The sequence below is a fragment of the Oryza brachyantha genome, chromosome 12 (genome assembly GCF_000231095.2).
Source record: "Oryza brachyantha chromosome 12, ObraRS2, whole genome shotgun sequence".
NCBI lineage: Eukaryota > Viridiplantae > Streptophyta > Magnoliopsida > Poales > Poaceae > Oryza > Oryza brachyantha.
This window is the reverse complement of record NC_023174.2, coordinates 13321010-13463338: the sequence shown is the minus strand read 5'-3', so window position 1 is coordinate 13463338 and position 142329 is coordinate 13321010. Positions and strand designations below refer to the sequence as shown.

Below are 142329 nucleotides of genomic sequence, written 5' to 3'. Positions count from 1 at the left end.
CCTCCATCCCAAAATAAACCAATTTTTCACTTTTTATCTATAATTTTTGACTCTTTGTCTTATTTAATTTTTTTGCGATTGATATTTTTGTTTTTATTAGATGATAAATTATGAATAATATTTTACATGTGACTAATTTTCTTTTAATTTTCTAAAATTTTTTCAAATAAGACGGATAGTCAATCGTTCGATATGGAAACCGGAGAATTGATTTTTTTAAGACAGAGAGTGTATTAAATTGTCTGTAGATGAATTTAAACCAGTAGTTAACTGTAGTATTGAACTTGCTCTAATATCTTTTGCACCAACCAGATCCTACAAAGCCAGAAAGTCGTTGACGCTGATGCATCCATCCAACCCATGATCAGTTCGCATCTATTCCAAAGCTCACCCGGGCACATGTGACAGCTCGACGCGTCAGTGAAGGTTTAGTGCACTGAACCAAATCATCCACGGAGCTGACGTGGCGGACACGGACCTACCACCACTATTATTGGAGGTGCCGCCCGTCCCCACCCACCCGCGCACTCCGCTCCCCAGGGTCCACCCGTCAGCCACTGCCGTGTACTTTTAGAGAAGGATTATTACGAGATTCGATAAAGTACAATATTTACTATAGTTAACGAATTTAGGTTTTTCCGCGCGCACACACATTAAACTAGTAAACGTGATATTTTTCTGAAATTTTGTATAGAAACTCTGATTTAAAAAATCATATAATTTATTTTAAGATATTTATAACTAATAATTAATTATCATATATTAATCCGATGCTACTTTTACATACATGTTATAATATCCATAAAAGAACACGACCTAAGTCGTTCAACATAGCCTACGAAGATATTAATAGATTTATTTTAGTCATTTTAGTTGTTAATTTTTAAATTTTATAGTGATTCAGATAATTTTTAAATGTCTGATTGTCTATAAAATTATTAAAACAATAAAAATCAATGTATATAATAAATACTCATGTTAGGTTATGGAATCTGGAGGGCAGGAACGATTATGGTGGTGTTTTGTTGTCAAAATTTTTTTGGCAAAAACATCACATCGAACGTTTGATTGAATGTTCGAAGGGGTTTTTGAACACGAATGAAAAAACGAATTTCACGGCTAGCCTAGAAACCGCGAGACGAATCTTTTGAGCCTAATTAATCCGTTATTAGCACATGTCGGTTACTGTAGCACTTATGGCTAATCATAGACTAATTTAGCTCAAAAGATTCGTCTCAAGATTTCTTCCGTAACTATATAATTAATTTTTTATTCATATATATTTAAAGTTTTATTTATGTGTCCAAAAATTTAATGTAATTTTTTTTAAAAAAAATTGAAAACTAAACCAGACCTATATTTTGAATCGAAATACTGGTACCAAGAGGAGAAGAGTAGTACACGCTTCGCGAAGCGTACAGAGGCGGAGCTCCGTGAGCGAGAGAGAGAGAGAGAGACGAGACAACGAGAGGACTAGGCATGGCGACGGAGGAAGCGGCCGAGGCGGCGTCGGCGTCGGCGGGGGAGGCGGAGGGGAGGATGCCGATGGTGCTGGGGGTGGACGAGAGCGAGCACAGCTACCACGCGCTGCAGTGGACTCTGCGCCACTTCTTCTCCGCCCCCGCCGGCCAGCAGCAGCAGCAGCAGTACCGCCTCGTCGTCGTCAACGCCAAGCCCACCGCGGCCTCCGCCGTCGGGCTCGCCGGCCCAGGTACGCGCGGTAAAGCAACGAGGGATTTCAGATCTTGGGTTGATTTCAGTCGGGTGCTTGGATGATCTGAGTTGGTTGGATTGGACTGAAAACTGAACTGGATTAGGCGCCGCGGATGTGCTGCCGTTCGTGGAGGCGGACCTGAAGAAGAGCTCCATGCGCGTCATCGAGAAGGCCAAGGAGCTCTGCGCGCAGGTGATCCAGAATTTAACCCCATCACTCACTTTTCCCCCCATATTATTGTGCTCCCTCTGTTCTAAAATACTCCAATTTCTGAGATTTGAATCTCTTATCAAGATAAAAGTAATTCTGACGTTATTTATGTACTACTTGTCCTATAGTCAATTTACATTCAAAATTCTTCCCATTTTCTCCCCAATTACCCTTCTAACATCGTATATTTCTTATTTATTAAGGGGCAACATAATTTTATCTTCTCAAGTGTAATCTCTGCTAAATAATATTCGAATGTTTATATTTTGAGACGGATGTAGTAACTGTTTTTTTTTTTTTCACCGGGCCATGTTGTTGATGATTTGGGTGCTGACTAAATAACACTCCCTAATCGTGTTCCTTTATTAAATGGCGTGTAGTGATTGCGTATTCCTTCTAGTTGCAGCAACTATTGTTAGTGGTTACCGATAAATTAATCTAGTTACCTAGCTTTTTTTTACTTAAGCATTTTTTTGGGTGGTGGGGGTGGCAATCTGGCTATCTTGCCAGTTGCATGATGAAAATTCAAATGAATCTGAAAGCTTACAAGTGTGATGGTTGATTCTTGTTCAACCGTATCCAATACAAATCACATAAAACCCTAAAAGGATCTGGTTTGATCAGTTTGAGCTCAGATTAGCTGGTCTGCTGAAGAGCAGGGGACGTGTCTGCTGTGGGAATCAGACATGGATTGCCACATTCATCGTTCATTTCTGCTTTATTTTTTGTTGGTGTGCATTACCATGGTTATGATTATATATTATGACGATTTAGACCATGATTCACTGAGAGTTTGCATCAGGTGACCGATGCTCTGTTTGAAGTGGTGGAAGGGGATGCGAGGAATGTTCTTTGCGAGGCGGTTGAGAGGCATCAGGCGGAGATGTTGGTTGTCGGAAGCCATGGCTACGGAGCAATTAAAAGGTATTTGGCATTTCCTACTTTTGTCCTACTCACACCTGTTTTCCATAAAGAAATGCTATCTTTGCTTTGTGATTGAAAATTGACGCCCCTTCCCCCTTAACTCTATCAACAAAAAGAGAAATATATAGGTTGGTGTCTGACCAGATATTTTATATGGTAATTGGTAAGATTTGTTGCAAGCAGTGGAGATAGATTAAAATGAAAGAGTTATCTGTTGCCATAGTAGCAGTATAGTACCATATCATGAGTTGATGAAATTCCATAAACAACATAATGCTCTTGTGATAATTTGGTATAGCTTCATTGTCCAATCAAATAGAGCATATCATTCTCTCTCGATAAACATGGTTTTTGGCCATGTCATGAAGGTCATTGGTCATTGTAGCTGTGATCCTCTTGTTTTTCATGATTTAACCTACTTGTGTAAATGAAACCCCAAAATTGATATGGGGGCCTTACACAAAGGCAAAGCTTCAAAATGGGATTAACACAATTTATTATTCTCTCTGTTTCAAGTTATAAGATGTTTTGATTTTCTCTGTAAACCAATGTGTGTATATATATGTGTGTATCCAGATTCAGTAGTATCCATATAAATTTAGGGAAAATCAAAACATCTTATAACCTGAAATAAAGGCAATATGAGTACAAAGGTAATACGAGTGATGACCTGAAGTGAAACTAGATATTTTAAAGAATAAGTAGATTAGAACATTCTGTTGTGTGATTGTATCGTCCTAATCCTACAAATGACCAACTGCTGCCTACAGTAAATATAGAAAATCTTATGCATCAAAACTACCATAGTAGTACTACCTATTCTCTTTTCAGAGCAAGTTCGATAGTATAGGCAACTATTAGCTCTAATTCATCTATAGTTAATCTAATAGTCAATTCATACAATAGTTACCTACAAAACATTAATACATGGTCTGACATGTTATACACATAGTGTGTCTTGGAGCCTGTACTGCAGCTGACTACAAATTAGTAGTTTACTTTTTTTCTCTCTCATCTTATCTCTTTAAAATATGCTTATAGCTGGCTTATAGCCCGCTATTGTACATGCTCATTCGCCATATCTGCATTACTGACATGTCTGAACTTTCCTGCAGAGCCGTCCTCGGTAGTGTGAGCGATTACTGCTCCCATCATGCACACTGCACCGTGATGATTGTAAAGAAGCCGAAGCACAAGCACTGAGTCCATGAACCATGGCACCAGCCTTGAGTCCTTGACTGAATATCTACCACCAAATTGTGGATGTGTCTGTGTGAATAAATTGTCACTGTGTTGACATTTCTAGTCAGCTTCGGCATGACTTGCATGTTTGTAGCACGTACTGTATATCCTTCTACCTCTGGATTGAAAAAGGTAAATAATTTGTGTTTGATATCTTAAGAAATGCGTTTTAAGATTCGTGCAAATAATTCCTGTTTGGCACAGATATACATCATTAAGGCACTGCAAGTTCCATCACCGTGAAATTCTGATTTTGTGAGTGAGAAAATTTCACCTTTGCCCATACAAAATAATAAAGAGTTTGATTCTAGCACCATCGTCTCTTTCGTTTACGCTTATTCTTTATAAACTAAAATTTAAATATTTAAACTTAAATTTAGAGTTTTCGTTTACGCTTATTCTTTATAAACTAAAATTTAAATAGATTTTGAGATGTTTTATCATACTCCCTCCAATATCTTTTATGTTTGACGTTGGTTAGTTTAACATCAAACATTTGCAACCGGAGGGAGTAGTTTATTTTTCAGTTTTTGTTTTTATATTGCTAAGAAAACATATATAAAAATTTTATTCACTTGTAAATATGTCATTTAACTTTGAAATAAGTTAATCTCTTGTCCCTCAACTTAACGTCGAGTCTGTCTAAGGTCTCTTAACCCTAAAAACAAAAATGTATACCTTTAAAATTATACAAACCGTTTAAAAAAGGTCTCTTAGCAGTATTGACTTAAATTTTAGTTGGTTTAACTGACGTGACATTTGGTGGGTCTCACGTGTCAGAATATTTTTTTTTCCTTTTTTTTTCTCCCATCTTTTCTACCCTCTCCTCTCTCTCTTCTCTTCTCTCAGGCCGGCATGGGTTGGAGGACGGAGCCACGCGGCGGCGACGGCGGCTGAGGTACGGGTAGCGGCGGCTTGTGGCGGACGATCTTAGGTGCGGTTGCCGGGCGGCTGGGGCACGGGCAGCGGCGGCGGCGGCCTCTGCCTGCTCGTCATCATCTACGTCATCGTCGTCGCCGCATTCACCGCTGTCGAGGCCCGCATCGTCCACCCCTCGTCGCTCCGACCAGCTTGAACACGCCGCTCAACACCATCGACGAGTGCGCTTGGACCTGCGAACAGGTGAGTGATCGACACTAGCTCCATCGAGAAAAAAATGCATGGTGAGAAGAAGAGGAAGAAGCTGTCCGTAGTGATTCTGATGCATGCATGGCATGGATCGATGCATTATATGATGCAGGTGAGGAACAAGAAGATGTGCGACACGCTGACGAAGCTGCCGGGGGTGAGCTCGCCGCAGGAGCTGCTAACGGGGGCGTCGTCGTCGCAGGAGGGGAACTCGATGTCGTCCATCCTAGACACATGCATCAATGGCTACGACAGTGTGGTGGCCGCGCTGGAGGAGGTGCAGCAGTGCATCGACGCCAACGACAGCAAGGCCAACCTCATCTCCATGATGTTGGCGGCGGCCACCTTCACCGACGACTGCGACAACGCCTTAGGCGAGCGCGCCGTGGAGCCCAGCTTCGCCGCCGTGCAGCGGAACGTCCGTCGCGTCCTGTACTCCGACCCCAACAGCCAACAACGCATCGTGTTCATCTACTCGGTCGTCCCCGGCGACGCCTTCGAGAGGATGGACAACGAGACGCTCCACTGGCGGGGCCTAAGAGCGGAGACGAGTTCGCGCTCCGCTTCCTCGACTAGGCCGCTGCACCGCCGTATGCGCTCCAGCCGCTGCCAGCCCGACCGCCGCTAACACCCAGCCGTCGCGCGGCTCCGCCCTCCAGCCCGCGCCAGCCGCTGGCCTACTGCCGCGGTGCCGCCTGCCCCAGCCTGAGTCCTGAGAGAGAAGAGGCACGTCAGCAATAAGATTGAGAAAAAAAAAATATCCTGACAAGTGAGACCCACCAAATAACACGTCAGCAAAATCGGATAAGAAATAAGTTAATACTGTTTTTTTAACGGGTTATAAGAATTTATTGAGTGCACATTTTTTATTTTCTGGTTAAAATATCTTAGACGGACTCGATGTTAAGTTGAGTGACCTCGGGTGAACTTATTCATTTAACTTTTTACTGAAAAAGCAAAAAAGATCATCCCTAACAAATTGACCGGCACAAAGAAAATTCTGAATAATCTGAAAGAAAAAAAACTTTGAATGGCTACGCGGGAACTGCGCGCGCTTCCCGCGCTCCGTGGCCTTCTCCCAGCCGCTCGAGGCAGTTAGCTCTTGCTGGTTTACTCCCTTTTGTTCATCAGCTCGCTGACCTTCTTCTTCACTTCGTCGGCACATACAACTCCGATTCTTTAATCCTGTACATGGCGGCGGCGGAGACCGGGACGACGGCGGGAGGCGGAGGAGGGGGAAAGCCGGTGATGCTGGTGGGGATCGACGATAGCAACCACAGCTACTACGCGCTCGAGTGGACGCTCCAACACTTCTTCGCGCCGGGCCAGCCGCAGCTGTACCACCTTGTCTTGCTCACCTCTAAGGCCCCCGCCTCCTCCGTTATCGGCATCGCTGGCCTATGTATACCCAGTGATAGATCTAGCCAACGAAGTTAAATTAGTCTGAACAAATTAGAGTTTTAACCTCTTTTTTATGATCTTTATCATAAAATTACAAAGAAATTTTTACGAAATCTCCAACGACTTTAAGGGGGTAGTGGAGTTCGAGCCCCTATCTCCATGTTAGATCTATCCCCGCCTGACCCTCCTTGATATCTCAAATAGAACTAACCAAGTTAGGTAATTAGAGATCATATTGATGTGAGGACCTATAAACGAGGATACATATAGGTGAGCTTCTGCCAAGTATAGAATTGGATCTGAAACGCGGCGCCACAAGAGCGATTGAGAAGGCCAAGCAGATGTGCTCCCAGGTGATCCGATAACCTTGCCATTGTTGACATAAAAGTATAAAACATGATAAAATCATTTGTGACGAAGTATCCATTCATCATTTGATCAGCCTATCCGATTAATTTGGTCGATCATGTGACCGATGTGAGCTACGAGGTGTTGGAGGGTTGGAGGGAGACGCGAGGAACGTTCTCTGCGAGGCTGTTGATAGGCATCATGCAGATGTGTTGGTCGTGGGAAGCCATGGGTACGGAGCATGGAAAAGGTAATTACTCTCCCTGTTTTATATTAGAGACGTTTTGATTTTTCAAGTTAATTTATTTAAGTTTAAATTATTTTATAAGAAATATAGTAAACTTTTTACATATAAATATGCTATCAAAATATATTCAATGTTCTATTAAATAAAACTTATTTGTTGCTATAGATGTTGCTATATTTTCCTATAACCAAACTTAAAAGAAATTTGATTTTAGAAAAAGTTAAAATACCTCATAGTATGAAATGGAGGGAGCAATCACAATTATTTAATTTGTTAAATTTTCTAATAATGAGTAAATTATATACCAGACAACCCAAGTAGGACTAGTTAATTAGCGTGATCATTCGAGCTAAGTTTTTTGTCAGAATGTTCAGAAATTTTATAGGATAAGTTGTTCTTCATCTGTCACTTGATTTATTCTCTCCTGACATAATTGAGTTTCCATGTAATCTGATCAAATCGTTTTTGCAGGGCTGTTCTTGGGAGCGTGAGCGACTACTGCAGCCATCACGCGCACTGCACCGTGATGATCGTGAAGAGGCCCAAGCACAAGATCCATAGTTGAACAACAGTAGGATCAGATTAATCCTCAGACCTAGGGCCATTTCTACGTGGTTTTGAGTTCTAATTTTATTTCTGAATCGTGTTTATGTTGTATGAATAAATAGAGACCGTATAGAGTGACCAGGTTATTCTAAATTTTAGATTAGCCATTTTAATTGCTGTTCCTCCCATCCCAAATATCGCAACATCTAACATTCAAAATTCCAACATATAGTAACTTCTTGGCCTGCTCTTTCACTTGAACCACTAACAAACTTCCTTCATTTGATTTTCAATATCTACTTTGTCATCTTAACCAATCACAAACGTGACCATTTTCTTAATAGGCATGCTATTTTCTGCTCTCTCCCCGTTCTACAATACAACAGGTTCATTATGCAATTTTTTTTACAAAAAATTAAAAGTATAAGTCATGTCAAAAGAAGCGACCGTTGGAGAAATAAAATAGTGTAAAAGTTGATCAATGGAGAATAAAGCAGTACCCGTGTTTGAGGTTGACGGTGGTGAAAAACCATTAGTGTATGATAAATTAAGTATTAACTTTTGCAAACTTAAAAATAAATTAATCTGTTTTTTTATACAACTTTCATATAATTTATTTTTCAAAAGAATACTTTATTTAGCAATTCGGGAAGCGTGCTCGTGAAAAACAATAAAAAAATTTTACTCCAGTGGCACTTGTGAACGCAGCCTACAAGTGTTGATATATATAGAATAAAATAGTAAAAAAATGATAAACGTGAAATAAAATGATGTTTTGGGATCTGGAGGGCAGAAGTTCTTATAGTTTGGAGCAGATGAAGTAGATTATTTCTGACAATGTGTAAGGTGTCTAAATTAGGCCCTGTTTAGATCCTAAAGCTTTTTCAAAAACATCAAATCAAATCTTTGGACACTTAAATAAAATATTAAATATATATAAACATTAAAACTAATTACACAATTATGGGGAAATCGTGGGATGATCTTTTAAGGCTAATTAGTACATCATTAGTCATAAGTGCTACAGTAATCAACATGTGCTAATGACGGGTTAATTAGACTTAAAAATTTATCAAGCGGTTTTCAGGCGGAATCTGAGATTTGTTTTGTAATTAGATACGTTTAATACTGAAAATGTGTGACCGTACGCGTCGATGCGAGCAATTTTTTTTCCTAACTAAACGCAGCTTTAGTGAATTTTGGAGCGCGTGATATAGATGCCAGGAGGACAGGAACCAATCGGAACTCGAAATGGCGGCGGAGAATCCATTTTGAAGTCCAGCAATTAGCAATGAATCTAATCGACCTCCTCCGTTTCCAAATACTGCCTCCAACAAAAAAAATTGTTTTTAGTTACGGAATAATTTTTTTTATGGATGGAGGAAGTAGCCATCAGTGACCGCTAATAATTTAAATGGTTAACTATGATAAATGAAATATTAATGCTCATATTTTGGATAAAATACAATGTGATAATATGGTAGCTACAAATTTTTTATTATTTTCCTAAAAAATGATGAGCATCAAAATTAAAATACTCTTTCTAATTTTTAATGTTTGATATCATTGCTTTTAAATATATATATGATCATTGATTTCATTAAAAAGATACATAGTTATCATTTATTTTGTTTTGATTTATTTTTATCTTACAAGTATTATTTAAGCACGCATTATATTTCCTTATCTACATAGAATTTTTGAATAAAAGAAATGGTAAAACGTTTGTTAAAAAATGTGTCAAACAATAAAATGGGACGGAGTATATGACTAGTGGCCAGAGACAAATATTTAGGGACAAAGAGAATAAAAAGAGAGGAAACGGAGTATATGCCTATTGACCAGAGACAAATATTTAGCCAAAGAGGGAATAAAAAGAGAGGAAAGAAAACGAAGATAATGTGATCTCAGCCGTCAGATGAACTAAAAAAATCACGTCTAAATCTCAACCGTTGGATCGTCATTACTCTCCTCTTCTTGCGCTCATCACTTCAGTCGTGCGTCTGCGGACACCTCTCCACAAGCCTCCGCCGCGGCGGCGCACGCAGGCGACCTTGCTTCCGCCGGCGGCCAGGATCCGGCGACCTTGCCTCCGCTTCCTCCTCCTCATCTCTCTCACCTCCTCCCGCAAGTTGGAGCACCGATAACCGTTTTGCGCCGGAGAGCCCCAGGCTGTGAGATGCCATCCACCGCGTCGCGCCCAAGGTGCTCGACGGAATGACCCACCGGGGGGCGACCTCGCTCGGCAGGTCGCTTGCCGGATTCCTGGCCCAGGAAGATCCAGCCAAGGTCCTGCGCCTCTTCGCGGCCAAGGCCAGGGAGCACGGGGGTCTCGGGGCCGTCGACTTCGCGTGCGCACTGCGCGTGTGCAGGGGGAACGGCAAGTTCTGGTTGGTTGTTCCGGAGATACACGCGAACGCTATCACGCGTGGTCTTGGGAAAGAGAGGATCGTTGGCAACCTTCTGATTGATCTGTACGCGAAGAATGGGTTTGTGCTGCGTGCGAGGCGGGTATTTGATGAGCTCTCTGCCAGGGACAATGTCTCGTGGGTGGCAATGTTGTCAGGGTACGCCCAGAATGGTCTTGAGGAAGAAGCTCTTCGGTTGTATCGCCGGATGCATCAGTCTGGGATTGTTCCTACACCTTATGTTCTCTCTAGCATCCTGAGTTCATGCACTAAAGCGGAGCTTTTTGTGCCGGGACGGTTGATTCATGCCCAAGGTTACAAACAAGGATTTTGCTCTGAAACCTTTGTAGGAAATGCACTTATCACACTGTACTTGCGCTGTGGATCATTCATATCTGCAGAGAGGGTATTTTGCGAGATGTCACACCGTGACACGGTAACGTTCAATACGCTGATCTCAGGACATGCTCAGTGTGGATGTGGGGAGCATGCTTTGGAGGTATTTGATGAGATGCGGCTGTCAGGGTTAATCCCTGATTATGTGACCATTGCTAGTCTGCTTGCCGCTTGCGCCTCCATTGGTGATCTTCAAAAGGGGAAACAGCTCCATTCGTATTTGTTGAAAGCAGGCATGTCTTTGGATTACATAATGGAAGGCTCACTCCTTGACCTCTATGTGAAATGTGGTGACCTTGAAACTGCCCTTGTGATATTCAATTCAGGTGATAGGACGAATGTAGTACTGTGGAACTTGATGCTTGTGGCATTTGGGCATATCAATGATCTAGCAAAATCTTTTGACCTCTTCTGTCAAATGCAGGCTGCAGGTATACGCCCTAACAAGTTCACATACCCATGCATTTTAAGGACTTGCAGTTGCACTGGAGAAATTGACCTTGGACAGCAAATTCATTCATTGAGTGTAAAAACTGGCTTTGAGTCTGATATGTATGTCAGTGGTGTATTGATAGATATGTATTCCAAATATGGGTGGCTTGAAAGGGCAAGATGTGTTCTTGACATGCTTAAAGAGAAAGACGTCGTTTCTTGGACTTCCATGATTGCTGGATATGTGCAACATGAGTATTGTAAGGAGGCCGTTGCAGCTTTTAAAGAGATGCAGAAATTTGGAATTTGGCCAGATAACATAGGATTAGCAAGTGCTATAAGTGGCTGTGCTGGAATCAAAGCAATGAAGCAAGCCTCGCAGATTCATGCTCGGGTTTATGTATCTGGTTATTCAGCAGATGTTTCGATTTGGAATGCATTGGTAAACTTTTATGCACGATGTGGAAGAAGCAAAGAAGCTTTCTCTTTGTTCAAGGAAATTGAACATAAAGATGAAATAACATGGAATGGACTAGTATCTGGTTTTGCACAAAGTGGTCTGCATGAAGAAGCTCTCAAGGTATTTATGCGTATGGACCAATCTGATGTCAAATTCAATGTGTTCACGTTTGTATCAGCTCTTAGTGCTTCAGCTAACCTTGCAAATATAAAACAAGGAAAACAAATACATGCTAGAGTTATTAAAACAGTTCATACCTTTGAAACTGAAGTTGCAAATGCTCTGATTTCCTTGTATGGGAAGTGCGGTAGCATTGAGGATGCCAAGATGGAATTTTCTGAAATGCCCGAGAGAAATGAGGTGTCGTGGAATACTATTATTACAAGCTGCTCACAGCATGGACGTGGCCTTGAGGCTTTGGAGCTATTTGATCAAATGAAGAAAGAAGATATTAAACCAAATGATGTTACATTCATAGGTGTTTTAGCTGCTTGCAGTCATGTGGGTTTGGTGGAGGAAGGCCTTAGTTACTTCAAATCTATGTCTCATGAGCATGGAATTCGTGCAAGGCCTGATCATTATGCTTGTGTTGTCGATATTCTTGGACGAGCTGGGCAACTTGACCGTGCAAAGAAATTTATTGAGGAAATGCCAATCACTGCTGATGCAATGGTTTGGAGAACCCTTCTCAGCGCATGTAAAGTACACAAGAACATAGAAGTAGGAGAGCTTGCAGCCAAGCGTCTCATGGAATTGGAGCCTCATGATTCTGCATCATATGTTCTTCTCTCAAATGCATATGCTGTTACTGGCAAGTGGGAAAATAGGGATCAGGTTAGAAAGATAATGAAAGACAGAGGAGTCAGAAAGGAACCAGGCCAGAGCTGGATTGAAGTAAAGAATGTGGTTCATGCATTCTTTGTTGGTGACCGATTACATCCCTTAGCTGATCAAATATACAACTTTTTGGCTGCTATAAATGATAGGGTAGCCAAAATAGGATACAAGCAAGAGAAGTATCATCTCTTCCACGAAAAAGAGCAAGAAGATAAAGATCCTAACGCTCTTGTCCATAGCGAGAAGTTAGCCGTGGCTTTTGGGTTGATGAGTTTGCCACCTTGTATACCTCTTCGAGTAATTAAAAATCTTCGTGTCTGTAATGATTGCCACACTTGGATGAAATTCACCTCTGAAGTCATGGGCAGAAAAATTGTATTACGAGATGTCTACAGATTTCACCATTTTAACAATGGAAGCTGTTCATGCGGAGACTTCTGGTGAATTCTGTATAGGTGATGTCCTGCAAGGCTGCAACTACATCCACAAGGATCCCAGTCCCAGTTGCACTCATCACAAGACCAACTTCAGGCAGTTTATGTGGGACATGCACTCCTACTTTTAGTATTCTGATATCCTTGGATATAAAATTGGAAGATAATTGGCATGATAAGGGGAGCAAGATAAGGCAACAGAACTACATTTTTTCTCTCTCTCTCTCAGATGCAATATTTTGATCTGAAATTCCTGTGTATATTATGCAAGTGTTTTTCTACCATTTTGGTATTGTCATGATCTCCGGTATTTTTGTTTGAACCTATATACATCATTCTCCCTTCTGACAACCGTCTCACTTGTTTCAGGTGGAGACACTACCTCCCTTCATCAGAAGGGAATGAGTGGCCAAGTATCAGTCATTGGCAGGCCAAACATATCAATCAAGAGGGTGGTCAGATCAGTCGATAGAAATGCATATTACTCTCATGGTGGATTTTCTCTAATATCAACTTCAATTTGGGAATCGACATATGAGGTTTGAGTATGCCCTCTATAGTAGTATCAGCTAATTATTAACTCATTTGATAATTCACTTAGACTTCCAAGACTGGTAAAATACATGCTGTACCTAGAAACCTTATTCTGTGTGTAACTTATGTGTGAAGTATGAGAAATCATGTTATGTCGTACAGTTTCTAGGCGAGCTAATTAGGACAAGGTTTCTTGTATGTGCATGCTAGAGTGAGCATGTACAACTAAATGGACTGAGTCTGATCTTGTTTGCATTGCTGGCACAGACATTCAGATGAAGAATCCCAAGGAAAGGAGTGAGCAGAACAGAAGACAGGAGAACAACTGAAAACCCATATCAGTCATCTGAAATCCAGAGCACATGGAAAAATTTTCTTCTGCTTCTGCTGCTGCGGACATGATAGAGTTGATGAACTCAGAGCAAGCAGTAGCTTATCAACAGACAACAGGTACGTTGGCTGAGGATGAAGTCCTGAGTTAGGAATTATGAATTACTTCATGTTTAGCATATATATGTTGTACCGTGCATATGGTAAATAAGGAACTTGTTCCATATAGCGTAAAACAGGCCGAAATTAGTTTTTCTGAAGGGAACCAAAATTAGTTACCCACAGCCAATGCTAAATGGGCCGTGATCAGTTATTAATGGGCTGAATTAGGACAATGCTAATTAGACATGCCTAAAAAAGACCACTTTCTACGGCACGCAAGCTGAGAATTTTTTGAATTTTGAATTTTATTTATTAAATAATTTACCAATTTAATTTTGCATTTCAAAAAGTTACAAAACTAACCTTCTACTGCCCTCTAGGAGGACGAAAAGGTGACGTGGCAAACGGTCACTCGGTCGCAACGAACGGTCCGAAATGGCGACACAGCAAATTTTGCATTTATGCCATTTCCGCGCATACAGAGGGCGGAAAGGGCCTAAATGCGAAATTTGCCATGCCGCCCGGAAATTTTTCTATTGAAACGATAATTTTTTGATCGAACCGCGGTTAGATACATTTATGTACAACATATGTAATTATTTAATCATAATTACTATCATAGCTGACTGGTCATTGACCCACTTTCCTATTTAGGAGACTAGAGGTCGAGTCTCGGTTGCAGCATATTTTATTTGATTTTTCTCAAAATTACCGGGCCGTTTCCAACCGAGTGGTCGTTTGCCACGTCACCTTTCTGTCCTTCTAGAGGGCGGTTTTGTAAATTTTTGAAATACAAAATTAAATTTATAAATTATTTAATAAATAAAATTCAAAATTCAAAAATCAAAAAATTCCGCAAGCTGATGTTAGGCTCAACATGGGAAAACACATTTCTGATGGATGAAATCCTGAGCCAAAAACCTTGCAGGCTCGTAGTGCCCATTGATAGGGCTGGAAGGATAAAAGATGTGGTCACATGCCTACCATTGCCCGGACAAAAGATTGGGGGTGTGGGGGGGGGGGGGGGGGGGGGGTGCATCGATTGATTGATTTGAATTCAGAAAAAAAAACTATGAATTTAAAAAACCTATGAGAAATAAATGAATATGATGTAACTGGTCCTTTGATATTCGGACTAAATTTTGAACTCGATCAGAATTTATTTGGGTATGGAGGAAAGGAAGTCAATTAAAGGCCATTATCATGATCCTCGAGGCAATCTTTACCCGTTTCTTCAAAATAAAAGTACTTCTAGATTGAGTTTGGTTGCATGGATTGGATAAGTTGGACTAGTGGCATTATATTTTTACTAGTGTTTAGTTTATGTACTAGGTGGGATAGTTTAGACCCAGTGGAAAATATTCCTTCCTGATGCTAATGGATTGGTCTGTTAAATTTGGCCAGACCGATATATCCCAGGTGGTGCGCACAGAGGGAGAGAGGGAGGTGAGGCATCCCACAGCGCACGCACGGAGATCCCTATGTTATTAATTACCTGTTCCATTTTTAATTTTTTTTAAAAAAGAGAGAAAACAACTGGAGATATATTTATTTAAAATATATTACTTGTATAAATACATCTATTTACTTTCGGTTATTCATATATTAATTCTACTACCCAATATTTTATTTAGAAGATATAAGGTAACATCGCTGGTAATTGTATCTAAGTCATCCCATCTCCATCCCTCCTCACTCCATCCCATCTTATCAATCTAATCAAACAGAAAATAAGGTTCAATGTATTTCTTTAATCAAACAGAAAAATAGAACACATTTTTAAATTGTTTAGTAGTGGAGGTTAAGGTTAGAAAAATAAAACTTTGGTGCTCCTTAATAAATGAGGGGTGAGGAGTGGATAACAATGTGATGGCATGTGATGGTAGATGAGAATTAATTAGGATGAGCAAAAATGAAACATAAACAACAAATAATTAATGAAACAAGTAGTTATAATTTACGCTACGAAACAAAATTTAAATGATTAAAAACAAGTTAAATGATAGAAATTCTTGTATTCTATAACGAAGACAGTGGAATTGAAATAAGAGGAAGCAAACTGAATTCGGCAGCCACGCTGCGGTGCACCCGAATCCCATGGCCTCGGTTCAGGCAGCAAGCAAGCTGCTGTCTATTACTCTACTCGGTGATGATTATTCCTAGCTTGCTGGTTTTCTGTACGATCGGTCCAGATTCGAGACCGCAGCTTGAGCAACACTAAGAAAAGTTTAATAGTATAGTTAACTATTTATTCCAATTAATTCCAATTCATCTATAGTTAATCTAATAGCCAATTCATACAATAGTTACCTATAAAATATTAATACATGTTCCCACATATCATAAACACTAAGCGTCTTGGAATCCCGTCTCTATAGTTATCTACAAATTAGTAGCCCACTACTCTCTTTTCTTTTTAAAATATATTTATAGCCAGCTTATAGTCTATCGTTGTACCTGCTCTAAGGCGGAACCAGGACATTGAGTACTACTCAGGTCACCGCAACCACTATGTTGCGTGCTTTTTTACATCTGTATATCTTCTTATGCCTTATGCCTTAGGATTTCCTTTTTAATGGTGAGGGTTGTTTTGGTGGTTTATCCTCCTCTTTGAATCCTAACTGGGATGCTAATTACTCCCACGAGTTTTACTCACGAGACCTCCAATTGAGTTTCGCTGGTCGTCGTCACGAGCTTCGCGTCATGTTCTCCCGTGCATCGATCATGTAAATGCAGTGAAAACCCATTGGTGACGTCCTGTCAATATTGACTTCGTTCGTCCTGCCATCGAGCCTCATAGGTGGTCTTGAACTTTGGTAAAAAAAATATCTAAAATTAACTTTAAATTTAAGGTTAAGAATTTAATATTTGACTTATGCATAAACATAAGCGAAAAAATAAGATAGTCTTCGACAAGCCAATGTATCAGTCCGAAATGTGCTTTTACCTTCTCGTTGGATTGGATTGGATTGGTGTCCGTGGTGCATCCTTGAAATAATTGCTGCATACAGCGTACATATTCTCAATCTGAACCAGGCAGCTCTGTTGTTTTATTTGACACAATCGATTGTTAAATGGATATTCGACTACTGATCTTATTCAAATTTTTATCTAAATACGTAAAATTATAAGTCATGTTTAAAGTTTCTATAATAATAAACTAAATCATAACAAAATAATTAATAATTATATAGATGTTTTAAATATTAAGAATGATCAAACTTAGAATTAAAAATCAATGGGGTTAAATAAAAAAAAAGAGTCCTATGTATGTTGGGTAGGGACGAACCGAACACGCTTTCCGTGGAGGGTTACGCGCAAACTTTTCACTATGAGCTTTTTTAATATCAATGAAAAAGTCTTTAATGATAGCACCTCGAGATACAATATATTGATTTTTGAACTTCAGTACCTCAAGATACTTTTTAAAGATGCTTAAAAAAGTCTTTTCACTATAAACATGAGTCGGGTTTATAACAAATTACAGGCTGAGTATGATTTTATTCTTGATCGAACGGACATGGTTTACTCAGTCCGGGTTGCGTCGACAGAGGTAGGATGGTCAATCACCACCGCCATTTCCGGTGCACGCTCTCGGCTGCGCTGGAGTTTGTCCGCTGCAGCTCTGAGTTCTTCCTCGAGGGAAAATGTAGTCTTCTGGCCGCTGCTACTGCCAGCGAGAACCATGATGTCCTCACATTCTGCTATGTCGTCGGCAGCATCTGCCAGTGATTTCAGCAATTTCGCCGTGTGCTCTGTGGCGTCGTGGCTTCCGTGTTTAGCAGCTAGGATGAACATCTCCATAACGAGCCTCAGTGTCCCCATTTTGTGGATGGAAATGTCCCATGTTAAGTATTCGACCAGCTGATTTAGCTCGTCTAGAATGCTGAAACCGGAGCCTTCACGGGTAATGGCATCAAACAGAGCAGCCAAATCTTGAGCTTTCAGGAAGTTGCCTGACATCGCTACGGTTAGAGATAAAACTGCATCCAGGATTTCTCTATTCCGTTCGTACCAGTCAAAATAAGATTCTCCATTGGTACGAATAATTGTTTCTGCAAGAACCTGCAACGTTGAGTTTATCATCAGTATGACACGCTAATAAGGAAAAAAAAAGAGAAGCAAAACGTATTTGTTTTGTTTGCTTTAAACAGATTCCGTTCGTATCAGTATTACACCAGCCTCTTGATGAAATGCCCTTTCATCTTTGCTACGGCCGATGGTTCGTCTTCCCCGCGTAATACGGTGTAGATCTGCAGTGCTCCTTGCATCAGCAGGCAATCATCGCATTCGCCGCAGCGAAGAATCCCCTCCATGCTGGCCATCATGCGCCTGCTGCCGGAGATTCTACGGCGGACCTTCTCGCCGGCGTCGCCAGGAGCAGCCACCAGGCGGCGCAACACCTGAACGGACGCGCCGATCCGCTCCCTGATGCGCATGTAATCCCTACTACTCCTAGTATCGCCATGCTGGAACCTCGTGTGGTCCGGATCGCAGCGCAGGGGCACCATGACGCTGCCGACCATGTCTTCGTTGTCAGCGACGGCACGACACCAGCCGTCGTCATGGGCGACGAGATTCCCGAGGAGACTCAGGCCCGCCGCGGCCACGTCTTGCAGAAAATCGAACCCGATGTCCTTGTCGTCGCCGGGGACCCGGACCAGCGAGGCGACGCAGCGGAACAGGTTGCTCCCTCGCGGGAGCTGGAGCTGCTCCGGGCGGAGGTCGCCGGCGAGGTGCGCCATGACCCACACGCCGTACATCTTCGGGCAACCCCGCCCGGTGTCCGCCAGCTGCACCAGCTTCCGGAGCAGGTCGCCGGCGGACGGCGACTGGATCACCTGCAGGGTGCAGGATTTGCAATTTAGGATCGAATTTCGGAAATTTCACTTCTGCCGGTGGGGTCCGGTAGTCAGTCACTGCGGGGCAAAAATTTCAGTCACAGAAGTTTGGAAAAAATTTCAAAGTAAAACAATCTCTCCATCCCACAAAGTGAAACAGAGTTTAGCACATGGGTATAGGTACACCCGTGTGCTTGAATGTCATCTAATATGAAAAAAATTTGATAAGATAGATAAATATGATTTATATCACTCCACAACATGTAGGTTTAAATTCAACTTCTACAAATTATTAAAAAAAACTGAAACTAATTATATGCATATTTATAATTGTTTTGTTATTTTTGCTACAACATATAGAAGTTGAATTTAAACTTGCATGTTGGTGGAATGATATAACTCATATTAAACTATCTTTGTTAAATTTTTTCATATTTTTCGATGACTATTTAAATGACACGTAAGTAACAGTACACCCGTGTTTTAAAAAACTGCTTCCCATCTCTCCCTCCCATCCAGACCTCAGCAACCCTCCCCTCGTCGAGGCGAACCGATGGTGGTGGTGGCTCAGCGGCGGCGCGCACGGCAAGGAACTCCGGCATCGGCGGCTCGGCAAGGGGAGGGGTGGCAGTCAGCGCCGATGGGTGTAGGAGCAGGAGAAGGCGGCAGCGGCAGCGGCAGGGAGAGACGGTGCGACGGCGAGAGGGCGAGGGGGAGGGGTTGGGGAAGGCTGCGGCAGCGCCGACGACTGTAGAGGGAGTTGTAGGCGGCGACAACGGCAGGGGGAGGTCCAGGCGGCGGCAACGGCGACTACGAAGGTTGCAGCAGTGGAACCGGTGAACTACACTTGCTATATAGGGCTGTAGGCTACGGCGACAGTGGAAGGCTGCTACGGCTGCTCTAACAGAGGTTACCCCTCCCCTTCTCTTCGTTCCATCTTTTTGTGAATTTTTGGATCTTTTGGTGATTTTTCAAATTTGAATTTGAAAATTTTCGTTCGAAATTTTCGGAAAAAATCAGAAATTTCCGGAATTTGGAAATTTCAGTCCCCGTGGTAGAAAATTAGAAACCGAAAGTTAAAACCATGATCACCTGCTCCTTGATGAGCGCGTGTTGCTCCTTGAGCTCCGGGTTCGCCAGGAGCGCGTCCAAGATGCTCACGCCATGCACGAACCGCGAGCAGTGCAGGGTTTTGGCCTCCTTCGTGGCATCGACGGCGTACTTCACCAGGTTCCATCGTTCAGCGAAGGACGGATCCTTCTCGCACCCGATCCTGGTCTAAACGGATGTATATATACAAAGAATCAGGCGCGGTGTAATGACGCCATCGCTGGGTGTTGGATCGGTACACCTCTGGATCGGGGAAGACGTATGCCTTCGCCATGTCAGGCGCCAGCCTCCCCTGGCAGAAGCGCGAGGAGAAGTGGTAGTAGGAGAGCACGCCCTGTAGAAGCACCAGGCCATAGAGCACGTCCAGCGTCGCTTGCAGGTTGGCGCCACCGCTGTCGTAGTAGCGGCAGAGCAGGCGCCAAGCGGCGTGGCCGGTGGAGATGACCAGCCCGCAGAAGTAGAGCACCGTCACGGCGAGCACCAGAGGGCCAGCTACGAGGCGAACACCAGCTGCTGGACCAGGTAAGCAACGAATGCCACCAATCTACCCAGCCACAATGGTCTACTTCCTTTGTTCCACGGTGTACGTCTTCCTGACCATGTATTTAGATTTATCGGTTAATCATTATATATATATATATTCGTTAGTATCTAGATAAATTTCGTAAATTTACATTATGAAATGGAGGAATTACCTTTTTGTTAATAGCCATGTGCCCATCGTTACCATAAGCATCCTTACTGTTTTTGTCTTTCTCACTTTTTTGCGTATGTAAAAACTATATATGGTCGAGACGAAGCCTTTGCGGTAAGATGACAGAACTTTCTTAACATTTTTCCTCAGAAATACAGTACCAAAGACCCTGAAAGAGAGAAATGATGTTAATATATGGGCCTTTTTCCTGCTGTGTAAATCAAATTGCATTTTGGCACTAGCACACACACCCTTTCTCTATGATGGGGGCGTAACCACATTTATGATGGGTATAGTTCTAGTCATATATACGTGATCACTGGTAAGAAATATCACCTATGATGAGTAAACAACCATCACAGATAACTCATCAATGGTGCGACATAGATTACCACCAATCGTAGGTAAGTTAGGTCGACAAGTCATAAGTTATAACCCTGATGATAGTGATATCTGATAAGTCAAAGTTATGACCTGGCACCGATACCATTTCATGATCTTTAAAGTTGAAATACACTAAAACTGAGTTTTTTAATTTTTTTTTACTAAGTCATCTCACTACCATAGAAACATTCAGATACAGCTTCTTTTTTAGTAGTAACTAGGGTTAGCGTATTACGTCGTCGCACATTGTTTATTCTGTACTATGGCAGATCGGGACAACATGTCTCCGAAACTGCCACATTCGACATTTTGTATAAGGAAAAGCCAAATAAGATTTTTGGGAAGCGTTGCGTGACTACTCGTCCACCACGACATCAACATATGCGACTGTCTGAATGAGCGTAATTATTGTGAGACACCAAAAATCCATCTTCTCTAGCGCCAACACAAAGCCACCAAGGAGGATAACGGTTGACCACGAGAACACAAGATATATTACACACGCGCGCGCGTTGAGTAGAGACCAACCAAACACACTTTTACTCTGTGCATGGCGTGGAGGCTTACGTGCCAACTTTTTACTAGAGACATGTGTCAGGTTTTCATGGCCCACTGTACGTTTTACAATATTAAGATCACGTATTATAACAAAGTACAGGCTGAATATGATTTTATTCTTGATCGAACGAATATGGTTTACTCAGTAATTAATCTGGGTTGCGTTGACAGAGCTAGGATGGTCAATTACCACCGCCATTTCCGGTGCATGCTCTCTGCTGCGCTGGAGGTTGTCCACTGCAGCTCGGAGTTCTTCCGCGAGGGAAATTATAGTCTTTTGGCCGCTGCAACTGCCAGCGAGAACCATGATGTCCTCACTGTTTGCGATTTGCTTGGCAGCATCTGCCAGTGATCCCATTAATCTCCTCGTGTGTTTCGTGGCGTCATGGCTTCCATGTCTAGCGGTTAGGATGAATACCTCCATGACAAGCTTCAATGCTCCCATTATGTGGGCAGTAATGACCCATGTTAATTGTTCGAACAGCTGGTTTAGTTTGTCTAGAATGCTGAAACCGGCCGAGTCTTCACTGGTAATGGCATCAAACAGAGCGGCCAAATCTTGGGCTTTCATTAAGTTGCGTGACATCGCCACAATTACAGATAAAACTGCTTCCAGGATTTCTCTGTTCCGTTCGTACCAAAAATAATATTCTCCATTGGTAGGAAGTGTCTCTGCAAGAATCTGCAACGTTAAGTTGATCATCAGTATGGACATGCTGATTAAGAATAAAAAGGCAAAACGTATTTGTTTTGTCTTGCTTTAAACAGATTACCTTTGGGATCTTATCCTTCAGATGTTCTTTGAGTTTGTGGACAACATCATCATCATCATCAGTGTGATGAATACACAGCTGCTCCAGGATTTGCGCTGCGATTATTCCGCACTTGGTGGATTTGCCTTCAAGTATTCCGGTGAGATCATTGACCACATCAGCTTTCGCTTCCAGGATTATCCTGGTGTTTTCTTTGCCATCGCGAGATATCTTTGCAAGCATTTGACCGGCCAAAATGGTGTCTTCGTCCTGAGTGGTGCGTTTAACGAAGATGAGTACCAACCTCTTGATGAAATGCCCTGCCATTGTTGTTATGATCGAAGGTTCGTCTTCCCCGCGTAATAGGGTGTAGATCTCCAGTGCTCCTTCCATGAGCCGGCAGTCATCGCATTCGTCGCAGCGAAGAATCGCCTCCATGCTGGCCATCACGTCCCTGCGGCCTGAGATTCGACGGCGCACCATCTCGCCGGCGTCGCCAGGAGCAGCCACCAGGCGGCGCAACACCTGAACGGACGCGCCGATCCGCTCCCTGATGCGCATGTAATCCCTACTACTCCTAGTATCGCCATGCTGGAACCTCGTGTGGTCCGGATCGCAGCGCAGGGGCACCATGACGCTGCCGACCATGTCTTCGTTGTCAGCGACGGCACGACACCAGCCGTCGTCATGGGCGACGAGCTTCCCGAGGAGACTCAGGCCCGCCGCGGCCACGTCTTGCAGAAAATCGAACCCGATGTCCTTGTCGTCGCCGGGGACCCGGACCAGCGAGGCGACACAGCGGAACAGGTCGCTCCCTCGCGGGAGCTGGAGCTGGAGCTGCTCCGGGCGGAGGTCGCCGGCGAGGTGCGCCATGACCCACACGCCGTACATCTTCGGGTAACCCCGCCGGGTGTCCGCCAGCTGCAGCAGCTTTCGGAGCAGGTCGCCGGCGGACGGCGACTGGATCACCTTCAGGGTTTGCAAGTTAGGATCGAATTTCAGAAATTTCACTTCTGCCGGTGGGGTCCGGTAGTCGGTCACCGCCGGGCAAAATTTCGGTCACAAAAGTTTGAAAAAAATTTAACAGTAAACAAATCTCTCCTTCCCACAAAGTCAAATAGAGCCATCTCTCCCTCCCATCCAGATCTCAGCAACCCTCCCCTCCTCCAGGCGACCGACGGTGGCGGCGGCGCGCGCGGCAAGGAGGCCCGGCGTTGGTGGCTCGGAAAGGGGAGGGGTAGCAGTCGGCGGGGACGGGTCTAGGAGCAGGGGAAGGCGGCGGCGGCAGGGCGAGGGGGAGGGGTTGGGGAAGGCTTCGACGGCACCGACGGCTGTAGAGGGAGTTGTAGGCTGTGACGATGGCAGGGGGAGGTCTAGGCGGCGGCAACGGCAACTATGTAGGGAGCTGTAGGCTGCGGCGACTGCGGAAAGGCTGCAGCGGCTGCTCTTGCATAGGTTACCCCCCCTCCCCTTCTCCTCCCTCCATCTTTTGGTGAATTTTCGGATTTTTGGTGAATTTTTCAAAGTTGAATTTGAAATTTTTCGTTCGAAATTTCCAAAAAAAATCTGAGAGTTCTGGAATTCGGAAATTTCGGTCCCCCCAGTAGAAAATTAGAAACCAAAAGTTAAAACCCTGATCACCTGCTCCTTGATGAGCGTGTGTTGCTCCTGGAGCTCCGGGTTTGCCAGGAGCGCGTCCAGGATGCTCGCCCCATGCACGAACTGCGAGCAGTGCGGTGTTTCGGCCTCTTTCATGGCATCCACAGCGTACTTCACCAGGTTCCATCGCTTGACGAAGGACGGATCCTTCTCGCACCCGATCCTAGTCTCACGGATGTATCTACGCAAGGAATCGCGCGCGGTGTAATAGCGCCATCGCTGGGTGTTGGATCGGTACACCTCTGGGTCGGGGAGGGCGTACGCCTTCGCCACGTCGTGCGCCAGCCTCCTCTCACAGAAGCGCGAGGATAAGCGGTAGTAGGAGAGCACGCCCTGGAGAAGCACCAGGCCGTAGAGCACGTCCAGCGCCGCCTGCAGGTTGACGCCGCCCCCGCCGTAGTCGCGGCGGAGCAGGCGCCAGGCGGCGAGGCCCGTGGAGATGACCAGCCCGCAGAAGTAGAGCACCGTCACGGCGAGTACCAGAGGCCCTGCGACGACGGCGAACACCAGTTGCTGGACCAGGTAAGCGACAAACGCCACTGATCTACCCAGCCACAGCGGCCACCAATGGTCTACTTCCTCTGTTCTACGGTGTAAGTCTTCCTAACCATGTACATAGATTCATCGATTAATTATGTATAGATTCATTAATATCTACATAAATTTCATAAATTTACATTTTGAAATTGAGGAAGTACCTTTTTGTTAATAGTCATGCGCCCATCGTTACCATAAGCATTCTTATTGTTTTTGTCTTTCTCACTTTTTTTGGGTATGTAAAAAGTATATATTGTTGAGACGAAGCCTTTGCGGTAAGATGACACAACTTTCTTAACATTTTTCCTCAGAAATACAGTACCAACGACCCTAAAAGAGAGAAATGATGTTAATGTATGGGCCTTTTTTCCTCACTGTGTAAATCAAATTGGATTCTAGCACTAGCGCACACACCCTTTCTCCATGATTGGGGGCATAAACCACATCTATGATGGGTATAGTTCTAGTCATATATACGTGATCACCGGTAAGAAATATCATCTATGATGAGTGAATAACCATCACGGATGACTCATCAGTTGTGTGACATAGTTTACTACCAATCACAGGTAAGTTAGCTCTCATAAGTCATAAGTTATGACCTGGCATTGATAAGTCAAAGTTATGACCTGTCATTGATACCATTTCATGATCTTTAAAGTTGAAATACACTAAAAACTGACCTTTTTTTTTAATTTTACTAAGTCATCTCAGTACCACAGAAACATTCAGATGGAGCTTCCTTTTGTAGTAGTTAGGATTCGCTACCTCCTCTGTACATTCAGATGGATCTTCCTTTTGTAGTAACTAGGATTCGCTACCTCCTCTGTACTGTGTCGTCGCACATCGTTTATTCCGTACTATGGCAGATTGGGACAGCATGTCTCCGAAACCGTCACCTTCGATGTTATGTACTAGGAAAAGCCGAATAAGATTTTTGGGAAGTGTTGTGCGTGACTGCTCGTCCACCATAACATCATCAACATGTGTGGCAGCACAAGATTTGTGTGGCAACTACAACGTCCACCACGACGTCATCAACATGTGTGGATGCACGAGATTTGTGTGGTAACTACTTGTTAACGCGAATTTGGTAATTTGCCGTTGGAGATTTGTTAACGCTAGAATTTGGTAATTTGCCGTTAGAGATTAACCTGTGATTAAAGACTGAATCGGATAGGAAACAGAGCAATCGGATAGAAGACCAGGTGGAATACAACTCAGATTCAGCCGATGGAGTCCGGATCGGATAAGAAATAGAGTCCGATTAGGCCTAGATTATTACAGATAGATTCAGGAATAATCAGAGTCCGTGTAATTCAATTTTATCTGTTAATTAGAGTTGGTTAGGATTTTATCTCTAAGAGATTAGAGTCCGATTGGGACTTGTGTGTTAGAGATAGAATCTATCTAAGAGTTTATTATTTCTTTAGGAGTTGTATGTCGTGTCCAACATGGCCTAGCCCCACCCGAGGGTATAAATATGTATACCTCAGGTCATTGTAAATCATCTATACATCAATTAGATCAAATACTTTCGGCGCATCATCACCCTCTTGTCCGAGGTTTCAACTTCGGCGGAACTTGGCACCTGACGTGAGGCTGCATCGTCTCGATCTCCGATTGAGGGGTAAGTCCTACGTTCCGCTGGGCCATGGTAATCGTTCGACTAGATTAGAACTGTCTCGGTTCGGTCTGATCTTCTAATCTAGTTGCGCGATTGCTAGTTATCGTATCAGTTTCAACTCAGATCACTTTCGTGTTTTGAGTTGATCTGGTTGACCACTTTGGACGATCTACATGGGTTTGATATTCGCCGTTTGATATATTTAATCTAGTACTGTTTTGGTTCGGTTCTATCTAGTAGATTGCGTTTATCAGATGGTTTATATCAGATTGATGTATTTTGCTCATAGTTTTATCGGAGTACCAGCCAATAAGTTATCAGTCATCGGCTCATTGGCTTGATAGCAATCTAGATCTATTTAGTATCTATCGTGACATTGCTAGGTTTAATCTTGAACTGTCTCGGTTGGTCCGATCTTCTATGACTATTCTTAGCAATATAGGCTAGGTATTTTATAAATCTTGGTTGTTTGTCCGCCGTCTATAGCCGATGATTTTGGCTGATCTACATGCTTATCATATTTACATCATTAGAGTAGCCGATTGCCTTACTGTGTTTTTTTTACCAATCGGCTTGATTTATTTAGATCGGCAGTTATTTATGTTGCATTGGCTTACGAGAGTTACATGCAAATTAGCTTTAGCCGATCGTAACATATTATTCATTGTTTATTCCAAGTATTTTGTCGGTTTATTTATTAGCCTTATCGATCTTCATGTTTTCTGTAATTATATCGTACTCGACTGCATACTGTCTTGGTTAAGTCCAATCTCTGTACGTCCAGTTTGATCTGGTTATAGGGGCCCGTTTGACCGACTAAGATTAATAAGTAAGTTGGTAGATTGTGTTAGTGTAATATTTCATTTAACTCTATTTCTATTGAGTTCCTTGCCGGTCCAAGCTTTCAACAGCCGATTGCTCAACCTATCGGCTAAACGTTACTATACCAATATCTAATCGGCTGGATATTTTGTTACCTATTGGCTCGATAGCTGATCGGTTTGTTTCACTGCTTATCTTGTTAGTTGCAGGATCAAACTGACTGGCACGCCCACGTATCATTCTAAGAATTTAGGTCCTACACTGGAGTTGTCTAAGATTGACTCTCAGGCCTTCGTGTGTGACACGTCAATATTCACATTTTGACGTCAACACTACTACGAACGACCCAGTTCAGAACCTGATTCTGAATCATCGTCAATACGTTTCAGCGATGTTTCTTATATTCGATCTATTCATATGTATTGTTTTAATTTACATGTCTAGATTAGATGGTTATATTTCTTTTCATATTTAACATCATAATTTATTATAGAATAAATTAAATCTACATATATTTATATTTTTGATGACCTGGGACAACCCTGATAGTGTTAAAACTTGAACATAAAAGAGCAGATTAGAAAGCAAACTAACCCGACTGTCTGAATGAGGGTAATTATTGTGAGGCACCAAAAATCCATCTTCTCTAGCGCCGAGACAAAGCCACCAAGGAGGATAACGGTTGTCCATAAAAACACAAGATAGCCCATTCCACGCACAGCCATTGACATGTATCCCATGAACAGAGCATACTTGTTGACAGTCTCTACTTCCTTCCACTTAGAGTAGTCGAAGTTACTAAACCAACCCATTCTTTCTTCTCAAGCAGAGGTGCATAGTGGAGAACGCACTAAGCCAATATATAGCCTCAGCTCACAAGCCCATCATCCTAGTTGTTAATACGTACAACCTGGAAAAATAATGCACTCCGAGGCCCTTCGATTCAAAGGAAATTTATAGAAATTTTAGAGGATTTTATTCCTATAGGATTTTTCCTATAAAGCCTTTTGAATCAAAGAAATAAACACTATGAAATCCTATGAAATTCCTATAGAATGACTCTTCTCATACAAATTTTAGAGGAAATTTAACTAGAGGTAGAACCTTATGGAAAAAATCATTTGAGTCTTTATCTCTCTAATTTCTATGTTTTTCGTATGGTACAATCAAACGGCCATTTCTATGTTTTACGGTCCTATGTTTTTCCTATTTCTCTGTCTTTTCATTTCTGTCATTCAAAATAGCCCTAAGAATTAAACGAACTTATTATTGACCTACGGCACACGTACAAAGACGTCTTTCTCAAATTTATGTGTCCAGGTCCAGCCAGTGGACTAGACCGTACATCCTATTTTATGTTCTTTCTTCAAAGTTTTTTATGATTAGTTGACATGTAGCTCCAAAAAATGGTACTCCATAGGGATTAGAACAGTACTATCAATCAGCGCTAGACTTTGGATCCAATGATGTAAATTAAACGGACAAATCTCGCCGGCGGCAAACATCGACCGGCGTGCATTCCCCTTTGGCGGCACCCTCGCACCGACGGCAAACATCTACACCTGCTAAAGATTGACCGATCGAATGGACGATGGGTCTTTCATAAATCATCATCCACTCCTTACCAAAATCAGTAGTTTCATCAACAACTTGGAGCACATGCAGTTCAGAAGCATGCCGGATCGACCCAAAATTTTGTCTGGTGTTTCTTTCTCGAGAATTTTTATTGGTCAAACCTGCTTCCATGTCACGGATTTGGATGCATGATGCTAACAACGGGGGTGAGTGTTTTGGCCAAACGAAACATAAAATTTATTAATAATTTTTTTATATTTACAAAGTAAAAATAATTTATGAATAAAATTTTTATATACATATTATTAGCAATATAAAAGATAAGGGTGGAAATAAAATACGGTTAAAAATCCTATAATCAACTCTAAATTAAAGATTTAAAAATTTAAATTTTAATCTGTAACCATGAGCAGAATTGGGGGTGGAGGGGATCATTAACATTGTTTACAGCTCATGCCCGGTGCTGACCAAACTGTAGATTAAACAAGTGCCATATGTGGAAGCATCTATCATAGCTTTACACTAATCATCATCCATGCTTTTCGTGGTGGCTGCGTTTGCATTATTACATAGCTTCTCTTTTAAATAGAGAAAGTTAACCTCTCCGGGAAGAGAGGACTCTCCTGCTGAATATTTTGTATCGCACAACCCATAGGACATAAGCATAAAACTAAAAATTTTGAAATCAATACAAAATTACATAAATGTAGTTTTGAATTTGGGGAAGTCCAAATACTTGCCCGAGAATGGCTAATTTGGTTAATTTTAAAGAGAGGGATATCTTTTCATTTTATAGAAATGTAACCACCATCCTACCAAATCACTACGTCGAACAAGATGGTTTTGGATAGGTGGTAAATGCTGGTTGGACACATTAATTTCTATGACATCTTGCACACTGTCCAATGAAAGCAAGTACTATAAGCACCTTAGCATTGGCCTTAGAATGTCACGTAGACTTAAAAGATGATACGGAGAAAAGAAGAAAAAATATATAGAATGAGAAATCTTTCACACAAGAGATATCCTCTGCACAATTTTTTTTAAAAAAATGAGGGAGAAAGAGAATTAATGGTTGAGAAGTAGATAGAGTATTAGAGCTAGTTCACTAGAGGTAATATAGAGGTAACATATTGTATATGTCGGTTTTAAATTTATTGGCAGATGATGTGGACACGGGAATTAAACAAGAGAATTTATATGCGTAGGAAAACACGAGTCGAATTTGGATAGAGCTTAAGATTGAGGAGCTAGATTGAGTATGAATTTAGACAAGCCTTTGCAAAGGGTGCACAGTTTAGCGACATGACACGAGCTTACTCTCTCATCAGCTAGGCGGGAAAAGTTCACCACAAGCCCTTTCCAAAGCTTTGCTGGAATAGTCGGCCCTCCACTATCTGATCCCAGACCATGTACCGCAAGTCCCGGCCTCACGTACTCAGTACCACGCAGGTGCAACTCACACCTCGGAGACTACATAACTACAACCTCCGTTCCAAAATAAACGAATTTCCGAGTTTTTATTGAATTTTTGACTCTTCGTCTTATTTGAAATTTTTTATGATTACAACCTCCGTCCCAAAATAAACAAACTCCTGAGTTTTTGGATTGATTTTTGACTCTTCGTCTTATTTGAAATTTTAATATTTTTATTGTTATTATATGATAAAATATGAATAGTACTTTACGTGACTATTTTTTTTAATTTTTAAATAAATTTTTTAAATAAGACGGATGGTCAAACGCTATATAGACAAAACTCAGGAATCTGGTTTTTTTTTTTTGGGTGTGTGTGTGTGGGGGGGGGGGGGGGTGGACGGACTAGTAGCTGACTCCTGCACTCATCCAGCTGGTTACGCTAATTACTAGGGTAGGGATGTCCGCACTTATCGAATTTTAATGCAATTCCGTAGGGAATCGGTTCTTACGCATCACGCGAGTATCACACCACACAGGTCATGACTTCGATGGCCAAATTTTGAGAATAAATATTTTTTTCAAACTCTCTCGATCACGTGAATTGGTTTTTGAAGCATTTCCAAATCCCATTTTATAATGATCATAATATTTGTAGAAAAAGGATGTCATCGACACACGCACTCAGGGAACTCGAGGATCAAGACAACAATAGGCGATAAAATAATGGGCAAGCAGTGTATAACAAGTAGCTTTGGGGGCCTCGCGACTCGACTGATGACTGTGCCCAAGTAATATGCTCTAAGTTTAAATTTAAATACGGATACAACATGAGAATGGTGATCTGCCTTGGGTCATGGTCTTCGATATCTTCGAGAAAAACCGCTTCAGGAATAAATTCCATCGACGTCAACTACGCAAAACGATAAAACCAAGTAAAACCCTAAAATAAAATAATGTTATTAGTATCTATTAGTTCCATTGAGTAGATCTTGTTTTTATAGAAATTTCAAGGCTTGAATGGAGTTTTTCAGAGCTATGGATGAAAAGATATGAATTTTGGAAGTTTAGTGAAAATTCTGGAATTTTTGGAAAAAAATGAAATGAGTATTTGATATTGTAAATGCAATATGTAATTTCCTAGAATATGGGAAATTAATTTTAGCGTTTCTGTAATTTTTGGGAAAGGATAGACTATTAATAAAGATTTTCTATAATTACTGGAAAAGAAAAGATTTTCTAGAATACTTGACTATATTTACACCTAATCTGCTTTCAGTACATTCAACGTTGCATTCCTCGTGCCAGCAAGGTGCATGCGATAACCGAACAGGCCCTATTTGTTATTCACCAATGGTACATTTTTGTTTAATACTTACACGTGTTTCTCGGCGTTCAAGAAACGTTGAACAGCATGTGTATAGTAGTATAAAGTAAGTGCAGCTTAAGCAACATTGCAAGATGGATCTTCTAGCTAGAGAATCTACGACATCCTACCGCTGACTTATTCCAATTCTACGATTTACCACTAATTTTGTTTAGTTTCACAATATGTCATTGATATTTGCTAAACTTCTATAATTTATCATCGCTGTTTAATTAGCCTCTGTGGGAACCATTTATTTTTGTCCTAATGACCAAAATGTCCTTGAGATAAAAAAAAGCTTTTAAAATTAAATAATATGGATAGTAATATCTCATCACAACTTGACCGCTAACCAAATAAACCCTAATGAAATCTACGGACTACAAATATATAATATGAGAAGGTTACGATCCTTCATAAAATACTTAAATGTACCAAATATTTATTGTAAAATTTTAATATTTTAAGGTGACTAGGTACTATAGACACCATTCGTATAGTTTTATACTAACAAATATGGTTCTCCTAGTACCTCCATAATATGATAACATTATCCTACAAATATACTACTTGCTCAAGCTGCAATTTCGCTATTAGAATACCCATTCATAGAGTAACAACACCGTGCAGAGCTTACTTTCGTATTAATTTGTTACCCACCAATGGCATGGTTTTATATCTTACTCTAGTATTCTCACTTAAATTAAAAGTATGATTACATTGTACATTACTCACGTGATTCTCGATCGGCCTTCAAGAAATTTTTTATCAGCAAAATGAGTATACGTACTATAATATGGGTGCATCTTTTGCAACGTTGTGCAATTTATCTTGACCTTCGCGCGGCTTTCTTTTCTTGGTCTACTAGAACATTCTGGAAGGTCTCTATTAATGCATACTGCAGGGCAAAACAAATCAACATGCAAAGGAGTTTGTAGTATATGCTGAAAGATGCCATAAAAACTTGGCCTTGCTATAGAATACACCACAATTATGTGGCTATTTGTTGTAATGACAATAACATGACCTACCTTGCTTTAGGTTTTCTTAGTGGCACAGATTTGCTTCTCAGTTCCACTATGCATTCTCTTAAAAAGTGAAGTGTGATTTCTTTTACCATTTTGTGATCGACCATTAAAAAGTTGTGAGTACATATATTTTTAACTTAATGAGTGGAATATGAGGGTAACTGTTAACATCATAATTTGGACAATTGCCGCTGGAGATTAAACTATGATTAAAGACCGAATCAAACAGGAAACAGGACAATCGGATAGAAGACCAGGCGGAATACGACTCGGATTCAGCCGATAGAGTTCGGATCGGATGAGAGATAAAGTCCGATTAGGCCTAGAATGTTACAGATAGATTTGGGAATAATCAGAGTCTGTGTAATTTAATTTTATCTATTAGTTAGAGTTAGTTTAGATTTCTCTTTTATCTCTAAGAGAGTTAGAGTCCAATCGGGACTTGTGTGTTAGAGAGAATCTATCTAGGAGTTTGTAATTTCTTTTATCTGTTAGGAGTTGTATGTCGTATCCAACACGGCCTAGATGATGAGGACATCACTTCTTCCGATGCACACAATACACCTTCGATGGATATTCATGGTCCAATCACTAGAGCTCGCGCGTGAAAATTACATTTAGAGGTGAGCTCGTTCCTATGTTCTTCTTTGTATGATTTGGAGAATAGATTGTTATCTAATAATTGTATAATGATTAGGAATCATGGAGAGGATCATGAAGGACGTCCAAGTCAAGGTGGAGGCCCAAACCAATTCGACTTCGATTCCGGTTCGGAGTCCATGACCAGGCTGCACTAAAACGGACGCCCAGGTCGCATATGTGCTCGGATTGGGGTGTTCTTTATATGGATGGAAAGCTAAGAAGATAACATTTCCAATGGATCTGGTCCCACGTCCAAATTCATTCTGAGTCAACGCGAATCGGCCGAACAAGTTGGCGTTCAGAATCTGTCCCGGTACTGCTTCACCGTCTTTCGGCCTTTGGCCCATGTATCGAGTCTAAGTCCATTAGGGACATGTCCAGGGGGGGTCTTGCATGACTCTAGCCTATATATATCAGTAGCCGTCGCCTAGGTTAGGGTTGGGTTTTTCTTAGATTAATCTGTCAAGAACAGTTTCGCCGCTAGATCGGTTTGTAAGACCCCAACTCGTGAGTTTAATCATTCATCTGCAATTTTGGTTGCTTTCTTTCTCGTTCTTTTTGTGTTCTTCGATTCGCAAACAGGGATTAGCCTTCTCGGCGAGGCCATTTGTGTTCCGGCACGGTGGTAACCAGAGGAGACGTGGTGCTGCAATTGCGGGGCTCAAGAAGCCGGATCGACGTGTGTTGCGACTCCGCCCAAATCGATTGTTTATCAGAACCTTTCGGAAGATCGGGAACCCTAGTCCATATCAGTTGGTATCAGAGCTCTAGGTTACCCTAGTTTATATTTTTTGTTTCGCCTTTGTCCTAGAGTCTACAAAAAGCCAAAAAAACAGTCGATAGTCTTTCCTTTACCTAGACCGTGTTTTAGCCTTTGCATAATTCGATTTCAGAGTCCGTAGTGTTGAGTTTGTGTCCTAGTCGAGTTTGTGGTCGCTGGTTTAGTTTCATATTTTTTTGGTTCTAGATCTATCTGTCGTGTTGCGCGAGAGCCTGCCTTAAGAGATCGAGTTTTACTCGGTTTCGGATTGCTAGCCACCTTGTGTTAATAACCCGCTTTCGCAAGCCTGATTAAATAGGTCGCAAGCTGCCTTGTGTTAATCGCCCTGCTTCCGCTAGTCCCCCTTGTTAGCCGCTTGCTAAACCTACTTGCAATTTGTCCGTGAATCGAAGTTACCAAGCCGCGAAACCCTGATTCGCGTCCCCTTCGGTAAAACAGCTCTAACTTTCTCATACGGACTTCAATTTGGACGTTTTATACTTTTTGGACATCTACAGAAAATTATACAACTCTAACCCTGATTCGCATTCGCTTCTCCCTGACTTCATCGTGTTTGGCGAATCTCTCGTTGGGAAATCCAGCTTGGAAAATTGAGTTTTCGCCCTTGGAAGTTTGTACCACAACTTCGCACCTACTTGAGAATTTTCCATAGGCCACGTCTTGCATCAGTTTAGGATATAACTTTACGAGTTTGTTATTTGTGTACCCTTGGTTGAGAGAAAAATATAGAAAAGGAAAAAAAAGAAAAAAAAGGGGTAAAAAAATTGAAAAAAAAAGACAGAAACCGAGAGGCTATTGACTCTTGTGGTGTGCTGAGTACGACTTTCAGAGGTGTTTCCTTGTTGAGAGATTTTTGAGAGAGAGCCTATTTCCTTTGTTTTCACTCTCGCTTGATAGACTAGTTCTAGGAGACGTGTCTCTTCCAGCGACTGCTACTTGCACTTAGGCCATTTATTCAGCTTTACTATCTGTTATTGCATTGTGTACCACTCACATATAGTTGGCCTTCCTAGCTCTACATATCAATACAGGTTCTTGATCCTTGCAATCGCTGCCTACGTTCTTCCTGGTATCCTTGGTTTGCTGGTAAGAACCTTATAAGAGCTTGGTAAGGAGCTCCATATTGCTGAGAGTGGTTGAGAGGCACCACTACACTTGCGTAGCAGATTATTAGGGATAACCTTCACTGTTTGTTCCTATTTTGGGTGTCTGCAATGACAGGTGACGAAGGAAGTACCACTCCCAAGGACTTCGACGAGTGTGTTGGTCAGGAGCAACTACAAGCTGCTATGGACCAATTGCAGACAGAGATGACAGAGAAGGTCACCAAGGCCGTCACCGATGTGCTCATCCAAATGAAACTCGGTGACATCATAGAGAGGGTGGACAGGCGTGTATCCACGCTAACCGACCGGATTGTTGCGTTGGAGACTCGTCAACCAACCAACCAACGAGGATGAAGACGTTGTGTATGACGACCAAGGTAATGTGGATGAAGCAACAACACGACAAGCATGACTTCGGCGTCGTCTTCGTACTAACACCACGGGTATGGGTGGTCATCGACAGCATCATGGTAATAATAATAATCGTGTTCATGTTGATCCTTATTCTAAGGTAAAATTTACAATACCATCTTTTTTGGGCCATTATGATGCAGAAGGATATCTTGATTGGGAGATGACAGTAGAGCAAAAGTTTAGTTCGCATCTTGTGCCTGAGCAACATAGAGTTAGACAAGCCACTAGTGAATTTAAAGATTTTGCTATTATTTGGTGGACTGGTTTAGCTGCAGAGTGTGTTGTACCTAATACATGGGAAGAGCTTAAGGTTGCAATGCGTGATAGATTTGTTCCACCATCCTATCATAGAAATTTGCGTAAGAATTTGATGCGTTTAGACCAAGGTGATAAATCTATGCAAGATTACTATGGTGAGCTTCAAAAGGGTTTAATGTGATGTGGCATAGTACAGACCGAGGATGCTATTTGTCGTTTTTACTCGGGGTTGAGACGTGACATCCAGGACATAGTGGATTATAAGGAATTTAACACTGTCAACCAGTTGTTTCAATTTGCTATGCTTGCAGAAAAGGAATTGCAAGGGCGTGAGCAGCACAGTAAGAGCAGGTCAACTACGTACACCCCGCGCATGGCTCCACCTTTGGGAATGACCAAGGCCATCTCTTCCCGGGAACCCCCACCTGCGAACAAGCAACCAGTTGCATCTGGTGTTTCTACAGCGGCAAAACCACATCTACCACGACCCGCCGATTCAGGTAAAAGTTCCTTGCAGGGACCCACCAAGAGTGCCTCATCTGTCGCTTCGACGGGACGCACTACAAAAATTCAGTGCCACCGCTGCCAAGGGTTTGGCCATGTGCAAAAGGATTTCCCTAGTCAACGGGCTTATGTGGCTACAGAAGATGGTTACGTCAGTACTTCTAACATTGAAGACGAAGTGGAAGACGAGGTTAAGGTTGAGGATGATGCGGTGTATGGTCATGAGGACACGACGGCATACAGAACCATCATTGTACAACGGGTGCTCAACACTTAGGTACAACAACCTGAGAGGTTGCAACGCCACAATTTATTCTAGATTTTCTTTGTCATCAACAATTGTCGTGCACGTGTGATCATTGATGGAGGAAGCTGCAACAATTTGGTGAGTTCTGATTTGGTCAAGAAGCTTGGCTTGACCACACACGCACATCCACATCCTTACTACATTCAGTGGTTAAATGATTCCGGAAGAGCTAAGGTAACACAGGTTTGTCGAGTCTCATTTTCCATTGGTTCGTATGTTGATTCCGTTGATTGTGATGTGGTTCCTATGCAAGCTTGCTCCCTTTTGTTGGGTCGACCTTGGGAACATGATAATGATGCTACACACCATGGTAGAAGTAATAAATATTCTTCTGTGCATAATGGAAAGAAAATTACCTTGCTCCCTTTGACCCCTGCTGAAATTGTAGAAGCTGATAAAGAACACGCTGCTAGTTTGAAAAATGAGGAATCTGAAAATCACCAAGTTGCTAAGTCTATTTTCCCACCTAAAAAGGATAAGTCTTCACCTAGTTTTAAGACTGAGGGAATTAGATTGAAGGGTGGTGTTATGCTTGCAACAAAATGTGATCTTGCTGAAATTTCTGAAAATGATGTATGTTATGCTTTGATTTGCAAACAAACCTTGTTCTCACTTGATGATATTGCTAGTTCTTTGCCTCCTGTGGTCACTAACGTTTTGCAGGAGTATGAGGACATTTTTCCAGCTGAGATACCTCCTGGGTTGCCACCTATGAGAGGGATAGAGCATCAAATTTATTTAATTCCAGGAGCAACCTTGCCAAACCGTGCTGCTTATCGAACCAATCCCGAGCAGACTAAGGAAATTCAACGACAAGTCCAAGATCTTTTGGACCGCGGGTATGTACGTTAAAGTCTTAGCCCTTGTGCAGTTCCTGTGATTTTGGTTCCTAAGAATGATGGATCTTGGCGTATGTGTGTGGATTGTTGAGCCATTAACAATATTACCATTCGGTATCGTCATCCTATCTCTAGGTTAGACGACATGCTTGATGAATTGTGTGGCTCTATAATTTTCACAAAAATTGACTTGCGTAGTGGATACCACCAAATAAGGATGAAACTTGGAGATGAATGGAAAACAGCTTTTAAAACAAAATTTGGATTGTATGAATGGTTAGTAATGCCTTTCGATTTAACTAATGCACCTAGTACTTTCATGCGTTTAATGAATGAGGTTTTGAGGGCTTTTATTAGACGCTTTGTGGTGGTTTATTTTGATGACATACTGATTTTCAGCAAGTCTTTTGATGAACATATGGAGCACCTACGTTCTGTTTTTGATGCTTTGCGAGATGCACGTTTGTTTGCTAACCTTGTGAAGTGCATCTTTTGCACCGATAGAGTTTCTTTTCTGGGCTATGTTGTTACTCCACAGGGAATTGAGGTGGATGGGACAAAAATTGAAGCCATTGAGAGCTGGCCGATGCCACAGACCATCACGTAGGTGAGAAGTTTTCTTGGTCTTGCAAGTTTCTATCGCCGCTTTGTCAAAGATTTCAGCACCATTGCGGCACCATTGCATGAGTTGACGAAGAAAGGTGTGGTGTTCAAGTAGGGAAAAACACAAGAGGAATCCTTCGCTGGTTTGAAGGAAAAGCTTACTCATGCACCATTGTTGCAACTTCCAAATTTTGGTAAGACTTTTGAACTAGAATGTGATGCTAGCGGAGTTGGCATTGGTGGTGTTTTGATGCAAGAAGGTAAACCTGTTGCTTACTTCAGTGAGAAATTGCATGGGCCTGTTCTTAATTATTCTACGTATGATAAAGAATTGTATGCTCTTGTACGTTCTTTAGAGACGTGGCGTCATTACTTGTGGCCAAAGAAATTTGTAATACATTCCGATCATGAATCGCTTAAGTATCTTCGTTCTCAAAGTAATATTAATCGTAGACATGCTAAATGGGTAGAATTTATTGAATCTTTTCCTTATATTATCAAACATAAGAAAGGGAAGGATAATGTGATAGCTGATGCTTTGTCTAGACGATATACTATGTTGTCCCAACTTGATTGTTGGATTTTTGGACTTGAATCGATTAAAGATCACTATGCGTTTGATCCTGATTTTCATGATGTGATGCTGAATTGTAAAGAGGAGTGTACATGGAACAAGTTTGTGATCAATGATGGTTTTGTGTTTAGAGCTAACCGTCTATGCATTCTAGTTGGTTCCGTTCGTCTTTTGTTGTTGTAGGAGGCACATGGAGGAGGATTGATGGGGCACTTTGGTGCTAAGAAGACGGAGGATGTTTTGGCTGCTCATTTCTTTTGGCCAAAGATGAGGAGAGATGTTGAGCGTTTCGTTGGTCCCTGTGCTACATGCCAAAAGGCTAAGTCTCGTTTGAATCCACATGGTTTGTATATGCCACTTCCTGTACCTTCTATTCCTTGGGCGGATATTTCTATGGATTTCGTATTGGGATTGCCTAGGACTAAGAGGGGGAGGGATAGTATTTTTGTTGTAGTGGATCGTTTTTCTAAGATGTCTCATTTTATACCATGTCATAAGAGTGATGATGCTGTTCATATTGCTGACCTCTTTTTCAAAGAGATTGTACGTTTGCATGGCATGCCTTCTACTATTGTTTCAGATCGTGACGCAAAATTTTTGAGTTATTTTTGGCGTACTTTGTGGAACAAGCTGGGTACAAAGTTATTGTTTTCTACTACTTGTCATCCACAAACTGATGGACAGACAGAGGTGGTGAACCATACTTTGGGTACCATGTGGCAGGCTGTACTGAAGAAGAATTTGAAGATATGGGAAGAATGTTTGCGTCATGTGGAGTTTGCATACAGTTGGGCAACACATTCTACTACTAAGGTAAGTCCGTTCCAGGTAGTATATGGTTTCAACCCTCGTGCTCCTATTGATATTCTACCTTTGCCTACTAGTGAGAGAATTCATAGTTCTGCTAAAGATCGTGCTGAATTTATTTTGAAAATGCATGAAACAACTAAGCACAACATTGAAAGGATGACTGAAAAGTATAGAATTGCTGTAGTAAAGGAAAACGAGAAGTAAAACTTGAAGTAGGTGATTTGGTGTGGTTGCACTTGAGAAAGGAGTGTTTTCTAGATTTGAGAAAGTCAAAGTTAATGCCTAGAGCTGATGGTCCTTTCAAAATAATTGAGAAGATTAATGATAATGCATATAAACTTTAGTTGCCCCCCGATTTCGGGGTTAGTCCTACCTTCAATATTTCAGATTTGAAGCCTTAGTTGGGAGAGGACGATGCGTTTGAGTCGAGGACGACTTCAATTCAAGAGGGGGAGGATGATGAGGACATCACTTCTTCCGATGCACACAATACACCTTCGATGGATATTCAAGGTCCAATCACTAGAGCTCGCGTGCGACAATTACATTTAGAGGTGAGCTTGTTCCTATGTTCTTCTTTATATGATTTGGAGAATAGATTGCTACCTAATGATTGTATTATGATTAGGAATCATGGAGAGGATCATGAAGGACGTCCAAGTCAAGGTGGAGGCCCAAACCAATTCTACTACGATTCCGGTTCGAAGTCCACGACCAGGCTGCACTAAAACGGACGTCCAGGTCATATACGTGCTTAGATTGGGGCGTTCTTTATATGGATGGGAAGCTAAGAAGAAAACCTTTCCAATGGATCTGGTCCCATGTCCAAATTCATTCTGAGTCAACGGGGATATGTCAAACAAGTTGGCGTCCAGAATCTGTCCCAGTACTGCGTCACCGTCTTTGGGCCTTTGGCCCATGTATCGAGTCTGAGTCCATTAGGGACACGTCCAGGGGGAGTCTTGCACGACTCTAGCCTATATATATATCAGTAGCCGTTGCCTAGGTTAGGGTTGGTTTTTGCTTAGATTAATCTATCAAGAACAGTTTCGCCACTAGATCGGTTTGTAAGACCCCAACTCATGAGTTTAATTATTCATCTGTAATTTTGGTTGCTTTCTTTCTCGTTCTTGTTTGTGTTCTTCGATTCATAAACAGGGATTAGCCTTCTCGGCAAGGCCATCTGTGTTCCGTCACGGTGGTAACCAGAGGAGACGTGGTGCTGCGATTGCGGGGCTCAAGAAGCCAGATCGACGTGTGTTGCGACTCCGCCCAAATCAATTGTTTATCATAACCTTTCGGAAGATCGGGAACCCTAGTCCACATCACTAGCCTCAACCCGAGGGTATAAATATGTATGCCCCGGGTCATTGTTTGACATCTACACATCAATTAGATCAACTTCTTTCGGCGCATCGCCACCCTCATTCCCGAGGTTTCAACTCCGGCGGAACTTGGCACCTGACGCAGGGCTACATCGCTTCGATCTCCGGCGGAGGGGTAAGTACATCGTTCCGCCGGACCGCGGTAATCGTTCGGCTAGATTAGAACTGTCTCGGTTCGGTCTGATCTTCTAATCTAGTTGTACTATTGCTAATTACCATATCAGTTTCAACTTAGATCACTTTCGTGTTTTGAATTAATCTGGTTGACCACTTTGGGCGATCTATGTAGGTTTGATATTTACTGTTTGACATATTCAATCTAGTACTGTCTCGGTTAGGTCCGATCTAGTAGATTGCGTTTGTCAGATGATTTATATCATATCGATGTATTTTGTTCATTGTTTTATCGGAGTACCAACTGATAAGTTACCAGTCATTGGCTCATTGGCTTGATAGCAATCTAGATCTGTTTAGTATCTATCCTAACATTGCTAGGTTTAATCTTGAACTGTCTTGGTTGGGTCCGATCTTCTATGATTATTCTTAGCAATCTGGGCTAGGTATTTTATAGATCTTGGTTGTTTGTCCGCCGTCTATAACCGATGATTTCTGTTGACTTACATGTTTATCATATTTACATCAATAGAGTAGCCGATTGCTTTACTACATTATTCCTGTACCAATCGGCTTGATTTAGTTAGATCGGCAACTATTTATGTGGCATCGGATTATGAGAATTACATGGAAATCGATCTTAGCCGATCGCAGCACATGATTCATTGCTTATTCTAAGTAATTCGTCAATTTATTTATTAGTCTTATCGATCTTCATGTTTCCTATAATCATATCGTGCTCGACTGCATACTGTCTTGGTTAAGTCCAATCTCTGTACGTCGGGTTCGATCTGGTTGTAGGGGCTCATCCGATCAACTGAGATTAATAAGTAACTTGGTGGATTACGTTGGTCTAATATTTAATTTAACTCAAGTCTAGCTGGTCCAAGCTTTTTACAGCCGATCGTTTATCCTATCGGCTGACAGTTGCAGCATCTACATTTGATCCGCTAGATATTTATTCACCTATTGGCTCGATAGCCGATCAGCATGTTTTACTGCTTATCTTGTCAGTTGCAGGATCAAACTAACTGGCACGCCCGCGCATCATTCCAAGAATTTAGGTCCTGCACTGGAGCTGTCTAAGATTGACTCCCAGGCCTTCGTGTGTGACACGTCAGATCACATTTTTGATGTCAACAGTAACATACATATAACAAAACCGCACCAAAACATTGGTGCCAAGAGAATTTGCGGTAAATTCCCTGTACACCATTGGAAATTCACACACTCTCTTCTATACCTAAAATTTACCCGATCTCTTCTATATCCCTAAAATTTTAACTTGATCCCTCCTATACCCTACTGTTACATTTACTTTTATTTCACGGTTAAGTTTGAGACAAATATCTTTAATGCCCTTAATGATTTTTTGATTTGAATATAAGCTTGAAAAATGATTGAAAATTTTGTTTATGTGCATAGTATGTGCATTTTATATAACTAATGAGACTAAATAATTATTGCAAAAAATTTTAGCATAAATTTCTAAAAATAAAACAATGTACAATTTTTATTTGAAATTTAATAGGACAATATATTCTTTTGTTAGGAGCATTCTTAAAAATATTGTGAGCATTGGTAGTTCTATCTTTGTATAAATGTTCCTTATTTTTATGACTTTTTAATTAAGAAATAAAATAAATACATATTTTTATTTCATTATCTAAAAATAAATTTTGTCATAAATAATATATCACACAATAAACTCATAATTATTAATAGTCTCATGGGATAAATGTTTACATTTTCAATAATATAATCCATAAATTTTTATGTTCATCCAAAGAGTAAAATGGTTAATTTTATAAAATTAGACGGTTAATTAACGGTCAACTGACAGGAGAGGAGAGGCATGGAAAGGATCAAAATCAAATTTTGGGAGTATATAAAGAAGTTAGCAAAATTAAGGGCATAAAGATATTACCTAAAATTTTAGGGATATAGAAGGGATTAACCACGAAATCTGAAAGTAAAGGCATCAGGATGTTTTTGGTTGATTAATAGTATATACACTACTATTAAAAGACAATCACTGATACGTGAGGCCATCAATCAACACACACTTGCTTCTTTTTACTTGTGTAGCTCTACAACTCGTTAATTTTCTAAGCATAGGAATTTTCTTACTATTATTTACATGCAAGTTTTTGTTTAACTTTTTAAACAAAGTATAATCATATGCTACCTTGTTTTAACCAATTAAAAATATATTTATAACAAAACTTAATTTTACTGTTTTCGATAACCTGTTGGAACAAACGGGTATTTAGCTAGCTAGTATGCATATAAGACACAAGTGCACTTCGATTAACATAGTACATTATTTGTGTATTGGCAGTGCTCAGGCCTCCCCGCTGCATCAACTTGAGAACAGCTTATTCCAAACTCAACATTAATTATAGAATCAGCACATGCATATGTTCTAGCGGCAAAGACCATGCATAACACAAAACCCAACACATGATTCACGTACGTACAGTATATACAGACGTTAACTACTCTGTCAACTCGTTAATTTAGCGCACAAACATCGATGAGTTAATAAAAACGATAGCATTAAGGCCATACTCAATAAAAGTTTCATGGAAACGATTATTTAGAGTGACATGTCATCTAAAAAGTTTGAAACTAGGATAAAACACCCCTATCTCAATACATAGTTTCATCTATTATTGTTTCTTAGGTTACATGCAAGACACAAACTGTTTAAGTAATAGTGCATAGAAGGTTTCATCCCCATAAAACTCATTTCATCTCTCTCTTCATTAATATATTGCCACATCATCAAAAATATCTACATAGCACTCTCTTTATTGCCCATGAAAATCCCATTGATGCCTAAGAGCAGGTACAATAGCACGCTATAAGCCGGCAGCTATAAACATATTTTTAAAGAGCTACGAGAAGAGAGAAAAGAGCAGCGAGATACGAATTTATATCAAGCTGTAGCATGAACTCCAAGACGTAATACGTATATGATAGGTGTGACCAAGTATTAATAATGTAATATATGTTTTGTAGATAAATATTATATGAATTTACTATAAGATTTACTGCATATGATTTAGGGCTGGTAGTTGGTGTACTACTAAACTAGCTCTATTAATTTTAAAACAGCCTATTGAACTAGCTCTATGTACTATTGAACTAATTCACATAACTAAAACAGCCTGGCCAAGCCTATTAATTTAACTCTAACCAATGTGGCAGTGTGTTACATGCATGAATGGCAAGTGGTAGTCTCTCTCTTAGGAAAAAAACATATTGGTACTATATATATGGTATAGTATACTATGTAATTAACATGGAATGTCTCTCAGAAAGAAGTAGTATCTTTACTCAAATAATACAGCGAGATGATCCTAATTAGCATTAATTCGTATCCATTTCCCCAACCTCTATTTGGATGAACTCCTGGATTCTCATCTAAACTTAACAAACCTGGTAAGAATCAATTAAACTTCTGACAGAGGGCTATTTTTGAAATCACATGCATGCCAACCTTACACTGTAACGTGCTCCATATTCCGTCAAATACAAATATTTGAGGCAGTAGCTTCACTAATTTGTTGAGTGCTACTTATACAAGGGCCTGGCCAGGTTGCTGATGCACTTCCATGCATTGGGTTTCTGTGCTCTGCTTAATTACCAACCGCAGCTACTGCTGAGAGCAAGAATGGCCGGTGGAGCAGGGTCTGAAGAATGGCCGGAAGTGCAGTACATCAACGGCCATGCCGTGTTCAAGCAGTACCTGACGAGGGTGGTGACCGGCCTCGGCGTCCTCATCTTCACCTGGTCCACCGTCGTCCTCCTCGGCGGCTTCGTCTCCCTCCTCGACAACCGGGACTTCTGGCTCCTCACCTTGATCACCCTCTGCCAGACACAAGAGTTAGTGTCCCTGCCTGCACCTCTTTGTTTAGAGAGCAATTTTACCATCCTTAGTCAGGTACAGGAGGTATCACTATTTTCTATGTAAAATTTGATAGTTTTACTTCTATTTTTCTTTTTTTACCTCGATGTACCGGTACCTCGCGGTACTAAATTGTTTCTGATTATTAGATCCAACAGTGCATATCCTATTTAGCTAGATCCAATGGTGAGAAACGATTTGTTACTTATACAAAAGGAAGAATGGAAGTAAAACTAAAAATTTGATACATTTTCGTACCTTAGGAACAAAGGTACCAAACAGTGAATACCTCATGGTACCTACTAAGGATGAGAAAAATGCTCTTGTTTGGATATATGTTAATTTTGGCTGTTAGTTTACTTACATGCTTCGCTTCTCAATCAATCGATCTGTTTATATTCACTCTCATCTTTTCGTTTTTGCTTATATTTATAAGCTAAAATTTAAATTTTGAGCCAGCCTTAAATTTAGAGTTGATTTTAGAGTTTTTTTTACCAAGTTTATTTTTCAGCTTTCGGTTTTAGATCGCTAAGGCTACCTATATAAAATTTTTATTCATAAGTTATTTTTCGCTTATAAATATACCATTTAATTTTTTATTTAAAAAAGTCAAACAATCGCCCCCCCCCCCCAATTAAACGTTGAAATGTTGTTTGATCCCCGGCCGAACAGCCATTGCATCGAGCGAAGACTTACTTCTACTGATCAAGATTAGCTTACAGTGCATTTTTAATTATTTTCAAGATGAAGTTATGCTCTGACTCCCTCTGTTTCAAAGAGAGATGGAATGGCGAGTGATGAGTGAGAGGAGAATTCCAAAGCCTGGCTCAGATCACTAGGACAAACACATGAAAACCTATAACTGGTGTGGTTCAGGATCACTGCGGACTCACGTTAAAAAGTTGAACAAGCCTAAAATAAATTACAATATGAAATGAAGGGAATACTCTACACCGATCTAAAGGTCTGTGTGATTTATCTCCAAATAATTGTCGTACGTGTGATGTATAGAAATGTCGTTCATGTATTTATAATACTTATGTACGAGAGTTAAATAGAAGTCTGTCTAGTCACGTTATAATTATACTACAATTACATCCCGCTGATTAAAAAAAGCGTATATTCCTAAATCCTAATTGCATCTAATAAATAAAAAAGGCTGACCGTTTTAGGTATGTCAGAATCTTATTGTGCTTGAATTTTTAACTTTTTGTCACTCTTTATCTTTATCTGATGAGTTTTCTTGTGAGACGGGAATAGTAAATTTGTTGTCGGTAAGAGTAAAAAAAGCTAAATTTCCAGAAAAATAAATTCCGGGCAAATTTCCGTATGAAAATATTCGGCAAGTTTAGTTTACGTTCTCTCTGGAGCAAACTGGTGGATCAATCAACTGACGAAATATAACCAAACAGGGCATCCGGCGCCATCACCGGCGGAGTTGTGGAGGGGTTTTCTGGAGTCACCCGCCTTCTCGGCACGGAGTACACCACGGCCAATAAGCCTCCGGCCGAGCCAGCTCCGGCCGCGGCGGGGGCGGCGGCTCCGGCCAAGCACGCAACCAAGGCTCCGATGAAACTTGATCAGCTGGCGAGGCGTGTACGTGCGCGCGCCATGTTCGTGGCGCGTGCTACCTTGATCTTGTTTCGGTTCCTCGTGTTCACCACAATCGTCGTCCCCCTCGTGATCGTCTACACCCTCGGCATGTACATCTCCACCGCCATCTCGCTGTACCGCCTCACACAGCCCGACCTGGGCGTGGGCAGCGCCGCCGCCGGCGATGGCACCGCCGGCGCCAACCTGCAGAAGCCGGCGTTGCGCGTGCTCTACGTTATGGCCCTCGTCCAGGGCGTGCTCTACTTCTACGGCCTGACCTTCACCTCGACGGGGAGGAAGATGGAGAGGAAAGTCGCTGACAGTTACGAGCTCGCCTCTGGGAAAGATTCAGCTGTTCGCTCGTACGCGGAAGCCACCATGGATGGATGCACCAAGGACCTGTCGTTCGCCAAAGGAAGGAACATGGTCACGTACGCCATGGGGCTCGTGGAGTCCGCGTCCACCGACACTGACGATTTCGCCAGCGGCGTGACGATCCTGAACGCGCTCATCCGGCTCCAGGAGCGTGACGATGGCGAGAAGAAGGATGTCGATGAACGCATGCAGCGTCAGCTACGGGCGCAGCAGGCGCTGATGAGGCAGCTGCTCATCGGATCCGCGTCATCTGCACACATTCTTGGGAAGCTCTTCGAGGCGGCGAGCAGGTCTCCGGCTGAGGAGGGAGGAGGAGGGCTGAGGGAGCTCGCCGCGGCCATCGTCGAACACTTCGCCGTCGACATCCGCCTCAGCAAGGTCCCCGGAGGCATCGAGTGCGTGTCCTCCATGCTCGAGCTGTCCACCGTCACTCCCGAGCTGGACCAGCGCAAGCACACCCTGCACCAGAGCCTGCGTATCCTCCGGATGCTCGCCGGCCACAACGACAACTGCAGAGTCATCAGCAACGCCGAGGGCCTCCTCTCCGGGGTCATGGCGCCCGTCAACTCCGATCTGCTCCACCGCGTCGGCCATGAGGCGTGGCGCCCTGTCGTGGAGGAGTCGATGGAGCTGGCGGCGCGGTTCGTCGCCGCTCCGGGAGTGGCCGGCGTCAGGCTCCGCCGTGGGATCTCGAGCAACGAGGAAGCTGTTGCCGCCATGGGGAGTATCCTCGAGTGCAACGAATGCCAACCGCCGCTGCAACACGTCGCCATCAAGATCCTCACCCAGCTAGCCATGGATGCATCTTCGAGCACGAGCGCCGGAAGCAGGGAGAGATTAGCCAGGTCCATGATGCGCGTCTTCTTCGACGACGGCAAGGCCAGCTCCTCCGTCGTCAGAAAACGGCGGGCTGCTCAAGCACTGGCGATGCTCTCCGCCCAAAGCCAAAGCATCGCCGCCATTATCCTGCACGCAAATGGCAACGCCATTGCTGCTCTCAAACACACGATTCTGCACTCTGAGGACAACGAAATCAGAGTAAGCGCAGTGGAAATCCTTACGCACCTACGTGACCACTACACCAACGACGACGAACACCTCGCTGAACTGAAGAAAGCCATCAAGGATTTGATGCCAGAGGTAACTAAATTAATCCTTGTGTCAATATATAACATGCTATTTGAATTCTTAGTTATCTATATAGTGTGTCGAATTGAACTTGTGCATATTTTTTTAGTAATTTTACAGTACTTAAAGAAGGTATCATGAGGTACCAAAATTTTATACTGAAATTTTGGTACGTCTTGATACCTAAGTACCATGAGGTACCAAATTTTACACTAAAAATTTGGTACCTCTTTGTACTTACTTAAGGACTGTAAAGTTGCTCTATTTTTTATTTGAGCACCGATAATGTACATTACACTGCTAGCAATAGTAAAATTTAAATCTAGCTATGTATTTTATAAGTATATTAAACATTTTATTCAAATCTTGGTAAGATATATTTACCTATTCATTTATATTAACATGAGGTATAACATATAAATTTATTCCAATATAATATGCTATAGTTTCAATTTTACCATATAAAATTTTACTGCTCGTAACGTCGGTGTAGTATAATAAATTCTGATCTGATGGTTTCAAAGCAACGTACAGCTTACCATCGTTCGAGAGTATCTTTAAAAAATTTCATTTATTTCAGGTACTAAGACTAATTCTCGGGTGTGAAGCTCCGAGGAGGGAGACAAAAACGGGAGCAGAAGCAGCAGACAAAGCGACGTTTCTGCCACCGGGTGCCGTAGGAATTGACGTCCAAGATGACAGCGTCCCAGGCACCTGCAGTCTAGCTTTTCCTCGAGACAGCAAGCTACTGGAGGCTTTCCTATCTTTCACTGCCCCTGCATTCGAGGCGAGCCAAGCTCAAGATTTGGCCCAGCTGCTCGAGGCAGTCTTCCCTGCAGATGCTGCCTTCACCATCTTTGGGAAGCTCACGGAGATGGTAGTACTTTGCCTCGTGGCAGGATCTCAAACGGCTCACTGGCTGAGAATCATGAAGCTAACCACCATGATGATCATATCGATCCTGAGGCTAAGGGGCAGCGGCGGCGGCGACGCCCAAGAAGAGGCAGAGCTGCACAAGTTGATAATCTGTCTGCCTGAGCTTCCCCGTTCGATGCCCGACGCAGACGGTGCCGAGAGCTTAGATGACAGCGGCCATGGCGCAAGGAGGCCTCGGTTCAAGGCTCTCCAAACCCTCGTGGATGAAGCCGAGGAGATCGCGGATGCGCAGAGGGAAGGTGTAATCTACATCAGTGGCTCCGTCGATGTAAGAGCTATTTCACCGTGCTCCACCTTAGCTCCAGAGGAGCAAGACTTAGCGATAAATCCTGACCGTTGTTAATGTTCACTTGAATTTTGTAACTTAAAATTAAAATGTAGTTTCTGTCTTGTGTGAGTAACGATTGCGGCGGTAGGCAATGGTTGATATCGTATATTATGCTTTCCAATTTTAATTGTGCATGTAATAAATTAGAGGTGAACAAAACAGCCACTTCTTGGAAAAAAATTGGGTGGAGGCGTGGAGCCCGGGTGCAAATTAGCCCCTTTGCACCCCCAACGCGGATTGACGCCACGCGTCGCCCCAGACGATCTGACAGCAGATGGCTTCAGCATGTCTAGGCAGATGGCTCGGCTTCAAGACGACGATCGGACGGCTCGAACACCCCGGCTCCAGACGATGCTCCGCAAAAATTTCTGAATTGCAGACTTGCAAGGCAAAAATAGCGGCGCTGCTCTCTCGTATTTTAGGGATAATCAGCCTCGGTTCAGGTAGGCAAAGCTTAGTATTCCCTTTTTTTCATTCTTTTTTGTTTCATCGGTGGTTAAATGGTGTTATTGTTTGATATGATCACACCTCCTATAGTATTTTTAGATAATTTCCCCCGTTTCCACAATCTTCACTAGAGCTTCTCTCTAATTTATTGACGCGCAGCCTGCATCTCATCTTCCTAATTGTGAAGGCAAAATAAGTTTATATAGCTGGGACACAATTTTACTGGAACACAAAAATCAAAATCAGTTGAAAATTTTATATGTATGTACGGCGCTTATTGTTGAGTTGGCGCAAGGGCCGAGGGCCACCACCAGGATACAGAGAGTGTGTGTTAATCTGAATTATAATGTTTTAACAATGTAGATGTTCAGAACCATGTTGTCACATGTGAGTTGATGCTTCAGGGTGGTTGTGAGCCTGATATTGTGGGAAGATCAAGTTAGCTAATGCTCGATTTTGGTTGTGAGTTTGATATCTTGTAACGACAAAGTGCCCATGAACCAAGATTTCAAGGGATCAATGTACAAATGTATCTGTTTCTTGGTGAGACGTGAGGTTAGCGACAGCGACTGAGTCAAGATAACGCTGCGACATCGTTCCTTCTTCGGCAAGGACATCTAGGGTGGCTTGTCCCGGCGGCAGCCCTGCTCGCTGCTCGGCAACTCATGGCGTCGGAGGTTCGCGAGGGCAAATGGTGTCGGCGCCGTCCAATCGCTCTCGTGCACACGCGGCGGCGCAAACAAGGGAGTATGATCTGGCGCGCGCTGAGCCGGTCGAGCATCGTCTGAAGCCGGGCTGCCGAGCCATCTGCCTGGACGCGCTGAAGCCATCTGTCGTCAGATCATCTAGGGCGACGCGTGGCATCAATCCACATCGGTGGTGCAAAGGGGCTAGCTTGCACCCGGGCTCCACCTAATTTTCTACCGCATTAGAATCGACCTACAGGCTGACCGCGTAGACCTAACTATTTCTGTCGCATATAGATTGTGCACAGATATACATGCTTTGGTGACCTCGTGAGATAATCTGTATGTAAGGCCGTATATTTAACTAAATTTTTACATATTTATACTAAATTTTTAAATATGGTAAATGATCAAACATCTTGTTTAAATTCAATAGCACCATATATTTAACTAGCTATTTTCCGTTGCAATTTAAATGGTCAATCAGTTTTTCTGCTGCAATTTATTTCACTAGCTATTGCAAACTTCAAAGATGGATTAATATGTTTTCTATACAAAAGCAATTCTTACATGTATATATGTAAAAAATACACCATTAATCGTTTAAAAAACGTGCACACTAATGCTCCACCATTTTTGTTACTCTCGAATGCACCCTAAATCTTTATCATTATTGACTGTTAAAACATACTATAATTTATTTGTTTAGCTTGCATGCATTTAATATCATCGTAGCATTAGCACGAGTATGCTGCTAGTATCTTAGTAGCACTGAAAGTTTAATTTTAGCACTTCCGTAACTTTTCAATCATTTTCCATCTACTTTGACGCGAATCAACTCAAATATGAATGCGATCTGACGATTCATGCAGTAGATTAAGAAAAGATGGACCTGGTTGTTGTTTAAAGAGGACAGTGCCAACCTTGCTGCCATGGTTGCCTGCGAGGGCTGCCGAGCACTGCGCCAGGAATCAAGACCGGTGGCAACACTCTCCGTGACTTCCTCTCACATGTTGACATAGCCCCTTTCGGTAAGAGGGTAAGTTACCTGTCACGAAAAATACAGTAATAGATTAGTACATAATTAATTAATTATTAATTATTAAAAATATAAAATATATTAATATGATTTTTTAAAACAACTTTTCTATAAAAATTTTTTATAAAAAATACACCGTTTAGTAGTTTGGAAAGCGTACGCGTGGAAAACGAGGGAGGTAAGTTAACTAATGGGTGGGGGCGAACGCGGCCATAATAGGTTCTTCGCTACTCCGAGTCCCTAACATGAGTGTTGTTCTTGAGGATATGGGAAACAAATATGAAGCAGACTTGCACTCCTAGACCTTCACAGTATTGTTGAAAAATCTTCAGTGTGAAATTGGAAACAGTTATTAGTCAACACAGTGTGAGGTAATCCAAACCTACAAAATATTACCTTCATAAACTTGATGAGGGATTCGGTATACATGGCTCCTTGATTGGGTGGTCTTTGATCCACTCGGTAAACTTATCGAGGGCTCCATGCATGCACTTGGATCTTCAAGGTGCTGGTGGGAAAGGACTGTGAATGTCTGGCCCCCATCATGAGAAAGGCCAACGTATATAGTGCGACTGTCTAACTCGGTGTGCTTATTGTGAAACTGAGCTTCACTTTCTTCAACATGTCACAAAGTGTCTTGAAGGATTGTTGACCAATAAAAACCTTGTCCGAAGGCTTTACTGACTAATGTATGCCCCCACAGGCCACGACATGTGCTCCACATACTCCTTTATGGGTGTATTGGGCCAATTATCTCCCGTCTGCTTGATTGACGCACCTTATGAATACTCCATAATACCAGCTCATGTACCAGTCATCCTCTATGATAGAGTAGAGTTTGACTCATCCATACAAAATCAATTTTGCCTGTTCAGTAATTTGAAGAACGAAAAGCTATTTTCCCCCATTTTTGACACAAATATGCTAATGCATTCTGTTAACCATTGCAGCACCATTAACCTTGTTGGCAACTTCATGCCATCAATTGCATTTAATTTTTCTGGTTGGCTTCTTGAATAGGAAAACAAGTAGTATTTTATAAGGTAGTCCATAGTATGCCTTTTTGGGTTCAACTTCATAGTATGTCAGGGAGGTGTCAAATGTTTTCAAGAGGTATTCGATTAGGTGAATTTTGGTTTTCGATTTGACGACTACGTCATCAATGTAGGATTCTATGCAATCCAGCTGGGATGAAAATGTACACTAAACCCCCCCTTTGATAGATGGCTCCAACATTTTTCAACATAAAAGACATATTGACGTAGGCCACCATAGGACATTGTGAAGGAAGTCTTCTACTCATATTCTTTTTCCCTTATAAGATGGTAGCCTAAGTACGCGTTAAGAAAACTTAATTGCTCGCGCCCGCTATTGTTGAGATTGGTGGCTGTGTTCGCAAGTGATACTGGTCATTAGTCAAATCAAAGCACGTAAAATGAGAAAAGCCATTAGTATATGATTAATTGAGTATTAACTTTTGCAAACTTGAAAAATGGATTAATTTGATTTTTTTAAATAACTTTCGTATAAATTTTTTTTTGAAAAAAATACCACATATAGCAGTTCGGAAAGCGTGCGCACGGAAAACGATGGAAAAGTTTTAGTGGATTGTCACTTGCGAACGCAGCCAATGAAGGTTACATTTCTATGAAATGGGAAGAGAATCACTCTCTTTCAAATGAACCAAATTAGCAACTTCTTGGTCAAGTATTTGGACTTCTCCAAATTCAAAACTACATTTATGTAAATGTTGTATTGATTTCAAAATTGTTATATTTATGCTAATTGTTATCTTAATGCAATTCAAAATATTGCGCAGTAAAGTCCTCTCTTCACGAAGAGGTTAACTTTATCTATTTAATTTTTTTTTGAAAACATCCAGAGAACTCCGGAGATTTTATATTAAGCAGGGGTGAAAATTATATACAAGATCACCAAGAGGTAAAAGGGAGAAATAGGGACCAAAAGGAGTAAGAAGAAAAAAAAACTACGAGATGTCCCAAAGCACTAGGATTGCGATGGCTCAATTAGGGTATTATTCTCACTAGGTGTATTTTGCTCCATAGAAAACCCAGGTTAGTATTTCATCTTTGATCTTACCGAGTAGTTGTACAGGTTGCACTTCTTCCCCCTAGAACACACGTTGATTTTGCTCGCACCAAATTTCCTAGGAGACAAGGATATGGAATGTCTTCAGCCCTCTGCTTGTTTTTTTATCCCCCACATTGTGTTCTCCTCTGCCACCAGTCTAGTAGTGATCGTTCCGGATCATGTGTTTGCCCTATCCCAGTGAAGCCTGTGAAGCTCGGTATCCTTCTCCATATGTCACGCAGGAAGTTGCAGTCTTTGAACAGGTGTTGTGGAGTTTTCAAGTTCTTGTAGCATAACCGACAAAAATAGTTATTGGGCCACCTCCTGATTTGCAGCCTATTAGCAATCCAGAACTTGTTTTGCATCAACAGCCACAAGAAGTTTTTGCATTTTGCGGGCGCCCATGCCGTCCAGAAGGTATTAATATCCGTCGATCCTATCCTGCCGTTGAACTATGCCATATATATAAGCTGATTTATCTATGTAACTGCCCCCCTTTATCCATCGCCGGGTAATCTCATCCTTCCTTCCCTATGTAAGGGTGATATGTGTGTTCCACATTGGCTCATGCACTTGGAAGAACTCATGTACCATTGCTTGGTTTAGACTGTGTTGGATGTCCTGGATCCATTGGTCGTCCATCAAGGCCTCTCTCACTGATATTGACTTTCTCCTTGATTGAATTTGAATGTATATGGTTGGTGCTAGATCCGGCTCGATTCCCAGAAGCTCGCTCTTCTTCCATCGCCAATTGTTACTTTTGTTGCTACCGCAGAAGAGCTTCTTGTACATCTCATCACAAGGTGTTTTCGTTCCTATTTAGAGTTTTTGTCGAGCATTCCCATTCATACCAGAGCCAGCGTAACCTCAGTGCTCTTGCAAATCTCTCATGGTTCAAAATACCCAGTCCTCCGAACTTCGTGGGTGAGCAAACCTTGTTCCAATTCACCTTGCATTTCCCTCCACTAATTTATTGATCTCCAGCCCAAATGAACTTTCTTCTGACTTTGTCTATGTCCTCGAGTAATTGTTTGGTGGCTTCAAGGCCGTGAGACAGTAGGTAGGTAGGGATGGAGCTCAACACTACACTAACTAGCGTCTTTCTGCCCGCATGTTGAATGAGCTTCCCCTTCCACCCAGCCAAATTTGCTTTTATTCTATTTAATTTGATTTTCTCTATTTAAATAGATGTTATGCACTAATGCAAAGATGATGACTGAGTAGTGTAAAGCTACGACAGATGCATCCACAAATGGCACTTGTTTAATCTACACTTTTGGTCAGCACCGTGCATGAGCTGTAAATTAAGGTCACCAACACTGTTAACTGATCAGCTATATTAATTCTTTGGTCTGTCTAGCGATCAAATGTTTAAAATTTTTAATTTCATTAATCAAATTTGGTCACTGTTGTTAGATGATAATCTAAAGGCATACACATAAGTTTAAAAACTTATACACACCCTCCGCCCCAGCCCCCATGCATTGCGTACATGTTTGATGGAATTGCGTGCATGTTTGATGGAAGAACAAGAGAATCAAACCTTTTATCAATAGGTAAAGTGTTAATTCTTACTGAACATGTTGGGAGCATCATCCATGCAAATCCGTGACATGGAAACAGGCAAGAAGGTACGTCCAATTAAGATCCTCAACAAAGAACACACTAAACAAAATTTTGGATCTGGCGTGCTATATGCTGAACTGCACGCGCTCCAAGTTCTTGGTGAAATTAACTACTGATTCTGTTAAGGAGTGGACGATGATTTATGAAAGACTCATCGTCCGTTCGGTCAGTCAGTCAATCTTTAGCACTGCTCGTCCAAAGTCCAAGCTGAATATGTTTAATCTGTCAGTATCTTTGCTTGTTTGATTAACTGAAGACACACTAATCCATCTCCTAGCAAATTAAGATGCTTCGCTTCACCTCTGCTCGTCTCCTCCTCCGGCCGACGGCGTGCCGGCGTCTCTACCATGCCTGCAGCGCCGGTGCGGCGGCGTGCGGTGTCGTCGGTGAGAGGGTGACGGTGCTGACCATCGATGGCGGCGGCATCCGCGGCATCATCCCGGGCACGGTGCTCCAGTTCCTGGAGAGCGAGCTGCAGAAGCTGGACGGGCCGGACGCGAGGCTGGCCGACTACTTCGACTACGTCGCCGGGACGAGCACCGGCGGGCTGATCACGGCTATGCTGACCACGCCCAAGGGGGATGGACGCCGGCCGAAGTTCGCCGCCGGCCAGATTTGTCCGTTTTACCGCGAGCACGGCCCGCGCATCTTCCCCCAGAGGTGGAGCAAGGTCGCGTCGACGATCGCCGCCGTGTGGGGGCCCAAGTACGACGGCGGGTACCTCCGCGGCCTGGTCAGGAGCGAGCTCGGCGAGGCGAAGGTCGGCGACACGCTCACCAACGTCGTCATCCCCACCTTCGACGTCCGCCTGCTCCAGCCCGTCATCTTCTCCACATACGACGTACGTTGCGTTGCGTGCGCCATTGTTAGAGCTCTCGAGGTCGAGGCTCTCGTCGAGCAGCTGAAGAGACATCGTTTATTTGGTCTGTGTGCAGGCCAAACACTCGCCGCTCAAGAACGCGCTGCTCTCCGACGTGTGCATCGGCACGTCGGCGGCGCCGACGTACCTCCCGGCGCACTGCTTCACGACGGACGACGGCGCCGGTAAAACGCGCGTGTACAACCTCATCGACGGCGGCGTCGCCGCTAACAATCCTGTACGGATTCACTCCACCCTTCGACCAAATATTTGCATGTCATCTAAATAGTCATAAAAAAATATAAAAAAAATTAACAAGATTAATATGAGTTATATCACTCCACAAACATACAAGTTTAAATTCAACTTCTACAAGTTGTAGCAAAAAAAATAAAACTGAAACTAACTATACGTATATTCATAATTATTTTTGTTATTTTTACTATAACTTATAGAAGATAAATTTAAACTTGCATGTTGGTGAAATGATATAACTCATATTAAATTATTTTGTTAAATTTTTTTATATTTTTTTATAACTATTTAGATGACATGCAAGTAACATGTGTATATACACCCGTATGCTTAAAAAACTGCTTACATGTTTGTGGTGCAGACGATGGTGACCATGACGATGATCATGGAGGAGATCATCGCGAACGGAAAAGCGGCGTCGTACCTGGAGAAGACGGAGTGCGGCCGGTTCGTGGTGCTGTCCATCGGCACCGGGCTGACCTCGTCGGAGGAGCACCGGTACACGGCGGAGGACTGCTCCCAGTGGGGCGCGCTCCGGTGGCTGCGACACAGGGGCATGGCGCCGATCATCGACATCTTCATGGCGGGAAGCTCCGACATGGTGGACATCCACGTCGGCGTCAAGTTCCAGCTGCTCCACAGCGAACGGAACTACCTCCGCATCCAGGAGCACCTGCAGGACGACGCGCTCAGGGGCACGGCGGCGGCGGCGCTGGACGCGGCGACGCCGGAGAACATGGACCGCCTCGTCGACGTCGGCAAGCGCATGCTGGAGCAGGAGGTGACGAGGGTCGACGTGGAGACCGGGAAGTACGAGAAGGTGCCCGACGAGGGGAGCAACCGCGACGCGCTCATCAGGATGGCGAGGACGCTCTCCGAGGAGAGGGCGGCGAGGCTCCGGCGGCGGGCGACGAATCCAGTGACAGCGGCCGGTGCCACTGGCACTGGGTTCTAGACTCTACCATGTTGTCTTGCCGCCCAGTGCGACAGTTCCAAAATATTTCACATTTCCGCAATAAAAAAATATTTCACATTTCCGCAATCAACCTCATTACCAATCCACCAAGTTTTTTACTCAATTAGTAGGGCCCACCTAAATCAAATGTTTAAAAATTTTAATTTTATCAATCAACTTTGGTCATCGAAGACATGCACCCAAGTCAAAAAAGTCATGCACGTCCTCTTCCATACATTGTGCACGTGTTTGATAGAAAAACAAAAAATCAAACGTTTGATCAATAGCAAAAGTGTAATTATTATGTTCAAGGAGAAAAGATAAAGAGTGATGGAATATTAGAATTAAGAAATTGATATAAATACTATGTCGTCATACTATTTCTCTGCCGATATTAGTTTGTGAGGATCTAATTACTGTCCATGTAGCGTTTCCCATTCATTCAATGTCAAGGAATCAAAAGAATGACGAAGAATTTACGATAGTACAAAGATTTGTTCTCATGGGTGGATAGCTTGGACTTGAGCACTACACCTAGCTAAAAACCATGTATTAGAAAAGTATAAGTTTTAGCTTGTGCTTAGGAATTTCATGGTTCCACCCGTGTAAACAACCATATATATCACCTCATCATCCTGGTTTAAACCTACACTTAATTAATTAGTACACATTATGAGTTCAAACCTGGTTGAAATTTGATTGTTTGGATTGCTCCGTGTTGACAATTCAAACAGCATAACACAAATGATATATGATAATCCCTCCATATTTTTTTATATGACGTCGTTGACTTTTAGATTCACGTTGGACCATTCGTCTAACAAAAAATTATATAATTATTAATTATTTTGTTATAATATGATTTATTATTATAAAAACTTTAATTATGTATTATAATTTTGTATATTTAGATATAAATTTTGAATAAAACGAATGATCAAACGTGATTCTATAAGTCAACGGTGTCATACATAAAAATATGGAGGGAGTATATCTCAGCTGCGTTCTTGCCTGAAATTTTTTCCCATAAGACACTGAACTTAATTACATCCAACGTACGGGAAATGGGATCATGCACCAGCAAATACGTGTAACCATTAATTAATCACGCATGAATTAACCTGGGTGAATCTGACCTGAACATAGTCTATTTCTAGGTAATGTTAACAAAGGACTTGGATTGATACCGGTCAATATCAATCGTTGGTCTTGTCCTAAAGTAAGCATATCGTCCGATCGTTACGAGTCGGTGAAAGAAAGCGCTCTGAACTTGTCAGCTTGCAAGTGTTTTCCGCCAAACATGAAGATTTGTCCAGGGTGAACTTCGTCTTTGTAGTCTTGGAATTGAGATCCATAAATCTTCAGCGAAAAACATTCTCACTTATCCCCCTATTTGACATGCCAATTGTTGATGTTATAGATCGGCAATAAATTAATGTACGGCATGGAAAGCGAGACTCAAAGATTGATGGTACGCTAAGAGCAGGGATTACCCTAGTTTGGGCTCTTACAGATTTGATAATATCCTAGTCCTCCTTAATTGTAGATTGATTGGCTAAAATGCTAGAAAAGCTATACAATGAGTACAATGCATAAATCTAGTGAGGTGCACCAAAGACCAAATAGCCAAGCCCAAGCCACAGTCCAGGCAAGAGATCCTATTGGAAAGTAAGCAAGGCTTGGTCAAAAGTCGTGATAGGAATTACAATGTTGAAGGCTCGAACGAAGCATAGTTTTAGTCGATGTCATGAGTCAACATTACCTATGAGGGACTTGTTAGAGGCTAAGAGCATCCCAACAGCTCATCTATCCCATCCTCTATCCTGAAAATAGAGGATAAAGACTACAAATTAAGCTCTAACAGAACGGCTATCCTATCATCTATTTTTAGATGTCATCCATATTATGAGAGAACCTTCATATTTAAATAATCTTTCTCCATCCTCCAAAGAGATATAGAGGATATCTATATAGATGATCTAGTGGAGTATAAAGAGATATGAAGGATGGAACTAGTTTAGATGATCATCCAAATAAAAATATGGATAACCAAATTTAGATGAACTGTTAGGGATGCTCTAAGTACTAGCCTGCTAAATGCCTCAAAAGGATTGGGCTGGAGAAGTGGGCTAATGGTCTTTGAGGCCTAAAGCCCTTCGCTTGATCAAGCCTTTATCCAAGAGAGACCTTCGACCAAAGGAGACAAACATGGCCAGCAACTAAATACTTCTTTAGTGGTAAATGCCTACGACTATAAGGATCTTCGCTAGAACGGCCTTTGGCCAAAATGGTATTTGACACATCAGGGTCCATTAGGCATGTTGTTACTGGGCTTGGCCTAAGTAAACTTGGAACTACGTAAATTTTTTGTTGTACCTCTAGAAATGTTCCTATCAAGGGAAGAATTTTGTAATCAAACATGTAACTTTAGAATCCTCACATACTATGGCTATAAATAGTTGTAATAGGGCATAACTCCAGTAAAACTATCAACTTGGAAATTTTATTTTTCTAATTGTCCATTTGGACAACAATTCCAAATAAACTTTATTTGTGATCCATCCATTATATGCGCTCTCTCCCCTTGGCTTCACCCATGTAAGTGTTTCTGTAAATGAAATGCATAAATCTCATGGTGAAACGATATTTTTTGAAATATGAATAACCAAAGCACATTTGGTTTCTTGACGGGTAACATAGGTATGGATATATCCGAGTAGGTGACGTTCTCGTCATTTGATTTTTATGATGTGGAGGAGAAAACAGGCAGATGAGAGATTGGAAGAGGAAGAAAGAAGAGAAAGTGTAGATATGTATTTTATTGCATACTGTTTTTTGTGAAGGAAAATAAAAGGAACAATAGTAACATAAATTTGGATAGAGTGCAATAGATGAGAACATAAGTGACTTTCATGCTATTAAATTGTGCCATATTTTTTTGGCTCAATATATATAGATGAATCATACAGATGAGAAGCATCTTGCCTTGATCCGTCTACGAGTTCCTTTTCAACTTTAGTAGATAAATCATGCTTTAGTTATTTATAAACAATATTTCCTTCATTAATATCTTCTCACTTTCTAAAACAAAAGGCAACACCTTTCCTCAAAATAGAATGTTAACCAAGTCTTATGGTTCACCAACCATCTCGACTCTAGGTATGACCATATCAGTATACCAACCCAAAACTCAGCCTTCTCTGCCCACAACCGACCATCACGGCCTTGTTGGTGTCAAACAACACCCTAGGTCACATAGACCTGTTCTCTACCATGATGGCAAGCCGTCCATCACATAGAAAGGCTAGGCTAATAATTCTCATACCAGAAAACAATTTTTATAAAAAGGATATCTAAGGCTAGGCTAATAATTCTCATACCAGAAAACAATTTTTATAAAAAGGATATTTAAAACAAAACTACACTAAGGGAAACACCTCACATCTACCCATAACAATGGGCATGACTATTTAAGCAGTTCAATTAAGGTCTGCAGAAATTGCACGCTTTACCTACACGTCATGAGCATCATGCTTTATCCAACACATGTGAGCCAGTACATGGCTTGACAAAGGGATTTCACTACAAAGCTTGTTCGCATGCGTGAACATTCACCAGATAACCTTTTTTGGCTCTAGCCTCTCTACCTATTGAATCACCGTGGAGAGCAAGAGGAGAGAAAAGGGGGAATAAGACAGGAGGAGAAGAAGCCAATAAGGCGTTCCCTTTTCAACCTATGGCTAAATTGACCTTATGGGTAACACCCTATCATCTACTATCTTGATTGGTTAATCAATAAGAATAAAAAAGATGAAACAAGCAATCAATAATTGGATCAAAGAAAATGAAATGAGTGATATAAGCAACCTGCTATGACAATGATGGTCCTTGACCCATAGAAATTGGTTGTACAAGATAGCAATTTTTGTAAGATGCTCACATTGACTATTATTCTTGGTGATGTGGCAATTTACTAATGCAACATGAGGTTTGTAGCTAGGGAAGAAATTATTGTGTTGTCCATTTGAATTGGAAGATGCATATCACATTCAAATTTGGGACGGAATATTTTTATTTTCTTTTTCTTATAATAAAAACAACAATAAAGACAAGTTAGGTTATTTTTACTCCTAGTTAAAATGAAAAAACTAACATGTTATGCATATACACATGCCATGTCAAGTAGGTAGATATCACTAAAGATAGGCTGCTATAGTGTAGGAAGAAATACAGTAGATCTTGTCCTGACTAGCACACGCGTTAACACATCTTGGAAACCCATAGAAATCAATAGATTTGTTTGCAATCTACCTCATAGAAAAATGACATCTCTGGGACCGATCACATAGGCAAACCAAGGCTATTAAGAATATGGTCTAGTTAGAAATAATACCATGTTAATCTTATTAATTTAAACTCGTAGTAAAAGGGGAGGAGGAGAAACATCTAGTACAACTAAAAACACGCCACATGAGCATAAGAGGTAACATCAACCAAGAGTGATAAACCAAGAGTGATGTTGCATGAAACAAGTGCTACCATGTCGCACAAAGAACACACCTTCATAATAATATGTCTCTCAAAATTTGATGATCCAATTAAAAATTTATTTAAAAATAAATTAAGTACTTGGACTATTAATGACTTTTAGAACCTTTAAAATATACTCCCACATTCTCATAAACTTATTCTGGTAAAAAATTACAACATGCATAAGCGACCGTATAGAAAAAAATAAGCGCCAAATATTTTTTTAAAGTACCATTCAACTTAGCGAACTTATCATAAAATAAAGAAATACAATTAAAAGTCAAGCATTTTTAGTATTTTTAGTACCAAATTCATGTAAGCAAATTTACAATGATGTAAATTTTCCTCACAAATGAGGTATGCGACGAAAACGACCACGAGGAGAACAGCAACCCAGGTCCATTTTTCCACCCCATGCACGACGAAAACGAGACCCAAAAGGGGGGTATTTTCGGCACTTCGCTGCTCGCCTGCTTCTGTTCATCATCTTCTCCGCTCTCCCTAATCCAAAAAAGGCGGCTCCTTTGCTCGTACGGCGCCTCGCGCGGAGGAGGAGCAGGAGCTACCTTGCGGGATGGACGCCATGGCCGTGCTCGCGAGGACAGCCCGTCCCGCCGCCCCGACCCTCGCCGCCGCCGCCGCGCCCCGGCTCCCGGCGTCGCTCTCCTTCGCCGCCTCCTCGGGGCCCCGCGGCCGCGTCGCCCTGAGCGCGGGGTGGGGCGGGAGGGCGGCACGGGCTCGCGTCTCCGCCGGACGCATCGTCGCATCGTCGGTCAGTCGCCGGGAATCCCCTTCCTACCTACTAGCCTTTGATTGAGAACTCCATATTGTAGTGTAGGGGCAAAAAAATTCTTTCTTTGTTGTGTTGGAGGACTTTGGTTTGGTTGTGCTGCTGGTTTCAGTTTACTATTGCATTGGCCCCAGAGCGAATTTTCATAAATTGGAAAAGAAAAGGTCAAGATGCTTGCTCAGAACAGATGAAAAGAATCGTTTTGGCCCCTGCCCCCATATTAATTGCAAAATAATGCACTAAAATGTCCCACATATTCATGCGTTGCTTGGCCAGTCTGAATTTTCTTAATTATTTTGAACAGAGACAGTCTGAGATTTCAGTACCCATTTGTGATTATATATGGTTATTGGAAAATGAAGCAAAAATTGAACTGAAAGTAAGCATTTTGCCTTGCTGTTGTCAGCCGGCAGACGGTACTGATAGCAATACGGCACGTAGGCATGCTACATTGTGTTGATTTCCATGTAGTTGTTTTTTCTACCGTGATGTGCATATGGATATGCTCACGACAGTTATTTTGGGATGCTCTGATTACCATCAAATTTGCTATCTGGTGCATGCAGTACAATTGATGATGTTTGCTACATATGCGATTGCGCAATTTTACGGTCCTTGAGAAGGTACCAAAATTTTACACTGAAAATTTTGGTACCTCTCAATACCTACTCAAGTACTGTAAAATTGCTCATATGTGATTATGTATAACTTTTGTGCTCACCAGAATTCCAACTTTTTAGCTTTATCTTTTTAAGTACAAGTATCTCTCTGGTTTTATTATGAGATTGTTGGAATTGTTGAACAATTGTGTTTCCAGTTCCAATTTTTGAATAGGGCCATCTTTCCTTAGGCCAACTCATTTTACGATGCAACATGGCAGTTTTTGCAACCTGAAATTTTCCTTAAATACACGAAGGGTGCTATGGAATAATTTGATTCTATTTATTCATCGCTTAGAAAATTGAGTTATGTTGAAGAGATGTCAAATATATTCTAGTAGTTTTTTTATCATTCCCCTCAACCATACTGTAGAAAGCCATTTTGTTCGCTTATCTTAGTTACATGTTAATGGTTCAATATTAGCTATTAATCTTATTCATGTAATCCCTGAAAATCAAGATACAGGTCAGCATAACTTGTAGAACAGTTTCAGTTTTTATGCCCACTTATGCTTTTCATGGCATGCTCTATGCCTATAACTGAGAGGCATTAGGGATGTTGTTTCACTTATGGAACCTGAGTTCGTCCCTTCTTTTTTCACAGAACAATTGAAGATCTGTATATTTAGGAAATGTGAGGCATTATTGATTATCTAAATATTCTTTCATTTCAGTTAGAAGTTGAGAAGTCTCCACTTTATCAACCATAAGATTAAATATATTCTTTTGTAGGTTGAGCAATCGTATATTATGATCAAACCTGATGGTGTTCAGCGATGCCTGGTATATCAATTTATTTCCTTTTCAAACTTTAGATTCCAGCAGTACTGTAGTCTTTCAGCTCAGGAGAACACATCTGTTCACATAGGTCGGTGAGATTATTTCCCGTTTCGAGAAGAAAGGCTTTGTGTTGAAGGGCTTGAAGCTTTTTCAGTGCCCCAAGGAGTTGGCACAGGTTTGTCTCTCAATATCCACATTTTTCTTAAAAAATAAAGTGCTTTCTTGACCATTCGAGAACTGACCATTTAATTGTTGCTGGAGAGCAATGGTACCATTTCGAATTTACCATGCATGCTTGGCATGATAAAATATCATGCCCCAGTTTATTTTATTAGGAGTGAGCAATTTGCCAATATACTTGAATAGACTTATCTGAGGAAATTGTAATTTTATTGATTCACAAATGATAAACATGTCTGTCCGGTATCTTTCTTTCTGGGCATCCTTGACCATCCAAGGTACTAATCCTGTGCTGAGATAGTTCTTTCAAGTCAATTTTTCTTGTAACAGCCAGCAAAAAGGTACTGCCTCAACCACATTATCCATTAAACATCCAAGCTGCTGGACAAAATTTTGTAGAAATGCCATTGAAATTTATAGTTTTAAACCTGGTTTTCTGTACAATTGTCTTTATTTTCACACATTAAGAGTGAATTATGCCGAATCAACGAGCTGCTAATTTTCTCTTATGTGTGCAGGAGCACTACAAGGATTTGAAGGATAAGCCTTTCTTTCCCAGTCTGATCGAATACATAACTTCTGGCCCTGTTGTTTGCATGGTATATATTTGTCAAGAACCAAGCATTTGTAGCTCTGCACTTTCAATTGAATAAATTGTTTTCCAGTTAAATTTGTTGCAATTATGTTCTGTAAGGCCTGGGAGGGTGATGGTGTTGTTGCATCAGCTCGCAAGTTAATAGGAGCTACTAATCCCCTTCAAGCTGAACCAGGGACCATAAGGGGTGATCTTGCAGTTCAAACAGGAAGGTTGGCATCAAACCCTTTTTCATGTTTTAACACTCTTATATCTACCATGTCTTGTATTTCAGTGGTTGTCTTCCTCACTCTTTGTCAAAGAAATTCAATTTCTTATGTACTCTGCTTTACAGGAATGTTGTCCATGGAAGTGACAGTCCAGACAATGGCAAGCGTGAAATCGGTAATTTCTACCGCTTTTCCCTTTCGTCATGGTAACAGTAACAAGGTGTATAGGATCATGAGAATCAAGTAGTTCAGTTTTAAGCAGTACTCTGAAGAATGAAGTAGTTGACACAGCGATTAGGGTCATGTTTTTTTTAAATTCAGTAGCACATTGTGCTTACAGACATGCATATTATGTTAGCTTGGACTGAACTTTATTTTGACTTGCTATTTTGTTCTTTACAAACAAATAATAAACTCATAACGTTTTTTTTCTGTCTGTAGCTCTATGGTTCAAAGAAACTGAACTCTGCGAATGGGAATCTGTTCAGACACCTTGGCTTATCGAGTAATGCTCATGGATCAATGCAAGAACTGGATCCAGTGCTTGGTCTTTGATTCGAGGGGCTATATACGAGTCTAGTTCAGCGGAGTAAAGTAGCTAATGTGAAATCTTGGCCTCATCATGATTATACATTTTTGTAATACCAAATATTCGTGTTATTTTTGTCTTGGACCAATCCTTTGTTGTCAATGCCTGGAATTGACCAGAATAAAACCAATAGAGCTTCAATTTCCAAAGTAATCAATCCTGACACAGGTGAATATTTCCATGTTATTATTCTACTAGCTTTAGCTGTTGCGATTGCCAAGTCGGTGCGAAGTGCTTTGCTTCTTTCACGAGGGAAATAAGCAAATATAAGGGCATCCAGAGGTTGCACTGGCCTTTGTCATCAGCTACGGCTTGCTACTCTTCTTGACGATACCGCGCCGACCTCACTAGACACGCCGGCGCCGCTCAACACTTGCGTGCGTCGTGGCCGGCCCCGCGGGGCTCCTCGCCTTGTGTTACAGTAAATTTATAAAATCTAATAAGTTTATAATATTATGATAGTGTTTTTCAAATGGATTCTGTCATCTTCATTTATCGCTTCTACTTATGTTACTAAAATTTTAATTTTTAACTTTAAATTTAGAGTTGATTTCGGGGTTTTTTATTAAAGTTTATTTTTCAGTCATGACTTATTCATAAATTATAAAGATTTTATTCATAAATTATTTTTCATGCAAATATACCGTTAGATTTTTACATGAAAAAACCAAACAATCATCCCCTATTTGTATCATTTGTCTTATACTTAAACTAAGCATTTAAAAAATTATTGATGATTAAAATATAAAAGTTTAACCAAATGTTATCTTAAATGATAAATTTATCACAGGGAGTAATTTAAACTAAGTTTTCGATTACTCAAAGCACGTTCCTACGGTTATGGGGGAAAGTGGTCACGGAAAATACGGGCCTATCTATCTACCTTAGTTTCTAACATTTACCGACCGATCGAACTAAATCGAAGATGGTAATTCCGAAAATAATTTGACTAATTACTGACTATAAACTATATTGTCTTATGGCATGTTCAAAGGTAGAGCCCGTTGTGGACTCTATCTTAAGCCACATCAGCAACAAGAGTCTATTTTATAATGATACGTACAAAGCTAGAGTCAGGTGTGGTTTCTTCATTAATGCAATAAAATATTTTTTATTAAGCTAGTTTCCTTTTTATACATTCGCATGTTAGAAAGTTTTCTTTAATAAATGCTAAGAATTGACTCTAAGCCGTTGTCATGCATGGCAACAGCTTTTCTCTCTTCTTCCCCTCTTTCCCTACATCACCAAATTTGCTTACGTGATGATTGAGAGAGTCAGCTAATAATAGATACCTTTATACGTGTCCTAATCACCGTTTGCTTAATAGGAAAGGACGATGTTGATGTCCAAGATATACTAGCTCCTAAGAGGAAAGAGGTCACTGTAATAAAGGACGACAGCCGAAGGTCAACCGGTTTAAATATTTAGAGGAAATTTCACAAAATAACAGATAGTTTTATCAAACTATCAAAAAAAATACAGATTTATATGTGTATCATAAAAATACATGTTTGACATAATTTTTTTCACAAAACTATGAATGTAAGGTATTGCATCCAATGTAAGTTTTGTAAATTGAAAACCAATCGTGGAACTCTAAAACATGTAATTCTTTCAGAGCTTCACTGCTAGATATGTAGTTTTGTGATAAAGACATTAAATCTGTAGTTTTCTAAGAAATTTGGTGCTAAATGCATAGTTCTGTGATACACAACCTTAAATTTATAATTTTTATGATAATTTGGTGAAAGTACCTTGTAGTTTTGTGAATTTTACTCAAACGTTTATAATACCCTGTGATTTATTTACATCCATATCACACTTCCCATTGGTTCCCTTGCAGATACACGTCCAAGCAGCAAAAAAGAAAAACAAAAGGATGATGCAACATACATTAGCGTGGCTGATCACCATGGCCAATCCAGTTATAGGCAACCAAGTAAGTTTACAGTCTATTTCAGAGGTGATCAAGTATGTATATAGACCAGTAATTGTGTCCTTTTCATGTCTGACTGCTGCACCAACGGCATGTAAATGGCACATGAAACAAATGACTTCATCTCCGACATATCAGCAGTCACATGACAATTCTGAAGAACTCTACGCCATCACCACGAATAGAACAGCCATTGAATTTGGCAGAACAGGGAGTCTCTTATGTACATAGTCTGAATATACGGTCCAATGATAAAAACATACCAAACTAATAACGACTTTTTTCTTTTCAAAAAAAATTCATCGGACTATTTAACAGAACACATTGGTGAGACAAACCACTTAAAGGTTCATGTGCAGAATGTGGGAGAAAAGCGAACTACCATGGTTCTTTTCAAATCATCGGACAGCCTCTCCAACTCGACAACAGAATGGAAGTCATTTGTCCGGGAGAACAAGATCAAGATGGGTGTGTGCATGTTCCACTTCTTCATCATTAGGAACAAGATCAAGATTGGCTGTGTGCCGCGACGACGGCGAAGGCGCCGGCCTCACCAGGCGCGCCGCTCGACGCTGGCGTGCGTCATGGCCGCCCCCGCGGCGCTCCTCGATCGCCGCCGTGCTGGCGGTGTAGCAGGCGCTCGGCGCCGTTGCCTTTGCCGCGGACGTCTCCGCGGCGCGGAGCTGGGGTGGTGCCTCACCAACGGCGGCTACACGGGGGTGGCCTTCTCCAAGAGTAGAGGTGGACAGAAAGCTCGTGACTCGTTAGCTCGCTCGACTCGTGACAAACTCGGCTCGGCTCGACTCGACTCGTTTCAATTTTTCTAACGAGCCGAGCTAGTATTTTAGCTCGTTAGAGATAACGAGCTTAGCTCGTGAGCTGCTTGCGAGCCTAACGAGCTAGACCAAAGACACAAGATTCACCGGTGTTCATTGATTTCACCCTGGAATGCATGTGTTCAGTGCTTCATAGGTTCACCATGTGATTTGTTGGTTCAAACTTTAATATTTAAATACAATTTCATATGATTTGCATGTTTGAAATGAAAAAATTGCTTGTATAAACTATTGAAAAATTGTGTAGGTTAACTTTTTATGCATGGCTCACGAGCCTAACGAACCAGCTCGAGCTTTATAACGAGCCGAGCTGAGCTGGGTTTTTAGCTCGTTACGATAACGAGCCGAGCCGAGCCGAGCCAGCTCGTTATCTTAACAAGCTGGACCGAGCCGAACCGAGCTGAGCCGAGCTGGCTCGTTATCCAGCCCTATCCAAGAGGAAGAAGTACGCTGACTACATGGACGCGGTTGATCAGATGACAGAGCTGACATTTCCCTTGTTCTACGAAGATTTCCACGTCGCGAGGCGCAACGCCGTTGTCTTCGCGGCCGACTTGTCTGCCGCCTGCGCGGTCAACGCTGAGGCGACACACCATCCGACAAAGAGGGCACTCTGGGCTGTGCTGCCAAATCTCATTTCCACGGAGGATGTAATGGTCAATACAATCTCGGTGGAATACGTGATTGCATGCCAGTCGTCGGAGAGGCTTTCGCCCGAATGTATCCAAATAGAATATGCAAACATCCTCTTGCTCGTCAAACTTCGCATGTCGAACGTCTCCGATCATTGAGATGGCCACCCTTCGCCAACAAAAGTGAAACAGAGCTAGAACAAATAGCTGCGAACTACCGTGATCTCCTCCTCGCTGCGGATGGTGCCCAACAAGAGGAGCGACAGCTGCTCATCGTCTTATGGGTGAGCGGGTATTCCCGCCTCAAAGAAACAATGCGCCAAGCCGGTGAGGGCGGACGCCGGTGCCAGTGGCGGTTGTGAAGCCGCTGCTGCCTAGAGTCCCTCTTGAAATGGGTCGAGCAAGGTGGCGCAGGGAGGATCCGCCCCCTGCAGCAGGGCGGGCACGAGCTGCAAACCGACGAGGTTCGGCTCCTCCGTGGCTTCAGGTGGCGGAGCCAAAGCAGCTGCAGGTGCAGGGGGAGCACCTCACCGGGCCACTGACGAGACGCCGTACTGCCTATGGCGACGGCCGGCGAACAACTACGCGCAACTTTTCCTTCTTCGCTCGCGGCGCGACTGCTTCTTCCTCTCCCTCCTTCGTCTCTCGCAGCCTTTCTCGCTTGATGTGTTTCTTAAAATCAAGAAGGACGACGACGAAGCGCGAGATGCTTCGCGCTTTTAAAGAACTGCGACGACGAACAGCTATGCGCTCAAGTGGTTCGGTCCAAGGCAGCCCATTTGCGGTGGGCCACGCAAGGAAACTTGTCCTAGGCGAGGGCTTGAAGGAATAATAAGTACACTTTGACTCCCTCAAAAGTGGTCCTAATCTAATACATGATCCTAAGACGTAAAACCCGATATTTCAACCCCGAGTTATTAAAACTGTTGCAATTTGACTCCCTTGACGGGTTTGGAGGGCTGCTTCTTCCTCTCCCTCCTTCGTCTCTCTCGTGGCCTCTCTCAATATGTTTCTTGAAATCAAGAACTGCTATTGTTGGCTTCGACCAATCCTTTGTTGTCAAAACTCTTGGCATGTCTGTAATTAAACAGAACAAAACCAATAGAGCTTCAATTTTCAAAGTAATCAATCATGGCACAGGTGAATATGTTCATGTTACTATTCTTGTACAAAATTATATTTAGCTGATACAATTTACAAGTCGGTGCGAAGTGCTTCCATGCTTCTTTCACGAGGAAATTAAGCAAAGAGAAATAGTAGAATGCTACTGCCTCCGTTCCTTACTTCAACCAATAAAATTATTGAAATTACGATGTTTTGATAAATACAAGTTGCATAGGAATATTTAGCGTGGAAAGTGTTTTGATAATATGATTTATTGAGATATATATAAACTTTTATAACAAAGGATGAGCAATCAAAAGTCTAAATATGAATAATATATTGTGTTGATTACAAAGAACGAAGAGAATACTAATAAGAATTAACTTGGGTTTAACAGGGTTAGATTTCTTTGTATTTTTTGGTTTAATCAATATATTTTCTCCATTTTATATCGTAAGTTACTTTAAATTTATATTAAATCAAATATCTTTAAGTTTGATTAAGTATAGAAAAATATAACAATATTTTAAGGGAAAACTATAGAACATTGTCTCATGCTTATTTTAGAAACGGGTTAGTTTAGTTCCCATCAAAATATACATAGTAACGAATGTACATAGTAATGTTGTGTGTAGACTATCGCATAGTTATCCCGTCCTTTTTATTTTTTTATTTTAATTTTTCTTTCTAAGTATTACCAATAGTGTATCAGATGGTACCGACCTAATATCAGTTCGTATCAACCGAATATTAGCCCGTATAGTTTCTGATATCAGGTGGTATCAAACTAGTATTAGTTCGTGTCAATCGAGTATTAACTGGTACAATGAGTGTATTAATTGATTTCAGTGTGATATCAAATCTAATACCGATGAGTTATTATGTTCGGTACATCACATTAATCATCTTATTCTAAAGGATTTCTTAAGGTACCCACGAATAATTATGAGTCGTCCATTAGTTTAGATCCAACGGATCTGATTTTGTTATACTAAACCGCTAGTATGTGTAGTAAAATTCTATAATGGTAAATTAGAACTAAAATATATAACTCTACGATAAAATTATGTGTCATATATTATTTTAAAATAGATAAAATAACAAATATATCTTACAAAAGTTTGGAATAAAATATTTAATATACTTATATAAAATAGATAATTAGATAAATTTTACTACATTATTACCACTACCATTAGACGGTACAGTAACGTTGCCCATTCTAAAACGGGATACCATATAATAGCAGCCCCCATATTTTAAATATAAAATAATTATACTATGAAAATATATTTTACTTTACGCCACGGACAAGTGTATATGCAACAAAGTCGAATACTAGTTGCACATTTTATATTATTAATCTTGAATTTTACAGTGGAGAGATACAGACTTTTATAGTCATGGACTCATCTAGTACAATTAACAAAATACCCATGGTAGTTACTAATAGAGCTTGAGGGTACAAGTGTAATGTGTTTGGCTTCTCGGGACCACTTTGCTAGCTATTCTAAGTACTTGAGTGCACTCAAGTGCTGATCACCAGGCATCTTGTAAGAATATGCTCAGGAGTCGTCACTGGTAAGCATCTTTCTTGCCTTGTCCGACAAGCTTCTTTATTGCCTTCTTCGATAACCTTCTTCCTGCCCCATTCGAGCCTTCCCTTGAGGGGTCCTGCTAACTGGACCTAGAGACATCGGTAGTATTTACATATTCCAACACAGATCCAATGCATGTTGTCATGAAGCACTCTCGTGGCATATTGCCTCATCATGCCACCGAGACATATTGCCTCAACATGCCATGGAGACATATTGCCTGAACATGTCACCAAGTCACATTGACTCGGCATGCCTCTGAAGCATATTCGAGCGAATGGGTAAAGGAGGCCCTATACCAACAATATTGAATGGTTGATTTAAGTAAACTAATCTAGTGTTTAGCTAACCAGCACTTCAATTTGTCTATGCATGTTCACACTAATAAAGTAAGATGGCTATCCATGCTAAGATTTTAGAACAACAATAAATATGAAAGAAAGAGAAAAAGGTATGCGTTCACACAATATTTTTGGGAAACTTGCAAACATGCCATTATAATTTTGTAAAGTTGGAGATATGTCGTTGGTATCACAATGACATGTGGGACCCGTATAAGTCAATGACATGTGGGTTAGGATGACATATCTTTAATTTTGCATAATACCCAACCCAGTGGCTGATGAAGTTTTGAACCTTTTTTCTAATATCCGTTGAAAATTTGTGTGTTTCTGCTTGAGCCGTACGAGATGAAATTCTCATATACGGTTCTCGGAGGGGGTTCTGATTAGTTACCTATCTCAATAAAGTATATGATTGGTTTGAGTAACGTCTTGAGATTCAGGCAATTGCAGATGATATAAATAGTAAATATGGTATCCTTGCAATTTTCTCAATATTTTTTCGAGCTGGCACACCAAATTGTCAGGCAGTGAAACAAATCAAATTACCTTGCAAGATTAATCAACTGCATAAGAAATCTCCCCAACCCCTTCCCCTCCGCTGAAGGCTCCATTTGCAAACCACAGGAAGGTACTCATCCACAACAAATCTGTAATCTACAAAAGCAAGGATGAGGAGTAAATCGCACTATCAACATGGTTCAACAGATGAAAAACAATGAGAAAATCTAAGAAATGCTATTGGCAAACACTTAATTCTAAGAAATGTCACCAACGAGCTTGAGTTCTAAGAAATATCATTATACAAACAAGTTTGTATAAGAAATATCATCGTCGTTAGGGTTCCGTCAACATTTCTCTGATAAGTAATATAGTATGAACGGTGTATTTAACGGAAGATATGGACGGAACCCCAATAACGATGATATTTCTTAGACAAAGTCGCTTGTATGATGGCAAACCCACACTCGTTAATGGTATTTCTTATACTTAGATGTTTATCAATGAAATTTCATAGAATTTCTCAGAAAAAATAGAATTTCAGATGGTGTAAATTCAGCAAGACCTTGTTAATAGCGAAATTTAACCCATTCGAATAGTCGTGCCCACGGTTAAGGACGAACTACCAGATTCACTATGATTAGTCAAACCATTAATAACTTGATTAATTTGAATTTGGATTAGAACCGCAACATGGTATAATGTTGGATAGTGGTTGAGCCTGTTATAACGATGAATAGAGATGTTAACACTCTACAAGAATTTATTCACCTGTGTATTTATTTATACAATTCTATTCAAATCTCTGTGTTTTGTTAAAGTGGACCCGTCGGCCATCCACTTCGCCCACCACCTCATCACCTCCACGCCGCATCACGCACAACACCAAACACCGATCCTGACCAACCGCATCCGTCCACGTACCCTCCACCAGCCGGGCCCCATGCACCGAATCCCCCCCGCTCCCCCCCAATAGCGCGTATCTCTCCCGACGGAGCAGGCGCCACCGACGCGCTGGCAGTCAGTCCCGCGCTTACTCCCCCGCACTATCCTCCACCCACAGACGAACGGGACCCACATGTAGGTGACCCCACGTGTCAGTGACTCGAGCTGGAGTGTCTCCCCGTAGACCTAGCGCTGCCTCGGCCTTCCCACGTGGGCCCCGCGTGGCAGTGGGTGGCACGCAGCCCGATGATATCGCCCACGTACCCCCGCTCCCCCCGGGCCCGCTCGCCAGACACCCCACCAAGACAGCCGCGTGAGACACCACCACCACCTCTCTCTCTCTCTCTCTCTTCCCCATCTCTCTCTCTCTCTCTCCTCCTCCTCGACTCGATCTCCTGTCCCGTCTCCGGCGACCTCTCCGGCGGCGTCTCCGGCGACCCGGCCACCGCCGGCGCCGCCGCTGGGTGCTCCCCCTCATTTCCCAGATCGGCCGCTGGGTCGTCGTAGTCCGCGATCACCCCATCCTCCTTCCCCAGATCCACCTTCTTGCGTACTCGCGCTTCCCTCTTTGTCGCGGTGGGAAGCTCGGTGGAAGCGGGGGCGCTGTGTGAGGGAGGGAGGGAATCAGATCCGGCGATCCGCGTGGTTCTGTGGCCGTGATGGACGATTTCCAGGGCCTCCTGGCCCGCGACTTTGGGCTCCGCCCGCAGGGGAAGGCCGCGCCCATGTCCGCGGCCCGCGCCGCCGCGTCCTCCGGATCCGCCTGGTCCAGCTCCAGATCCGCGTCGGCGTCCGCCGCCGCCGCCGCCACCGCCCCGCCCGCGCCCTCGTACGATGACCTCTTCGGGGCCGCGGCGCCCTCCGCCCCGCCTCCCAAGGGCGCGGGCGCGCCCTCGCCCAACCTCGACGACATCTTTGACTCCTTCAAGGAGCCCTCCGCCGCCGCGGTGCCACCCAAGCCGAAACACTCGTCCATGCCGGTGTTTGACAAGCCGGTCTATGATGATGACATCTTCGATGGGGTTCCTGGGGTGAAGAGCTCTTCGGCGCGGTTTGACGATGTGTTCGGAGGCAACCACGCGCCACCCCCTGCATACGACGATCTGCTCGGGGGATTTGGGAGCAAGCCGGAGGTGAAGGAGGTGCAGGAGGAGAAGAGGAAGCCTGAGCTGGCAGCTACATCGGCTGGGTTTGATGATTTGATCCCAGGGTTTGGCGGGAGGGTCCCGATGCGCTCCAGGTGAGCACTTTTGTGCATGGGAATGTTGGGCGTTACATTGTCTACATGTGCACTCTAGGAGTAAATTTAGTGGTTTGGATCAAGCGGAAGCTTTGTCGGTATGCGCCTGACTCAGCAACAAGAGAACCATAGGAGAATTCAATTGAGTTAGACAAATTATGCACTCTCATATTGCATTTACTTAGATTTTAGCTTGTTAATGTGGAATAGTTGCATTTATGGTTTATATAATTATATCTAATCTAGTTGGCAATTGAATTTATAGGCTATTTTCTATTAGTTATGATCTGCATCGACCATTGAGTATCGATGACATCTTGTGGATAAACTTATTGGAAGTTGGAAGTTTATGGGCTCTAATTGGTATTGATTTTACTACTAAAATTGCCCAGGAACATATCCCATGCTTTTCGAAGCAATCCGTACTTTCCTAGAGATTATCAGTGCACCTTCTAAGGCAAACTTGCTTTGGCCTATATTCTGTTATGTGGATGATATAGTGTATATTAGGTTTATTGTGGTTTATTTAGATTGCATGTAGATTCATAGTGAATGTTCCCCCATCATGTATTAATGATCGGATGGAGTAGGCTCGGAGGTCGCACAGTTTTGACTGCAAATTACCTTAAGTTCTTTGCTATAACTCAGTATACTGATGGAATATGTAGTGAGTTATGCAAGAAGAATATCTAAGAGGTTATAAAATTGCTTTGTTTACAGAAGATTTTTTTCTCTAAAAAATGTTCACTTCCGTTAATTTTATACTTTCCCTCCTCTTTTTCCCCCCTTTTTGAATCACAGGGAGACTGTTGGAACTAAAGAGAAGAATGTGCCCATGTCTAAGCCAACAAGCATGGCAAGTGACCCATTTGATGTTCTTGGTACGACTTCAACCTCAAAGCATACGTCTTCAGGGATATTCACGGATCCCTTGGATGAACTGGGTAGGCCTGCAAAACCTCAAGGAAAAAAACATGACAATACCGCTGACAGTGGCCTATGTGAGGACTCGAGCACTTTCAATCAAGTCCCAAAATCAGAACCTTTGTTTACCTCAGAGTTGAATGATGATCTGAAAGATAGGAATGGCTCTACCAAAGACCGAGATTCAAGTCCTGCACACAATTTTTCCAGAAAAAATACAACCCAACAACCTTCTGTGGAAAACTTTGAAAATATCTTTCCTAAGTCACATTCTGCTCGATATTCTGATGTTCATGTTGACATTGGTGCCTCTGGTTCAGAGAAATACAGCGGGAATGGCCTGGATGACCAGTCTCCAAGATCTGATGAGTCTGAAGATGAGATCTGGCTTACAGTTTCTGAGATTCCCCTCTTCACACAGCCAACTAGTGCCCCACCACCTTCAAGAACACCACCACCACTTGCAGTTAAGCAAAAACCACATGGATCACAAGCAAAAAGAAAAGATGATGATTATCCACGGCGATCTAACCAGAATTACAATCATCACAGAAGCTCGTCAAATCAAGCTGGTGTTTCTTCAATAGATGAACTGGAAGATTTTGCCAGGGGCAAGTCTCAAAGGTCTGCCTATGACAATGCAGATCCTTTTAATGAGGAAGAATTTGAGCATAGTTCATCGGCAGCAGCATCTGCAGCTGCTATGAAGGAAGCAATGGATAAAGCTGAGGCAAAGTTCAAGCATGCCAAGGTTGTACGGGAAAGGGAACGTGATGCAAAACTCAGAAATAGAGAACAGCAGGAACAAGATGATGAAGTAAGGTTCAACACCCAGGATCATGAAGAGAGAGAGAGGCAGGAAAGACTAGAACGGGAGAGAGAGATGAGACAAAGGGAGGAAAAGGAGAGAGAGCAAAGACGATTTGAAGAGGAGAGGGAACTTGAGAAACAAAGAGAAAGAGAGAGGGCTGCTAGACAAGCTGTTGAAAGGGCTACAAAGGAAGCACGGGAAAGAGCAGCTGCAGAAGCTCGTGCAAAAGCAGAGAGGGAGGCACGCCAGCGTGCAGAGCGGGCTGCTGTTCAAAGAGCTCAGCAGGAAGCACGTGAGAGGGCTGCTGTAGAGGCCAGGGAACGGGCCGAGAGGGCGGCTGCTGAAGCGAAGGATAGGGCTGCTGCTGAAGCTAAGGAGAAGGCTGCAACTCAAGCCAGGGATAGGGCTGCAGCAGAAAGAGCTGCGGTGGAGAGAGCTCAGCAAGAAGCAAGGAGAAGAGCTGAAAGAGCAGCAGTAGAGAGGGCTGCTTCTGAGGTTCGGGAACGTCAAGCTGCTGAGGCTCAAGAAAGGCAGGCTGCAGCTGTGGCGGCGGCAGCGGCAAGAGAAAAACAGAGTAAACCAGATGATCTTGAATCCTTCTTTGGTATGGGTGCTCGAGCCAATAGTGCACCAAAGCAAAGGGCTCCAACAGTGGTGAGTACTTTACCAAAACATGCTGCCAAAAATGTTTTTAATGCAATTTCCGGGTTATTGTTTCACTAAATGTGGATATTTCAGGACCCTATGTTTAATTCTCAAACTCAAAATAGAGGGGCAGCGACTTCTGCTTCAGCATCTATGCGAAAGGCATCCTCAACAACAAACATTGCTGATGACCTATCTGCAATATTTGGAGGAGGTACACATCCCAAAAGCGGCAGTTCTGAAAAGATACGAGGTTTTGTAATATGTCTTTTGCAATAACTCATTTGGTTTATTTATTTTCTTGTAGCTCCCACATCATCTGAAGAATTTCAAGAAATTGAAGGAGAGACTGAAGAAAGAAGACGTGCTAGGTTTGACCGGCATCAAAGGACCCGCGAACGAGCGGTAATGTTGCTATGGTTTCAGTAATTAAAATAAATAGTTGTTTGTAACTTGCAGTATAAATTTGGAACTGTGGATAATTCATTGTGTGCTCCTGATTTTATGTTTTACTTTATTTTTTCCTATTTATTTTTATTTATGAAGAGTTGTGATGCCTGAATGTGAGTTGCAGTGCCATTTATTAACTTCACTGTGTATGCAGGCAAAAGCCCTGGCTGAAAAGAATGAACGGGATATGCAGGTTCAGAGGGAGCAGGCAGAAAGACATGTAAGTAATATGCCATTCTATCTTTCAAGTGACCTGTTTTTTAAATCTTTTAGTGCTTAATAAATGCTTGTCATACTGGTTAGTCTCCATTTATTTTTATTTATACTTTACTGGCAATGTTGTGGGTCTTGTCTGTGTAAGCATGTTATTTGTCCTGTTAGACATGACTATTTTATTGCTATCATCTTATTTGTTTTTTTTTGTATGTGTTAATTCCAGAGAATTTCAGAAACAATGGACTTTGAGATTAAGCGATGGGCTGCTGGAAAAGAAGGCAATTTACGTGCATTGCTATCAACTCTGCAATATGTAAGTCCTTATTCCTGAAGCTTCTAAGAATTGAATGGATTTTCCTTTTCTTTTCAGTTTTCTGCTCATTTTCTTGGTGTTATTCTTGTAAAGAAAGTTGCATGACTCTTTTACGTTTCTACTGGGAGCCATATTTTTCACTGATCAGTTTGGTAGCACAATATTTTTACAAAATAGAGTGTACTCCTATACTATGGTCAATGATGAGCACATAATATTTCCTGTCCATGTGTAGTGCTGAGGTGATTTTGTTAAGCTGTCAGGTTCCAGTAATTGTTATCCCAGCTGCAGCTTTTCCTAAACTTTGTTCTCACCTGAGTTGACTAAAACAATGGCATTGAGATGATATCAGATAGTTTTGGTCGCTCGTTTCTGTTTGAGTGTGATAAAGCTGGATAGCTCGAGGACCAGATTGCTGGATGGGCTGAATGTCTGTTGTTTTTTTAAGTCTTCCACCAGAAACATTTATCTGGTGTTATTACGAGTTTGTCATTACCTGCATACAATAGCTCCTTCCTCGCAACCTATAATACAGAACTAAGTTAATAGAAATTGTGAAAGACTACTAATTGTTCACCAAGCATCATTTTAGAGCTAGTTTCAAGAGAATTTTGTGTCTTTCCTATTATTAATTCATATGTTTATTTGGACAGGTACTTTGGCCAGAATGTGGATGGCAACCTGTATCCCTTACTGACTTGATTACTGCTGCTGCGGTTAAAAAAGTGTACAGAAAAGCAACATTGTGCATACATCCTGACAAGGTGCAGCAAAAGGGGGCAAATCTACAGCAGAAATATATTGCTGAGAAGGTGTTCGATCTCCTTAAGGTGTGTGTGCTCTCAAAATATATTTACAAACCATAATAGCATCATGGTGCCTCACACTAACAACAGTATTCATCCGTCCTTGTTTTATTTCCCTTTTAGTTTATTGTAAAGAAATTAGGGTCTGCATATATAATATATAAAGAGCCTAACAGGACTCATTAATGTGTCCAATTTTAGTTTTTAGGACATTGGGTTCTTTATGGAGACTATCTGTCAATGATGAATATTAAGGAGCTTTCACTATACATCATTTCTTTTATTATTCCATTCATGCCCATTGAGCTAATATGGCTTCCTCTATGGTTTCACAATGAAAGTGCCAAGGTTTGACAGTTTACATATGATTTATGGAACACTAGATAACTTTGGTTTGGGTTGGTCCACCTGGAACACCACCTAGTGGCAGGGACAAGTATACCTGCCATGTACTGCCCTACGCCCACAGCCAAATTAATGTAAACCTTAGTAATGGCCGGCCTGTACCCTGGCTAGCATATCTTACATACATTAGCTTATTTCTATTTACAATTTTGATATTAGGGTCTTGTTTATTTTTAGAAAGAAAAGGAGCTATTACTCAATTTTTTTCATTTTACCAAGTGCAGGGATGTTAAAGAGTTTAATTTTCTAGTGTTTCCCATTATATCCTGTTGGTATAAACTTTTAATTAAACCTCTATGCTTGCACAAAACAGGAGGCATGGAACAAATTCAATTCTGAAGAACTCTTCTAAACGGCCTTTGCAAATGAACGTACCCGCTCACCCAATCCTCACCTGCATGAGGCAGTCTAGGTGGAGCGCCACCTCAGAACAATCGAAAGCTGGAGCAGTCGGTCGGGGGACCCATGAAACGATGAAGCAAAAGTTCGACCATAATTACAATTGTATTGTTATTACCAATATTGTTTGTTTCACTATACACCCTCATCTTCCTTCTCCCTTCTGTATGTGTTGATTCAAATGACAATTTCACAGCTACATGTGGTGGCCCTGCGACGGACCCGCATCCAGTAGGTGTATAGTAGCTCTCTTTTTGCTCTGTTATCCAGGGTCGTGAAGCAGCGGATTGGGGTGGCCAGTGTTGTGGTTTTTGGATTAGGCACAGGGTTTATTTACCATGGAGAGATCTAGTTACATGGGTCATGAATGCTGCCTGTTTGATGCCATGGGCACTTTCTTAAGTTCAATTATCTTGTTTATAGTGAACTTCTGGAACACAATGGGGATGTCCTCTGATTCCTGTGTGATTTTGTATAAAGTTGATCTGGAATTTTGATTTCCCTTCTGTTGTACCGTTTGGTTATTTGCACGTTCCTTGAGGAACACATGCTGCTACTAGGGGTGGGAATGGGCCAGGCCCATGGTTCTTTCACAATCCTATTTAATTCTTAAAAAAATTTTAGCTCAAAACTCTATACAATTTTATTTTCAACCTATTTTAAACTTGATATTTAAATTTTATAGGCAAAATGGTTAGGCCCATTATCCCCTTAGCCACTACTGTCCCCAGATCATGTAGGCATTCCGTTAAAAGAAAGTAAAACTTACAAAATCCATGTATTATAGTTCAAGTTGCACAGAAACCAGGTGTTTTGGCATGTTGCTTTATTGCATATATCCTTTGAATATCATGCTTGTATTGTTTCATAAAGCTATTCTGTCAGCTAAATTTTACCATATATGTGAGTTTTACCGTTATATCTAAAGTTGGGTTCTATAATTCATCGTACAAAAGTTGTAGTCATATAAGGTAATTAGTTATATTTTAACATAATACTTAAGGGTCATAAACCATGATAGCTTGGTTTGTGATTTTTTTTTAAAAAAAAATACGTGGAAACTAGAGTAAAATTTCACGTCAACGTCGTCCATCTTCTCTAGCTCTAATGTCCTTATCGCACCATGTCCTGTGTTGGGTGGCTGTTGTTATTAGGCTCTTCACTATCATTCACCGCGTCTAATCACTTCAATAACATGTTTTCTATCACCAACACCGGCCCACCACCCCTCCTCTCCCACAACTAAAGTGACTTCACTACTGTCTTGACCATCTCTTCGAATTTAATGACCCCCACTCCCTCCTCTCCCACCTTAATCCTAAAACCCTAATCACTTAGGAGCACATTAAAGTTCACTAGAGATGAAAAGGATTACGAATCACATAGCAAATCATAAGGTTAGTAAATAGGAAATTTTGTGATTTTGCCATTAAAAAAGTGTCAAGTAATGTATGACATTTTCGTCTAGAAAAAACTTGAAAGGTGTACCTTGTCCAACCATGTGATTCTGCTGGCATTGTTTTAGTTGTAGATGGAGCTAATTTTGCTATGTCATCACTATATTGAGTATATGCTAAACACCTGTTTTTTCCCTCTAATTTGTAGCACATCACCAAATTCCATCTTTCTCCTTCCATCCGCATCCTCCAAATCTCCTGGCTACTGCTACCTACAAATATGTCATCTCTTTTCACTATTTACCTCATTTGCTTACTAAAGTACAATACTGCTTTTATGTCAAAAAAAGATACAATAGTGCTTGGCATACTCACAAATATCCAATAGCTCAGCCAACCAACATCAATCCCCTCCCCCTCTTTACTTAGTTTTCTAATTTTTTTTGTCTATATTAACACGACGTTCTCTTTCTCTCAATCATCTCCATATATTCCTTAAAGCTGAGGTACCATTTTCTATTCGTAGGCACATGGTAACCAATCAGCCTACTCTATCCAATATCTAGTGTTGCACTTTAATTTGGCATGCTCAAACCACAAAGATTTCAGTTCAATGAATTCCAAATGCAATGGTGGAGTGTAATAATGGTAAACATAGAAAATATGAACACCACCATATTCCAATTATGAGTCATTAAACCTATATAAAAACTTTACTCAGTTAACATCAATACTACGAAAAACTGGTGTGAACATGCCAAAAATATAAAAGTCAGTGTTAATGTATGATGATAGTACATGGACAATGCTCCTCTCTTTCTCTCTCATCATATTTTCCAACCAAGCATATGATAATAACATTACAGATAATGCCGTTGTAGTACTAGCATTTCCAAAAGATAACAACAAACTCGAGTAGACGCATCAACATAACAACCGACAAACTTGAGCAAGCAATGTCCATCGCCATGGGGTCCGTTAACATCATGTGGAGGCAGCAGAAGCGCACAATATCATCCTCGTTGAAGAAAGTGGTTGATTGGCACAATAGCCACAGATGCATCCTCATTGTCTCGAAGATTAGCCCTTGATACATTGGGAACAACCTTTGGTGATAGTTGAGTCGTGGGTGCTTACTGCTTAGTGACTAGTTAGATCTGGCTACCACCAACCCCTGAAGCCTTACATCTGAAACACGACGATGACATATGGTATTGATGGCTACAGTGGTGGGGTAGAATGGTGGCCGTCATGCCAGCTGACTCTTTTACTTCACTCGTAAGGGAGAAGAAGTGGAAAGGATGGACTGACTTATAGGATTCACGCTGCTAAAGTGGCAATATTATAACAACAAGTTTAAGAGGAGTACTTAGAGAGTCACCAAATCTAATAGTGGAAAATAGTTAAATATCTTACTCTAGTATTTTCACTAATAGAATTATCTTAAATATAATACTCCATCCGGTCAAAAATATTGGTCATTTGGGAAATATTTAGTCAAAATGATAAAATTTCGATAACAAAGAAATCATACTTATAAAATTTTAACAACCAACTTGTTGTTAGAATAAATTTATAAAATCAAACAAGTTTACGATATTATGGTAGTATCTTTCGAGAAAAATCTATATATCTTCTTTATTTTGTATTTAAACTAAGTATTTAAGAAATAATTGATGGTTCTAATTTTAACATTTTTCAAATCTTGTTCTAAACAACGAATATTTTTAAAGGGGAGAGTAATTCATTGTGTTAAGTTTCTCAACATTTTGGCCTACCTTCTAATGTTACTGTAATTTTGATATTTTAATCTATTTTAAAAGCTTATTTTATAAATAGATCCTTGAAAAAATTTATTGCATGAATCATCTTTTTGACCACGTTAACATCATTGGCGTCATCGTTGAATAGTTGGCGCCGTCCTTCAAGTCATTATGTTATGTTCATGTGTCTGGAGGACGGCGTCCTGTCTAGGATGGCAATGGGTAAATACCCATCGGGTATTGGTATCCCATACCCATACCCACCATTGAAATTTAGACCCACCAAAATTCCCATATCCGCCACGGGTATAAAAAATTCCCCATACCCGTACCCGCCTAGGTAAGCCTCACCCACGGGTCACCCATTTACCCGCCAAATTTGACATGACAATAAAAATAACACAAAATGTTTTGATCCAATTGTAGCAACCAGCCAACGACAAGGCATCCGCATCAGTCACAGAATACCATAAATCCCATCAAATAGTACTTAAGTAGTAGTAGACAATACATAAATCCGCGTAATTTCATATATGAGTTAAGGCTTAAATACCTAGGCTTTTATATTGGGCTAATTTCATATATGCGCTAGAATGTTCATTTGGGCTTCCGAGTATTTATTACCCGCGGTTAAACGGGTATGGGTATCATAGGAACGTTCTCATACCCGCGTACCCGTTGAGTGAAGGTATTTACCCGTTTACTTACCCACGGGTAATGCATTTAGCCCATACCCATACTCTAATGGAGTAAATACCCATCGGGTCTCGGGTCCCCATTGTCATCTCTAGTCATGTCCTATTCATCGATAGCGTGGTCAAAAATATCCATCCATACAAAGTATTTTTAGAGGTTTATTTGTAAAATAAAATTTTAAAAAGGACTAAAATGTCAAATTTCAGTCTAATGTTAAACCTACCATTCTGTCCTACTACCTTCTACGCTCTCCTCCCCAACCACAAAATTTTCAAATTTCCGGGCTCCCTCCTCCCCCTCGCCGCCGGCCATGGACGCCGACGAGATGGACATCGACGCCGCCGACGAGATGGCATCCCCGCCCTCCACCTCGGGCTCCCTCTCCGCCTTCCTCTCCGAGCTCGCCGCCCTCCACCGCCGCTCCGCGGGTTCCACCTCCCCGCCCCTCTCCCTCGCCTCCCTCACCTTCCTCTCCTCCCCGTCCTCCTCCTCCTCCCTCTTCCCGCGCCTCGCCTCCGCCGGCCTCCCCGCCTCCTCCCTCTCCGCGCCGCTCGCCGCCTCCCTCTCCTCCGCGCACCCGCTCCCCGCCGCGGTGGCCTACCTCCGCCTCCTCCTCGCCCCGGCCTCCCCGCTCCTCTCCCTCTTCTCGCCGCTCCCCTTCCTCTCCCTCCTCCACGCGCTCCGCAAGGCGGCGTCCGCCGCGGGGCACGATGGTGCTTCCTACCCTGGTTCCGGCTCCGGCAACGCCCGGAACCGGAAGCGGAAGAACCAGCAGCGCCAGTCGCCGGCGCAGGCGCCCCCGTCGCTCCTCCCCAAGGCCCTAGCCCTTCTCGCCGATGCCGCGGGGAGGCTGCCCCTCGAGGAGCATCCGGACGCGCGGAGGTCGCTCGTCGACACCGCCGCAGAGCTCGCCGCCTTCGATATCCTCGTCGCCGTACTCGGATCTGATTACTGCGCCGAGGCGGTGCCTGATGTGGTGCGTGCGCTAGCCCCGGTGGCGCTCTCGGGTTCGAAATCGGCGGCGCGGGCGGCCGCGGTGGAATTCTTAGCGAGAAAAGTGGTGCCATTGGGTGCGGAGGGAGGGGAGGACGGGGTGAGGAAGGCGGTGGGGTACCTGCCGAGGTATTTGGCGGCGAAGGCACCGGAGAAGTCGGAGGCGAGGGCGCTGGCGGTGGAGGCCATAGTTGAGGTGCTGCGAGCAATGGGGCCATTGGAGATTGAGGGATTCGCTGGGTATGTGGTGGCTTTGGCGAAGGGGAAGGCGAAGGGGCGGCTGCTTGCTGTGGATTTGGTCTTGGCGATGCTGCCATTGCTGTTGCCATCGGGAGGTGATGATTGTGGTGTGAGGGAGGGTTCTTGGGGGCTGAAGTTTGTCCGGGTGCTTGTGGAGAGATGCTCGGATACCGTGGGAGGGGTCCGGGCTCGAGCCTTGACGAATGCAGCTCAGGCGCTCGATGTTTTGTCTGAAAGAGGCATGGAGGTTGATCGGTTGCAGGAGGTGATGAGAATTGGGAACATGGGCCTTGGTGAGTTGCTGAGGCGGCGGTGCACTGATGACAAGGCTGCTGTGAGGAAGGCTGCACTTGTGCTCATTACAAAGTCAATCAGATTGATCGGGAGGCCTGTTGACGAGTCGCTGCTCGCAGCAACGGGGGCTGCGTGCTCTGATCCTCTAGTCAGCATACGCAAAGCAGCTCTTGCAGCTGTCTCAGAAGTGTTTAGGAACTTCCCGGATGAAAGGGTGACAAAAGAGTGGCTTCAGGTTGTGCCACCTCTGGTAATAGATAGCGAGACAAGTATCCAAGAGGAATGTGAGAATTTGTTTCTTGAATTGGTTCTGAACAGGATATGTCAAGCTGCCAATCTAAAACTAACTGATGATTCTTATGACATGCTGGAAGTGTTTCCTGAAGGGACACTGGATTTGCTGAAAAGCATCTGTGATGGAGAAGTTGTACCATGCATAAAAAGGATATGTACAAGCCTTGGGAAGAAGAAAAAACTGAAACCACTGCTTGCAAGTTCGTTGCAGAACATCATAACAATATCTGAGTCCTTGTGGTTGAGAAGTCATAGGCCAATTGAGAAGTGGACTGCACCAGTCGGGGCATGGTGGCTTCTTTCTGAGGTCTCTTCATTTGCACCAAAATCAATTAACTGGAAATTCCTCTCACATCACTGGAAACTCCTTGATAATGTTGGCCAAGAAGATAAAGACGAAGTTTGTACTAAAGGGGAACCAAATTCTGCACTCTGGGCTGTGGATCGTGTTTCACTCTTGCAAACTATTTCAAATGTCTCCATGGAGTTGCCTGTGGAACCTGCAGCAGAACTTGCACACAGCTTTCTCTCGCGGATTGAGAATTTTGACATGCATCTTAGTGAGGTAATTTAATGTATCTAATGCAAAATTCTCTAGTACAATAATTTTATTATATAGCAGCAAATCAACTGTTTGTGCTAGGGATTAGGCTGCAATTTCGAAAAACTACTAAATCATCTTTAAGGGTTTCTTCGGTTTGGAGGATCTTCAAAGGAAAATCGGAGGAATTGAACTGTTTTCTGTGAAAATCCTATAGAATTCCTACTTTTTGAAGAGGCCCTTAATTTGTAAATCCACCAGACACTATGGCCGCATTCGTTTTGTGTGGGGTAAGTTAACTTACTTTGGCACGGAAAACGTAGTAATAGATTAGCATATGATTAATTAATTATTAATTATTAAAAATATAAAATAGATCAATATGCTTTTTTAAAATAATTTTTCTATAGAAAATTTTTGTAAAAAATACACCGTTTAGCAGTTCAGGAAGTATGCGCGCGGAAAACGAAGGTGATAAGCTAATTTAGAGGGGGTGAAGAACGGGGCCTACGTCTCATTATAGTTCCAACTCCCAAAATTGCTCTGTAGAAACTTACCTGTTATGGAAGATAATCTAGTATCTGTATGTTCAGATTATTTGTTACCTACCCCTTTTATTTTTTCCCTTTAGTCTGCAATTATGTTCCTTATCCACTTGTATTATTTTTATTCATGGCATTGCTACCTTGTTTTGTTAAATGCATACCATTTTTCTGTTCTGTACCACATCACTTTTGATAGAAGTAATATATTGTAGATGTGTTGACCATAATGTCTTATTTACATACACATACAGGTTGATGCTCATGTTAAATCTCTGAAAACGTTATGCAAACGAAAAGCAAAAACAGCTAAGGAGGGTGAGACATTGATCCTGAAGTGGGTACAACAACTTATATGTAAAGTTGTTAACATTCTTGACGGCTACATAAAGGAGACATCAGAGGCTGCTAGGGGTCCTAAATTTTTTACACCTTTGAGTGGAAAACTCAAGGGAAGAAAAGACACATCTGCACCAAAGTCAATGTCACAAGCAGTTACTGCTGTATTCACCCTTGGATCACTGATCCTAGCTTGCCCTATTGCTAGTGTGCAAAATGTTATTCCTTTGCTGCACACAATCATAACATCTGGAAACGCTGAGCCAAGGCCAAAAAATCTTGCTGGTGGTGCTGTTTCTTTCAAAGATCTAGCTCCATCTTTATATATACAATCCTGGGATACAATGGCAAAAATATGCCTTGTGGATGACAAACTTGCAAAAAGATATATTCCACTTTTTGTTCAGGTGAGTAGCCTTGCATAGTTGCACTTCCATGTCTACTCATAAAAAACACTCATGTTTATTTCTCTGACTCAGGAGCTCGAGAAGAGTGATTTAGCTACCCTTCGGAATAACATCATGATTGCAATGGCGGACTTTTATGTCCGTTATACTGCATTGGTTGACTGGTAAGCTTATATGTCCCGATTGGTTAACTTTTATGTACGTGTCCTTTCAGAATTCTGTTACTGTGTTTCTTTCAACTGGATTTGATGCACTTCCTTAAACAGTCACATAACATAAAGAACATTTGTCACTAGTCTGTGCATACTTTGTAAAGTAAGCACGTTTTCCTTTGTTACATTTTCAGTTGCAAAAGAGGTTAAACTTCTTTACTGTTTAATTAAGATTTTCTGATTATCTTATCAGTTATATCACATATGGGGAAAGCATTAGAAATGTTCGACTTTTAACTGACCCCCCTGTTTGTTCACCCTGCAGTTATATGTCAAAAATAACAAAATCGTTGCGTGACCCCTGCGAGGTAGTGAGGAGACAAACATTTATCCTACTGTCAAAGTTGCTGCAGGTGCTAATAATTTTGTAATATCACTTCCAAATGTTTGGATCCTGGTTTATTGAAGCTATTATTTTATTTAGAGGGATTACGTAAAGTGGAGAGGAGTGCTCTTCCTTCGGTTCCTGCCATCTTTAGTTGATGAGTCAGAGAAAATAAGGCATCTGGCGGACTTTCTTTTCGGGAACATCTTGAAAGGTTTTACCCCTTCATGCAGTTTCATTCTTTAAGGCTTTAACTGAATTTTTTTATTTTGAATTTGAACACTTTTGTGGCTGCGCTTTTTTGTTTAGTTTTGAGAAAGTCTAGTACTTAAGTTTTTTTTTTTTTTGAAATATTGCTACTCTTTGGTGTCTGCCTAACGTTGACGTAAATTTTTCAGCTAAGGCGCCACTCCTTGCATATAACAGTTTCATAGAAGCTATTTATGTCCTAAACAGTTGCTTTGGTCATGGTGCAAATAATGAGTCTCAGGGAAGGTCAGACGTAGGACCAACCCTTTTTACAATACGGTAAAATATTCACAGATCGTCCACTTCACAAAAAAAAGAAAAAATCACTCCTGAGTTTTATGATGAGTTTTTTCTTCCTGCAGAGGTACTGACGAAAGATCGAGGTCAAAACGAATGCACATATATGTATCTTTGCTGAAGCAAATGGCACCAGAGCATCTTTTAGCTACTTCAGCCAAGTTATGTGCGGAGATCTTGGCAGCTGCTTGTGATGGCTTGCTTAATGTTGATGATGCAGCTGGAAGGGCTGTACTTCAGGTATGCACCATACTAAATGCCTTGGACAGAAACTAAACTTAATTATTTTCAGAAAGTATCAAAATGGGACCCATTTTTTTGAATTATGATTTGCATAGGTTCCCTTTGCAAGCATCTGATTGGCTTTGAAACATTAGAAACGATTGAAACCATAGAAATCAGCATATAAATGATTATATCATGGTATATAATTTGAATATTAAAAAACTTATATTTTGGAAGAGTACACTTCACATGTTTAGTGTGTAATGCTTTCTTGCATTCATTCATTTGCTTCTGTCCATTCTGACGATCCATCTGACACACAGGATGCTCTACAAATACTGGCATGCAAGGAGATGCGCATCCACCCCAACATCTGCACGGACAGTTCCGAGATGGACGAGGAAGGCGGCGATGGCGGGCCGACCAGCGCTGCTCTCCAGGCGGCCAAAGGAAGAGCCGTCACCCAGGTGGCGAAGAAGAACCTGATCCAGATCGCCATCCCCATCTTCATCGAACTGAAGCGGCTGCTGGAGGGCAAGAACAGCCCGCTCACCGGCTGCCTGATGGAGTGCCTGCGAGCCCTGCTCAAGGACTACAAGAGCGAGTTCGACGAGATCCTGGTGGCCGACAAGCAGCTGCAGAAGGAGCTCCTCTACGACATGCACAAGGTGGACGCCGCCGGCAAGGGCAAGGCGGCAAAGGTTGCGGAGGCTGGACCCAGCAGAGCCTCGCCGGCGAACGACGGCGGCGGTGGCGGCAAGAAGGTGGTGGACGGCTCGGCGAGGGCCACGGCGAGGTCGGTGCTCAAGGAGGTGAACCGGAACACGCCGACGCCGCCGCTGCACTCGATGAGCGTGCCCAAGGTGAGGTCCATGCTGGGCGGCGGCGGCGGCGCCGGCGCGCTCACCGGGTCGCGCCGCCCCGCCGTGCTGGACTCGGTCCGGCGGCTCGAGCCGTTTGGGTCCGACGAGGAGAATTAGCGTGCCGTGACAGAGGATTTAGGTTTGGCGTGACGACCAGTACAAGTATTAGGTTGTGTTTATGATGCTGACCGATCGGTTTAGGAGAAAGTAATAACAGGCTCAGTTTCTCACTGACGATTTGTACATATATATCTAACACACTTCATTGATGTTTGAGAGGGATGAAACAGTTTCTTACCATCTATCCATATGGATGTCGCATACTCGCATGGAAGTGATTGAACTCTCAACATCTTGTGGTGAAACTCAAGGTCTGTTTAGTTCCCCAAATGTTTCTTAAAAATATCACATTGAATCTTTATACACCTAAATAAAGCATTAAATATATATGAATATTAAAATTAATTAGAATCTTTTAAGCCTAATTAATACATAATTAGCTATAAATACTACAGTAACTAACCTATGCTAATGATAGATTAATTAGACTCAAAAGATTCACTTCACGGTTTCCAGACAAATCCTGAAATTTGTTTAAATTAAACTACGTTTAATAGTTTAAATGTGTGATCATACGCTCGATGTGACCTCTCACCCAAAAAGTTTTCCCAACTGAACAGAATCACAAGCAGGAAAGGTACATAATCATGGCTACAGATCGGCTGAACAATTTGGCAGTCAACACAAGAACGTTTCATACGAACTAGTCAAATTGCAAACCACAGCAGGAAACATACAAATCGAGATCGAAATGCTGTCCTTAATTCCATGCCCACGCGTGCAAAGAGTGGACAAATGCAGCAATGGCCAGTGGCTTTCGTGTTCTTTTTACATGCAATCCTTGAAAAGAACATGTCCAGGTATGAGGTATGATAGCACACTGGCAATTACATGTGTAAATTGTCGACAATAGGATTTGAACCTAATACGTACATTGATTGAATGAACTTACATACACTAACATACAGTGGATATGAGTATGAGACTAACGTAAGAGGAACAGCAAAAGGGCAAAAACATATCTATGTCAACATTGAGTCAAATCATCAGTTGCTACAAGTCGGCAGGCAATCTTACTTGAGAGCGTCGGAGGCAGCTGCTTCTCCACTTAGGGGAGCAGAGAAAAAACCAACTTGTTTAGGGCTGGCTTTTGTAATAATGTCCTTTGCCTATATGTAGTAGTTAAATTCATCCTTCATTGACCCACCTTCACCATATTGATCATTCCACTGGTAAAGGTCCCTTATGTTTCTTGAGTCAGATGATACACTAGAGCGCACCTACAGAAAATCAGCCATTGGTGCATGGTGACCGCCCAATAAATAGCCCAAACTTTTTGAAGCAAGAAGTTCGCGAGGTTTTGAAAATTGAAACAAGTGCTTCATAATTCCCTTACCATCCGATGTGCGAATCTGAAGTCATCCATTGTAAGAGGGCGAATGTCCTCGGTTCCACATACTGGAGGCTGAGGGCTACCTTCAGCTCTTCGCAAATTTCGCTCCTTCACCCAAAAAAAAAAAGGAAAAGATGAGAATTTCAGGCAGAGGTCAGATCAATCAGAGATGTACTAGATTATTTACACACCTTCTCTTCCTTGTCTATGATTTCTTCCACAGGGCATTGCGCTGCAGTTACACATAGATTCTGAGGGACAAATGAGGAACTCAATCAGATATTGTAGATTGCTGTGTCTGATTTCTGCAGAGTATAAGAAAGGCACACCAACATTAACATACCATCAAGTCACTTCCTGAATATCCATCAGTCATGTTAGCAAGTGACTGGAGATCCACATCTGGTGCTAACTCTTCCTCAGATAGTATCACGTTCAAAATCCTCTTTCTGTTTAATGCATCAGGAAAATCCACCATCAATCTGCAAACAAGAATCAGTTTCCAGGAGTTAATGAGCAGAATGGGACCTGCCATGATATGTGGGGTTTTAGAAATTACCTGCGAGGGAACCTTCGAATGACAGCCTCATCAAGGTCATAAGGTCTATTTGTGGCTCCAAGAACCAATACGCGTTCTTGATCTTTAGTACGTAACCCATCCCAGTGCACCATAAATTCATTTTTTATCCTGCGCATCGTTTTTCGATCGCCTTCTGCTTCTCTCCTTCCTAGCATACTGTCAATCTGTTAAAAGTCACAAAATGTATGAATAACACACTGTAGAGGAGCAACAGTGAAAAATCACAATAAATTTATTTGCTACCACACCTCATCAATGAATATCACAGCAGGAGATATTTTACTTGCCAAAGAGAAAACAGCCTTTACATATTTCTCTCCTTCCCCGAACCACTGATAAAATGGATGAAATTACACAGATATAATAGGTAAGCACTCAGAAAAACACATGAAAGAATAGTTATTCTGGTTGAACATTACCCTCGATGTGATGCTTGACATTGATATGTTGATAAAATTTGCACCTGCTTCAGTAGCTATTGCTTTTGCAAGCAATGTTTTACCTGTGCCAGGAGGTCCAAAGAGCAATATTCCCTTCACAGGCTGTTACAACAAAGAAACTGACATCATATAAGTTACTTATGAACAATACAAACGCTTTTTTTTTCATATATGGTATCTAGTTCCTGAAAATGCAGCATAACAAAAGGAAGCTAGCATTTTCCACTTTCAAGATATTGAAGGATTACAGCATCACTCTTACTCCATAGTAACAGATATTAATTTTTGTAGGGGAGAGCCCCAAATTTGCAACGAGAACAAAAATATCATATATTTATTACAACAAACAATCTTAGAATGAGGTTTTCCTGAATTGGTCATGAGATCACCAAGATGCCATAATCACAAAATGATGTCGGATAAAAACAAAATAGGATAGTCTATCCAAACAAGAATATAATCCTGTGTGCTGCAACATTTATTAAATAAACACGCTATAAGTTCTAACCATACATTAACAAGAACTTATTGACCTTAAATTCAAAGAAATGCGTGCTCAATTCACAACTCATCAACAGGTAACTGCATATAAATAAGTATTGAGAATTGAATATATTACCAAATGCTTCTGCGTATATGTATCTATGGTTATGTAGATCAATCCACAAAAAATCCAGTAAAGTTGGAGTGCAGAGGACACCAACAACAGTACAACACCACTGACTCGTTATATAAGTAGTAAAGAAATATTCAGGGTTCATCGTCTAACAAAAACATATAACACCATTCCTAAGTCCAATATAATATCAAAACATTTGACCATTAGAATATACATAAGTACCTTTCTAAGCTGGCCTTTGCGGAACAGTTCAGGTCTTTGCAGAGGAACCATCACCAATTTCTTCAATGTGTCCTTTACATTATCCAGAGCTCCAATGTCCTCAAAGTGAACTCCAATATCATTAGGTGAAATAACATCTGATAGAACATCTTTCTCAAACTTGTTCTTTGTGACCACATTCTGAAAAAAAAGAAGAAAGTCAACGAATTTATAAGGTATTAACCAAGTAGAGAAGGAGAGGAGGTGGGGGAACCTTTAATGCATTGCTTAAGCTCTTATTCTCACTGTGCCTTTCTGAGTCCAAGTTTTGTTTAGTGCTCTGTACCATGCTGAGTCCACGCCTGAGGCTGTATCCACAACAACAATATAGAATTCCTGGAAAAAAGATGTTCAAGGTTACTTTAAGATGTGGCATTGGAATTATCTCTTCACCTTTCAGTAGAAAGTACAATTTTCTCATCCTCAGATGTATTGGGGCTATTATGTTGAAGGTGAGAACTAAGGGCATAACCAACAATCTTATCTATACCTGAAATAAACCAGAACAGCGAATGATTTTAGTAAATTATTTGAATATCAAGAAGGAGAATTAATAATTAGTCCATGACTTTGCAAAGTAACAACTTACTTTCGTCAGTCAGTAATTGGCCTTTGATGATTAATTCCTCAAGGTCATTGCATTCAACTTCATTGCGGATCAGAAACTATATTCACAAATAAACAGTGAGAATAAAGGAGAGGAGGAAATAATTAACAGAAAGGACATGGCAAGCTAGCATTGCATCAAATAATGTTCCACATTTCCAAAAGGATATTTTAAGGCATTGATTACCAGGAAAACAAACTCATAATTTAGTAAATAGCTGAAATCAATATGATACTTTTTGTAAAGTAGCACGAAGTTCTATCTGAAACCTAGTATTGAACAATGGTACTATTCACATAAGCATTTTATTGAACAAACACTATACAAAATATACATAACATCTCAGTGAAATATTACTGTCAACGGGTCTGGCAGAATAGCATATTCCAGCTTACCTTATGAATTTTGAGAATGTTAGCTTTAGCATTAAGTGTTTGAGCATCACGTTCAAGTTGTTGCTTCCATTTTGAAAGCTGTGCTTTATCCTGTAAAAACACAGTAAAGAAACATTAGACAAAGTAATATTTAAAAGCATAATAAAATAGAGGTGTCAAGGGATGATATTACCTGTGGCGGCTCAATGGAAATTTTATTGGGGAAAAGCATATTTAGACCGAGAGCTGATTTTGAAGCACCTTCATTTCTTTCATGCAACTTACTTCCAACATGATCCTGCCCTTTTTCAGACATAACTTGTCCTAGCTTGTGCTCCCCATTCATTTTGGGGACATAACTTCCAGGTTGTTTTGACTTTTGATACAGGGGCAAAAATGTCATTTCAAGTGAAAAATACAGGGGAATACAATATATAATACTAAATGTAACATGTACAGAGAGGGTATTTTATCAAGCAACAAGACTAGAGGACGTTAAATAGTCAATACCAATCTAAATGAAAGTTATATGATCATTTCTTGACTCAGAAATATATATCAAACATGAATGAATAGATTGCACTATTGATTGTTTGGTGCATTAGACTGGTGACCTTGAAAGAGGGCATTGCACTACATAATAGATCAAGGGAGAGATTCTCTGTGAACATACTTTTCTGAATGAAAGGGATGCATGGAATACAACTTGAAAGCCAACTGGTGAACTTAGAAGTTCGCAAATGATGGAAATCCTTTCAGAGCCCAATCTACCTAAGCTCTGTTGGATCCTACCTCAAAAACACACCAAAATACCTATGGAATCTTAATCCTTCTGCTGCAAATGTAGGTATACCTCTTTGTGGTTGTCTGGCTCCAAGTGAGATCCAATTATCAAAACACCTGGAGGAAGTTCTCTCCTTAGAGGTGAATGCAATTCTGTATTTCCACCAAACAGTTCCTCTACACTTTTAAGAAACACGATCAGATTGCTTGTTTTGCTTTCATCTAAAATGATCTGAAAGGAAATAAAAACCATGTAATTGTAGGCTATAAGCTATTAAGGCCCTGTTTCTTTCAGCTTAAGATTATTATAATCTAGATCATTGAGTCAGATTATTATAAGCTAGATTGTTATAATCTGTAGTAGAATAAGCTGTGAGTTGTTTCTTTCCTAGATTATTAGAGCCTAGATTATTGGGTTTGCAAGTCTAAAGAGAGGGTGGGGTGGCATGGTGGGTAATTTTTTATCCAATAAGCTAGAAAAAGCTCACATAAATGAGCTTATCAGAATATAATAAGCTGGGCTCCAGATTATAATAAGTTACTTCAATAAATTGTCTGTTTCTTTTAATTTACTCCCAATAATCTGGATTATAATAATCCCAAGCTGAAAGAAACAGGGCCTGAATCTCCTTATTTCTGGTAAGTTGTAACATAGAACAAATATACCTCAATTAACCCTTCCAGTGCAAGGTTGTTAACTTCGCTAGTGCCAGAATCCAGGCGAAGTTCAGCAGCTGTAGAAATTTCAAGCAGTTATTATAAATGATCAAAGCAACGTTATTAACTAGATATCAGTTTCATCATAAACTGGACTAACCCGGGCAAAAGAAACCATGATCTGCTTCACACAAGCCTCCAAGATCATTACCATTAGGGATTTGCTTGTCAAATCTAATTCCAATTTTTGAGGATATATTGTTTTCAAAGGTAAGCATCACTCTGCCCTGGCAACCCTTAGTTGGGCCCCTGTAAATAAACCAAATGATATCAGTGTAGGTTGTGAAAGCATAATAATTTATCAACAAAGTCGCTGTTTGATCACAACAACTGTCAACTAGGAGATTTACCAATTGGCTAAACAATAGCAGTTGAACTATGATGCATATTGATCTTGTTGAATCATGAGAAATCAACAAAAGAAAGGTTTCGAGATGGAAGGTAGAACTAAAAATAATTTTAAAAGTGACCAATAAAGACACCTTTGTGTATCTAGGCATGCTCGTTGAATTTGACCAATATACTTTACCCGGTCCCCTGCACAAGGGAAATTATTAAAGACTTGAGTGAATGTTATGGTAATGTTTATATGAACAGAAACAAAACAAAGGGATCCCAAAACCTTCTCTAAAAATGTGCTTGGATGTTGCTGTTAATGAATCTGGTTTGGTAGAACAGGGAGAATGAGGAAAGGTTCTCTTTGCAATATCAGCTTCTGCACCAGAATGGTGCTTGTGAGAATTTGCCAACTTACTAATACCTTCTTGATCTCCTGATTTATCGGCCATATGGCCTGGACCACTGGAAGGTGCCTGAATATAATTTTTTTAAACAATACTTTCCACTAATATATTCAACACTGAAAGAAATGGTCAAATATTGGACTATTAGGCATGCTTAAATTAAAATTAAGTAGGATGATTCCTGCGAAACTTACACCAGGCAGCACAAGAGAATCAACTATAAGAAGTCTAGCACCAAAATGCTTTGCGAAGGCCTTTACCAATGTTTGCTGGTAAATTCCAGACCCTTTTGAGAAAAGAAAAAGTTAGGGTAACATCAGAAATGCAGACAAATCATCTCAAGGACCTTAGGTTATCATAAAACAATGAAACAAACAAATTGTGATTTGTGACACATACCTGGTGGACCACACAATAGAATTCTTTGATTTAGAGATGAAATTTCATTTGGGAACCTTCTGGTGAACCTTTTTTTCATGTGTATAAATGCAGGTGAAAACAGTGCATTCTTTGTATTCGCACTGCATCAAATGAGGGCAGATGAAAAAGAAGAAAGATGGCACTGTAGGCAGATTTGCATCATTGTGGATAAAGTACTGAATCATTTTAGTACTGAAACAATTCAAAAATGATATATGCGGTATATGATTGCACTCAGCTCTGGCAAAACCTAAAAAAAAACAGGATCGGAGCAACAAACAGGATACTGCCAATTGTGAACTGTTTGGTTGTACAGCACATTGAGAAAGGACTCAAATAATGGTAGCTGTTTTGAAACAAATATAATAAAAGTCAAACAGCAACTACATAATATCATGCGGAGGAAAGGTTTATAAATAATCATATCCTTTGAAACAAACACACTATACATCAATTCACAACTAGCATATCATCTGAGATAATATGGGAAATAATTACATCCTTTGAAACAAACACACTGTACATCATTTCACAACTAGCATATCACCTGAGATAATATGGGAAATTCTCGAGGGTAACTTCAATATGGTTCGGGTTAATAATTCCTTCTTTCAGCCCATCTTTAAAGTCTTCAGATCGGGTTGAAGGTAAAGTATTATTGTCGTTTATAGAATACTGAAAAATCTGCCAGAAGGTTAAGGATCAACACCGATTTGTTTGAAAATAACAAATGAATCTGTTTACCATTCACAAGTACATAGTATCAACCCTGTGGAGGAATTGCAGATAAATAAAATAATGAAAAGGATACATATGCATGCTTGACATGATTGAAAACAAGTTCATCCCCTTCTGAGAGGAAAGCTTTGGAGCCTTTTGTAATTCGTTTTCCATTTATGTTTACCCAACCATCTGTTCCTGTTACTTCTAACTCACATAGACCTTGCTGAAACAAAAGAACAACCATGTTCATGCAAGAAGCCAAGAAACATATTATACTGTCACTTTAACAACACGCAGAACCATAAAGGCTTACTAGTACCTCAAGATATCGCAACTTGCATCCAGGGTCATTATCAGATTGACCATCCAAACATATGCCACATTGTTCACTTTTACTAACACAAATTTGGCTTCCACTGATAGGGAGATGGGGAGTCTGTAATCACAGATTGTTTGATGTTAGGCAATATTAACCTGATCTATGCAATATCACCAGATGACATAAAGAAAGAACGAACGAAAGTTACTAGATGACATACAAGTTCTTTCTCATTTGAAATGCTGGGATGTCTTGCCAAGATATTACAGAAAAACAGTTTTTGGAAAAACTACGGAGGACTGCTTGCTAGTTCTGTTCTTCTTACTAGTGCATGATTCTGACCATGAATGGTGATTCTTAACAATTTGATCATCATGTTCCAGTAAGACAGACTAAAAATGAATAGTTGCAAAAGTAACTGCAATACTCCAAGAAGACCAGGAGCGTAAATGATCAAATGCTGTCATGATTGTTTCCCACATAGTGTACAACTTAATTGATCTGCCTAAATGCTCATATTATCGGAAAATTGCTAATAATTGGATGCAAACAAACCGCACGGATGATCCTTCAGGAGCAGAACCAACAAGAGACGCAAGCGCCTCCAAACAATGGCAGAAATCAAGAGCTACCAAACTCCAATAACCACCGATAAACCGATCATTCTCTCCCAATGAGCAGCCGTTCGCGACTCAACAACGAAGAATCGCAAACTCAAATCCCCATTGCGCAGCAACGCACCTGCGAGCACTGCGACAGCAGCTTCGCCCACGGCACCTGACCCCGCGGCGGCGGCTCCGCCACGATCCCCGGCGAGGGCACCACCGCCTCCGCCGCTTCTCGATCTGCACCGTGGCACGCAAAACCCCAGTAAAACCCCAATCCCACAAAACCACACAGAACCCAACCAACCAGCGAAGCGGAAGGAGACCGTCACCTCCACATCTCGCCACCGCCGCCGTCGCGTGCGCCTCCAACGCCGCCTCCTCCTCCTCCTGCGAAGCTAGGGTCAGACCACCCGGAAACACCCAAATCGACGCAGAATTCTCGAGCTCGAGCGCTCACCTTGGGGCGCTTCGTCGGCGAGCAGGAGCAGGACGACAATGGGGAGGAACCGCGGCCGCTGCAGCTGCCGGAGAGAACCTCCGACGGTGCGGTGGCCGGCGACGAGGGATTTTCCATTTCCAGAAGGTTCTGGAAACGCAACCGCCTCTTAGTTTTCGCCGTTGGAAATTCTTTTTGCGAAATATTTCTCTCGGGGGAGAGTATTTATAGGGGAGAGACGAATACGTATATTTGATTGCATTTCAACACATACTATCTTTCTTTTATATTTTATATTTACAATAATATATATATATATATATTATCAGATGTTTTGTTTAAATTAAAGTGAGCCTTTCGTTCATACTTGTACTCACAAGCTAAATTTTAAATTTTGAAACTTATTAGAGTTTATTTTGAGTTTCTTTCATCATCTTCTAGATTAATAAAAACACATATATAAAAGTACCTATAAATTATTTTTTAATTTTTAATAAATGGTTTTGCTTATGCTTATAATGAGAATCTATGTAGAAATACAGATTAAAAATGTAACATTCAAATATGTACAAAAGATAATTAATGTGGAGAGAAGAGTCCATATAGAACTAGTTTAGAAACTCTAAAATTCGGATAAAAAATAAATAATATGAAGAGAAAAAGTCCACACAGAAATACAATTTAGAAATATAAAAAATTAGATTAAAATAATTATTATTGATAAAGGTGTTCATGTATAAGTATATTTTAGAAATATTTAAATTTGACAAAATAAGTTATATTGAGAGAGGAGTCCATGTTTTACCAATATTCACTAAATGCTCTTACATGAACCTCGTATTAACCCTGCGTGGTAAAAGTATCTTGGAGTTCTTAAGTTAATTGAGAATTCTTAGAATTCATGCATTATCAGAATAAAAGAAAATAACCTAGCTCTCCCATTCACATGAAAAAAAGATATATTAAATCCTCAAACATATATCAACGTGACAATAGAGTTCCTTACAAGATTTCAAACCATGAGTGACAAGAACAAAATAAGATATAAGAAACCTGACAATAAAGAAGTGATGATAAGAATGTACATTGTGTTATTTAAATCATGTTATAAGCTATTACAAATAAAAGATACAATATTCTATTTTTAGCTAGTGGATTAATGCTATTAGAGGTAGTGAGAAAATGCCAGCAATAGCTTAAAGATAAAGCAAAAGAAATAAATATATCATAAAAAATTATGTATATTTGATTTATTATATTGTTAAGAAAATATGAAAGGACCATAAGTTTTTTTTGATGGATATGAATTACATATATAAGTTTGACCTGTTAGGTACACACTAAAAGTATATATGGAAATATGGTAAAGAAAAATATGCTAGCCACACAATCTATACAGACTAGCATGTTTAAATTTTCTGTTAGACCATGTAATGCATGACATTGACGGATGAACTAGTCTAAAGAGCGGTGGGCAGTAACGAGCCGACGAAGGGTTTTATCTTCCTGGAAGGAAATATAATCTTCTCCTAACTTGGCTGTTGGAAAAATCTTTTTTCTGTTTTTTTTTGGAAGAGTATTTAGGGGTACTTGAGAAGATACGTGTTTATTTTTTATTTATATATATATTTTATATCGAGGCACCTACCGGGTGTAGTTTTCTTTCCACCTTATAAAAGTGGAGAAATGGATATATGTTGGATTCTAGAATTGTAGAATTTTTCTTAAGTTTCTTTTTTGGTTTATTTTTTTTCTAGAGTAAGTTGGTTTCGTGTTCTTGTAATTTCTCTAAAATAGTTAATGTTTTTAAATAATTAACATCATTTACCTAAGAAATAAATTGAAAACATGTTTCTTTATAGCACACCCTTAACAGCTCATCTAAATTTGATACATCATATCTTCATTTGAATAAACATTCAAAAAAAATTTTTCATCCATGTCTGTTTGTACTACAGCGAAACATCTATAATACATCTTTCATATCCCACCCAATTATATTTTATTAATATATATGAACTACTCATTTTTCTTAAACATATACTACTCAATAAATAGTCCTGCATCTCCATTTAAATTAATGGAGAAACCTTAAATTTGGAGTTTCTCTTTCACCATATAATTGGCGACTAAATATGGAGAATGTGATAAAAGAATTGCTAGACCATATTTTATACGATTCATCTTCTGTTTTGTAAATGGAGTATAACATAGATAAATGACTAGATATGCTTTTGGTAACATTGGTATACCAGCTTCGAGAATTTTTAAACCAAAATACATGTTTCGTATCATATAAACATCCTTAATGTCTTTTTTTTTTTGCCACAACCACAAAGCAAGGGGAAATTTAACTATTTATCATCTTTTTACATGGTGAGTGGTAAATCTTTTATTACTTCCCTCCCTGTAGCGGTGAGAGGGATTAACAGGGTATGATAAATAGTGGCAAAAAATTAAAAGTCCTTTTGCAAACCATTGACTTTTAAGCTAATACAAAATGTAACCGTTGACTTTTAAAGTCGTAAAAAACTGTGAACCATGCTGATTTCCCAAGCGACAGTCTTAGCCCAGTTTGGATAAACTATTCCACCTAGTTACTTTTGGATTATCACAGACACGATTTCCAAGATGTTAAATATTTTTAAAAAACATTTTATATAAATATTTCTTTACAAAAATAGTTATATTTGAACTCTAATAACCACCGATAAACCGATCATTCTCTCCCAATGAGCAGCGGTTCGCGACTCAACAACGAAGAATCGCAAACTCAAATCCCCATTGCGCAGCAACGCACCTGCGAGCACTGCGACAGCAGCTTCGCCCACGGCACCTGACGCAGCGTCGGCGGCTCCGCCACTATCCCTGGCGAGGGCACCACCGCCTCCGCCGCTTCTCGATCTGCACCGTGGCACCCAAAACCCCAGTAAAACCCCACAGAACCCAACCAACCAGCGAAGCGAAAGGAGACCATCACCTCCACATCCCGCCACCGCCGCCGCCGCCGCCGCATGCGCCTTCAACGCCGTCTCCTCCTCCTGCTGCGAAGCTAGGGTCAGACCGCTGCCGGAAACACCCAAATCGACGCGGAATTCTCGAGCTCGAGCGCTCACCTTGGGGCGCTTCGTGGGCGAGCAGGAGCGGAACGACAATGGGGAGGAACCGCGGCCGCTGCCGCTGCCGGAGAGAACCTCCGACGGTGCGGTGGCCGGCGACGCGGGATTTGCCATTTCCAGAAGGTTCTGGAAACGCAACCGCCTCTTAGTTTTTGCCGTTGGAAATTCTTTTTGCAAAATATTTCTCTTGGGGCAGACTTTATAAGAGAGAGAGGAATACGTATAGTTTTGATTGCATCTCACCATATACTACCTCTGTTTTTGAGTTTTTTAGTTACAATGTGGTCATTCATTTTGTTCAACAATTTAGTATAAATATAAAAAATAACAAGTTGTTCTTAAAGCTCTTTCGATAATAAAGTAAGTTACAAGCAAAATAAATAATATTTCCAAAAAAATTAAATAAGACAAAAATCAAACATCTTACATTATGAAACAGAGGGATTACAATCTTTCTTTTATGTTTTATATTTACAATATTATATATATATATATATATATATATTTTCAGATGTTTGGTTTACAGAGAGCTTTTCGTTTATACTTATACTCCCAAGCTAAATTTTAAATTTTGAAACTTATTAGAGTTGATTTGAGTTTTTTTATCGTATTTTGTTTTCTAGGATTATCTTCTAGATTAATAAGAATATATATATATATATATATAATTACCATAAATTATTTTTCAATTGTTAATAAGTGGTTATGTTTATGCTTATAATGAGAGTGTATGTAGAAATACAGTTTAAAAATGTAACATTTAGATAAATAAAAAAATAATTAATGTCGAGAGAAGAGTCCATATAGAACTAGTTTAGGAACTCAAAAATTCGAATTAAAAATAAATAATATGAAGAGAAAGAGTCCACGCAGAAATATGAAATATAAAAAATTAGATTAAAATAATTATTATTGATAAATGTGTTCATGTATAAATACATTTTAGAAATATTTAAAAGAAGAGTCCATGTTTTACCAATATTCACTAAATGCTCTTACATGAACCCGTATTAACCCTGCGTGGTAAAAGTATCTTGGAATTCTTAAGTTAATTGAGAATTCTTAGAATTCATGCATTATCAGAATAAAAGAAAATAGCCTAGCCCTCAAAGTCACATGAAAAAAAGATATATTAAATCCTCAAACATATATCAATGTGACAATAGAGTTTCTTACGAGATGTCAAACCATGAGTGACAATAGCAAAATAAGATATGAGAAAACGGACAATAAAGAAGTGATGATAAGAATGGACATTGCGGTCATTTAAATCATGTTATAAGCTATTACAAATAAAAGATACAATATTCCACTTTTAGCTAGTGGATTAATGTTATTAGAGGTAGTGAGAAAATGCTAGCAATAGCTTAAAGATAAAGCAAAAGAAATAAATATATCATAAAAATTTATGTATATTTGATTTATTATATTGTTAAGAAAATATGAAAGGATCATAAGTTTGACATGTTAGGTACACACTAAAATGTGAAAGTATATGTGGAAATATGGTAAAAAAAATATGATAGCCATACAATCAATGCAGACTAGCATGTTTAAATTTTCTATTAGACCATGGAATGCAGGCATTGACGGATGAACCAGTCTAAAGAGCAGTGGGCAGTAACGAGCCGACGAGGGGTTTTCTCTTTTTGGAAGGAAATATAACCTTCTCCTAACTTGGCTGTTGGAAAATCTTTTTTGCTGTTTTTTGGAAGAGTATTTAGGGGTACTTGAGATGAGACGTGTTTACTTTTTATTTATATATTTCTTATATTGAGGCACCTACGAGGTGTCGTTCTCTTTCCACCTTATAAAAGTGGAGAAATGGATCTATGTTGGATTCTAGGATTGTAGAATTTTTCTTAAGTTCCTTCTTTTGTTTTTTTTTCTAGATTACGTTGGTTTCATGTTCCTGTAATTTCTCTAAAATAGTTAATGTTTTTAAATAATTAACATCATTTACCTAAAAAATAAATTGAAAACATGTTTCTTTATAGCACACCCTTAACAGATCGTCCAAATTTGATACACCATATCTCCATTTGAATAAACATTCAAAATTTTTTTTCATCCATGTCTGTTTGTCCTATAGCAGAACATCTATAATACATCTTTCATATCATACTCAGTTATATTTTATTAATATATATGAACTACTCATTTTTCTTAAACATATACTACTCAATAAATAGTCCTGCATCTCCATTTAAATTAATGGAGAAGCTTTTAAATTTGGAGTTTCTCTTTCTCCATATAATTGGCGACTAAATATAGAGAATGTGATAAAGAAATTGCTAGACCACATTATTTACGATTCATCCTCTATTTTGTAAATGGAGTATAACATAGATAAACAGCTGGATATACTTTTGGTAGCATTGGTATACATGCTTCGAGAATCTTTGAACCGAAATACATGTTACGCATCATATAGACATCCTTAATGTCTTTTTTTTTTTTGCAGCAACCACAAAGCAAGCCATTGACTTTTAAACTAATACAAAATGTAACCGTTGACTTTTAAACTTGTAAAAAAACTGTGTACCATGCTGATTTCCTAAGCGATATTCTCAGCCCAGATTGGATAAACTGTTCGATCTAGTTACCTTTTGGATTACGATTTCCATGCTGTTAAATATTTTTCTAAAAAACATTTCATATAAAAATACTTTATAAAAATAGTTACATTTAAACTTTATAATAGTAGTTAAATTAATTAAGTACGAACCGATGATTCCTCGCGTTTCTCGTACATATTTATCCGCTAGCAAACCTCTTAATCAAACGGGATAAAACGAGGGCTAAAATTTGTGACGCGAAGAACTGTTCAGGAAAGTTCAGAGATTCTTGCACCTGTCAGCTGGCTTCGCTCATCAGCAGCAGGTGACACTGACAGAGATCTCAACTGCTCTGCTCACTCACCTTCATGACAGTTTACAGTTAACAGAATCTTCCAAGAAAACTCTCAAGAGATATAATAATAATAAGATTGATCCTACTCACTGATGACCTGCTAATTCGCACTTAGATTCTTCTGAGAAAATTCCCAGCATGAGTTTATATGAATATCATAAGATTGATCTCACTCAGCAAGAGCTCTTTTTTTGGGAAGAAGGAAAGAAAAGAGAGGAAAACGATAGCTTGTTTTTCCACAGAACAAGAAGTGACCCCTCTAATCGTACAGTTTTATGTATTGGGAGACCTTAAGCAATAAATTTATCTATATTCTAATTTTATGTATTGTGAGGAAAACTCACAAGAGAATATTGTTGTTGACACCCTTAACCTTGTAGTTTGATGTCTTCCCAATATGTTTATTGATTTTTTTTGTGAACATTTAATGCTGAAAGGATAAATAGAATTTTTTTCTTCATGGTAGCTTTTGACAAACTATTATAATTTTTACTACGAATAAATAGACAAATGACCAGGAGTGAGTTCTCCTTCTAGCATCTCAACCATTCGTGCGCGCAGCACGAAAGTACCGAAAAAGACCACCAGCTCATCCCAGCTGTAATTAGCATGCTGCTGATCTTTTAATAGCATAAGAGTGATGGTCTTTAGTTATAATGCACAGGTATGCTACTTACTTCTATATTCATCTTATTTAAAAACTTTATAAAACATGTAAAATTACTTCTATATTCATCTTATTTAAAAACTTTATAAAACATGTAAAATTATGAGTCAAGATTGAAGTGCCTTTACTAATAAATTAAATCGCAACAAAATAACTAATAATTAAATAAGACGAATTGTTCAAACATCAACTCAAAAGTTAACGATGTCAAAATAAAAAAAATGTTGAGGGAGTATTAGTAAGCATAAAACTGGGTCTCTCTCACCGTCGAGATGCTGTTAAAAGGGGCCTAAAAACGAATCGTCATTTGCCGAAAAAAGTACACCTACATACGAACAGAAAATTCTTGCCACACTGAAGACGGCCCAAATCAATCAAACAAACTCACTCATCAGGTCGCACGTACGAATACGTGGTTGGTCACAAGCACTGCGAATGGCGATTTGTCAACGTCAAATTAGGGGACTAAACGAGGAACAAATTAATCAGGCTGACGGCACGCACTAATCCAGAAGAGATTAAAAAATAAACACCAAGTCAATGACAACAGAGGGCCGAAATCGTCACCGTCGTCAGAGTCGACGTAAAATTGTTCACCGTTTTTTCTGCAGGATGCAGCTTCCTGTCTTCTTCCCTTGAGTAAGATATGCATGAACACAAATGGAGAGAGCCAAGGTTTCCAAGTTGAGTAATTTGTAAAGCATATCAAGCTTTTAATGTGTGATTAGCAGCATATTTTGTAAATAAAAAATAATTTATAAATAAAACTTTTATATATTTGTTCTAAAAGTCAAGTCTAAAAAATAAAATACTATAAAAATAATTGAACTATCAATCTATCATCATGTTTAAATATTCTTCATGACAGATATCCGTTTTTCAAGATACACCAAAGACACAACTCTACCATGTGAGGCTAAAATCCTGATGTTTATGCATATTATGCACGTATGTACATGCTTTCGATACTAAATGTTACACACAACTTTCCATCTCATTAAGTTCACTCACGTGGGCTTAAATTTTTTCTCATTAGATTTTCATATAACATTTATAAAACCTAACCTATCATATTTAATAAACACATGCATCCTCTTCTCCCTTCATTCCCCGCAACCACGGAGTCCCAACCAAACTAGAAATAAACAATTGGTTAAAAATTTTCTAAATTAAATATGTGCATGTTATATCACACGGACATATTACTCTCACTGTATTTTTACATATCGGTATGGTTGACTTTTTAATATAAATTTAACCATTTATATCATACAAATTTTTGTTTAGATATGCAAAAATGTAAGTTATAACTAAAATATACATAGCAATACAACAAATCACACTAAAATAAATGATAATTATATAAAATTTTGAATAAGACCAATAGTTAAACAAATTCCAAGACCGTCAACGGTATTATTTATTAAATACGGAGGGAGTATTAATGTATAAAATAATAGAGTAATTCGGTGCATTCTAAACTGCACTTTTGACAGCTCAACCTGAAAAAGAAAACAACCTGCAAGAAAAGAAAGAACTAATTCCACACAAACCAAGAACAAAAGGACCAAATTAGCAAGCAAACCCAATGACAATTACGAGCCCCATCAAAGTCATTAGTCACAGCCAAACGCAAAACGCTCCACTTGCAGAGTTCCAGTTGCAGAAACAGTCTCAAGTGTCAACAGAGCTCAACGGAACATTCCCAGCTTCTTCCACGACCTTTCCCTCCATTCTCTCCTCTCCCTATCTATATTACCTCGCAGCCATGCCTCTCCTCCACTGCTTTCTCCACCGCACCAATGGCTCCTTCCACGAGGCTCCTCTCCTGGAACGACCATGGCGGCGACGACCACTGCGGCGGCGAGCTGTCCCGCCCCCGCAGGCGGTGGCGGGCGCTTGTGCTGTGAGTGGTTCTTGGCTGGGGCTCGAGCTGTCGAGCGTTTCTTGGTTGATTCCGAGGTGGTTTTTGGAGCTCATCGTTGGGTTTGGTTTGGGTTTCTTGCAGGGGGCTGGGGGTGAGGAGGAGGAGGAGCAGCAGCATGGAGGGGGTGTTTGGGTTCAGAGAGTTCATGGGGGAGGAATTCATGGGCATGTTCCTCCCCTTCTTTGGCAAGATGGTTCAGAAAGTGGTAAGATTTTGATTATTCCTAGTATTACTTGTTACCTTTCCTTTCATGATTTGCAGATTGATCTGTCCTTTTGGTTTAGAAATTAGCCAAAAAAGTTGTTTTTTTTCTCTTGCCCTTTTTTTACTCTATGCTGGATTCTTTTCCAAGAGTCAATTTTGTGATTTATTAGCAGTTTTATGCAACATTCGGATGAAGATATCTAGGTTATTGGAATTCATGCTAATAAACGTTGATTTCAACTTGGAAATTACAAGTGTTCGCTGTCCCCTAACCTGAAATTTGTTCATTTTTCAGGTTTCAGAAGAAGTAGAGAAAGCAATTTTCAGACGATTGAGCACACCAGCACCTGCACCACCAAGGTGAGTCTTGAGACATGTACTAGCTTTCCTTTTTTATGATAATTTGGTAGCCAAATTTCAATTTTTTAATAAAAAAATGGATGTTTGGTTTGTCTGCTCCTACATACTTTTAATGAAATTTTGGTTCTTTCATCTTTAGACTGCTGGTAGGCTGTAATCAGCGTCCGAGGTATCAACTCATGTTCCTGAATGGTCTAAAACCTGTTTACACACTGATGAAATTAGAAGCCAAAGATGGATCGGCTCTTAAGGTGGCTATAGTCGAAAGACTCGAAAACAATCAGATGCACATTGTCAGGTTTGGTCATCTTTCTTCTGCTAAGGTTGAAGTTGTAGCCCTCCATGGCAACTTTAATGCTAAAAATGAGGAACAATGGACCCCTGAAGACTTCAACAAGCATATAGTATGTGGGCGAGAGAAAAGTGCGCAACTTCTCACCGGCAATTTGACACTGAAGCTCAATGGTGGGGAGGCTTCCCTTGAAAATGCAACCTTCACTGATAACTCTAGCTTCACTTGCACTAAGAAGTTCAGGCTGGGGTTGAGGCTAGTCAATAATTCTGAAGATAGAGTTCTTGAAGGAATCACTGAACCTTTTCGCGTAAAGGAGCGCAGGGTGGAGGGTATGCCATTTTCCAGATATTTAGATTGTTTGTTTCTGCAGAAATTTGTCTTTTTGGAGCTTAGATGTGATACTAATAATACACATCTCACTGCTTTTGCAGGATTTGAAAAGCACTACCCACCAATGTTAGATGACGAAGTTTGGCGTTTGGAAAAGATCGGCCGCAATGGTGCTCATCACCTGGCTTTGTCAAACAGTGGAGTTGATACTGTGCAAAAGTTCTTACAGTCTTATGTTACCGATGAAAAGAAGCTTATTCAGGTAAAGGACCTATGAATTTCCTTTGTTGTTAAATTCCAGGTGATGTTTCCAAAACAAGGACCTGCTGCTGACAGAAGATCTTTGGCTTCTCTAGACTTTTAGCAAAATGTCACAGGCAGCTTGGAAAACCATCATAAACCATGCCATGACATGTGAAGTTGGTGATGATATTTGCTTTTATGAAGTAAAGGACAACAACATGGGACTTTTCTTTGATGCAATATATCAGCCTGTTGGGGTGAAGTTTGGTGATTCCTACAAACCCATAAATGAGCTAAACCAAATAGAAAAGGTATTGATTCTCGCTTGATTCTAATAAGAGGTTCACTCTCCAATATTCGAATAGGAGGTTCACTCTCCAATATTCTAATAATTTGGTGTATTTTGACCACAGAATGCGGTTGAAACTATGAAGCAAGTGGCGTATGAGAATATGAATGGTATTCGGTATGACCATAAGATGGTTAACAACTGTCCTGTACCACTTCTTAGGTTCTGTGGTGGTGGTACGTCTGCGTTGACTAATTTTATTCCAAACCAGCAGATCCCAACTTGTGGTAATATCTTGTTCTGAAAATTTCAATCATTAGCAATAATTATTCTTTGGTATTTTTGGTCACTAATGTGAATTGTATACAGCTCAATACGATTCAGCTCTGAAAGAATTCTCATCTGGTCAAACACTTGTATCAACGGAGGATTTTTCTTCACTCCAAGGAGCCTTTAATGTAAGAATGATTTCCCAAAATATATAAACTAGTGCTCCTACTTAAAAGGTTACCTACGTTTGTTAGTCTAATAAAGTGACATCAATGTTCATGCAGGCTTCAGTGGATAGGTCAAGATTTGTGCAGGGTGAAACCTCCAATGGGCAGTTAATGGGCAATGTTACCCCAAATAATCCAAACCAAGGGAACATCTTACCAGGACCAAGAATCACGCCACTTTGTATACCTAATAATGAAAGAACATATTATAGTTCATATGCCACTGCATCTGCTGCTCATAGCAACATAGAGGCTGACCAGATTGCTACACAAATTGGTCAGTATGGACATATCGATCGATCTCATTTACCTGAAGAATCATTCAAGGTAAGAACTTGTAAAATCTTTAGGTTTTGTCTAGATTGCAATTCCAAGAGTGAATCGTTCACATTACATTAGTTATTCTGTCCAGAGAAAAAACTAATATATTCTGTATTTTTGTCCACAGCGCTTCTCTCCAGATAGTTTCTTCCATACAGATGAAGTCGTGGCTTTGATGCAACCTCACTTGCTTCCAAGCAACAGTAATTACTCTATGCCAAAACTTTCTTTTGGTGCTACATTTCATTCTTTCACCCTGAAGCTAATTACTGTGGATGGCATCTGCAGGCGAGAGTTTCAGTAGCCAGCTCAACCTAGTAAGCAATGACCAAAGCTCACATCAGGTTGCCGCTCGATTTCAGCCATCAAGAACAGACAGCTTTGACTCCAGTTCATGTGATCAACTGATACAGAATTTCATGTCTCAGTTTTCTAGTAATGATGGAGTTGCAGTACCACTTTCTCCACGCAAATGGGTCAAGATCAGGGCAGCATTGAAGCTGGCATCTGTGGGGAGACTCTCCAGAGCCTCGAGGAAAGCCTCGGTTCACCCCCAAGCAAGGCCAAGGCTTGTACCAACAATATGAGCCCTGATGAATACATGTTGTAAAGTTTTAGATCAAAGATCCATCCAGGAGTTGATGCATATGCTCTTGAGACATCTGGTCAATTAGAACTAGTGATTTTTGTCAAAAAGTTAGGTATATGTAGTCTGTACATAATGCAGCCTGTTTGTACTTAAGTTAGTATTAGTAATTCCCAGCTGAGGATTCTGGCCTCTTGGTTATCAGTGAATTTCAAACCATGTAAAAAAAAATGCAATGTCTTCCTTTTTTGTACCTTATGATCCTTTAGACATTTTCATTTACAAAAACCTCCGCTAATATGCAATGAAAAAAGAATGTATTTGGCTTGAATTTGACAATTTAACATGACAAAGGGTACAGGCCTTTCATTAGAATTCTCTTTGTTGCAATGCCATGTGATAAACATCTATTACAGGCTAATGTACATACATACAACCGTAAATTCTCAGTGTGAGGCTGTGAGCTATGTACCGATCTCAAATCTAAAAATTCCAAAGGGTTTACAGTCTGTCTGTCCTCTTGGAGGCCTTATCTATTTATCTCTATTTTTAATGTCTTAAAATGATTCATCCATCAGACTGAACCAAACCATGGATCCTTATAAACGTTTTCACAAACACACTTGTTTCAGTTTCCTGATGATCTTTCTTTAGCCATGATGAAGATGGTGTAATAGGATGCACCTTCATATATTAGTCGATTACTTCGGAGTGCTAATTTTTCCATTTGGAGTTCTTCTTCCACCAATAGTACTGAAAGCTACCTGTTTGCCGTTCCTGATTGGTGTTTGCAACTTTCTCTCTGACATTGGAGATTTCATTGCATGATTTGGATTCCTATGTAAATTCAAACCAGCACAACAGGTTAAAGCAATCAATGCACACAATTTTTGTGGAAAACACAAAATTTAATTGAACTCACCTGGTTGCTGTAACTTTTGTACTTTTTGCTTGGGGCTTCTTTATCGGGAAGACGCCTCTGCTGTCGTTACCACCAGCTTTCAGGCCACTGGATGACAACAACATTTCTTGGTCCGAAGAGCAACTAGTATTAGCATCAATGCTATCTAAGTCATCAATTTCTACTTGTTCAGCCCTACGCCTTTGCTTGTCATGGTTATATCTTTGGTAGAAAAAAGTTGGTAGCTGTGCTGCATCAGGTTCCAGCTCCAGGAAGGAATTGCCATTCTCAGATTTCTCATCATGAACAGCCACCCTATCCATCTTTTGAATACCATTGCAATTTTCAGCCAAGTTGGATGAGTAGTTATCACTAAAGACACCAGAAAAATCAAAGCTGGTCTTCTTTTGCAATGGAGTGGCATTGTTCTGGATCTTTACAGACAAAGAAAGTATACTCAATTAAATGCACATTACGGCCTTTTATTGTTGTGAAAATATTAAAAGGAATATATGGCATCATAAATGCTCTCAACAAAACCTCAAACTACTCTATGGTCATTTATGAAGTTGTTCAGACCATTCACAAAAATGATTCTGAACTTGATGCACAAATGCATAAATAGACCATATCTATTTAGAATATTTGGTGCTAGGTTATTTTCCTATTCAACATTGATTGGAAGCATAACTAGCAGTCAGTCAGTCACAAAAAAGGTTCAACATGAAAAGGGAACATTTTTGTCGCTTGCAAGAAGAGAGCTGATATTGTCTACAAAAGGAGTTTATACCTCTAAGTTTCCAACTTCTTCCATTGGCTGTCTATTTTTAGGGAAAGCAGGTATTGCATTGCCTCTTTTAATTCTGTACATATCAGGGCTTGACTGTGTGCTTTGAAAGTTCTCCGGCTCTCCTTCCTTCTTCGCCAATGCTGCCTTGAGGCAAGCAATCTGAAACAAGACCAGAAAAAAATGATGCTTATATAAATCTAAACAGCAGTGCCACATGTATGTAGTTTACAGAAATGAGAAATCAGGAGCAAGTGATCACCTGTTCTTTGAGCTCTCTAACCTCACTGCTTTCTTTGTTTGCTTTTGCTGCTCCAAGCTCAACTGAAGCAACTCGTTCAGCAAATTTCAAGGTGCTTATTGTCTCACCAACAGCATCTAGTTCCGGGCTTATGTGAACAAACATCAAAGTTTTTGCTTGTCCTCCTGATATTGCAAATACAAATAGTTATCATAGGATATATGTAGTAATGAAGTGAACAGTTAGGATTTTAACTTTGTATAGTACCTAGAGAATCTTGCAAAAGTTGGGTAAGTTTGCTGTTCCGATAAGGGACATGCGAGTTTTTCTGTGCAAGAGATGCAATCACATCTCCTAATGCTGAAAGTGATTTGTTTATGTACTGTGCTTCCTTCAGCCTATCTCCTACAACCTCAGACTTATCAACTCTTTCACTACCTGCTAGGTCCACAAGATGCATGCAACCTCTCAACAATGTCCCAGATGTCAAGTCCTTTCCTTGGACTTGAACAGACAAGCAGCTGCATATAGGTTCCTTAGTCATAAGTATAGAGCAAAAATATGAAATTTTCTGGAAGTATGAAACAGTTGCACACCTATGAGAGCGGCTACTTCGGTCATTGATGGCTGTTGAGCCCACTGCACGATTCTTCTGACCTTGATTCATCAGTTCAACAACATCAGACGCAGATGTGACAGGAACTATGCTTGCATCTGGAACAGCCAGCCCTTTTTGCGAAGTATTTCTTATTTCCAATGTAGATCAATGTTAAGGAGATCCAAAATATGCTTCAAAATAACTAAGATAAAAAAGAGAACGGCAGAAAAGATGTTCAACTAGTAAAGAAAAACACAATTCAATGGAAAAGGATATCTCCTGTTTCCACCATCCTGAAGGAGATCCCTCACTTGCTCATTGTAGATCTCAATCATTTGCACGGAAATTTCATAATCGATTATCCCCTTTCTCTGTGCTTGAATATTAAATAAATCATTTAGCGCTCTATAGTTAACACCAAGGCTTTCTTCTGTCAACACCTTCGGTCCACTCTGCACGATTCATAAAATGGTCTAAACAATTTTGAAAGGTAATTTTAGACATATGGAAACAGTATTTTTTTAGTCAGCTCATTACCATGGTAAAAGTCTTTCCTGATCCAGTTTGGCCATATGCAAATATGCAGACATTGAAGCCATCAAGGACGGAACGGATCAAAGGCTGCATATCTGAAAAGACCTCTTCTGCATTAACAAAAATCATATACGAAGTTCAGTGGTCCATACAAACCAAGTTGTTTGAGGAAACAAAAGAAATATAGAGCAACATATAAGTTTAACCTTGAGTAGATGCTGGACCGAAGACCCTGTTGAAACCGAAAGATTTGTGTCCATCTTTCCCATATTTCGTGGGAGTAATTATTGTGATGGTTCTTTCTTCCGTGCCAGCAATACTAGTTGATAAACATATTTGTCCAGGTAGAAAAGGCCTAACTCTACAGTACACTCTAATGTTTCCTAGTGAAAAAGAAATTCAAACTTATAAAATACCATAGGCAGCAGTCAACCTGTTCCTTCAGCTAAAAATTATACCTTTAAGGTCCTGTATTTGGTTGTATAATTTACGGTTCTCCTCAAGAACTTTATGGTAGCTGGAAGCTGCATCGGAGAGACTGTACAAATGCTTCCCTGTTACAACATGGTAAAAAGAGGATATATAAAACTTCTGTGGTGACAAAAAGGACAAACCCAAACATAACCATGTGTTACCAAGTTTAGTAAATTCTTCCGAGTACTGTAATCTCAGTTGTTCCATGCCATACTTGACAAAAGAAAGAGCACCCTTCAATTCCTGTGGTAGTATAAACTGTTAAAATAATATTGATGGAAATCCAGGATATAAAAGATCAAATAAAGAACAAAAGTAACACCTGAATCTGTTTGTGTTGCAGATCAAACTTTGTTAGTGCCTCTAGTTGGAACTGTTTAGCTGCACCATCACCATTTACAATTTCATGGTTGACCTTTTTCGTCATATCCAAAAGTTTTTGCTCCTCTTCATCCATCTTCATATATACCATAACAAACATCAGAAATTAACATACAAAAAATGGATGGTTAGTGTGTGCATATCCAGCTACCATAGATTCAAATAAATAATATACCCTAACTCTCATCTGGTCACAAGTAGAAGAATTTTCAACTAAATATGGTGTGTATAGTCTGGATTATGACTCAGGACCTTCACAATCTCCTATACATTTAACCTGAGATGTTTTTCTTACCAAAAATAGTGTAGCTTTGTGGTTAGTATATCCTAACCTTAAAGGTCAACAAAAGTACCAAATCATCAAGTCTTGTAGTTATTACCAACTTTGGAAACCAACAAATTGGACAAACCTGATTATCTAAATATTAACAAAAGAAACATTATCATGATTACAGTGTAATGGAACACACCATGGTCTGGTTTCCATTGCGATGCTCATATTCCTGAATAACTTTGCTTAGGATCGATTCAACAATCTGAAAATTACAGGGTATTTTGTTATATTCTCATTGTCCATTAATCACAATGCATAATAATTGACTATGTTTTAAGCAAAATAGGCTCACCAATGGGACTTCTTCTGGTTTCTTATCCTTGAGAACTGTACGAAAAAGAACGCTGAGGGAGTCCGAAGTAGTCTGCAAACAAGTAGGCAAAGGTCATGACAAAGTACAAGCAATGATCAACCAGAAAAAGGAAAAACGAACCAAATTCTTACCATCTCATTGGATTCTATGGAAAAGTCAGTAGTTATGTTTTGCCCATCTGAAAATCCGTTCGTGATTGGCTCTGCTGAGTGTCCTTTTGTTATCTTATTCATAAAAGCATCAGTGTTATTGAGTATAAAATACTTTCTGCCAATAAAAGGCCTTACAAGGCCACCATGTTTACATGATGCTTCTCTTCCTGTTTTAGTACTTTCACTAAGTGACTTCAAAGCAAGAACACAATCCACAACGCGAACACCTTTGCCACCCTACATTCAAATTGGTAGAAAATACATCAAGTTTTGTTAAGTAACCCATATATAAAATCTGCCAGAATTCGAATGCGTGGAATTAATTTCAAGTTTTCTCCATCTGATTATAAATACATGTCATTTTGTACACCAACATGGTGTTCCAAATACAACTTCAATCACTAATTGTATTGTCAAATATCTAACAAACCCATTAAAATTTTAATGTATCCAATCTAAATATTTTTAAAAATATTTAAAAGTTTAACCACATTCTAGTTTGAAACGACAAAAGTCTCTAACTAAAGGGAGCATTATGACTTACAAGGTAAATCTATCTAATGAATATTGCACTTCTAGGCTAAAAAATGGCTTGAGACGAACTCTTTAAGTCAGCATGAAAAAAAAAATACCTTTTCTAAATCAGACACCTCAAATGTCGGAAGCCCCAAATCTTCTACAACAACAAGGAAGTTCCGCAGATTCTCGAAGTACTGATATGCACACAGAGCTGAGCCATCCGCAGGGCCAGCAGCGTCTGACTGAGCTTGGACAACCTGCACACATTTTAAGATCGCCAAGAGAAATGGCGTGGCATATACATTAGCATGTGTGGGCATATGAATAAACTTGCAAGATTGAATGCGAGAAGTGCAACCTTAGGTATGGCACCAGGCTGAATCTTATTCAGTGCATTGCAAAGAACAATCCCGTTTCTTAGTCCGAGCCGGAATTCCTCCTCAGAGGGTTCGTCTGGCAGGTCTCTTGCACACACTACTCCAACCGTTCTTCGCAACCAACTGGCCGCAGCGTGCCGTCTCATTGCTGTACTCGCCAACCCATTAAACCATAAGCTCACATTGATTATAAGAACTCCAAAAATATTTTGTCCAGATATGATCTTGGACTTTTGACAATACCAATTTCAACAGCATTTGCTTACCACAAAATTATTATGACAGCATGCGTCACATATCATCGCATCACTACGTAATTGTCACGATATGACTATTAAATGGACAAATCAAGGTATAATAATAATGAACTGGTATAGTACAACTACCATTTCTTGGCCTGAGGTTCTGAACCAAGAAAGGCATAAAGCATAAACCCTTTCCTCCCCCAAATCACGTGAAACCGACACGGCCGTGAGCTCAATGCTAGCTCAAATTCAAACGAAGCTATTGAATAGACGCCTTAATTGCCACTGCCCAACTAAAATCGCAGCCCGAATGGCACCGAGAAATTTGAACAGCTGAATCAGTAGCGCTGAACTGAATCCGATCAAAAGCTGAGACGTCAAAATCAAAAACCACCAAACCGGCCCCAAGCACAAAGATCTCTCCCAGTTCGATCGACCATTGAGACCCTAAAAACTCCAAAAAATTCTCCTAAAACAGAACAGCCAAGAACAAGGACATCACCGAACCTATCACCCCCCACGCTGAACTCAAGAGTGATCCGCGAGAAACGCGCGTCCGAGAGCCCGAGACTCACCGGCCTCCTCGGCCTTGCGGGAGGCCACGTCGGCGTCCCTCGCCCACCCGCGCATCCTCTCCAGCTCATCCACCTCCCTCTCCTCCTCCTCCGGCACCATCATTCCAAGATCGCCCCTAACCAGCACCAGTCCCAACGGCGCGACCACCGGCGGGGCCGTGGGAGGGAGGGGGAGTGCGCAGGGGCTGGATCGGGTAGGGGAAGAGGCGGTGGTGGCCGGTGGGGTGGGGGGGGGGTGGTTTTGTTGCGGACGGGGAGGTGCTCTGGTTTTCGAATGGCGATGGCGCTCAGAAGGGGAAGAGAGCGGTTGCCTGTTGACGTTGGGATCTAGGGACTTATTTGAGAATAAGTGGTTTTCCAGGGGGTGAACTGCATATATACCTATTGTTAGTACATTTTTGAGCATTTGTTGTTTTGTGTTTTGAAAGGTTTTCAACTTCTTATGAGTATTGGTTGTGTACAATATGATCTATGAAGATAAGATGAGAAACTATTTTATGTTTTTTTTATGAAATGCATCGTTTAAATTATTGTGAAGCATGTTCGTGAAAATATAAAATCTTTCACAGGAAACAAACACAGCCCAATATTCACAGGTTTTTTTAGTGAACATGGAGGAGAATTTGAGATTTTTTACAAAACTTTGTGATAATACTTGACAATGTTATTTATTTTAATGCAACAAATGTTTTGATGGAATTTAATAAGTGGCAACATCTTGAGTTGCTACTACGTGCACAAAATATGTGACTTGACAGTTGATCTAAAAGAAAACAGCATGTGACTTGACAAAAGGCAGAGGAAGGAAACACATCAACATCAAATAGTGGTTAACTTTAACCATTAATAAAATTACATATTTCCCCCTCCTTTTTATGGTGCACCTTATTCTTTATTATTGTCGTGATATGTACTCAAATGCCTTCAATTATTTATTAGGTGCTTCCAAATATAATGGGACTGGAGTCAATTTTGACAAGTTTTTGGTCGCAGTGATCGTAGAACTAGAATTTCGTTAGTCTTTCGTTTTGGAACCAAATCCACGAATTTAGGAGATAATTAAAAATCACCTATTTTGGAGCAAGTCAAATAAAAGGTGCATAGGTTGGGAAGTTTCAACTGTCAATTAATTTGTATTATACTTCCTAGACTATAAAATATTCTAATTATATATAGATTTATCTATTGAGCCATACGTATTATTTTGGTATATGTATTCATTAACTTATATCGTGAAACAGAAATAGTATAAGGTAAAAAACATTTAGAAATTTGGGCTCTTTGTTATTTAGTGAAATTTGGTGGCAAATCACAGTCGTGCATATAGGTAACACGCTGATTAAGCCTCAATTAATGGTTTGTTACTTGAACGGTTCGGATTTTCGGTCACTTGCACTTCATACATGAACAATTGCGTACATAATTCTCCCAAAGAAATCTGTTAACGGGTGCAACCGGGTCCGATAACCCGGACCCGTTTACCGACAGCAGAGAGGCGCACTCAGGACGGCTCCAACGGTCGGGGAGGCCAAAAGTTGACCTCGCCTGAACTTTTCGTATGAGCCCCTAGACATTTGCATAATTAGTGAAATTCTTGTCTCGTTTGAATTTGATAACCAGGCCTCTCTGTGTCTGCCTTTTACCTCGTGAGTGTCGTCGAAATTTAAATTTTAAAACTTGATTCTATACTCAATTTGGCTTTTTTTTTCAAGTGTTGACCTTTTAAACTGTTAATACCACATACATAAAAATTCTAACCATAAATTATTTGGAATTTTTCATCGTTTATTTCTCTAGTGCTTTATGAGGTGAATAGAAAATTAATCTAGAAAATAATGAAATACGGGTAACACCGTATCATATTGTCTTATTTTCCTTACATTGGAGCATAGTGAAAATACAGAAGGATAATCTACTCTATTATATCGAAACCAACTTTACTAGTAAGTTGTAACGACAATCATGTAAATGCATAGTTTATGCGACATGCTTCAAGAATGTATTGAAGCAAACCAAGACATTTTTCCAAGCTTCCCTACCCAAAAGGCCATGGGAATTAATGATGACTGAGAACTACTAATAACTAGTAAATCATCACAAGTTCCCAATAGACTTAGGGCCTGTTTGAGAGTTTCTCCCAGCTACAGCTTTTGAAAAAAACCACTTCTCAGAATCTAAAACTCCCCAAATAGACCCTTAGCAACATGCTTCATCCTTTAATTCAACATTCCTTAGTTTTATTCTTGAAACCAATCTTGTATGAGTAAATATAGACATGTTCAACATCAGTTCTCTTACTGGTAAATACTCATGGGAGAGTATTTTTCTTTCCCTCTCTTAGAACTCTCCGGTCTCCAAAAGACCCATCTTTTCGCTTATGCTTTATGCTTATATGCAAAATTTAACTTTTAAAATTAAATTTGAAGTATATTTTGAGTTTTTTTTATCGTAGTTCATTTTTCAGCCTTGACTTTTAGAATGCTAAGAACATGTATATAATTCATAAATTATTTTTTAGTACAAGTATGCCATAGGCAAACAATCAACCCCTAGAGTAATTTACATGTAGAAGAACCGTAAACACTCTCAGTTGGAGTGACCTTTCTTTTTTTTTTTTTTGTAAAAAAAAAATCTCTCTTCCTTCCTCTCACTTTGTTCTAGTTTTATCTAAAGAAACTGCCATACATATCTCATCATAATTGTGGTACTGTATTTGCTTTTACTCCCAAATAAAGACCTATTACTATTGAGGTTGGCTGCATGTATTGATGAAGCATGTACTTGCACATAGTTGAGAGAATAATGCGAGTAATTTGTATGTACTTGCCGAAGGCGCCAAAAACATTTTGTTTTTGTCAAAGAATACAAATTTGTATGAAGGCAATACGGTGGCTGGAGGAGACTGCACCATGACCACCAAATTAACCCAATTTGAATCATCGACCACAATTTTCCTAAACTATATATAATTCGAAACTTTGAAGTAGACATTGATTACACACATAATAAGTTTAAATTATAATTTGGATGCAGAATTTTTAATTCGAAATGCAACATGTTTTTTTTTATCTAGGTGTTTTGAGTTTATTACTTAAATAAAGAAACTATCGTTGCATTCCATATTATACTACTACACCTTGCTTTGATAGAATTTAAATAACCATAAGTGATGTCTTACCACCTGTGTGATAAGAGCATCAATGCACCATGAGCCATTGGATCAAGAGGCAATGGATGGGTAGACAATAACTTTGGTGTACTATAGAAAAGTCCTTACTTTTATCATGTTGGAAAGACACTGTTCATATCCTATTGCACAATCTTTTGAATAGAAATGCAATTTCACAACCTTGCCCTATGGTACAGAAAGCTTCTAAGGCCCTGTCTAGATACTTCAAAATAACAAAAGTTTTGCCATTTTAAAGCACTTTTTAGTAAAATTGAGCTAAACAGGGTAGAAATATGATAACTTTGTATTTGACATTTGGCAGTTTGGATTAACAAATTTCGTCCAAAAGTGCATAGGGACGCGGACCACTCCTCACTTTTGCAAAAAAAAAATGGCAACTTTTGCATGCCTCTAAACACCAACTTAGAAAATACAATGCCAAAACTTTTGCCATAAAAACTTTTACCATTTGACATTTCAAATGCCTTTAAACAGGGCCTAACATGTTTTGTTTTGTATAGAAACAGAGCATCCAACAGCTGAAAACTATCAACCGTCATTTATTTGGTCTATGCAATAGCAATAACATGCATCAGGCTTCTGTGAACCGTGAAGATGTTTACTAGTTTAACCATATATTCATAACCAATTTATCAACGAGTTATTCTTAAAATAAGGCATAAATGACCTCATAATGGTGAAAAGAATTCTTCTCAAATAACCGGAGCTCCCTGTCAACTTTAAGCAAGTCATGTGTGACATGCATTATGTGACATATTATTGTCTAACTTGACTAACTGTCATAATCTTAAGTGCAAAATTATGGGGGAGCATATATGATGCTTTCAAAACAGCTGTACTCCATACATCTTTTGCAATAGGTTTTAGTTTCAATTCATTGAGTTAAATACCAAATCATTGATGTTTATCTACCGCTACATGGAGATTGGATCTGTTACTGCCAATTTACTACTCTATTTTGCTCATCATGTTTACCACCTTTTTCTTTATTTTGCCTAGCCTTCTTGGTTTAGTTGATGGCACTCACTTGCAGTGATATAATTAATGTCTAGAGTATCTTCTTCAAAGTCGAGTTCGCTCTCAGGAGTGCTAATTCTTTTTCAGAACACATGACGCTGTTAAATCATAAAAAAGCTAGGAGCTAATAAGTCTTCATTACATATTCATAAACTCTATTGTCTGAACTTACAAGCTGTTCATTTATACATTGCACTCTTTACATTCTCAAGGCCTCCTACTCCCATCTCACATGGCTGTCGTTAACCAATAACCATGAGCATTCACTGAATGCATCTCACAATGATATGTGCTCATAAAATGCATTTCTGCTTGTGTTGAACTCTCTAAGCTTTAGTTGAACATCTAGAGACTCAAAAACTATCATGTCTTTTGATTGTGCATTCTCTCTTGTGTGAGAGCCTTTCTTTCCTTCTTATACATCTCCTCTATTAAATCGTGTTTTATCTGTGTAACATGCAACCTGTTGAGCATGGATACACACACATGAATATATGTATATATGTATGGGCGTGTTTGTGTATTAATGCTTATAAAATCCATGAAGTATCAATAAATGTTAAAGAGAATCCGCTATGTGCTACTGAGTTTGCCACCGATCTATAATATATCACTGACTTGTCATTCTCTATAATTTACCATCGTTTTTTCTATCTTCTACAATATACCATCACTGTCCACTAAGTCTCCGTTAGTACTGTACAATTGTATCCTAACAACCAACATACCTCTGAAATAAAAGCTTCTAAAATTTAGACCAAAACTCGGAAAAGATGCAACATGGGACAAAGCGAGATTTTACATCTCCATTTGCTTCAACCAAGAGAGGCCTGTTTATCCCTTGTGTTCTTGGAAAAAAAAAACCTGGCTGACCTAGCACAATCAACGTATATTAATTCCCACTCTAGCAGAGAAAGCCTAGAGTCCTGCATTGCTTTTATTTCCCATGCCTCCCAATCCTATGCGACGAACACATTGCATGCAATCTCTTGCTGATATATAATCTCAAGATGAAGGTTCTTAAATCTTAATTGGTTGCTCCATTCCCAACTTTAGGCCTAGCTAGCTTTATGTGTTAAAGAAATGGAACAAATCGTAAAAAAAAAAATGACCTGTTTTTGCAAGCTCTTGTTTCACTGCCAGGCAAACTGAGCAATGAACACCATGACTTTGTACACATCCTTCAGTCTAAATTAATGTGCTGAGAAATCATGTGATTGTGAGGTACATGTAACAACTGAATGAAATAGCAGGTGATAGTTTGGGGAAAAACAATCAAATGGTATATTTGCAAATAAAAAATAATTTATGAATAAAATATTTATATACATGTTCTTAGCGATCTGAAAACCAAAACTAAAAAAAATAAATGATGATAAAAACCCTAAAAATCTACTTCAAATTTAATGTTAAAAAATTAAAATTTGACTTATAAGCATAAGCAAAAGTGAAAATATGGGATTGATAATGTAATGGAATGAATTCAAGCTCAAGGAAATGATGTTTGCGTTTAGGGAGGGCCGTCTCTAGGAATTTGATGCCCGGTATACAAAATGTAAAATGGGACCTAAAAAAATTTGAAAATTCATATAAAGATTTATTGTCTCTCTTGGTGCAGGACGAGGAATCAGGAGATGAACAGACGTCAATCAATCAAAATTCATATAAACCTATTGTTGAGGCCGACCGGCGATTACGATTAGTATTCTTTCGTAGTTTTACTTGACATTCTTGTATTGGGCTAAGATGGGTGAACATTCCCTTGGAAAACTCAAATAATTCTCGAGTTGAAAGCTTCAAACAGAAAATATTCACTGAATTGTTGTTGAGTAAATGTTTACTAAGCCTATCAAGGAGCTAGCTTCACCTCAACTTTTGGTAAAAGTTCTAAACCATGGTTGCTAACTTCATAAAAATAAATACATTTCATGTACAAAATTAAAAATAAAAGGAATCGGATTTTTCCTTCAAGTCATTATATTCACATTTTCTAACCATTTAGAATTTTCACACACATAAGATGTTTAGTGTCATCTGTCAGCCCATTAATTATGACGGATCGGTGTACCCAATAACTTTGTGTGAGATTTTTACTCGCATTTTCTTCCGTTGATCTTTCAAATTACATGATTCGTTTCATCAATGACAGAGCGAGATGATATTGTTTCTGTTGATGTCTAATTCTAATTAATTGTTCTTTCATATTAATTCATTTTCCTGCTGTTCATCATCCGATCGACTCAACTTCTCCAGTGATAGCTTTGTCATAGTTTGTTTTTTCAGCAGGGAAAATGAAGTTGAGTCAGTTCATAATCATACGGTTTCACAAGAAGCCACAGTTCCATAATGGATTCTCTAATCGGTGATTGACATCCTCCTTGATTATTAGAAGAAACACAGGATTCACTCTAACCCCTTCTTGAAATATTCGACTACTGCGATCTTCCAAACTTACTGTGGTTAGAGCACCCTAAACAGGAGCAGCATTTTCGCTTTGCTGGATTACAAGAGTGAACTTAGTTACAAAGAGGTCTAAGAACTAGTAAATTATCGAGATAAACACGATGGACCATACTGGCCTCCTGTAATGAAAAAAATGTGTCATCCAGAGTCCAGGCCAGCTATTCTTTTGTTACTAACACCTCTCAATCCCCTAGGTATGTTCGCAATACGCATGTTTTTTTAACTGCAATACGCATGGTTAGTACTAGAATATCTCTCTTCACTCACTAATATGTAGTACTCGTTGGTAAGTTTTTTCCCTTCCCCTGTTTCAAATTCTCATCTTGAGCTATTGTTTTCCACCCCATCTTTTCTCTTATACTTATGTTTATAAGCTAAAAAATGAATCCTCAACTTTAAATTCAGGGTTAATTTTGGGATTTTTCACTGAAGTTTATTTTTCATCCTTAACTTTTAGATCACTAAGAATACGCATATAACATTTCTATTCTTAAATTATTTTTCGTTCGTAAATATACCGTTTTGACTTTTTTTTCATAAAACACCCAAACAATCACACCCCAGTGGAAGAGTAGCAAAGAGCTTTAATTGCACCTAGTTACTCTTTTCCTTTCTTTCAGCTAGCTCTTGTTTATTTATATATCGGACTAACCACTACTTAAAAAAGGGACGCTAATGCTTGACACGCGGTAGCTGGTTTGTTCTAACTAGCGACCCGATCTTGCTTACTAAAATCGGAATAATACGTCGTACGCTTCGTACGCTTCGCATGGCTTGTTAACAAAATTTACTACACGCTAACAAATTTACTACTTGCCATAGTGTATCTTCTCTCCATAACGTGACATACAATTTAAATACTTCAAATACAATTTTCTCTTAAACTACTCATCCGATCGATGATTCGATTATATTGTTCGTAACAATTAAATCATTACAACAAGATCTCACATGATTATATTTTAATGAAAAATTATAAATTACTTTTATAATATATCCAAGTTACTTTTAGATTTTATTAAGTTACATTTTAAACATATAAAAATAAATTTAATACAACATAAAAGTAATTTACATATATTATAGAAGTAACTTAAAACAAAAAGAAAGTAACTTATCATTACATTAGAAGTAAATCCATTGTGGGGTAACTATGATATATTGATTAAATCTAATTTTTAGATAAACTTATGTTTTTATCCACGCAATATATTTTTTAATGCCGTAACAAGTTACTTTATTTTTATTTTGTAAGTTACTTCTTAAATTTAATACAACATAGAAAGTAATTCACATATATTATAGAAGTTACATCCCACGACATTAAATTTGCATTCCTCAAAATATCAAAATTATATCTCCACAATACTAAAAGTTACATCCCTGATCATAAAAATATTAAAAGTTACATCCCTCAATGTTGAAGTTGTACCCTGCCAATATTGAAAATACATACCTATAGCACTAAAAGTTACATCCCCATGACACTTAAGTTATAATCGAACATTGCTAAAAAAGTTATATCCGAATAACACCAAAGCTACATCCCCACAATATTAAAGTTACATCCGAATAACACTGAAGTTATATCCCTAATATTAATGTTTCATCCCACAACATTGAGGTTATATCTCGACAACACTAAAAAATTACATCACCATGGTATTGAAGTGACATTCGGACAACACTAAAAAGTTATATCCAAATAATATTGAAGTTATATTCCCAAGACATTAAAGTTGCATCCAAAGATAACATTGAAGTTACATCAAAGAGCTTCTTTAAAACTGGAGATACCGCCAGTTGTAATCCAGCCAGCACCACCTCCGCCATAGAGCAAGTCAAGGTTTGGGACAATCTTGAATGTAATGTGTGTTGTTGGAAAAGGATAATGGAAATGACCAGAAATTGATTGGAGGTTGTTGAGAAAAAAATACTGTAACTTCTAGTTGAATGGACAAATTAGGGGAGAACTGTAACACCTTTTTTTGGGGTAAGGAAAAACTAAAATAAGCCTGGTTGGGCTCGATGGCGGCGACGCGGAGGGGATGGCCGGGGCTAGAGTAGTTATGTTCGTAAGATTTTTACTCGCATTTCTTTAAGTTGACTGCCAAATTACATTGTGTCTTCTTTCAATGAAAGATCTATGTGCATGATTTGGTGTCTCTCTGTTGATGTCTCATTATTTTTGTTTTAGATTAATTCCTTTCATAAATCATCTTAGGTTGTTTGGTTGGACGAATGAGGCCTGGATGGAAGATGACTGTCTAGTTTTTTAAGGTGTTTGTTCATGGGTGAGCAAGCGATATAGTAGCCACCAAGGGAATAAGCCATCTATGTACATTTGCATGTCTCTTGAAAATCATGATGAAAATAGTTGTCAAAGAGGGAGAATCGAAATGCATCTTGAAAGGGAGGGACAAAAAATTTGCTTCCATTAAAAATAGTTGATTTTGTACTTTTATTACAAATATAAGGGATAAATTCTTTCTTCTAAAATTGGGGAGAGTTATTTTTCTTATCACTTATATGATTTTTGAGTGGTTTATGTTTTTTGAGATATTTATTTGTTTTTATTTTTTAAAAAAACCAATTTGTGTTTTGGAGATGTTGCCAATGTGTTCATCAAGGAGAAGACAGTAAGATCATACTCATGATTAATATTTTATTACGAACATTTAACTTGTAAAATTGATTTATTAATATAAATTGGTTTGAAAATATTTGCGATGTTGGTGTGAGTGTATGTGACTAATGTGAGTCAGGTTGTGATATCTGTGCCCGAAAACTATTGATTTATCTCTATTGGTCAACCGTTGTCAATGGTGAGGACTGGAATTAGGCTTAGAGTGGACACTGCATGAGTCGAAGACGCCCCCTGTGTCGTGCGCAGCTGCCGGCCGCCCGGCCATGAGCGGCTATGGCCTGCGCGTGGTGCGCCTACGCCTCAGGCCGCCTGTGCTGCGACCGCTAGCGTCGAGCCACCACGGTTCGTGAAGAGTCACCTTCCTGCGACCGAAGGCGCGCACTGAGCGGCTCCCTTCTATGCCCTCGCCGGTACTGCATGCGCCCGCGCCGCCTGACCGCCTTTGTCGCAGGCCCGCAACCCGCAGCTCGCCCACGTGGCCGACCGGCGACATCCCGAGTAGCCCATCTAGCCTCTGCCGCTGGCCACCGCGGCTCATCCTAGCCGGGTTGCACTTCTGGCTACTTGGGGCTAGGAATGGGGAGCGGAGAGAGACGAGTGGACTTACGAATGAGTGGACGACAGGATGACTAGAGGAGTGCACTACGGCGATGACTGCTTTGGCGAATCCGCGACCACCTATGGTTTCCTTTTCTCAAGATCTGGGCCGTTTTGGACCCCTGCCTGCACTTGGCCCGCCAATCGCCATGATGCATCGACGCCTTCTCCTCAACCGCTGAACAGTGGCCAACGGCAAGCTCGCCCACCGCCACCATGGTGGACGCCTGAGCTTGCCTGCACAAGGGGTGGGTGTGTCTCCAGCTTCGTACCAAAGTATGGCAACCATTCATACCTTGCCACACTAAGAGCTCCGCCCCTCACCAGCACGAAGTAGATGGCAATGAAGGCGACGACGCCGAAGGCGATGGGATTGACACCGGGAGGGGGCGGGCGTGGCTGGCGGCCTGTGGCATCTGGCGCGGCGACATCGTCGGGGACGGCGACAGCAGCGGCGCGAGGCGTTGGACCGACGGCGAGTCGACGCTGGCGTCCGACATTGGCAGGAACGGGATCCTCGAGCCGAGGAGATAATGGTTTGAGGCGAGAGAGACGACGAAACACACAAATAAACGGATAAACGGAGGATCACCGTCTCCGCCAGGAGGGACCCAGACATGACAACATAGACAGGCTGACAAAGATTGGCAAGGCATCAAAAGAAACAGAACGGTGTCACATCAAATGTTTAGATTAGGAGCAAGCAACTCCTAGAAAAAACAGCCTTCCCCTCCCTCCATCGACCAGTCCTTGCGAAAAGTCAAGGTTACTATTCTAGGAACCGTGTGCGAGGGGAAAAGCGAGCATATATGGCTGGATAACGAGCTAGCTCGGCTCGGCTCGGTCCAGCTCATTAAGATAACGAACTGCTTGGCTCGGCTCGTTATCATAACGAGCTAAAATCTAGCTCGGCTCAGCTCGTTATAAAGCTCGAGCCAGCTCGTTAGGCTCGTGAGCCATGCATAAAAAGTTAATCTAAACAATTTTTCAATATGTTATACAAACAAATTTTTATTTCAAACATGTAAATCATATGAAATTGTATTTAAATATTAAAGTTTGAACCAACAAATCACATGGTGAACCTATGAAGTATTGAACACATGTATTCCAGAGTGAAATCAATGAACGCCGGTGAATCTTGTGTCTTTGGTGTAGCTCGTTAGGCTCACGAGCTAGCTCGAGCTAGCTCGTTATCTCTAACGAGCTAAAATGCTAGCTCGGCTCGTTAGAAAAATGAAACGAGCCAAGTCGAGCCGAGCCGAGTTTGTCATGAGTCGAGCGAGCTAACGAGCCATGAGCTTTCTGTCCACCCTATTTGTATATCTTGCTGTAACCATGTCCGTCTTTGATGTCAAATCTATAATTGTGATTTATATAGAATTTTGGTATGTCATGGTAGACCATAAAATATAGTATATTCTTATAGTATTAAAATTTACACTATAAATATCTTCTCCTGCAATGAACTATAAATCACTCTTCTTGTTTCCTTATTACCAACAAAAGTTTGTATTACTCTGCTTAATTTCCGTCGTGTTCACAACTTATGCTGGAAGCCCTTAGCATGACAGAAATCGTTGGAAGAGGAACTTCATTACAGGAGTTATCCTCAATATATATGATGGGTAAAGTAAAATTCAAATGAAGTTAATGTTGGGTGTGAATTAAGTAAATAAATCATTTTCACTAGGACAGCAAATATATATTGCAGTATTGTGCACCTTTAGTAATATCGGTAACTTTGTACTCCCTTGAGGCATAAATATTTGATGTACAGGACAAGAGATAAGATACCTTTTACAATTAGGATATACCACTAATCTGTTATTTGTAATCTCAAATGTTATTTGAGTTTGTGCATTTATCTTGCACTGCCTTTAGCCTTAATTGTAGGAATTGCTAGCCCTGCATGATTTTTAAACAATATTAATGATATTAATTAAGTTGGACGCCTAATTGCCCACCATCAAGCACAAGTCCAAATCAGTAAAGCTCTATCTCAACTTGGTGTTAAATGGTATGAGAGTAGGGCTACCACTGAAGTCCTCTCACCCAGGCAGCTATACATCCAGTCACCCTCATGCTGCCGTGCTGGTGTTACACTGTTGCTTCAACTTTGGGCTCCAGAATAATACAATCATACTATCATGTCAGTATTAAAAGCGAGTTTATGGATTGATATTTGGAAAGGGTTCTCGATGCTTGGAAATATTGTTGTTACCATATTAATTTCATATACATGCAGACTTACTTAGCCAGATACGATCAGCTTAGCTTTCTTTCACTGGACCTATAATTGGCATAATCACGAACTTTCTTGACTTGGCTTGCAGAACTCCAATGTTTTTGTATTGCTACCCACTGCCCTCCACATTACGAATATCTATCTTGATCAAATTGCACAAACATAGGCACAGTTGTATTGCAGTTAAACCAGAGAGATCTTCCAAGCATTTTGTAGCTCAACTCTAAAACTGGCTGTGATTTAGATGGTTAGGCAATTCGCTATAGCCTCGTTATCTTCGTCTCGCCTCCCAATCCTATGTGTGTAGGCTACACTACATACATATACCTCCTATGGCCATGGATAGGCGTACATCACATGGAGAAGTTGTCTGAGTTGAGTATGTCTGGATGTTGCTTATGTTTCTACCATCCTTTAATTTATTTGCTGAAGAAGCATTACATACAATGGTTATGTACACTCATATGTATATATATATATATAAATTCAGTACTTAACATGTTATTTAATCTAGGATGTTGATAAGGCACGTGGCTACAACTACCGAGTACTTGGGGAGAAGAACGCTATTGGAACATCTGACTTGAAAAAGAGAAACCATCTATCATTTTATTAACTACATCCTCTCACATATCTCAAAGATGTCTCACCATGTAAGATATTGTCACAATATTCAATTGGGCTCAAACCTACGATAAAATTGTGTGTTATATATCATTTTAAAATAGATAAATTGATAAATATGTCTTACCAAAGTTTTAAATAAAATATTTAATATACTTATAAAAATACATAGTTTGATATAAATTTACTATACTACTACCACTATAAGTAAAAGGTGTTATGCCCTTGATTGTAGGTTTTATATATAACCAATAATTCTCATTGAAGCTATTGTCTAAACGTCCATTACTTATTTTAAGTTGCCTAAGAGATATGACAACGTGCAATTTATTGTGCTCCTAGTTTTTGAGTCGTCCACAATGGCTCATCGGTGTAAGCCATCTCGGCCTGCCGCGGCATCTGTTCCAAATTAGGTTTACTATCTCGTCATTTTGTTTCTGCTTATGCCTAAGAACCAAAATTGAAATTTTTAACATTAAATTTACAGATTATTTTTTTTGTTGAAGTTTATTTTTTAGTCTTGCTTTTAACTCGCTAAGAACAAACATATACATTTTCTTTCACAAATTAGTTTTAATTTATAAATATGCCGATCACCCCGGTTATCACATCAATGCCTGTTTGGTCATCATGCATATGGTCAACATCGTCATTCAACAGGTCACCTTTGCCTGCACTTCTCTTGGTTTCTTCGTCTTTACCGTTGTTGTTGTCGTCAGTTAATTCATAGTCTTCACCATTCTTTGTAAGTACATATGAACGAACATGCTCTGCCAAAAATTATGGATTCTTCGTGCAATCAAAGAATGGACTTCAATAAATTGCGTCGTTTCAAGTCTTCATCTCTTTTTTTTTTTAAAAAAGCTGAGTTTGGACGCCTCTAACGACACAGCTGCTGCTAATCCTTTTGTTTTTACAGCCAGCCCTGACCATATACACAACAGCAGCTCCAGCGTGATCTGTGCAGGCTTCTTTTACAAATATTTGTATAGAAGTTCTTCGTCTCACCTTCTAGATTATATTTTTAAATTTATAATAATTACTTTTAGCTTTTATACTATTATATAGCCATAAAAATCGGATAATATTTTATCTTTCCTCTTCCATCAAATCAGATAAACGTTTCAGTCACTACAACAGAACTGATAATCTGGATCATCCAGGTTCCCGAGAATTATACTTTTTTGGGCCCTGCTAATGTAATTTGTTTACAACGAAACTGATAAATCTTTTTGCGTTGTATGAGCAAGTATAGTTCTATCTAAAATAAATAAATTTGAAGAATGATCCAGCAGTCCGGTTTTCTCCCCCGTTGCTTCAGGAGATTGCTTGTGTCTGCATTGTTTTGAGTTAGTGCTGATTCTCCATCGAAAATAAAGGTTTTCTAAATTTGAAAGAACAAATAAAGCAAACTATCCGTAAAAAAATTCGCAAGATTTTCAAACCGGGCCTGGCGATGTGACTGGCGTGAAAATTTAGTGACGATGGCATTTTAAATATGACAACCTTCTTGAAGGCGTCGTAATGGAGGTACCAATTGTATTGTCCTTATGGATTGGATTAAATGGTACCAGAGGTGATGCGATCATGACAAATGAGTGGTCCATCTACAACTTAGCTATTCTTAGCATAATCTTCTCCTTGAGTTTAACACAAATCGCTAACGGCGAGGGGATCAAAATTCGATCGACTTAGGATTGACTATTAATATCTAGTATTTGTTTTATTTACTAGATTGGAGAAGACAAGGACTACACATATTAGTTTGGATGCTTTTAATCTACATCCCACTTGGGGGCTAGTAGTATAGTAGTTGATTTTGATGGATATTATTGTCATTTGCTTAAGTAAGGTGAATGGTCAATTTAGTAATTTAAATTAGTTGGGCTGAGTTTGCTAGTAGAGTGCCCAACAATGCTGTGGTCGATGCAGTAGGTTTTGAACGGTTTATGCACTATTTGTCCCCTTTCCAGAAAAAATTACGAAAATTAACTGGCTTAAAAACTATCTTCAAAAATAGACAGTTTGCTCCGCGTCACCCCCAATGGCGCTGCGGTACCTGCCTCCTGGATACAGTCAGAAAGGTTTGTGCCAAACCCTGGCGTGGAGATGAAGGACATTCGCACCTTCAGAGGTGCCACAGATCAAAATGATTTATTTTTGAAAAGAGTTTCGTTACTAGTCCATTATTGTAATTACTTCTTAAAAGAGCTAAAATGCATAAATTTTGCAGGTTTTGAGAAAACACAAAAAAGGAAGATACATTCGTTGCCGCCACTCGTTTTCTGCATCGACACGGGCTAGAGCCCTAGGCCTAGGTCCATCATCCCCTTTAAAACTATGTAAAACTACCATATAAATTTTAAAAACCGTTAATACTCCCTCTCCCTCTGTTTCACAACGTAAGACTTTCTAGTCTTGGCTAGATTTATATGAATACTAATAAATCTAGACATATATATATATATATATATATAAATCATATAGATTCATCAATTGATGAATTTAGCCAAGGCTAAAGTCTTACGATATAAAACCGAGGTAGTACTACATTAGCTTAGCCCTGCTCTTTTAATTTTTTTGGTTCTGCCCCTGTGCATCGATCTCGCGTCCCATCCATCCAGCTCCGGCGCGGCCTCCCAATCACCACCGGCGACGCCTCCGATCCACCTCCAAAATTTGGCCGCAGCCAAGAGCAAACTTCTGCTGTTAAGGCATTCCCAATCCATAACACTAGATATGGTTTCTATAAACTTTTCATCATCAAGAAACTAGTATTAGACACTACTCTTCCAATGCAAACACTACTATTCTACATTTAAATTTAATGCTACTTATCTCACATGATATCTTGGATGTTGTGTAGAAACCATGTCTCATGCAAGACATGATTTCATTCTCTTTCCTCATTTATTCACTTGCCACATCATTTTTTTATCTTAGGTGACAACTTATTTAATGCCATGGACACCATCCTAGTCATTGGGTTGGGAATACCCTTAGACGTGATAAATTTGAATGCTCAATCCGAGATTTGCTAATGATGCACAATTGTTTGGAATCATGGAATGCTCGTAGTACAACTGGAACGAAAGCCAGAAGCTTCATTGGTTTTTTTTTTCTTTTCACTGTGAAACTATACAATGGATACATCAATTAATCTGAAATTTGTTAGTGATGTCTCATTCCATTGCAAAATCCGAAATAACTGGAATAAAAGTTTGAACTATTTTGAAACAAAAAACTAGCATGTGGTCTTGTGCAGCTGCAGGACGACCCATTTGCTCCTCCTTCAGTAGCTCGCTGGCACCGATCAGGACGGCGATCTTCAGCTGCTTGCACGAGGAAGAATCAGCATGATGCATGACCCCTTGTCTGACGGTAGCAAGTCTCCGGGAGAAGCTTGTATGGACTATGGAGTAGGCATTGCCATCATCATCAATGGCTGCCGCGTCGAAGCTTTCAAGGAAGCCATTTGGAAGAATAGGCTTTCATATATAGCTTCTCCAACAACAACATAATCATTCAGGCTATTCTTGAATAGACATCAGATATAACCACACTAGGGGGCTGCTTAGTTCCCAAAAATTTTCGCCCAAAAACATCACATCGAATCTTTGGACACCTAAATAGAGTATTAAACATAGATAAAACAAAAAACTAATTGCACACTTAGACGAATCTTTTGAGCATAATTAGTACGTGATTAGCCATAAGTGCTACAGTAATCAACATGTGCTAATGACAGATTAGTTAGGCTCGAAAGATTCGTCTCGCGGTTTACAGGCAAGCCGTGAAATTCGTTTTTTCATTCGTGTTCGAAAACCCATTCCGACATCTGGTCAAACGTCTGATGTGACATGCAAAAATTTTCATTTCACCAACGACTAAACACCCCCTAGGCCCAGCTACTCCTGTTCAATTCATTGCCAAAATAAACATTATCAATTTTAGGTATTACCAAAGTTCTGTAGGGCAAGAAACTAAACAGGATCATACTGTCGCAACATTGTCAAAGCCTACAGGAATTTAGCATTACCTGTGACGGGTAGTAGTTATGACCCTTCACGGGTATATAGCCTCGTCTGTGACTCATAGCACTACACCCGTCACGAATAATATGTCATATGTGATCAATTATAGTTGTGACCCATCAGAGATGATGTACGCTTATCTTTGTTGGGTGGATAGGGTGACCCATCACAGTTAAGGCCATACCTATGATGGATCAAGCTACTCAGCTTCATCTACAATGGACATTTTCACGACCTGTCAAAGTCAATGTGGCCGGTCATTGTTATACCGTCATAGTTGAGGGATTTGTAGCAGTGCCCCTTAAAGAAGCATGAACAACCAACATATGAAAAAGCAAAACACTAAAGGTACATTAAAAATCACACTAAAGGTAATTAAGCTTCCAATCTCCTCATATTTTATCCAAACTTAGAAGCAAAGTCCAAGACCATTTCTTCCAACATTTTACACCATCCCTTCAGCTTGATGCCATTGTCATCTAAAAATAACTTGCAAAAATAAATTTTCCAGCCATGAATTGTTTCATAGCATCAGGATTCTATAACCTCAATGTAGATAAATTTTCACCGCTTGATGGCTAGCCAACTTTATGTGTCCTAATTTGGTTCATGATGCCTCACAGTCCTACATATGCTGCTATACTACATGGATGAAAAGATATAAACCTTTATTTTTTCTCTCCTTTTATATTTTGAAGGAGTAGAACAAACAATGGAAAACATAGTGAACGATTATATTATACACTTAGAAAGTGGTTGTAACTTCCATGCTGTTGATGCAATAATACCATATGAATTACACACACACATATATATAGAACCATTCCTCCAATAGAAAAATGTTATTGGACCAGCTGACCTATCCTAAAATTATATAGTTTGGCCAATAAAGTAATTTGATATATAAAGGTGCTACAGCTTGGCAAACACAATTTTAAATTACCTTTGTTGAACATTTGAGTGTATTCTAGTGGTTAGTGCCACTAAGTATGTTATTGCTGGAATAGTTCCACATTGAAAATTGACCCCTAAAGTGACTAAGAGAGAATTTTGATATCTTCTTAATCTCTGTTAAAGAACCTTTAAAGAACCTAAAAATACATATATTTTAGAACGGAGGTGGTACTTGATAATTGTATGTTAGCTGGCTAAATTGACACTATAGTACATTGGATGTCGGGGGAAGTACGTGAGAGTGGCTTCAAGTTTTCATTTAGGAGTATTTTTTGCCCAGCCTTCTCCCTACACAAGACCAATGCGGTTACTGGCACTAGTCAATGTCAATGCAACTATACCTCTCAACTTGGTCCTCTCAGCTTGGTCCACAGGTTGTTTGCCTCCTGGCTTGGGAGTAGGCTATCACTGAAGTTCTTCCAGTGTTTCAATGCTCCAAGCTACACTCCACACTCCGTTCTCACTTGTTCAGAGAGCATGGAAATAACCAGTTATGTTACAGTGAGAATGGATGAGTTTTACTCTACTAGGACATATCTATCTCAAAAAAGATGCTTGTTCAGACAAACGGGCTGCTAACTCATAGTGCGTTCCTCTAGTTCCCAATTCTTCTCATTCCTAAGTATGTAGCTACGGTACATGTATGCCATGTAGTGAGCACTGAATCTTGCATTAGTCATTAGTGTGTATGTCTTATGTATTAAAAAGTTCTTGGCTACCCTATTCTTTCTAATCTTTCCATGAACTAGGAGACATAATGCATATATAATATATGTTTGTACATTATTGTAGAGCCCATTGTGAGAGTAAATTGTACATTCTTGTATAGTCCATTGTGAAAGTAAATTCTTGCCCCAACAAGAACCGCAAGACCTTGCCAGGTAGCTAGCTCAAGCTTAGAAACTTCAAGCACGATGAAAAAGGAGATGAAAAAGGAGAATGGACATGTTGCCTGCAATTGGTTGGATGCTTCATTTATATAGGACCAAGGTAGCTAGGGTAGATGCCCCTAGCCCCACATATCAGTGGCATAGGAATTCTGTAATAAACATCCATAACTTGAATATTATTCATTTAAACATTTAGTTGCAAGCAAGTGCTATAGCAACAGCTTAAGTAACAGGAACCATTACATGCTTTCAATTATCTTTTGCTACAAATTATAAAGTCTGAACCATGTAGGAAAACTCTCGGTGGCAACTGTCCGAGTCCTGTTACCTTCATGAGCCACCAATCCAGAACAATTTAATTTGGAAAAGTATAAACTGCGCACTCGCAACTTCATGTATATTCAATTAATTAATATATTTTCTATGATGAAGTTACATACTAACCATAGTATAATTTTGAATTCGAGCACTGATAACTATATCCAATTAATAGCTTTCCCCAGGGACTAAAATAGGGAGCATCCATGGATCTTTGGTGGACCATAAACCCTTTCTATTAAGTAGTTGTGATAAAGTTAGGGTTATATTTTGGTTAGGTTATTCAATCATTATAGTTTCAGCACTAGTTTGGTTTGTGCTACCCCAATTTGTGGGATTCATCCATATTTACAATATATTCAGATTGCATCTTGTACTCTCTTGCTTGTGTTCTCGATTCGCTTGCAGGAGATAGTCTTTTTGGTGATATCAACTGTGTTTCGACATAGTTGATTGTCAACAGAGTAGTGGTGTAGTGATTCAAATCATTCCGCTTGGAGCATTTGGTTCATTATTATCGACTCTTCAGAATCGACTTATCTAGATTTTTCGGAAGATCTGGATGATGAGAATGGAGCAAGCAATAGATGCTTTCCTTGAAGTCGCTTGTTATCAACTCTGATTGTAGTAACCACTGGCTAGCACCAACACAATTATTCATGTTTTATTCCTGATGTCCGCCAATCATAGATGTTTATTTTTTTCTGCTAATTCTCTCCGTGTGAAATTATTTACCAGGATATGAAATTCTATGATCTGCTTCGCGCCATTGAGAGAAATATTCTCGATATAGACTCATGTATGCTATATATTTCTCTTTTGTTTGATGCAGTTGCTACACTTTGGTAGATGGGATGGTTGATACCACTTATTTTGAAATATACTAACGTTTGCATCTTAGTTTACTGCGTTTATATATACTGAATTTACTGCCACCGTATATTTTGATTGTGCCACTGTGTGCTAGTGCTTGTATAGTCACATGTTCAATAAGAAAACTGAATAGTTTTCAGAAACAAAAGAAAACTGAATTTATTTAGATGTAATGTAGGTTCTTGTTGACACGAAAGTTATGAAGTATCATTAGATTTGAACTGGCATGTTTATGAATTGATATATCTGATATTAATCTATCTTTAATTTTTAAAACTTATTAATGACTATTTAAGATAACATATACTAGATGAGAAGATATCTGCTCGACAGTTTACTATCCACTCTCCGTGTTGGAAATGATGTTAAACCCTCAAGTAAACATGCAAGTTTGAGGATTTGAACTAAACTATTCATATTTTAATTTGTTACTTTTGCCCAAGTTTAATTTTTTACTGTTATTTAACAGATCATAATAGTCATATTTGAACATGTATGTTTGTTGATTGATATATCTCATATTAACACATCTTTATATATTTTTTAAAAAATTCTTAATAACTATTTAGATGACGTGTAATAATCAAAGTGATCTCTCCTTCAATAGCATACCACTTTTTCCCCTAAAAAAGAGCATTTTTTTCTGTGTCGAGCGTTTGACCATCCATCTTATTTAAAAAAAATTATAAAAAATAACAAAAATAGTCAAGCATAAAATATTATTCATGTTTTATCATCTAATAACAATAAAAATATTAATCGTAAAATTTTTAGATAAGATAAAAAATCAAACATGTTATCTAAAAACTAAACAAATAATTTATTTTGGAACGGAAGTTGTACATTTGTTTCCTTGCAAGTGAAACCTACCGATAAGCATGCACATACTGGAGTATGGGTACTGCACGGGCAACCAACCGGGCCATCTACAACTGTTTGCTTGCCTGAACTAGGGGTGGAGCTACGGTACATCCGTCGACGTCAGCCGACTCTAAGAACCTCCGACGAAATCTATTATTTTATTATTTAAGCAGCTAAGATGATACTAATAGGTAAACTTACTGTATTTTGACCCGGTGATGATCTCGATGAACTAATTTTGTAGCTCCGTCCCCTGCCTCGTAAGAAGAGCCACTTGTGTTGCAGCTGAAACCAGAGATGTTTTGCTGCATTTGTCGTCTCCTACGCAAACGCTGACGCTCGAGAAAGCCACGATGGCTGGCCAACTCAGGGTGCACTCCTTTGCTTCACCATGTCTCCTAATCCTATCTAAAGCAAGCAGTGAAATCTCTCGTAATTGGCATGCATGTACGTAGATCGATCTCATGGGGAGAAGTTAATTAATTACCGGGGTGCTCTCCACTCTCGTTTTTCCACTGTCGAAGTTGCATATATGACGAGGAGAAGATGTTTCAATTCGTTGTACTGTACATGTACCTTTAACTTGGATGTTATTCTCTATGTTCATGTTGACAGAACATGTGTGCTGGTTGCTAGTGTAGCTAGTTTGAAGAAGGAAAAAACACTCCTAAGAGAGATCTGCTTCGGTCCAATAAAAAGCAACAAAAAGTACCTCGAGGTACCGGTATCTCGCGGTACCAAATCGTTTCTGATCGTTGGATCTAACAGCGCACATCCTACTCAGCTATATCCAATTTTAGGAAACGATTTGGTACCTCGAGGTACCACTACCTCGAGATATTTTTTGTTGGACCGGAGCAAATCTCCTCTTAAGAACATCGGAATAATATGTGGAACCAATTCTTATAGTTGCAAAACTTGTGCCTATTGTTTCTAACTCGTATATATATTCCACCATAAGTCATTAAATATTGATTTATCTTTTATTCTGTTGGAAAAATATTCCTTTAGTTTTTTTTATTTATCGCCGTTGACTTTTGGGTTTACCTTGAATATTCGTGTTATTTAGAAAATTTACATAATTATTAATTATTTTATTGTTATTCAATTTACTACAAGGCATTTAAGCTTAACTTATAATTTTATATATTTGCATAAAAAATTTAAATAAGAATAACGGTCAAATGTACATCTAACCGTCAACTTGATCAAATAAAAAGAAACCGAACGAAGTGGTAACCTGCCTACCGCCCTAATCTTCCCCATTTGTGCAGTGCCAGTGTGCTCATCTGTTCTCGTAAAGGAAGCTGCGCTCCATTCAATTGCAAGTTTTGTTTGGTGCTTAGAGGAGGAAACGATGCCCGTAATACTAGTTAATTATTTAATTTAGGAGAATCATGTTAGACAAAATATTACTTTTCTGCCGTGTCAAATGTGATTTGAGTGGAATTCCCCTTCACTTCTTAAGCATTTACTAAGGCAATAAATATGTCCCAGATAAACTTCTTAAGGACAATTTTGGACTGGTACAGTATATTCCATGTTATTTCAGTGGTATTTGAAAAATTTATGCACACCCATATCCAAAACTTTATACCCATAAAGTTGATTGCAATGTACATGTGGCCCATATTGGATTGATCACTGGCCCACATTTGATGGGTCCAAATGGAATTTTGAAGGGTATGTGGGACTTTGTTTAGGGAGCTTCGATAGATGTAGCTTTTTTTAAATCTCTATCTCTAGATCAAGATCTCCTAGCTGCTCCTTAAGGCCTTGTTCGGTTGGGCCGGGAACAGCCGGGATTGGGCCGCAATCCACTTGGATCGGTCCCATGCGGGTTGAATCCCAGCCCGTGCAAGAATGCATGTTCGTTTAAGCCCAGTTGGTATTTTTCCCCGCCCGATCCCAGCCTTTCCCACTCAACCCAGCCTAGGAAAAAATCAGCTTGCACACACATGTGGAAAAAATCCTCAGCGTGGAGGCGCAGATGAGGCGTGACGCTGCGGCGGCGCACGTGACTTGAGCCGGTAACGACGGTGAAGCCGAAGACGACGAGGCCACAGGGTTCGCCGGTTTGGCAGCCGTCCTCTCCGGTGGGTACCTTCTCGCCTGTACGTATCTCGTTCTTCCCCTCATCCCTCACCTCCTTCTCGTTGGGACCTAGGGTTAGGGTTCTTGGGTCGCATCTTGCCGCCACCATGAGCGTGTCTGCTGCTGCCGCTGTCCCCTCCCGCTTCTTGACGTCGCTATTAGCTTGTTACTCCTCCTTGTGGTGGCGCGTGGCGGAAGCTGGGGTGCAGCGGCGTGGTTTCCTTTGGTGGCGGCGTGGTCTCAGCAACGAGTGGTGCCAGCCTTCAGTTACTTTCACTTCATTACTGCTGTGTCTTGTATTTGTTTTTTTTTTCAAGAACATTTGATGAATTCCAATGGTGCGCAAAGAAGTTATTAATTCGATTGCTAGCCCAATCCTTTTCCAGCCCAGCCATACAAATCTTTTGTGCAGATCCCTCACATCAAACTATCTCATGCGCAAAGAAGTTGTTAACTCTTAATTAAGGATGGTAATACTGCTATGGATCTGAAAGCACCACAAACCAAATTTTAAACTAAAATATATGTGTAAGTATTAATTATTCTATAAGGGTAAAATTGAAACTAAAATATATAAGTTTGCAAATCGAATGCAGAGCTATTTCTCTACATTGACTGTTTGTGTGTTGTCCGGCTAACCAATTAAACCTACAGTCCATACACTGATTGATTGTGTATTGTCCGGCTAACCAATTAAACCTACAGTCCATACACTGACTGTTTGTGTAAGTATTAATTATTTCTAATTTGGTTCAATCACACATCGGGAGTGAACTATTTTTTTTTAGTTCAGATTAACCATGGGTTGATGACAACTCTTATAATTTTACTCATGTATGTTGTATCTACTTTCTAGATTGTCTCTGTGCCGGTTAGAGTTGGAGAAGACCAATCCCCACCATCTTGGCACCCTGTACCACCTCCAAGTAGTACGTGATCTATTTTATTTCCTTTTCTTAAAGTTTTTCAGTGATACATGTTGTAGTTGTGCTACAATTCTCAATCAATACTTGTTTATTTTGGAGCTGATGCATTCTAATGATGTGAATATAATATTTCTGTCATTTCTCAATTTCTTAAGTATGGCTTCAATTTTTTTAGTTTTGCAATGGTTACAACAATAAGAGATCATGTTAGAAAGAGGAGGGAAGAGGGGGACGATGAAATGATGTTGTTTATTTTCCCTGCACTACATCTTATGAGTTCTAGAGGAGGAAAGGAAAAGAAGCGTCGACATACTTCGAAGCTAACAGGGGAGGAACATGTTCGGGAGCTACTTGAAGGACATGTCAAGAACTGTCGGACAACATTTCGGATGGAACCAGACATATTTAGAGCCCTAGCCAATTACCTTAGGATTGAAGGATTGGTTCGTGATACTAGGATTAAGGTTGAAGAGAAGCTGGCATTCTTCTTATACATGCTTAGTCACAATGCTTCATATGAGGATCTTCAAGTAGAATTTGGGCACAGTAGTGATACCTTTCATCGTCACATAAAACATTTTTTCAACTTGGTTATCCCTACACTCTCCAATCGATTTCTGAAGCCTTCTGATCCTAATCAAGTGCATTTGAAAATTCAAAGAGATCCTCAATTTTATCCCTACTTCAAGGTGCTTACTTTAACACTTCTACCCTAATCAATTTACACCTTTAAATATCTGAAAGTGACATGTAGTTTTTTTTCAGAATTGCATTGGTGCAATTGATGGCACCCATGTACCCGTATCCATATCATCTGAAAAGGCTGCTCCATTTAGAAATAGGAAAGGGACTCTTAGCCAAAATGTGATGATAGCATGTGATTTTGATCTGAGTGTCACTTTCATATCTAGTGGATGGGAGGGGTCAGCTACAAATGCTAGAGTTCTTAGCTCCGCAATGAACAATGGTTTCAAAGTACCTCCAGGAAAATTCTACTTGGTTGATGGTGGGTATGCCAATACCGCTTCTTGCCTTGCACCATATCGAAGAGTTAGGTATCATCTGAAGGAGTTTGGGAGGGGTCATCGTAGACCTCAGAACTACAAGGAATTATTTAATCATCGACACGCGGTATTGAGGAATCATGTTGAAAGGACTTTAGGGATCATAAAGAAGCGATTCCCCATCCTCAAAGTTGAAACCTTCCACAAAATAAACAACCAAGTAAAGATACCTGTAGCTGCTGCTTTGTTGCATAATATTATCCGGTCACTCAATGGAGATGAACAATGGTTGGATGACCAACCAGATAATATTGACCCACAAAATTTTGTTGATCTACCAGCTGATAATGAAGTCAATGATCAAGGCACGAATCAAGGCAATGCTCTAAGAGACATGATAGCACAAGAAATGTGGTATGATTACCGACATCATAGGAATTAGTGGGTTGCAAGAAAAATTGTTTTAATGTTTTGTAATAAATTGGTTATGCTAGATGATCAATGTTAAGATACATGGTATTATGACATTGAAACATCTCTCTTGGGTTGTAAGAATATTTAAATATTGTGCAATGAATTAGTTATGCTTTTGTTATAAATCTTGTGTTGTGCATATTTCCATAGTTAATATGTTTGGAAGAGGTTCTCCAAGGTTGACTATGCTAGTGTCTAAACCTGCTCAAAAGAATTCTCCCAAAGGTGGCTCTACAAAAAACCATGGAGGTTCTCCTAGAGGTATGCAACTATATAATATGTGAAATCCAAGTTTGAGAACTAATTACACCATATTATACATCAATTTTTGATTTGTGTAGAAAAATCAAGAGCATCTTGGAATCATGTCCTAGAGAAGACCCTTGTTGAGTTACTTCATGAGCACAACACCGCTGATTATAGGGGTCAAAATGGATGGACTACAGATGCATGGAATAAGATTGTGAAGGAATTTCATGAGAGGGATAAGTATGTGACATTCACAAAGTCCCAAATACAAGAAAGAAAAGGAGAAAGAGCTAAAAAGAGAATATAGATTATTGAAAGAGGCTAGAAAGCAAAGTGGAGTTTCATGGAACAATCAGAGGTGCATGATCGAGGCTGAACCAGCTATATGGAACAATATAATTGCTGTAAGTTTACTTTTGAACATTACTTAATTATGGTTTGTTATATTATGCATATATTCAATGTTTTACTTTTATTATACAGTCATTTCCTAAATCCAAGAAATTTCGCAACAAATCTTTTCCTTTATTTGAGACCTTGGGGGAGCTTTACGATGGTTAGTTGTACCACAAGCCTATAATTCTTCTTATCAATATCCTTGCTTTCTTCCTTACTCTTTATTGCAATCAAAAACTTTGTGTAGGGCATACTGCTGAAGGAACCTATAACTTCACATCCACTCAACCATCATGGTTCCCTATTCTTGCACAAGCTGAGAACGAGTATGAGCTCCTTAACAGCACTGCTACCTTTCCAGATGTTGAAGACACCTTGGCTTATGATGGGCAAGATGATACAGATGCAAGACTGCAACCAATCAGAGATGCTGTTGCACGTGTTGAAAGAAATACACAGATGCT

The 142329-nt window shown here is 40.2% G+C and overlaps 12 protein-coding genes and 3 pseudogenes across 16 annotated transcripts; 11 read left to right on the top strand and 4 right to left on the bottom strand.

The window, feature by feature from the left end:
- Positions 1-1386: 1386 nt before the first annotated feature.
- Positions 1387-4243, top strand: LOC102702434 (universal stress protein PHOS34-like). The gene is made up of 4 exons (XM_006664563.3): positions 1387-1711; positions 1818-1906; positions 2727-2848; positions 3964-4243. The coding sequence occupies exons 1-4, from the start codon at positions 1480-1482 to the stop codon at positions 4049-4051; spliced, it is 531 nt and encodes a 176-aa protein (XP_006664626.1). The 5' UTR covers positions 1387-1479; the 3' UTR covers positions 4052-4243.
- On the top strand, positions 4166-6199 carry LOC102702154 (annotated as a pseudogene).
- Positions 6200-6386: 187 nt separating this feature from the next.
- LOC102701882 lies at positions 6387-8016 on the top strand (annotated as a pseudogene).
- Positions 8017-9819: 1803 nt separating this feature from the next.
- LOC102701603 (pentatricopeptide repeat-containing protein At4g13650) lies at positions 9820-15214 on the top strand. Of its 2 annotated transcripts, none has more exons than XM_006664562.3 (4): positions 9820-13016; positions 13097-13266; positions 13529-13711; positions 15098-15214. In XM_006664562.3, the coding sequence occupies exon 1, from the start codon at positions 9978-9980 to the stop codon at positions 12735-12737; it is 2760 nt and encodes a 919-aa protein (XP_006664625.1). In that variant the 5' UTR covers positions 9820-9977; the 3' UTR covers positions 12738-13016; positions 13097-13266; positions 13529-13711; positions 15098-15214. The 2 variants fall into 2 exon arrangements, with proteins under 2 accessions (XP_006664625.1, XP_015698557.1); XM_015843071.2 differs by lacking the exon at positions 15098-15214 and adding an exon at positions 14074-14310.
- A 2826-nt stretch (positions 15215-18040) lies between these two features.
- LOC107305377 lies at positions 18041-20365 on the bottom strand (annotated as a pseudogene).
- A 752-nt stretch (positions 20366-21117) lies between these two features.
- Positions 21118-27490, bottom strand: LOC102701322. Its single transcript, XM_040529874.1, has 5 exons — positions 27272-27490; positions 24390-24558; positions 23674-24294; positions 22054-23001; positions 21118-21962 (listed from the first exon to the last, which is right to left on the bottom strand). Exons 1-5 carry the CDS (start codon positions 27487-27489, stop codon positions 21423-21425), a joined length of 2496 nt encoding a protein of 831 aa, XP_040385808.1. The 5' UTR covers position 27490; the 3' UTR covers positions 21118-21422.
- A 5274-nt stretch (positions 27491-32764) lies between these two features.
- Positions 32765-39373, top strand: LOC102701048 (transposon Tf2-11 polyprotein). Its single transcript, XM_040529873.1, is given in 10 exon segments — positions 32765-32830; positions 33287-33460; positions 34517-34571; positions 34707-34919; positions 35146-35418; positions 35575-36020; positions 36087-36890; positions 36969-38543; positions 38904-39069; positions 39072-39373. Coding segments are annotated over 10 exon segments (3945 nt in total). The 3' UTR covers positions 39245-39373.
- A 15474-nt stretch (positions 39374-54847) lies between these two features.
- Positions 54848-56630, top strand: LOC102700487 (patatin-like protein 1). The gene is made up of 3 exons (XM_015842835.1): positions 54848-55402; positions 55497-55658; positions 56037-56630. The coding sequence occupies exons 1-3, from the start codon at positions 54848-54850 to the stop codon at positions 56628-56630; spliced, it is 1311 nt and encodes a 436-aa protein (XP_015698321.1).
- Positions 56631-61624: 4994 nt separating this feature from the next.
- On the top strand, positions 61625-65111 carry LOC102715809 (nucleoside diphosphate kinase 2, chloroplastic). Its single transcript, XM_006664023.3, has 7 exons — positions 61625-61932; positions 63342-63392; positions 63478-63564; positions 64088-64168; positions 64264-64376; positions 64499-64548; positions 64815-65111. Exons 1-7 carry the CDS (start codon positions 61735-61737, stop codon positions 64880-64882), a joined length of 648 nt encoding a protein of 215 aa, XP_006664086.2. The 5' UTR covers positions 61625-61734; the 3' UTR covers positions 64883-65111.
- An 8093-nt stretch (positions 65112-73204) lies between these two features.
- LOC102700203 (auxilin-related protein 2-like) lies at positions 73205-79566 on the top strand. The gene is made up of 8 exons (XM_040529262.1): positions 73205-74095; positions 74897-76484; positions 76569-76689; positions 76783-76880; positions 77080-77145; positions 77365-77454; positions 78108-78284; positions 78979-79566. The coding sequence occupies exons 1-8, from the start codon at positions 73515-73517 to the stop codon at positions 79015-79017; spliced, it is 2760 nt and encodes a 919-aa protein (XP_040385196.1). The 5' UTR covers positions 73205-73514; the 3' UTR covers positions 79018-79566.
- A 3611-nt stretch (positions 79567-83177) lies between these two features.
- LOC102699921 (condensin-2 complex subunit D3) lies at positions 83178-89071 on the top strand. Its single transcript, XM_040529919.1, has 8 exons — positions 83178-85306; positions 86079-86570; positions 86643-86734; positions 87048-87135; positions 87207-87321; positions 87506-87635; positions 87719-87893; positions 88202-89071. The coding sequence occupies exons 1-8, from the start codon at positions 83231-83233 to the stop codon at positions 88856-88858; spliced, it is 3825 nt and encodes a 1274-aa protein (XP_040385853.1). The 5' UTR covers positions 83178-83230; the 3' UTR covers positions 88859-89071.
- Positions 89072-89503: 432 nt separating this feature from the next.
- LOC102699647 lies at positions 89504-97998 on the bottom strand. Its single transcript, XM_040529444.1, has 26 exons — positions 97846-97998; positions 97718-97775; positions 97522-97625; positions 96781-96897; positions 96550-96684; positions 96286-96422; positions 95718-95839; positions 95513-95604; positions 95198-95387; positions 95058-95112; positions 94676-94824; positions 94525-94592; positions 93929-94090; positions 93269-93451; positions 93097-93186; positions 92684-92759; positions 92488-92584; positions 92309-92402; positions 92056-92235; positions 91194-91316; positions 91023-91106; positions 90754-90938; positions 90538-90676; positions 90386-90445; positions 90198-90302; positions 89504-90081 (listed from the first exon to the last, which is right to left on the bottom strand). The coding sequence occupies exons 1-26, from the start codon at positions 97960-97962 to the stop codon at positions 89971-89973; spliced, it is 3033 nt and encodes a 1010-aa protein (XP_040385378.1). The 5' UTR covers positions 97963-97998; the 3' UTR covers positions 89504-89970.
- An 8312-nt stretch (positions 97999-106310) lies between these two features.
- On the top strand, positions 106311-109831 carry LOC102715531 (calmodulin-binding protein 60 A-like). 2 transcript variants are annotated; one of them, XM_015843196.2, is made up of 12 exons: positions 106311-106429; positions 106532-106655; positions 106950-107014; positions 107154-107638; positions 107741-107901; positions 107996-108193; positions 108296-108458; positions 108541-108629; positions 108726-108995; positions 109117-109192; positions 109278-109333; positions 109418-109831. In XM_015843196.2, exons 1-12 carry the CDS (start codon positions 106326-106328, stop codon positions 109574-109576), a joined length of 1950 nt encoding a protein of 649 aa, XP_015698682.1. In that variant the 5' UTR covers positions 106311-106325; the 3' UTR covers positions 109577-109831. The 2 variants fall into 2 exon arrangements, with proteins under 2 accessions (XP_015698682.1, XP_006664085.1); XM_006664022.3 differs by having other exon boundaries at positions 109278-109831.
- Positions 109832-109898: 67 nt separating this feature from the next.
- On the bottom strand, positions 109899-116195 carry LOC102699365 (kinesin-like protein KIN-14Q). 3 transcript variants are annotated; one of them, XM_006664555.2, is made up of 18 exons: positions 116007-116195; positions 115168-115334; positions 114923-115066; positions 114270-114527; positions 114118-114189; positions 113962-114027; positions 113433-113567; positions 113272-113353; positions 113095-113190; positions 112843-113019; positions 112640-112746; positions 112379-112554; positions 112101-112262; positions 111772-112025; positions 111526-111689; positions 111267-111425; positions 110498-110910; positions 109899-110412 (listed from the first exon to the last, which is right to left on the bottom strand). In XM_006664555.2, the coding sequence occupies exons 1-18, from the start codon at positions 116107-116109 to the stop codon at positions 110277-110279; spliced, it is 2871 nt and encodes a 956-aa protein (XP_006664618.2). In that variant the 5' UTR covers positions 116110-116195; the 3' UTR covers positions 109899-110276. The 3 variants fall into 3 exon arrangements, with proteins under 3 accessions (XP_006664618.2, XP_040385227.1, XP_015698681.1); XM_040529293.1 differs by having other exon boundaries at positions 109969-110412; positions 110498-110904; XM_015843195.2 differs by having other exon boundaries at positions 109969-110412; positions 110498-110799.
- A 23729-nt stretch (positions 116196-139924) lies between these two features.
- On the top strand, positions 139925-141188 carry LOC102722921 (protein ALP1-like). Its single transcript, XM_040529872.1, has 2 exons — positions 139925-140431; positions 140508-141188. The coding sequence occupies exons 1-2, from the start codon at positions 139925-139927 to the stop codon at positions 141186-141188; spliced, it is 1188 nt and encodes a 395-aa protein (XP_040385806.1).
- Positions 141189-142329: the final 1141 nt, after the last annotated feature.

Excerpts from the sequence above, each read along its gene's own strand:
- LOC102715809 (XM_006664023.3), top strand. The coding sequence starts at position 61,735 with ATGGACGCCATGGCCGTGCTCGCGAGGACAGCCCGTCCCGCCGCCCCG. Across the intron at positions 63,393-63,477 it reads ATGGTGTTCAGCGATGCCTG|GTCGGTGAGATTATTTCCCG; the intron begins GTATATCAATTT and ends CTGTTCACATAG. Across the intron at positions 63,565-64,087 it reads GCCCCAAGGAGTTGGCACAG|GAGCACTACAAGGATTTGAA; the intron begins GTTTGTCTCTCA and ends TTATGTGTGCAG.
- LOC102699647 (XM_040529444.1), bottom strand. The coding sequence starts at position 97,962 with ATGGAAAATCCCTCGTCGCCGGCCACCGCACCGTCGGAGGTTCTCTCC. Across the intron at positions 94,593-94,675 it reads TCATGGTTTCTTTTGCCCGG|CTGCTGAACTTCGCCTGGAT; the intron begins GTTAGTCCAGTT and ends AAATTTCTACAG. Across the intron at positions 91,107-91,193 it reads TGTCAAGCATCACATCGAGG|TGGTTCGGGGAAGGAGAGAA; the intron begins GTAATGTTCAAC and ends CCATTTTATCAG.
- LOC102701603 (XM_006664562.3), top strand. The coding sequence starts at position 9,978 with ATGACCCACCGGGGGGCGACCTCGCTCGGCAGGTCGCTTGCCGGATTC.
- LOC102722921 (XM_040529872.1), top strand. The coding sequence starts at position 139,925 with ATGGTTACAACAATAAGAGATCATGTTAGAAAGAGGAGGGAAGAGGGG. Across the intron at positions 140,432-140,507 it reads AATTTTATCCCTACTTCAAG|AATTGCATTGGTGCAATTGA; the intron begins GTGCTTACTTTA and ends GTTTTTTTTCAG.
- LOC102702434 (XM_006664563.3), top strand. The coding sequence starts at position 1,480 with ATGGCGACGGAGGAAGCGGCCGAGGCGGCGTCGGCGTCGGCGGGGGAG. Across the intron at positions 1,907-2,726 it reads CCAAGGAGCTCTGCGCGCAG|GTGACCGATGCTCTGTTTGA; the intron begins GTGATCCAGAAT and ends AGTTTGCATCAG. Across the intron at positions 2,849-3,963 it reads GGCTACGGAGCAATTAAAAG|AGCCGTCCTCGGTAGTGTGA; the intron begins GTATTTGGCATT and ends ACTTTCCTGCAG.
- LOC102715531 (XM_006664022.3), top strand. The coding sequence starts at position 106,326 with ATGGCTCCTTCCACGAGGCTCCTCTCCTGGAACGACCATGGCGGCGAC. Across the intron at positions 107,902-107,995 it reads ATGAAAAGAAGCTTATTCAG|ACTTTTAGCAAAATGTCACA; the intron begins GTAAAGGACCTA and ends TGGCTTCTCTAG. Across the intron at positions 108,996-109,116 it reads TACCTGAAGAATCATTCAAG|CGCTTCTCTCCAGATAGTTT; the intron begins GTAAGAACTTGT and ends TTTTGTCCACAG.
- LOC102700487 (XM_015842835.1), top strand. The coding sequence starts at position 54,848 with ATGCTTCGCTTCACCTCTGCTCGTCTCCTCCTCCGGCCGACGGCGTGC. Across the intron at positions 55,403-55,496 it reads TCATCTTCTCCACATACGAC|GCCAAACACTCGCCGCTCAA; the intron begins GTACGTTGCGTT and ends GTCTGTGTGCAG. Across the intron at positions 55,659-56,036 it reads GCGTCGCCGCTAACAATCCT|ACGATGGTGACCATGACGAT; the intron begins GTACGGATTCAC and ends TTTGTGGTGCAG.
- LOC102699365 (XM_006664555.2), bottom strand. The coding sequence starts at position 116,109 with ATGATGGTGCCGGAGGAGGAGGAGAGGGAGGTGGATGAGCTGGAGAGG. Across the intron at positions 115,067-115,167 it reads AGCCTGGTGCCATACCTAAG|GTTGTCCAAGCTCAGTCAGA; the intron begins GTTGCACTTCTC and ends AAATGTGTGCAG. Across the intron at positions 114,528-114,922 it reads AGGTGTCTGATTTAGAAAAG|GGTGGCAAAGGTGTTCGCGT; the intron begins GTATTTTTTTTT and ends ATTTGAATGTAG.
- LOC102701322 (XM_040529874.1), bottom strand. The coding sequence starts at position 27,489 with ATGGGTTGGTTTAGTAACTTCGACTACTCTAAGTGGAAGGAAGTAGAG. Across the intron at positions 24,559-27,271 it reads ACCCTCATTCAGACAGTCGG|GGTCGTTGGTACTGTATTTC; the intron begins GTTAGTTTGCTT and ends TCTCTCTTTTAG. Across the intron at positions 24,295-24,389 it reads GCATGACTATTAACAAAAAG|GAAGACTTACACCGTAGAAC; the intron begins GTACTTCCTCAA and ends GTACATGGTTAG.
- LOC102700203 (XM_040529262.1), top strand. The coding sequence starts at position 73,515 with ATGGACGATTTCCAGGGCCTCCTGGCCCGCGACTTTGGGCTCCGCCCG. Across the intron at positions 76,485-76,568 it reads AGCAAAGGGCTCCAACAGTG|GACCCTATGTTTAATTCTCA; the intron begins GTGAGTACTTTA and ends TGGATATTTCAG. Across the intron at positions 78,285-78,978 it reads AGGTGTTCGATCTCCTTAAG|GAGGCATGGAACAAATTCAA; the intron begins GTGTGTGTGCTC and ends TGCACAAAACAG.
- LOC102699921 (XM_040529919.1), top strand. The coding sequence starts at position 83,231 with ATGGACGCCGACGAGATGGACATCGACGCCGCCGACGAGATGGCATCC. Across the intron at positions 86,735-87,047 it reads TATACTGCATTGGTTGACTG|TTATATGTCAAAAATAACAA; the intron begins GTAAGCTTATAT and ends TTCACCCTGCAG. Across the intron at positions 87,636-87,718 it reads CCAACCCTTTTTACAATACG|AGGTACTGACGAAAGATCGA; the intron begins GTAAAATATTCA and ends TTCTTCCTGCAG.